Here is a 144,179-nt window from a genome sequence, read left to right as displayed (position 1 = left end):
ACGTGTGCAACTTTAAACGGAGAAATGTGGATGAGTGTATAAGGAACTTACATGACGATGTAACCAAGGGGAGTGCATAAGTTATACTCTACGCAATTGTATTTTATGTAGTATATATCCGATGTAAAATGTATTTAAGTATAACTAAGTCAATTTGCTAAAGTACGAGTATATAAATGTATATCAAAGGTTATACTGTGTAGAGGGTTTCTGTAGGAATGTTGGAAGAAGTTTAGGGCATTTGGGTTTGTAACCTAACTGGTCAAGAGTTCGCAGGAGCATAGTCAAATGTATGTAATTTAGAGGGTTTGAGAAAGTCGTAAATAGCTTGATGTGGACGTGGGAGCCGAGAAGTCTAGCACTTGTTAGATTTAAGGTGACAATGCCGGACGGAGCTTATTGCTTGAACGTGAGGAAAGATACTTTAAATATGGACTATGTTTTGACAAGACCATTCACAGGACCTGGTAGGGTCAAGCTAGGAGACATAGAGTTAAAGCCTTATCTAAATACATATGATACTCGATCTGAAAGAATCAATAAAAGTCGACGATGAGATGATGAAGATGACAATTAAGAAAAAGGTCAACTTAACGAACGACGCAAGGAGTGGATTAATGGAAGAAGCAAGAAGTTGACATCATCGGGGAAAGTCCGTGGTGGGCGTCAAGGGGCGTTCCACCCACACTGTGATTGTGTATATTAGGGACAGCACCCCGGGGAGGAGAGCAGAACCATTAGTGAGAGTAGAACCATTAGCGATGAGCAATTGGGAGATTAGGAACAGCGAGACGAATTGCTCAGAGCAAGGGCGAAGGTAGATGCATTGAGCAGATGCGCTGAGATATCAGAGCGCAAGGGAGCAGTAGGCCGAGGACCCTTAGAGAGATCGGATGGGTAGGCAGATAGGGTACTGCTTCTGAAACTTAAGGATTCCTTTAGAGGCTAAGAGAGTCTGAACTTCTTTGGGAGTCAAACTACTGGCACCTTTTTAGGGAAGAAACTTGTGAAGTAGGGTTGTTACATAACATAGAATAGGGATAGATTAACTTGATGATTTCTTTATCTTACTGCAGATGACGCGGAAGAAACCACTTCACACCGAAGCTTAAGTGGCTGATATTGTAACCGATTTGTATTTTGTATACTTGAAGATTTTATCCTGAGTGGATTGTATCGCATTCAAATTAATTCTATATAAAACACTTAAACTCTATCAGTTGTAAGTGGTTCTTCAGAGTGGCGTCAGTTAATGGGGTTTATCTAACCAATGCGAGGGTGGTCCTTTCCTCAATGACAGATACGAGCGGTCCAAACAGATGAATGGGATTCTTTATTAAATTTATCACAATCATAAGTTGATATCGAAATCTCATTCCCCGCAGTTGGTAGCAGAGGATGGTTATCTTCTTGAGGAAGACGACCTAGGCCAGGTTAGTTTACCCCAAGGTCCCTAGTCATCGTCGACCAGAAGAAGAATTGCAGCCGAAGACGGTGCTGATGGTGCGTCGAGAGAAAAGCAACAGAATCAGTCGAGAGTGAGTATAAGGGTCATGCGTTGTAAGATTGCGGTGTTTAATGTTGTTCCTGTGTTGTAATGTCAAGCGGAGTTGAATGCTTGTAGTGTGATTGTGGGAAGGTTGTGAGCGCGCGCAACCGGATGAAATCTTATGTCCAGAGGACTTAAGTGGTTCGGGTGTATCGAACACCCAGAGTAATTTGTCTACCATTGAAAGGGGGTCATGAGGTACCATTGATTTTTCGACAGACCGATGATAGGGGGAGCGTACGTGTGAGTAAATGAGTAGCGGACGCTGGTCGTACGTTTACTGTGTGTAAGTAACCTATCAGTTGAGGCAAGTGTCCGACCGTAAAAAGAAAGACGCTGTGCCAGTTGAGGTAGCAATTACAGTTAGACTGTGGCCGTACAGTCAGAGAGAGAAGTGATCGCTTGGACGGAAGTAGTCATTTTTCAAGGTATGAATGAAAACGCATGTGACATCGTGAACGAGTTGAGAAACGAGGGAAGCTGCTGAAGAGACAAGTGACGTCAGCGTAGAGCCGTGCTGAGGTTGGTCAATTAGCATAGAACTGTGCTGAGATAGGCTGATTAGCGAGAGTCATACAGGGATTGGTGGTTGTTAGCAAGACGCAAATAAGTAAGAAATATCGTACGGGATCAAAATGAAGTGTTTTAAGGGTTTAGGAAAAATCTTTAAAAGAAAAAGGAAAAATTTATATGTCGGAGAAGAAGCTCCACCAGAAGGCACACCAGCATATCATATGGCAGTAAATGTAGGCTTACACTCGATATTATGGATTTCCGAGTGGCACAGGCTAACTGAAGGGCAAAAAGAACTGGCGTTTCCAAGATTTGGAACTTTTAAATTAGAAGTGTTGAACCAACTGAAGGCGACGATGCTTTCAATGAGACCTTTACCGAGGCCAACACAATTTGAAGCTCTTGGTGTGTGGTTTAGAACAGCACACGAAAGGGGCGTAAAGAGGCGACAAGAAAGAGTGAGAAGATCGGTAAAAGCAGTACAGGATGCTAAATGGGACGATGAAGCAAAGAAATGGAGGGTGCAGAAGATAGAAGCAGAAAAACTGTACCCGATGCTGGAAGTTACGGGCGAACGGAAACCTATAGAACAGGAAGATGAGGAAAGCGAGTTGGAGGAGGATCTGATAGAGAGGCTATTGACAGACAGACCACCTCCATATAGCGGGGAACTTGCGAGCCCCATATTACCGCAAACGGACGGAGCTAGGTGGGGGGAGTATAAGTCGATCCCGGTAACAGAATGGGACGTTAATAGGACTGAGGAAATACCCCAAACTAGTTCTGAACAGAGAGTAGTGGGAAGATTTGTGGTCCAGAAGGTGCCGGAGACGCAATGCGCTAGGTCATATCAAATGCCGGATGCTTTGCAAGTCCCGGTCACCATAGGCCCTATTGTGTCAATCTACAACCCGGAAGGGGTCCAGCAGGAGGAACAGGCACGATGGGACAAAGAAAGAACAGAAGGGGAGAATAGGAAGGCCACAATGAATCCCCACAGGCAAATACGAGCACCAATAAGTCGGAGTACCCCATTAGATTCCGCAACAGGTCCCAGGGTAGAACAGGGAGGTCGAAGAGGACCAATGGATTTGAGGGGTCCTAAACTGAAAACCCATAAGGAATTAAGGGAATACCTGAGAGAATGGGACGCTGCCGAAGAGGCTCGGAATAAAAGTTTAGAAACGGGATCCGAGTGGAGAGAGCAGGATAGCAGGATTCTCTCTCATTGTGGAGCGGGCGAAAGCAGCCCCGAGTGGGAGAGAGGAAGCCAAGAGAGCAGAAGAGATACTTATCCTACCGATAACAGCGATAGGCTAACGGGCGAAGACAGAAGTGCAGGGTGTGGCGAAGTGCCTCGCGTCACCTTCAGTGAAGGGGAACGTAGGACACAGGAGTACCAGAATACCTTTAGGTGCACACACCATGCCCCAGGTGAGAATGTGAGACATTGGAGTCACGGGAACATGGAGAGTCGCGAAGCGTCTCGACATGCATCCGGTGATAGTGGACGGAGTCAGGAGAACATAGGAAGTTGCGAAACGTCTCGCCATCCATCCGGTGATCGCGAAAGAGATCACGGGAACATGGAGGGTCGTGACGGAACCTATCGTTTATTAAGCGACACCAGACAACAAGCAAGTTATGGTGGGTTAGAATCGAACGGTGGATCCTATCCCACATCTGGAGAAACCGAGCCGAAAAATCGGAACATAGGGTTGGGGGACGGAGCATTATTCCACCATACACCACGCGAAGATGGAAAGGCTTGGGATCTAGAGGGGTGGGAACGAAGAGAAGAAAAGAAGATCCCTCATAACTCACCTGTGCTCAGGCGTAGGGCGCATAGTGGAGGTGAGAGGGATATGAGAGAAGAACATAGAACTGAGATGCTGAAAGCGGAAATAAAAGCAAAACGGCTTGACGTGATGAGTTTGAAGACAGATCTGGATGAATTGATAGATGGTACAGTTTCAGTAGAGAGATTAGCTTCGTATACACCAGATGAGATACTGTTCATATCCAAAGATATTACTCGGAGGGCGAGGTCAGCTCATGAAAACTTATCTAATTTAGCAAATAGGTACATGGTAGACCTGTCACGAACTAAGGCTTTACAGAGTAACCATAGGCTAACTTGCACGGATCAGGACTTGGATGACCGTAGAACGATCGCGCTGAAGGTACACATAAGGGAATTGATCGTAAGTATCAGAATATGGAGAGAACTAGATAGATGGGAGGAAAGATGGTCCAGAAAGGGCTCTGTTAGACGGAGTGTGCTTGAGAAGTCCCAGGACGCAGACTTGATGCGAATGGAAGCCTTCCCTTTGCGAGAAATCGCGAATGGAAGCTACGTTCATGTGCCCTGGAGTAGGGGGGATTTGGCGGCATTTACCAATTCTTTCCCAAAGCTTAGAGATAATCCCGTCGAGTGGTACAAGCAGGTAGAGAGATTCGTGAAGATCTCGAAGGTACTGTGGATCGATTTGAACACACTGTTCGATATCGTAGTACCCGGAGATTTGTGGACGGCGTGCAAGCTCAGTGTTGGATGGCCTACTTGCGAGCCTCCGAGAGATACCCGGACGAATGGTCCATCAGGCAGAGTCATGGAAAATTACGAGAGAGTAATAACATGGCTAAAAGAGAAAGTGCCGGTGCAAGACATAGACTGGGTAAAGATAGATCGAACTACTCAGGAGCCGAAAGAGACAGTTCATGAGTTCTATGAGAGATTACTGAAAGCATTCAAGCAGTACAGCGGGTTAGATGTGATGGATCCCAAGGACATAGGACAGTTTGTTTCGAAGTTTGTCCTCGGATTAAGACCAGAAATATGTCTAATGATCCAGCAGCATCTGATCTGTTGGCAGAATAAGCCTTTGGATGAAATTCTGAGGTATGCAAGGTACTGTAGTGATGAGATAGACTCTAAGGCAAAGAAGCTTAAAGAAAAGTTAATGCTAGTGCAAATGCAAGCTGCTGGAAAGGATAAACCGTGGCAGCAGGGAACAGGAACGCAGGCAAAGAAACAGAATAATCAAAGCAGAGATGAGGGAGAAAGACCGAGACCGAGAATGGACATCGCGACACTGAAAAAGACGACGAGATGCCATCAGTGTAACGAGGTGGGACACTGGCGACGCGAGTGTCCTTACAATGTTGAGTCAGGGGATCTTGAGCAGGAGGAGGAAGAGGTTCAGAATAACGTGGTTAAGGGAGCCACAGTCCCGAAGGGCAAGTTTGTCAAAGGAGGGACTCAGACTCCTCGAGCCCCGTTTCCTCAACCACCTCGCATCTCAAACGGAGGGAAAACCTACAGACAGATGCCATTGTTTGTAGAAGGAGAGGAATGCTACTACGTTGATCCTCTTACAGGGCAGCGGGCGAATAGGGAGGAAGATTGTACTCTAGGAGCCGCTTTGGAGGTAGATCAGAGAGGACCATACGTAGAGGCTGAAATAGCGGGATGTCCTACAACCTTCTTGGTAGATACGGGGGCCACTTGATCCACATTAAGATCTGCGGTGGTCCCAGGTCTGCCAATATCAGGAGAAACAATTCAGGTGGTAGGAGTCGCGAATAAAAGGATGACAAATCCCTTGACCGAACCAGTGTCAGTAAGGATAGGGAATTACAGTGACGAACATCAGTTTGTGATTTGCGATTCTAGTCCTGTGTGCTTATTAGGGAGAGATTTGCTGTGCAAACTGAATTGCACGATACATTGCACACCTGAGGGAGTAGAAGTACAGACCAAGGATGAGGATGCTGATTTTAAAGTTGTAAACTCAAAAGAGTGTGTGGAATTATATCCTACCTTAACAGTGGAGGAGCTTCCGCAGGACTTGAGGGAGAAAGTCTCAGCTGAGGTATGGGATTTTACTGGGGAAGAAATAGGACTGATCAAAGGAGTGGAACCGGTAAAAATCTTGGTAAGACCCCATGCTGAGTATCCAAGAACGCCACAGTATAAGCTAACGCCAGAGACAATTGCAGGGATCAAGCCTGTGATCGAATCCATGATTAAGCAGGGAATTCTGAAGGAGATCGTGGGAAGTCCATGTAACTCCCCGATCATGGGTTTGCAGAAACCTAGTGGAAAATACAGAATAGTGCAGGATCTTCGAAAGATTAATAACATTGTTGTCTCATGTTGTCCAGTGGTACCGAATCCATCAGTGATATTATTTCAGATACCATTCCAAGCTGAATGGTTTACCGTGATAGATTTGTGTCAGGCTTTCTTTTCGATACCGTTAGATGAGGAGAGCCAGTATCTTTTCGCTTTCAAGCTGGAAGATCGAGTCTTAACATGGTGTCGTATCCCTCAGGGGTATACAGAGAGCCCATCGATCTTTAACCAGTTATTGAAACGAAATCTTGAGAGTCTGGTACTGCCCAAGAATTCAGTTCTGGTCCAGTACATAGACGACCTCCTAGTTGCGTCAGAAACTGAGGAAACTTGCAGAGAAGACACCATCACCTTGTTAAATCACTTGGCCGAGAATGGACACAAGGTGTCTCCAAGTAAATTGCAATATTGTAAGACTGAGGTGCAATACTTAGGCCACAGGATTCAAAAGGGAAAGCGGAAGGTGTCTCCAGACAGAATAGAGGCGATTATGAAAATGAACGCGCCTACGACACAAAGAGAAGTCAGGATGTTTCTAGGCATGGTCGGTTATTGTCGACAGTGGATAGCAAACTTTTCACTGAAGGCTAAACCGTTATTGCAACTGACGCACAAAGGAGTAAGTGATCCGGTACCATGGGACAAAAATTGTTTGATGGCGTTTTTGCAGCTGAGGGAGGACTTATGTCGTGCCCCGGCTTTAGGAATGCCAGATTACACTAAACCTTTTTTGCTTTACTGCTGCGAGAGAGAGGGATGCGCGTTAGCGGTATTAGCACAGGTCCACGGAGATGCGCGCAGGCCAGTGGCGTACTTTTCGGCTACATTAGATCCAGTAGCCGCAGCGTTGCCCGGATGTCTCAAATCCGTAGCTGCAACGGGTGTCAGCATTGAACGATCTGAAAGCGTAGTTATGGGTCATCAGTTAGAAGTATATGTACCACATTCTGTAGAACTGTTAATGACCAGGACTAAGACTCAGCATCTGACGAATAGCAGGCTTACACGCTACGAGCAGGTTATATTGGCTGCCGAGAATGTAACCCTAAAGAGATGCTCTGTCTTGAATCCTGCAACCTTGATGCCACTTCCGAATGAAGTGGACGATGAAATTTGTACAGAGCATGACTGCCTCGATGTGACTGAACTATGTACCAAACCGAGACCTGATATCGTAGATGAGCCATTGACAGACCCAGACGAAATTCTCTTCGTCGATGGTTCATGCGTAAGAAACGATGTCGGTCAGCTGAGAGCCGCTTATGCAGTATGCACGATTACCAGAGTTATAGAAGCCGCTTGCCTGGAAGGAGTACACTCCGCACAGGTAGCTGAAATTGTGGCTTTGACTCGTGCTTGCCTAGCAGGCGACAGACTTCGAGTCACTATATACACCGATAGCCAGTATGGTTTCGGCGTAGTTCATGATTACGGGCAGTTATGGTCTCAAAGAGGTTACATGACCTCCTCGGGTTCTCCCATTAGGAATGGAGAATTCGTGAAACTACTGTTAGAGGCTTTGCAAAAACCTATGGCCATAGCTGTGGTCAAATGTGTAGCGCATACAAAAAATGTGGATTTTGTATCACTAGGAAACAAATACGCAGATGAAGTAGCGCGTTATTGCGCAGAGCAGGGATATTCTCACACTGATGCAAAAGTGGGGGGAATCCAGGAAAGAACTGAATTGACCATGTTGTTAGACACTGTAGATACATGGGATGAATTGAGAGTTGTACAGGAAAATGCACCTATTGATGAGAAAAAGAGCTGGGAAACAGCAGGGTGTGAAAAAAGTGAGATGAATTTCTGGGTTTCTGCCGACGGAAGAGCAGTATTACCAAATGAGCTTGTTAGTCCAATGGCAAGGAAATTGCATGGATCAGCACATATAGGGAGAGATGCTATGGTGAGAGTATTCAGACAAACGTGGTTCAATCCTAAGTTTAGAGTAGCGGCAGAAACAGTGTGTCAGCGATGTATGATCTGTCAGCAACTAAATGTGGGAAAGAGAACACCAGTTACCTTGAGTCACATAGGAAGGTCTGGGGGGCCTTTCAATAGGATGCAGATTGACTTCATAGAAATGCCTCCATGCAACAGACTCAGATACGTGTTAGTGATCGTCTGCATATTTTCTAGATGGGTTGAGGCTTACCCTACACGTAGGTGCGATACACTTACAGTGGCAAAATTGTTACTTAGAGAGTTAATACCGAGGTTTGGGGTGCCATCCTCTTTGGAATCGGACAGAGGAACTCATTTCAATAGTGAAGTGGTGAAGATGCTGTGTTTAGCTTTGAATATCGATCAGAAGTTACACTGCAGCTATCGACCAGAAGCTTCAGGGATCGTAGAGCAAATTAACAGTACTATCAAGTCCAGACTGGCTAAAGTTTGTTCATCGACATCCCTGAGTTGGCCTGACGCACTTCCAGCAGTTCTTATGAGCATACGTAGCACACCTGATAGAAGAACAGGCCTCTCTCCACATGAAGTGCTAATGGGGAGAGCTATGAGATTGCCATCGGTTCCGACTGCAGCGCTAGTGAATATCACAGACGATTTGATCTTGGACTACTGTAAGGGACTATCTGATGCCGTAAATTCTGTGTCCCTCCAGGTCCAGGCTGCAGAGGTTCCATCAGTACAAGATTTGTGTCACGACCTGAGTCCAGGAGACTGGGTCCTGGTGAAGAAGCATGTCAGGAAGAACTGCTTAGACGTGCGTTGGAGAGGACCATTTCAAGTCATACTTGTCACGAATACCGCAGTGAAGTGTGGAGGTCTGTCAAACTGGATACATGCCTCACACACCCGAAGAGTGCCAACACCTCTAGAAGATATAGCTCCTCTCTCGGATGAGAATCCGGCGGGAAGCGGAGAAGCCATAGAGGGGGAAAGCCAAGCTGTGGAGGTGATCGAAGAAGCTGAAACTGTGTTGGAACAGGACGACGAAGGTCAGGACACTAGTGGGACCGAAGTCGCCTCAGGAGAAGAAAGTAATTGGGAGTCCGACACAGATATCGAGCAAACTGAGAGTGACCAAGAGACGGGTCCTGGAACAAGGAGCGGAAAGACGGAAAGTGACGAAGCCAGTTGGCCAGAGAGAAGAAAAAGGCCAAGTTCGGAAAGGGAAAAGAAAAGAACTCTTGCCCCGATCGCTGAAGAATCGGATCAGGAAGAAGAGACGACAGATTCAGGAACTGAGAGTCCACGAAGATCGAGAAGGGTACGTGTGCCCTGCAGAAGGTACGCTACCCCAGAGTGGACTTATCTAGCAGATGTATTGGGGACAGAAATCTGGGAGAGTGAAGAGCGTGAAAGTAATCGATCTCGATCCATTTGTGGCAGTGGAGATATGGATGTTGGCGCCTGGACTCGAGACTGAGGGGTTACTGACTTTCACACTTCCCATACCCCCACGTTTGAGTAAAATCCAAGATTTAGTGCTAAAAAGATTACAATTCCCAACAGTTGGTCAGCAAATGTCAGAAGAAGAAGAAAAAGTTATTCGCTTTGAACTGTTAATAATTGTTGTGAAAGCTGCAGGACCGAAAATAATTGTTGATGCTTAAGGACTCTTGTACGATTATTATAAAGAAGAAGATAACCTAGCACCGAGTAGAAAGAAGAATAAAATTAGGGATTACATTTAGAGGACGGAGAAGGGCTAGGGTTGTCTGCTGCTAAGAAGAGAAAAGACATTGTGGTGAAAAAAAAAAAAAGATACCTGTTGATAAAAAGTACTTTAAAGATTGTGAAAGCAAACAAAAAAACCAAAGACTGGAAAGAGAATTTTCGCTAGAGAACGAGGTACGCTGTTTGATGACATGGAGAACGGCAACCCAAACAGAAAGGCTAGATGTATAGTAGGTACACTTATAGCAATAGTGATATTCCTCATAATCATAGTAGTAACGATATCTTACATGACAGGACATGAGAATGATAAAAGAATAGCGAATGTAAAAATTGTAACGACCTTGAAACCTGCTCTTGTGGGAAAGAAGGAGGAGAGCACTGTTACGCATGAAAAGGCGTTACTTGCAGATGAAGCTCGTGGATTACACATAGACGAGTCACAGGGAAACTTTAGGTCAAATGCATATGCCAAATTATTGTACGAATATATCAATGCCATGGAGGCCAAAGATTGCTACGTTTGTATGCAATTGCCGGCTTCTGTAGACGAAGGCATTAGATATCACCATCTCCCATTGACTTATGGGATAACATGTAGTTTACTGCTTAGTATATTTTATGGTAGAGAAGGGTTTGAGTACTACTTTTCAAATTATGATTCGGTACTGCCTGAAGTTCCGAATTATAAGCAGATGAACAAGTGGGACTACTACAAAAAGGAGGATAGACTAGCTAAATTCTTTCTTCCTTGGGACACATTAGATACATCATATGCGCGTAGAAATAATCTGACTTGCAAAGTAACAGAGGTAGAGAAAAGGTTTATAGCACAAGTAGATGATCGATGCAGACGGCAGAAAATTCTGAAAATGTCAGGACAATGGAAAACAGATTGGACCGAAGAAGAGAAGCTACATAAAAAGAAAGGTAGCAATGGTCCAATAGCGTTGGATAGAACGCAAAAGGGAAAGTTATGTTTAGCTCGAAGCAAAACGTATTATGAGAGTGAATTTGTAGGTGAAGTTAGTTGCGAGCACTCTTTTAAATTAGAGTACTACACGAAAGATTTTATGAAAGGAATGCAAGCTATTCCGAATGTGTATTTTGTATGTGGGAGAAATGCCTATGTAAAACTACCTGACAATTGGTATGGTTCGTGTTACTTGGCAATTGTCTTCCCCAAAATATATCATGCAAAGGATTTAGCAATCATAGAAGGAAAAACTTCGAGGAGAACGAAAAGGGAAGTAGGAGATGCAGAAGTAGTAGGAGATGTATTTGGAGCAATGTTTCCATTATTAGGTTTGATTCTTAACGATGTCAAAATTAGAAGGTTAGCAACAGTTGTGGATAGGTTGTCGGCCAGTACTGCAAAATCATTGATGTTAGTAGAAGGTGAGATGCAGTCGATTAGAGCAATGGTTTTACAGAACAGGCTTGCTTTAGATGTGATATTAGCAAAAGAAGGCGGAGTTTGTAAAGTTTTGAAAGTTCAGGAATGTTGTACTTATATTCCTGATAATTCAAAACCACTTGAGAAAGTCATACAGAACATTACACAGATTCATCAAGAAATTGAAGATTTATCAAAAGTAAATGTTTGGGAAAAAGTAGGAAATGGAGTGGGAAAGGTTGGAAGTTGGTTTGCTAATCTAGGCAAAGGTATAGTTTGGTATATTTTGAAGCCTGTATTAATAATATTAATTTGCATAATTACATTATTAGGATTAGTAAAATTGTATAAATGGTACAGGTCGAACCAGTTACAAAGATCGATGAGAGATCAAGAAAGGAGACTAGCTGTTTTACAAGATCAACAGTATAAAAGTCTGAGAACGCTTGAATCGATAAAAAGGGGAACTGATGTAACTAGTTCAGTATAAGAGATGTATTCAAATTGCTTTTAGTGATGACTCCTAAAAGTCATCAAAGGGGGGAACTGAGAGAGCGCAATTTGAATGCAAAGTATATCGTAGCCATATTTAGACGTATATGTTATAAACGTAGGAATGAAACGCACATTGTAACGTTAAGTTGGCGATGATAGCATAAAAGCCAACGAATGTGATAGCATGGTATAAGAAATGTAAATGTACTTACATGTTAAAATGCATTAGATTTAGAAGGCCCGTATACCTGATGGGTAATGTAGAAATGCTTAGGAAATATAGAACGTGCACCGTAGAATTCGTGTACGTGTGCAACTTTAAACGGAGAAATGTGGATGAGTGTATAAGGAACTTACATGACGATGTAACCAAGGGGAGTGCATAAGTTATACTCTACGCAATTGTATTTTATGTAGTATATATCCGATGTAAAATGTATTTAAGTATAACTAAGTCAATTTGCTAAAGTACGAGTATATAAATGTATATCAAAGGTTATACTGTGTAGAGGGTTTCTGTAGGAATGTTGGAAGAAGTTTAGGGCATTTGTGTTTGTAACCTAACTGGTCAAGAGTTCGCAGGAGCATAGTCAAATGTATGTAATTTAGAGGGTTTGAGAAAGTCGTAAATAGCTTGATGTGGACGTGGGAGCCGAGAAGTCTAGCACTTGTTAGATTTAAGGTGACAATGCCGGACGGAGCTTATTGCTTGAACGTGAGGAAAGATACTTTAAATATGGACTATGTTTTGACAAGACCATTCACAGGACCTGGTAGGGTCAAGCTAGGAGACATAGAGTTAAAGCCTTATCTAAATACATATGATACTCGATCTGAAAGAATCAATAAAAGTCGACGATGAGATGATGAAGATGACAATTAAGAAAAAGGTCAACTTAACGAACGACGCAAGGAGTGGATTAATGGAAGAAGCAAGAAGTTGACATCATCGGGGAAAGTCCGTGGTGGGCGTCAAGGGGCGTTCCACCCACACTGTGATTGTGTATATTAGGGACAGCACCCCGGGGAGGAGAGCAGAACCATTAGTGAGAGTAGAACCATTAGCGATGAGCAATTGGGAGATTAGGAACAGCGAGACGAATTGCTCAGAGCAAGGGCGAAGGTAGATGCATTGAGCAGATGCGCTGAGATATCAGAGCGCAAGGGAGCAGTAGGCCGAGGACCCTTAGAGAGATCGGATGGGTAGGCAGATAGGGTACTGCTTCTGAAACTTAAGGATTCCTTTAGAGGCTAAGAGAGTCTGAACTTCTTTGGGAGTCAAACTACTGGCACCTTTTTAGGGAAGAAACTTGTGAAGTAGGGTTGTTACATAACATAGAATAGGGATAGATTAACTTGATGATTTCTTTATCTTACTGCAGATGACGCGGAAGAAACCACTTCACACCGAAGCTTAAGTGGCTGATATTGTAACCGATTTGTATTTTGTATACTTGAAGATTTTATCCTGAGTGGATTGTATCGCATTCAAATTAATTCTATATAAAACACTTAAACTCTATCAGTTGTAAGTGGTTCTTCAGAGTGGCGTCAGTTAATGGGGTTTATCTAACCAATGCGAGGGTGGTCCTTTCCTCAATGACAGATACGAGCGGTCCAAACAGATGAATGGGATTCTTTATTAAATTTATCACAATCATAAGTTGATATCGAAATCTCATTCCCCGCAAGGTCAAAGCTTTTCATCAGGCAAAACCAGCCCTTCTGTATCTCCAAATGTTGGACTCACCTTTAGTTATGTTTAGCGTGGCTAACTATCTTGTTGCTGCTGTTAGGATTAGGAGGAGGCGAACGCAAATGCAACATAGGGGTTTGCTTTGGAGGATGAAATGTGCTAATAATTACCTCTTTTTTAGCTATTTTTTAAACTGTGTTTAAAATTGTTGTTGCTGTATGTAACTTTTTATGAAATCGATTTGCAATTTTTAAATTGATTGTAGAATGCTTTTATGATTTTTAACTAAATCGAATAAAGTGGTTTTTGAATTTGAATTTGACTGTTAAGCGGTAACACTTTTCTCGTGATTTCTTCTGAAACCCTGACAGGCTTGCTAACAAACTAATATGTGTGGGGTTTTTTTGGTTTGTTTTAAACAGCGCAATGCAACATGGCGCTGGCATCTTACAATTGTAGCCAAATAAAAGGTGCAGCCTGTAGCTAAATCCACTGCACATATTTTATTGTCCTGCAAAGCCTGACAGTTAGATTTTACCACTACGGATGTAAACTTAGCACACAGATCCGTGCATTAATATCTACGCAGCATGAGCTATTTATCAAGCTAAAGTAAACTATTTAACCCTACCCAATCCTTAACGGAATGAGAGACATTGCTCCCTGCATTTATTTTTAAAATTCAATTTTCCAGATAGCTTAGTGATAACATTTGTATTTTTCGTGTTTCCAAGTTTAGCCATTTGGCACGCTATTTATTCTAAGTTCTCAGTGCAATAAGCAGCTTGTAAATTCGTACATAAAATAGAAACCTGTCATTTATTTGTAAAGATGCTGGGATTTGCTATTATTACCGCTGCACAGTCTTTCCAGTTTTTCGTCATGGACACTGTTTCTTACTTTAAGATACTGAGATGTTAATAGTTAGCACATTCAAACACGCCAATTTACTTGCACTATTTCCCTGTCTGCTGCTAAAACATGAATTCAATCCGCTCTTTCTAGTAAACCCTAGATCGCTCCTCTGTGTCTGATGCCTGCTGTTTGCAAGTCTTTATTTTCCTGTTGAAAATTGGTTCCCCGACTCTTTACGATAAAAACGTCTGTATGTCCCGCATGCTGAGCTTTTTTCTCATTAATATTAGAAAGTGAAATGTTTTTCCGACCTTTAAAATAGGGAGATTTTAGATACTCATTATAAGATTTTCAAGACCGCCTGCTCTAACAAGAGTTTCCACAGCAGGAATCATTTCAACAATAGTGCTTTGTCCAACACAGCAGGGGCAATTTCACTGAAACTGCAATGCCATCTGTCCACAGTATCATGATGGCTGTTCGGCAATTTGCTTTGTATTCCTGAAACAAACCCCAAAGTGAGGGTTTGTTTCAGAAAATCAGAAAAAGCAATCGCTGCAATGTGCAGAAAGTTTTCTCCCTTAGCAGAGCATCGAGAGACTCTTATTTTCATGCTTGCGACCTTCGTGCCTGTCATGGTGGTTGTGTACATGAAAAGGCAGAATAAAGGAAGCCCTGCCCTAAACAGATTGGTCTGCAAACTTTCAGCAGCTATCATCCTGTGACAGAGGATCTGCCGCGGCTCGTTTAACTGGCAGAGGTAGCTGACGCTCAACCGTAAGAAACATAGCGTTCCACCGACACTAAAGCTCTCATTATGATGGCGGGCGGACCGACTCCTACAGTCCGTCAGTGCTGGTCCGCTCACCAACCAGGGCATTGGTCCAACAGTTGCATTACAATGCAGCCAGTCGGACCACAGAGGTCGAGGTTGGGAGCACCGCCTCCAGATGGTGGTGAGATTCCTGGAGGTGGTGCATTAGGATATACCAACACACAAGTAGCAGAGGGTCAGACAAAAAGAACGAAAAAGGCTACAAACTACGTGTCTATGTGGATGGACGGAAAAATGAAACCATGAACAAATCACCTAGCGTATTCATTCATTTAAGGAAAATGTGTTCCCATCAGTTGTCGACCTGTACCGCCCTTCATCATCTGGGATCCTTCATTCCCAGAAGGCAAGAAAGAAAACCCATAAAGGACTGGCAGATGTGACAGCCTAATCCAAATTGTGGGTCCCAGTGATAGATAGTAAGAAAGGGGGAGGGTGTCAACTGAATAGCAGTGCAAGAAAATATAGTGAGAAAAATAACAAGTGGTAAGACCTGTGTCTTAGGCTGTCACATCTGCCAGTCCTTTATACAGGTCGACAACTGATGGGAACACTTTCTCCTTAAATGAATGAATACGCTAGGTGATTTGTTCATGGTTTCATTCCTCCGTCCATCTACATAGACACGTAGTTTGTAGCCTTTTTCGTTCTTTTTGTCTGACCCTCTGCTACTTGTGTGTTGGTATAACTGTTAGAAAAGGGTCTGTAGCAGTGCCTGGTCATTAAACTTCCCCTAGGACCCCACCCCCTCTTTTGTATTTATGGTGCATTAGGATATCCATTTCCAACTGCCTGTTCATGATGGTCCCACCGCCATGAAAAGGCAGACGGAAATCGGACATTCCCCATAGGCCACTGTTAAGTGGCCCTGGGGGCATTGTAGTGCTCCCAAACACATCCATGCACTGTGTGTCAGGCACCACATGGTGCCTGTCACACGGTGCAAGGATGTGCACAACGTCCCTTTTTAGGTTTCGCCTGGCGATCCGCTGCGCAGCAGCGTTCGCGCAGGCGAAATCTTTTGAGAATAGTATGTGGCTTGTGTCCCGCCTCTGTCTTCCATTGGCTAGCTCCATAAATGGAGGCTAGCCATTGGAAGAGAGAGGCGTCCGTCATTGTGCGAGGCGATTCGTGGGCATTCCGTCGAATTTTTATCATCCCGTCCCTTTGTGACGTCATTCCGGCGGTGGGCGGATGTTATTTTTTTTTTTGTCTCGGCATGTTTGTTTCATTTTCAACGTGTGCTTTGCAGGGGTGGGCTGCGCGATTTCACTTTCCTTGAGTTGCTAGCAGGTAAGCGGCATATTTTAATACTTTTTTATCCCGTTCCAGCCCCCCCTCCCGCTGTCCGTGAGCCCGTTCCCGGCCCCCCTCCCGCTGTCCGTGTGCCCATTAACCGGCCCCCCCTCCCGCTGTCCGTGTGCCCGTACCCGCCCCCCCTCCCGCTGTCTGTGTGTCCGTCCCCCCCTCCCGCTGTCTGTGAGCCCCTCCCCCCTCCCGCTGTCCGTGTGCCCATCCCCCCTCCCGCTGTCCGTGTGCCCGTCCCCCCTCCTGCTGTCCGTGAGCCCATCCCCCCTCCCGCTGTCCGTGAGCCCGTCCCCCCTCCCGCATTGGCGATACTAGGAATTCGGGGGTGTTCCACTTTAGGAAGGCCTTACTACACCTTATGATTTCACATACTGTTTTCAACATTCTAGTACATATCTATGTACATCCTTAAACTATGCACATCAAAGTTAGTACCTCAGCTCTGACAGTACAAGCACATTTTAAGGAGGGAGGTACGACTGCCCCCCCCCCCCCCCTCAAGTACCAAAAGTTCACGAAACCATGTTAATGGCAGAACGCGTGCTATAGAACTGCCCACTAAGGCAGTGAAATCGTTTGCCATGGCTACACTCAGCGGTCCGGGCATTCCTATTTTAACTCGTCCCGCCACTATGTAAAGGGCAGTATTCTTTCTAACCGTTGAATCCCCCCGCCCCCGTCTGTCCTTGCCTCATACAAGTGACCTATTTCTATATTTCTCCCTGAAAAAATTTAAACGGGCCTAAACATCTCCGAACAGGATAATTTACTATCGGGTAAAGATCATTTGTGCGTGCAGTAAGCACATTACCGGCAGAGCAATACTACCGGCCTGACTGCGCACGCCTAGTGCGCTCCCACACACAGCGGCGGTTGTAGGGCATGTGCTGGAAGGTAGTTTCCTCATATACAACACAAGCTTTCTATTGCAGCAGTGTTTGAATGTGCAGCATCATGTTATGTGGCACATATTTCTATGGTGCGCATGCTGTCCCTAGCATGGCGTTGCAGCAGATTTCAAGGCATTGCTTTTATTACCTGGACTTTACATCGTTATTACGGGCGTGCCCGTTCCCGCCCCCCTCCCGCTGTCTGTGTGCCCGTCCCCCTCTCCCGCTGTCCGTGAGCCCGTCCCCCTTCCCGCTGTCCGTGTGCCCGTCCCCCCTCCCGCTGTCGGTGAGCCCGTCCCCCCTCCCGCTGTCCTTGAGGCGTCCCCCCTCCCGCTGTCCGTGAGGCTGTCCCCCCTCCCGCATTGGCGATACTGGGAATTCGGGGGTGTTCCACTTTAGAAAGGCCTTACTACACCTTATGATTTCACATACTGTTTTCAACATTCTAGTACATATCTATGTACATCCTTAAACTATGCACATCAAAGTTAGTACCTCAGCTCTGACAGTACAAGCACATTTTAAGGAGGGAGGTACGACTGCCCCCCCCCCAAGTACCAAAAGTTCCCGAAACCATGTTAATGGCAGAACGCGTGCTATAGAACTGCCCACTAAGGCAGTGAAATTGCTTGCCGTGGCTACACTCAGCGGTCCAGGCATTCCTATTTTAACTCGTCCCGCCACTATGTAAAGGGCAGTATTCTTTCTAAACGTTGAATCCCCCCGCCCCCATCTGTCCTTGCCTCATACAAGTGAATTATGTCTATATTTCTCCCTCAAAAAATTGAAACGGGCCTAAACATCTCCGAACAGGATAATTTACTATCGTGTAAAGATCATTTGTGCGTGCAGTAAGCACATTACCGGCAGAGCAATACTACTGGCCTGACTGCGCACGCATAGGGCGCTCCCACACACAGCGGCGGTTGTAGGGCGTGTGCTGGAAGGTAGTTTCCGCACATACAACACAAGCTTTCTATTGCAGCAGTGTTTCAATGTCCAGCATCATGTTATGTGGCACATATTTCTATGGTGCGCATGCTGTCCCTAGCATGGCTTTGCAGCAGATTTCAAGGCATTTCTTTTATTACCTGGACTTTACATCGTTATTACGGGAACTCAGACATTAGACTCTATTTGGAGTCACGTTTATAATGTTACTATATTTGCAACATATTTTATTTATTTTGAGCTGATGCACGATAGTGTGAACCATGCAGCGCGCAACCAAACATAACTATTGGCATCTGTTTCCTAATATTAGTTGTTACATGCACAGTACAGATGTTAAAGTTAAAGTTAAACTTATTTTAGAGTCACAATCCTTGCAGCCAATACTCTAATTAAATGCGTTCTGCTTGTTGGTCACAGCGCTTTACGCGAAGGCGACCTCTTCATTAAATGTTATCGCAGTGAGACCCGTGATGAATCACATGCTGTTTCCAAAAGAAATTCAGTTGCGTGCAAACATACTGTTGCACAGTCCACGGAAGTCTACAGTATTATGGCAAAAACTGCTTTCAAGCGCATACCACATGTGTGGGTCTGTGTGTTTTTGTGTGGCATTTGCCAGAGATTAAACTATTGGCATTGTAAATGACAATGCCATTTATTTATCTGTTTTCAAAACCAACACATAAATACAAATGTTGTCATTTACAATGCCAATAGCTCAAACTTTTCAAAAGGCGAAACCATTGCATTGTAAATGCTTGTTCTACTGTGGCTTGTGCTACAGCCCTTTTCCTGGACAGAACAAGCCACAGTAGAAAAGAGCACTGTATGACTGCCTGCACAGCAGTCCTATCATAATAGGGCATGTGGGATGCCGACTCCTTGTCCGACGGTCACCTGCCCAAAATGATGATGGTCGTTGGTACAGCTGACCCCCATCACAATCAGGGTCTAAGAGGTATATACTAAACATACACACACCGCAGGGCAGCCAGAAAAGTTGCTGCACTGCAGGATGTGAAAGGGAGAGGGGAGAAATGCACTATATTTGCAAAGATAAGGAGCATTTCTATACTCTCCTTGAACTGGCACACGTCAGGCAGCCAAGCGGCAAATCAGGCACACTTGCACCATGACACAAGGGTGCCTGTGTTACAAGAAGAATTGTTTTTGTGCAGGAAGGGATACCTTCCTACAAGTAAACAATCTCTTGAGGCATTTTCCTCTTTCTCTGTGTGTTGCAGATTGCAGCACACATAAAAGAATGAAATGAAAAGGAGAAAAAAACAATATTTCTCCTCGTTGCACTATACTCTGGGAACCGTAGAGATTTCAAACAATCCTAGTTTTACAAACCTTTGTAAATCTGGGATTGCATGAAACCAATTGGTGGATGCATGGGAATGCTCATGTTCCACCCATGAAACGCCTTCCAGAATGGATTGTAACGCAATGGGCGGGCAACTTCGCCACGCCCACGAAGTGGGCGTATTGTTGCCTACTTCGCCCTTTGCAAAGTAGGCGAAGCAGGCAACACTACGCCTACTTCGTGGGCGTAGCGAAGTTGCCCGCCACCCGCCTCCCTCCCGCCCTCCCTAAATGCTTAAATAACATTATAAATGAATTATAAAACCACTTACCTTGTCCGCCGCGTCCCCGGGGCTCCCTCTCGTCATTGCGCCGCCGGCGTCTTAGATACTAATGCGCATGCGCGGGCGGCCGCGCATACGCATTAGTATCCAAGACGCGCGTGTCAGCGGCGCGATGACAAGAGGGAGCCCCGGGGACGCGGCGGACAAGGTAAGTGGTTTTATAATTCATTTATAATGTCATTTAAGCATTTCGGGAGGGAGGCGGGTGGCGCTTAGTGGGGCTACGCGAAGTGCGTGGGTGGGCGTAGTTTTTTGCCCACTTCGCGTAGCTTCGCGAAGCCCCACTACGCCCACTACGCCCAGGGTTAATATCTACTGGATTTTGCATCATGAATATGCCACAAAAGTGGTGCAACTATGATACAAAATGTTTGTAAATATGGCCCTAAATGTGTGGAGTTAACAAGTGAGCCTGGACAATCACCAATAAACCGTGGTTCTAACATTCCGCTATGCAACCAAAGTTCTCCTTCGGCCTTTTTTACAAATATTTTGCTCTGTGTTACATGGGTGGTACATGAATGTTCCTATGCAACCACTCACACTTTTTGACGCAAAATGAACGCACTTGAAAACAGGTGTTAAAAGGAGAAAAGTTTCATTTCTCCTTTCTTTTCTGACTGTGTATGTATGCTGCACTGTACAGCACACATACAAAGCAGGAACACTTTTAAAGGTTATCTAGGTATAGCATTTTATAGTGGAAGGTAATCCTTCCAGTACAAAACCCATGCTAGACTCATGCACACACTCTCCTCTTACCTCAAATTCATTACTCGCTACCAGAAAACAAAAAATGTCTTTCTCAATCTTAAGCTTTCTTGAATTTAATCTGTACTGACTGTACTGAGTGTATCCCTGTCATATATCGCCAAGCAAATAACCTACACTTCAAAACACATAGAAAAGTATTCGTCAATAGTTTAGGAATTGCATAAATATGCCATTCGATTTGGAACGTTTATATTAACTTGCCTTCAAGCCAATGGATATGTTGTATTCCCTTTATAGGAGGGACAATTTTGCACTTGCCCCATAGGGTCAATATTACTGTACACCTGTTCAATGTTGTTAATCCCAGAATAACCTTGTATTTAATTCAGAGAGCCCAGAAGCCACAGTAAAAAGACCACAGCTGTGGCTTGAGGAGTCTCTTACCTTGATATGTTTCCTCTCATGTTCTCAGGCTCCTTGCTGCTGCTCATTCACTCTTCAACTTCAAAATGGCAATCACCTACCTGAGTGTTTCAGCTGCCTTTTAAGACATTGACACTACTAGTCCAGTTCAGGTTTCCCTTTCCTTCATGGCAACTCCTCTTTTGGTTTCTTCTTGACTTTATCAATCCATTATATTTTCTGTCATGTGAGGTTTGATGTCTTCTCCTTTTTCTATACTTTTAATATTGATAGGGATCAGCGTGGTTGCAGAGTGCATCACAACTAAGATGCTCTCCTTTGCTTATTCCCTCACTCCCTTCACTTTCTAATCCCAACTCTTTGCTCTTGGCACTTCCTTGGCCAGATTCCTGATTCCTAATGGCTTTTGCACCACGTAAAGTGGCACATGCATGATGCAGGGCTCTCAATATGATTTATAAAGCCATTCAAAGCCGTCCTGCATGGCTTTGAGTGGCCTCATAAATCATTAGGAAGGCAGCACTGTGGTGAGTTTTCCCACGCAGCACCCATGGGATTTGATGCTGCACCAGATTTACAAAAACATGTAGACCTGGGTAAGCGCAAATATGGAAGCCTCCCAAGGTAAGGCGTAAAGAGGAGAACGATGTTAATTCTCGTAATTTATTCCTCTTTCTATGTGTGCTGCAAGAGGAAATCGCATCCTGGGATTGTTTTTGTTCAAGGAGGTGCCCCTTCCTGCACAAAAACAATTCTGCATGCAACAGAGGCACACTTGTACATTGGTGCAAGTGTGCCTACTTTGGCGCAACACTACTGAAATTACACCAGCGCAGGGTGAATGGACAGAAATACAACATATTGATTTAATACCTTTCACTCTGGCTTCGGGCATTTCAGCAAGGTGCCTTGCTATGCTGCCCTATGCCAAAATCCCATAAATAAGCCCCGTAGTTTTCTCCAACCCTGTTGCGACTTTTTAGCAAGGAGGTTTTTATGATTTTGGCTTTTTCCTCCTGAGCAGGTGATGCTACTCATCCACATAATCCAATGTGTGGAGACATTGAGGCTTCCGGAAACAAGTAGCCCTGGGTGGGGAACTCTGCTCCGCTCGCGGAGTTTGCGGAATTCTTCGCACTCCGGATTACGCGGAGCTCTCGAAGTTCCAAAAAACTAAGCTTAACGCAGTGGATCAGAGTTATTTTCCTCACTCATCAATGTCAAGTTGGCAAGCGCGAGCAAGGAAAATCCACCTTCCAGGAGGTGGATATTCACTTGTTCGCGCTTGCCATCAAGGTGGCGTGTGCGAACATGGAAAATAAACCTCCCGGTGAGATTTCCCAACACGGGGGGCGGGTCAGGTTTCTCATTGTGAGTGGTCTGCTTTGCTCGCGACCACTCGCACTTAGAAACTGCCTGTTCGCGTTGAGAAAGCTGCCGCTTGAATAAAAATATATTCGAGTGACAGAAAAGGTAAGCTTGCACTGTGCATGGTGCTGTTCGCAATGATTGCACAGTGCGGATAAGCATCCGGCACTGTGCAATCACCACGAACAGCATTTTTCTACCGCACCCCGCCGCTTGCGGAGCTCCGTGTAGTGCGACGGAGTTTTTTTTGCACCTTGCGTAGCAACTCCGCAAACTCCGCCCATGGTTAGAAACAATCACTCTTACCTTGACAGCAGAAGATCCAGATCTGCATTACAGGTATGTATTGAGCCTACTCCTTGCATAATTTCCAAATTACGCTTAACGCAAAATGCTTGAAAAATGCACTATTTCACACAACATAAAATTCATATCATTTTACCAGCGAGAGATTGATTAGGTTAGACAATAGCTACATATGGGACAGGAATTTGGGGGTCAGTAGATGTGGATGGTCTCCAAGTGTTGGAAGACAAATTTGTCAACAGGGTAGTGTCTGTCCCAAGAGCTTGCTCAAACTTTATATCGTACAAAGAATTATATTTTCATTTTATTTCCGATACAATTAAAATGACCCGCTCTTCTTGTGGTTATCTATCTGGAAATGCAAAACGGTACCTCCAAACCAAATGATTATAGGAGATGTTATGAGGCTAGACCACGCCCTCAAAATCCTGTGATTATACTATGTGAGAGAATCTTTCATTTCTTTGGGTTTGGAGGACATGTACGTTAAGCCAACACTGTGCGAAAGTTTCCTAAAAGCAAGCTGAAAGAAATATTCAGGCCACACAGGATAAAGGGCAGATGAGAACGATATCAAGGGAAAAGTACAGTATATACCTACCTGGAGTTATTGATAGTACTACAGGTCTCCCTTTCATACCTTTCCTTTGTAGAAAACTCCCACCATCGTTTTATTCTGATATGGTTCCGTCTGAACTATATACCACTGATGCTGGGCCATCCTTCAAGTATATTTTTACTGAGTCTTCTCTCACCCTGTGCTTGTGATGGAAAGTCAAAACAGTCTACATGCCACAGAAAGGAAGAAATGTATTAATCCATCGGTGCGTAGATTTAATTTGCGGCGGACTAAGGAAGCACTATTTGTACTACATCAGCTTGAAACCCCTTTTGTTTGCTTTGTAATTGCCTCCTATTTATCAGCAGACATAAAAATGTGTGGGCTCTTAAACACACAAATAATCTAAAATGGAGTTCAGTTTGATGATTTTAGTACAAAAATAAACCATGAAGAGAGTATGCCCCATATAAATGACACCTGTAAGATTTAGTATAAATCAAATAAGATGTCTGTTTTATCGTGCCCAATTTCCCATGTTTTTAGCATTTTGGTCTACAGAGTTCGTGATTTTGCTGCTATTCTTTAATGATGAATTACTGTAAAATAATGTTGTTTTTTTTAGTATTTTTTTATCATGATTGATTTTACGAAAACAAATCTTTATTTAAGATGGTTGATACAAGGTGGCACAGGTATCCGGTCCTATTATGAACAAGTGTTAGCTGACTGAAGAGATGTCTATCACTTATTTAAAATAAATGACACAATTTTGAATAATTCGTTATTTTATTCATTTTAAAAACGTGCTTGGATAGTACAATTTTATCCTAATGTTGTATCCATGAAGTGAGTTTTATCCTATGTATTTTTATGCGTTTAATCTTTAAATGCGAACTAAAGTTTATTTGACTATGATTAGACAATGTAACACCTACAGACATTTTCTCATTGAACAAGGCATTTTCTCTTCAAATCAGACTGATGCCAGTATCTTGTGTGACTTTGTTTTGTAAGGTAAGCCCTTTGTGATACAAATTAGTTAAGATACACATAAAATATATTCTGTTTGAAAGGCGTACCTTTAAAAACAATATGTATATTTAATGAAAAAATCTAAAATTGAACATTCCCCTAAGACAGTGTTCTTAACCATACATTTTCACTGCATTTTGAGAAAGTGATATACAATTGGTCTATACTTTGTATCAATAAAGACACATACAATGTACATAATAGAATTACAATAAAATATATTAAAATTATCTATGTCTATCCTTCTTCAGGATAGGGAACCTGCTTAATTTTAACTCATTCTTTAAAGATTTTAAAATCCATTTTGTCCAATTTCATATCTAATAAAATAGGAATGTGAGCCAATCAGAGACCAGCAGACAAGTACTCAAATTCGGAATATTGAGGCAGTAACTAGTGATAGCTAAGTCCACAATAGACTACCACTGAAAAGAATCAAAATATTAAGGGCATCATTAAAACTGCTTCACATGCAATGTATTAATCCCACACCACCAGAAGTAACAGAAGTGGGTTGCATGGAATAATGAGATCACAAATTTAAAACCTTAGAATTTCTATCAGAAATAACAAAGAACTGGAAAACTGTGCTAGACCTGACATCCTTGGTGTGGTATACCACAAACCGGTTGCCTCTCCCCTCTTGTTTTGCTGAATTTGATTCTGTTGGCTGTATGACTTTATGCACTTTTCCACTGCTAACCTGTGCTGGAGCGTGTGTGCTCTCCTTCAAACATAGTAACATTTTACTACACTTAATTTGCACATTTAATTTACTTGTAAGTCCCTAGTAAATGTTACTACATGTACTTGGGGGCTCTAAATGCTGCTAATGGGCATGCAGCACTCATTATCCCACCCTCTAAATCAGCCTTTTAAAACATGTCTCAGACCTGCCACAGCAGCATGTAGTGCAGTTTTAGACTGCAATTTTGACCTGGCAAAGTAAACCTTTTGCAGGCCTAAACTTTCCCTTTTAAGACTTATAAGGCACCCCTAATGTAGGCCCTAAAAGCTCACAGGGATGGGTGCATTGTATATAAAAAGTATGACATGTGCACTTAGGTTTTACATGTCCTGACAGTGCAAAACTCTGATAGTTGTTTTTCACTGTTGTAAGGCCTATATCTTCCATTGACTAACACTGGGTAACCTTTTTACATTTAATAAGTGCTAAACGTAGATTAGAAGCAGGTAGAGATATGCTGTTTACACTCCATGAAATGCATCTTGCCCCACTTACACGTCAAATGGCTTTTCCTCCTGCACACAGAAAGGGACCCAATACCAGGCCTGCTCTGCCTTTTGTCACCCCAGATCATTTGAAACCTTGACAGGGGAAAATAAATAACTTTCCACAACCAGATGCAGTGGTAGGAGATGAAAAGCCTCCACACAAAGGCTGACATCAGGTATAAATATTGGACCACCTGAGCGACTATTCAGAACATTCTTGGACATTTGCAACTTAAAGAAGGAGGACAACCCTCCTGCCGGAGGGATGTCCTGCTTCTTGAAGGATTGCCTTGCTGTCTTTTTGACCTTTATCCCAGACTAACCAGAGTGACTCCAATGGTCATTTGGATTGACCTCCTGTGTGAGTTACAGGATCACAACTACTTCACAGACCTCCATTTTAAACTGTCAAGATGACCTTCTGAGTACAACTCTACCCTTCAGCACGTTGTGGAGAAAGAAAGTCGAACAATTTTGCTCTGAATCTACTATTTATTGTGAAAGGAGCATTTACCATCATGTGAAAAACTCTCACAAACTGCAAAAAATGTATGGTTGGCACCCTCTGAGCTCAGCATAGTTCTAAACTCTTACTCTTATCAGATTTCCATACACATTTATTGATATGTATATATGCTGTGAACAGATTCCTAATAATATAAGCTCTAATGAGTTTGTATTAAAGGTTTATATCCCCAGACCTTACGCCTAACTATCATTTGTCACGTTTCCAGTATCATTGCTTATTTATACAACATAATGAGCTTTATTTTCATATATTATTGGTATTTCTAAAGAGTACTTATCTTTACCTTTACCTATTTTTGTGATGGTGTCCTTTGAACTGTACATGTACATTTATGTATCTTTAATAAAGTAGTTCATGGTAAAGGCTTGCTTGGTATTCCTCTGAGAGCCAGCGGTGCCTGCGAGTGTCTTTTGCCTATCTCTGGTTTGTTGTTGATGGCTGAGGTTAGGTGTTGTGGAATTTATTATGTACCATGTTTAAATTACATTCTCTTTCATCTCTCTGATGCCAGTACCTTTTGCAGAATGTCCGTCCTATAATTTTCCCATGGCCACCTCAGAGTTAATCCTACTTATCTCACAATACACAGACAAGTCTGCAATTGCTTATGGCAATTGATTGTGGACAACATAAAAGCTGTAGAAGTGACCAGAAAGTTTGTAGTTGTCCGAGTCAAAGTACTTATCTTTCCAAGAACTTGCACAGGAACAGAGATGCTATTTCCCAACTCCCTCTTACAGATAATTCTGAGGTCCAGTAGAATGTGCCTAGACTCCAATACTACCTTCAAGGGGGAAGGGGGAGTGGATAAAATAAAAAATCAAGAAGAGACTGGTCCTGAAACTCTGTTCATCTTTCACTCGTCTACTTCGTCTTCTATTCTTCAGACTGTATTCTTCTGAGAACCTTTAACAATGAACACAAATATAAAATACCTACTTTACTTTTATTCTATACTCTCTTATATTTCTAACTATCTTACCTACCCTAAGTTTCAAGTGCTGTGCCTCTCCTCTGTTTGTATTTCTAATGAAGATACTTAATCCTCTTCTGTTCTTGTTACTGTCTCCCAATTAAGCATGGGCGTAAAATCCGTTCCGCTAGCGGATTTTGCGGATTTTCGGCGAATTCGCAATCCGCGAACTCTCGCGAACTTGCCGAAAATTCGTAAATCCGTGCGAAGCGGATTTTTTTCTTGGTCGCACTTGCCAACTAGAATACTATACAATTTCGCGGGAGTAAACACTTGCGAACATGTAGATGCGGCGGGCAGCAACAATCTCGCAATTGCGAGATTGCAAAATTTACTTTTTCGCACAAGAAATCCACCAGCAGGCAGCATAAACCTTGAAAATTATGATTTTTATCAGAATAACTCCTCAGGTTGACATTTACCTGCACTTTTTTTTTGCAAGGAGTCCATTTTGGGGGGGGGTGGGAGGAAGGAAGTGCACCACAGTCTCCAACTTCCTGTTCCTGTCCAGCAGGCTCCTCCCAGTGCTTTCTTCATGTGCTGGTCACTTTGATTTGGATCTTGACCTGGAAGGACTACTTTTTGTGGATGCTGCTGGATATTTGGATTTTTGCAAAACTGAAAGCACTCAGCAGGTGCAAAAGTTCAATCTTATCATTAGTAACCATTCCCTGTAGTGCTTGGAAGGATTACTTTTTGTGGATGCTGCTGGATATTTGGATTTTTGCAAAACTGAAAGCACTCAGCAGGTGCAAAAGTTCAATCTTATCATTAGTAACCATTCCCTGTAGTGCTTCCTGAGGGGCCCCTTCAGAGTTCAGTTGCCTACTTGCAACTATTCTATGACCCTGCTCTGACCCTCACAGCAGGCTCAGAGAATAGCTACAAGTATACAACAAAGGTCCTGTTAAAAAAATTACACTGCAACAGAAAGCAATTACAGATAAGGAAGCAGGTGCCAGCCTGGAAGTTCAAATTCAGTGACACATTAATCAGCCCCTAATTCATTCATGTCAGTTGAGGCAGGGCAGGTGTGCTTTTCCCCCCATAATCTACAGTGATGAACTAGAGGGTGGCATGGGTGAGCCAGAGGGTGGCATGGGTGAGCCAGAGGGTGGCAGTGGTGAAACAGAGGGTGGCAGTGGTGAAACAGAGGGTGCTGTGATGAACCAGACGTAGAAACAACATGGTCGCGACCGTTGCTACCCGACAAGTAAGTTCGCGTTTGCGAACTGGTAAAAAACCCTTGCGAAATGGCAGAAACACTTGCGAACACAAAAAAAAGGGAATCTGCAAAATTCGCGAGAGTTCGCGGATTTTGCGGATTGCGAATCCGTAAATACGCAATTTCGCGGATTGCCAATTCGCAAAATCCGCCCATGCTTACTCCCAATGTCTTAACCTACAAAACAAATCTTTAATCCACTATCTTCTGCCAAGTCAACCTTTTTATTGATGTATATTAAGTAAACGGAGCCCTTGTCTTCACTTCCTTTTTTTTGTGGGAGCTTCTGTCCTATGTATTATTTTCACTTAAACTATTCCTTGTACACTGTTAGTTCTAAACTATTTTGTTTGAGAAGCTGTCTTTTAAAATACTTTTTCGAGTTCTTATTCTTTATGCCAGGTATATTTCTGCTTTTGCTCTCTGGTAAGTATTGCCTTTTGTCAATTACTGGTAATTATAGTTCATACACTATAATATCATTCTTATCAACCTTTGTCCTATTATTTATCTCTACAGGTACAGCCTTTAACACAACACACATTCCTTAATTCATAACTTGCTTTTCACTCGACATTTCTCTAGAGTGATTTTACTTAGCTTTTGTCTTCTTATTTTCGGCCCTTAGGTGGCACTGAGGTAGTGTTTTAACCCAGAGTGGAAGCAGTTGTCAGGAGGAGAAGACTGCTTGAAGGTGAGAAGCAACTCTATCACTTCTTCTTCTAATTCGGAAAATCACTTGTTACTTTAACAAGCCCTGAGATGAACTTTAGCCCTAAACCAGCTACAGACAGAAGCAAGGGAGGAAACTGGACAAAACCCGACGTAGAATAACCTACCCTTGACTTTCTCTGGAGCTCTAATCCTTAAGTGCATACTCGGAATTTACTTCAGTGTAGTGTGCGCTCGTCACATAGCGCGCGCTTCAATTAGCTTCTAGACACCTGCGGGAAATAGACTAGACCGCCGCTGTGTCTTCAGAAGCGGTAGCCATCTTAGAATTTCGTTGCCTATTCAACCGGTCCAATGGTTTCTTTTAGGCTTTTCTTAGATCTCTGTACTGGGGTGAATGTATGACATTGTTCTGCATTCTCTCAATCAACTGTTGTTTTTGCATTTGTCACCCCGAGTGCGACGGGTATGCTCACACATGAGCCCCGTGCTCTCCACGCCACTGGAGTCAAGCTATCCTGGCTGAAGACGGCTGATAGCCAGAAACCGGTCCTAGGATGCTTGATTGCGGTCCAGAGAAGATATGGCTTGGCAGTTCGGGCTGGACTGTTCCTACGAGGCACAGGGTCAAGGCTGATTTGTATATGGCCATGTCTGAACTGGGGTGGTGTGGTGACAAAACAATGGATTTAGGCCCAGATCTCTGTACTGAGGTGAATGTATGACATTGTTCTGCATTCTGTCCATCAACTGTTATTTTTGCATTTGTCACCCCGAGTCGGACAGGTATGCTCAGACGAAAGTCCTGTGCTCTCCACGCCACTGGAGTCAAGCTATCCTGGCTGAAGACGGCTGATAGCCATAAACCAGTCCTAGGAAGCTTGATTCCGGTCCAGGGAATACATGGCTTGGCAGTTCGGGCTGGACTGTTCCCACAAGGCACAGGGTCAAGGCTGATTTGCATATGGGCATGTCTAAACTGGGATGGTGTGGTGAGCAAAAAAATTATGGATTTAGGCCCAGATCTCTGTACTGAGGTGAATGTATGGCATTGTTCTGCATTCTGTCCATCAACTGTTGTTTTTGTCTTTTCTTTATTGGGCAATATTTATTATTTAGTGTAGTACTCACAATTGTCACATCATCAATTAGAGGTCTGACAGTAGTGAATACAAAAAAAGTGTCACAATCATAAGTAAAGGACTCGGGAGAAACTAGCCAGGGGCCTAAAGGCTGTATTGACTACAGAAGGAGGACCCAAACTCCAGGAGGAGTTAACCCCCAATGGTTGAACAGGCGGCATCATTCATCTCAACGGAGTTGGTTTCTGGAGTCAGTTGAAGTGTCAAACAAATTCATTGTCCATAAAATCATCTATTTCAATCTACTGGGACTTTGATGCTTTCTCTGTCACCATCATTGTTATTTGTTAACATTCACATACCTACAATACTTTTAATTCCTAATTCAACCTTTAAAAAGTCTCTCATATCGGTATATGTTTTTACTACACTTTATTGCATACTGTTAAAATATTTAATGCAATGCAGCACAGCAAAAGTGTAGTTGGTGAGCTGCTTTGCATCAAAGTTAGACTGCGGAACTGGGCCTTCTATGACAAGATATGATGTTCTTTTGTTTTGTCCTAACAATGGTGCTTTTGTGCTTTTCTAGTAAAAATGCAGACACCCTAAAGCCATGACCCTTAGGGTGCCAGTCTTCAGGATAGTTTATGTGGCAAAAGGTGTTCATTTCTGCACATTAAATATAATTTGAGGCAATTTCTTCTTAGTATGTGTGCTAACCAATGTATCTCATATGCAAGTAAAACATGTTATGTAAAACACATATTTTGTATGTCTTGCCCAAGACTCACTGTGTTCTTTTTTTCCATCAAATTCTTGCTGACAAGCCTTAGCCAAACTCCTTAAACGACTACAACGCATACAGAACGCCTCTGCACGCCTGATCATCCACATCCCTCGCCACAACCACATCACACCCCACCTGAAAGACCTGCTTTGGCTTCCCATCAACAAGAGGATCACCTTCAAGCTCCTCACCCACGCGCACAAGGCACTCCACAACACCGGACCAACATAACTCAACAGACGACTCCCCTTCTACACCCTGATCCGCCAGCTCCGCTCCCCCGACCTCGCCCTCGCCAACGTCCACCGCATCCGAAGAGCGACCACCGGCAGCAAATCATTTTCCCACCTCGCCGCCAAGTCCTGGAACACGCTCCCCATACGCCTATGGCAGACCCAGGACCTTCTAACCTTCAGGAGGCTACTCAAGACCTGGCTATTCGAACAGTAGGAGCACCCCTCCCCCCCCCCAGCGTCCTGTGACCCTGGCGGGTGAGTAGTGTGTTTTACAAATGTTCTGATTGATTGATTGATGTTGTGAATGTACGTGTATATTGCTGAATCAATGCTTGAGAAGGTAGAAGAACCATTCACAGTATTGTGCCCACATGCTCATACACCCAGAAAGGCTAAGCAGCACCAATGTAATGTATTTCTGAGCAATGTTTCAAGCCTTATAGGTGAATAATAATTAGCACAAAGTGAAACCAAATTTTGACATATACAAGTGTAATGACATATATTTTAAAACCTGAGGGATGTGGTTGACAGTTTTGCCATCAGTATATTTGAATTCATTTTAATATTTATATCGTCCGAGAAAGTATGCAACTCAGTACAGCAATATAATTTGTTGTGCTGTATTGTCTGAACATGAGAGGGCAGAACTGTGCCATATCTGATGCAAAATGTTTTTTTGTGCTGTGAGCTTGCGATGGTGCACTTTATGCTGCCATGTGCTAACTCCGAAAACTAGAATCATAATGCAGCTGTGTTTGCCTTATCAAGGCATAATATTCTTACTGTGAGTTGCCTCAACCTTTACAACATATAGGATTTATGATGCTTCACTCTTTATATATCACACATGCAAAGATGGAAAAGGTCGGAGAAATGTCAACATGTTTACTTGTTACATGTGTCTCAAGGATGTGCATTGATTTTTTATAATACCTCTATTTAAACATTTTGAGAATTTCAGCGAATCTGTGTTACTCTTGTAATGTGGAGGTCCTGCCAAATTCTGCCAATCAGCGTATGGCAGAGATGTTTCTCATTCGAACAATGTGATTACAACGGGAAAAACACAAGGTATTGATGACAAAAAACAAAAAAAAGGAAAAGTGTATGGGGTGTAGCTGCTAATTATGTAAGAAGTCAAGATGGGGATAGAGACATTGAAAGGTACTTGAGAAGGAGTCTGGAGGTAGTCTTCTCCCTCAGGTGCTCGTGATACTTTCAAGCATAGATAGGTCATTGATTCCACCATCTAGTCTTTCCACCATGGAATTGAGTCTAAGGCTCTTCTTATGAGCTTGGCGGTCTGACCGCCGGAACACTGCATCTGCGTCCTCTTTGACACCGCTGCGCCAGACCACAGTGATCTGCAATTCTTATGTTGCATCCACAAACGCCATCAGGTCCGCGGTCTAGCTCATCTCGATAAATTGCCGTTAACAAAGGGCGGTTACCCAGGGATGGTTGATTCACACCGAACTAGCAAATACAAACAAATCAACAGTAAACATTAGATAGATTTAAAAACTACACACCAGATGTGCTTAGGCAAGTGTACAAGCCAAAGTTCTGGACATTTTTAAGGTATTTGAGGCTATATAAGTTCTCCTACCCACCACACAACTATCAAGCCCTGACTCTGAACATAACACCCTGCTCAGCTTCTCCCCACTTCATCTGAAGCAGTGAAAAAATATATAAGAGAAGCTAAGTTAGAATCCCCCTCCGACCCATGCCCGCCGGCATTTCTGAAAGAAATAGCAGAATTGGTGAGACCTGGGCTCACAGAAATTGTAACTCTTTGTTTGACTCTGGCAATTTTCCTTCCAGATGAAAAGATACCTCCATCTTTCCACTTCTAAAAAACCCAACCTGGATGCGACTAACCCGCACAACTACCGACCTATAGCCCGGTTGCCGTTGCCAGCCAAAATAATTGAAAAAATCATGCATATTCAATTAGCACAATTTATTCGGATTTGGATTCCGCCAAGAGCACAGTACGGAAACAGCACTCATCAAAGCCACAGAGGAGAATAGAGCAGTGATGGGTGGAGGAGGCACAGCCGACCTTGTGCTCCTCGATCAGTCAGCCGCTTTCGGTACTTTTGATCACTCTCTCCTGCAACAGCGGCTGGAGTGTCTGGGGGTCAGGGGTACAGCATTAGCCATACTGTCCTCCTTTCTCAAGGACAGGAAATTAACAGTATCAGTAGATAGGTATCATTCAGAGGCTTATAACCTCCCATGCGGAGTTCCAAAGGGCTCCTCCTTGAGTCATTCTTTTATCAATGTTTACATCTCTGAACTGGCTCCTTTGATCCGGTATTTCGGGTTTAATCTGACAGCTTACGCCGACGACACCCAGATAGTGGTGACTGCATATAAAGATCAGGCGCCTCCTACTCAACAATTTCAGAACTACATGAGTTTAATAAATAGATGGATGAGTACACATTGTCTCAAACTCAATTCTGAAAAAAATGGGGTCCTAATTTTTGGTAACATGCAGTCAAACTGGGGCAATCTGTGGTGGCCGGCAGAGATGGGAGAATCACCAAAACCAGCGGACAAGGCTAAGAACTGGGGAGCATGGTTTGACAAAAAATTATCACTTTCTCATCAGACAAATGCAATTGTCTCCACCTCCCACTTTCTTATTTTCTTATATTCCCACAGACACAAGGAAAACCGGGGTAACATTGCTAATCCAGTCCAAACTGGATTACTGTAATGGGCTTTATTTGAACATACAGAAGCAGTGTTTAAAAAAGCTTCAGATCCTTCAAAATACAGCAGCATGGTTACTGGTCAACATTCCTAGGTGCAAATCTGTATCTAAAGAGATTTGCGGCCTGCACTGGCTTCCTGTATTACAATGCATCAAATGTAAGGCCCTCTGTCTGACTTATAAAACTTTGAATCACACAGGTCCTTCGTTTCTTCAAAAGCTTTTTGTCTGGTATGAACCAACCAGACAACTCCGTTCTACAGGGGCCAGACTCTTGACAGTGCCCAGAATTCGAACATCTCACTGGGGTGGCTGCAGCTTTCACTATGGTACCTCCACACTCTGGAACACTCTTCAGACTGAGATCAGAAGTGCTAGCTCTCTCACCATTTTCAGGAAAGGACTAAAAACCTGGCTATTCCAGAATTAGATGCTTGATCAGGCTTACTGTGTTCTCAGGGCCAAAACACCCCGGGTTTTTGTGCGCTTTACAAATCCCGTTAACATTAACATTAACATGCCTACAAATCACACTATAAAATACACCTCATTCCCGACCAGCATCCTTTGCTTTAAAACTGCATCACAACAAGACAGACAGGTGTTTTCTCAGCTCACATTGTCATCTTCCCATTTAGCACTCTCTACCACCTGTAATTTTTGTTTTGCACTTTTTTACCTCTATCACTTGTTTGTTTTTCATTCACATACTCACTGATATTTTTATTTTTTCACCACAAATGGCATACACCTACGCTTCACTGAGCAAGAGTTGACTGTCATGGTGGATGAAATCATTAGAGCAGAGGCACACATTTTTGGTTCCCAAGTCCAGCATACTCCTCTCGGTACAAAAATGGAAATGTGGAACAGGATAGTCAACAGAGTGAATGCTGTTAGTACCACCCTGCATACACAGGCGAACATTAGGAGGAGGTGGACTGATCTCAGGTTGAGGGTGCATACCAGGTACAATAACCACCACCTGGAGGCTCAGGGGACTAGTCGTGACCCCCGCAGCACACCATTCTAATTATTTCCCTGGGATGAGAAGGGTTTGCCCATCTTGCATTCTGAGGGCTTTAATGTAATAGCTGGGGGAGTGGACTCTGGTAAGTCACATTTCAATAACTGCCACAGTATCACAATGTGCTGTTTCCTCTCAATGCTGATCTTGCTATTGTGTTCTCTATCTGCTTTCCTAAAATGAAATACTCAAAGTATTTAAGATTTGGATTGTCTATGGGAATGTGTGTTGCTGCATATAAAAGCACATGTATACAACTCGATGACATACCACTTTTTGCAATGCTCTCTGTAAGCATATTACCATAAAAATATCAATCCAGGACCAATGAAATGTGTGAATATTTAAAAGTATGGTCCATCGCAAATGCATGGTGCCAACAGGCATAGTAAAATAACTGTCAAGTGTTGCTACAGTGAGATTGAAGTGACTACAACTACCATGACGCCCTGTCACTGCAACGCTAACCAAGGTTCTAGACTCCTTTTTTACCTTTTTACTTGTCTGCCATGTTACAAATGATATATTGTAAAGAAACAAGGGAATCCAAGTAAGGCCTGCCAGGTACCTTGGGAATTCAGCTATTTTTAAGAACTGTGTTCCCTGGAGAAACAACAGTAAAAAGGGTGGGCAAGTGAATAAAGACCCAGTCAGTACTATATTTGTATAACTTGTCCAGCCGGGCAGAGGTCAGATATTTAATATTTTAAATTCAAATAGAAACAATACAGACAAAACAATTTGTAAGTGGGACACAAGCCTGCATCCAACTAAACCAAGAGGGACAAACAATGAAGAACACAAAAGGCTTAGGCAAAGCTGTAGGTTTGTTAAACACACCATTTTCAATGTAACAAACAGACCATTTCTACCCAATCGTGCTTCACCACACACCATAAAAACCCAGTTGGCCAAGGGCTCTCCCTCCCACATCTCAGAAGCCGGAAATGCTGGCTGCAATCCAGGAACAAGGACCTAGGTAAGCATTCTCTCCCTCCCAAATCATACCACTATGCTTGAAGATACCATTCTTCAGACCTGACCTCATTCTTTCCTTACAGCACAACCCTTTATCTTGAATTAGGAGCATGCAGCTCCGGCTCCCTCCCCCATTGGGATACTCAAGCCATTGCGCCTTTCCCTTCCCATCACTGCATGGGTATGCCCTCTTTTCTTTCACTCACAAATTTCTATTTCAGAGCCATTGCACTGCACACTCCTTAATTTTTCCTTATTACTATTGTTTGTACAGGTCTCACTAATACTGCGCCATTACCTTTGACGCTCTAAGCGGTCCGGTTCCCCTACACCTCTGATTGTATTTTTCTTGGTAAGCACCTGCCTGCATATTCTCTGGCATATATTTCAATTCCCTCTTCCCCCTTACTACAGCTCCTTTATTTTTTCTCCTTCAGGTCTGGCTGTTCACCATTTGTGCCCTCAGTTCCATATTTGTTACTATCAATGTGGGAGTTGCCAACATGTATGTGTCTCCCTATAAGTGTTTATTCACGGCTTAACTTACATAAAGCGCGCACATCCACTCTTCCCAGTTCAATGCAGAATCGCTCTCCTTTTCATATTTCTTATGCACCTTCATGTGGCCAAGCGTAGAATGTCTATGTATTTTCCTTCCTTCCATGTTTTAATCTCTACTCACATGGCCTCCTTCAGACCTTGTTATTAAGGCAAATCTGTAATTGTATTCTATTTATGAGGTGTACACAAACCTTGCTACATGAAACAGACTAGTCCGTATTTTACTCTTATGTTTGTACCTGAATCGGTGCTCTCTTTTAATTATTTGTATTTTCTTTTTATCCCCCTTTTCCTTCACCTAATTGTACCTCAGTTATTACAGGCAATTGCACACACACAGGCATGCTTATTCTAAATGAACTGATGATGATCTATTTATTGGTTATAGGGATCGAAACGCAATCGACACCCGATACACCTTATACACTGCTCTAAATTTTCATATAATGTGTAAAGGTGTTCTCTTGCAATTTGTTTGTTACATTGAAAATTGTGTGTTTAACAATCCTGCAGCTTTGCCTGAGCCTTTTGTGTTCTTCATTGTTTGTTCCTCTTTGTTTAGTTGGATGCAGGCTTGTATCCCACTTACACATTTTTTTGTCTGTATTGTTTCTATTTGAATTTAAAATATTACATATCTGAACTCTATCCGGCTGGACAAGTTATACAAATATAGTACTGACTGGGTCTATATTCACCCCCCCCCCCCTTTTTACTGTTGTTACTCTAGCGCCACTGTTCTTAAAAATATGTTACAGATGATGTTCAGTTTTCATGCAGGTTACCAATTCTCAACTGTTGGCAAAGTGAGATTGAAGTGACTACAACTACCATGAGGCTCTGTTCTTGCAACCCTAACCAAGGAGTTAGACTCATTTTGCCCCTTCTCACTTATCTGCCATGTTACAACCGATGTTAAATATTCATGCAGCTTACCATTTTCCCAAGTGTTGGTAAAGTGGGATTGTAGTCACTACAACTACCATGAGACACTTTCATTCCAAATCTAACCAAGATGCTACACTCTTTTTTCCCCTTCTTACTTGTCTGCCATGTTACAAATGATGTTCACTTTTCATGCAGCTTACTATTTCTCAAGTGTTGGCAAAGTGAGATTGCAGTGACTTCAAATACAACAAGGCCTTTTCACTGCAACTCTAAGCAAGATGCTAGACTCGTTTTGCCCTTTCTCGCTTGTCTGCTTTGTCACTACTGATCTTCACTCATCATGGACTGTGCAATGTACAGACAATGATCCACTCAGATATACATTTGAATACTTTGCTTGATGGTGTCCTGGTCTCATCAATTGAAACTATTGATGGCATGAGTTACACAATAACAACGGTGTACCCCTAATATATGTGAGCCATTAAGGAATCTCAGCTGATTAGTAGTGACGGGTGACCCCTTGACTCTGCACTCCTCACATGATGAACGATTCTAAATATACAACCAAGCTGGGTGTTTCCCTGTGTTAGACACAACTAGGCCTTGGAATAGACAAATACACATGTTATGACATCACTGTGTTTGTCGCAGAGTTTTGGTGATGTCATGTCTCTCCCTTAAGCTAAAAAGCCACATATCTGCACATCTGAGATGATGAAATCTACTACATCTATTGAATGTCTACAAATGCCTAGTAACCAACTTCAATTCCATGTAAATAGATGAAAATCCTAATCTCTATCAATGTTGTTCCATTCTAGGTCCCCATTTACTTTAACACAAACAACGTGGATGTAGATACCTCACTTCCAACATGTGCAATGTTCTCTATTTCTCAACAGATTGATCCGCCATTGCACCAGCAACCAAACAGGGTTCCTTGCCACCCCAAGATGAAGCACTCAGTGATGACAACGCTTCTGAAGAGGTGGATGTGGATGACAGTATTGGCCCATCTTGTTAGTCTGATGCTCGTCAGTGGAGCTCACTATGCCCACAACAACAGCTCATACTACTGCTGCAACAACACAGCCGACCACTGCACTGTCAACCTGTGCACCTAGAATAGTCAGTCCCACCATGTCCCCCTGCAGTCGTAGATTCTGAGCCGGCTATCACCACCCCAGTCACAGAGGAACAAGGACCCAGTGGGAGGGTGCAGTCTCTGCAAAGGGTACAGGACGTGGGGGTAAATATAATGGGAGTGTAACTGCAGACCTGCAGAGTAAGCCCACTAGAGACACCAACACCCAGGCTGCCATCATCCAAGTCCTGGGATACTACCAGGACTCCAAAAGTGTCATGAGCCAGGTATTGACTGACATTCGGCAAATCAAGAATCTGCAGAGGGACACATGCCAGGAGGTTGCAGGCATACATAATGAGGTAGCCATCATCCACACTGAGTTGGCGGGCATGAACACCTCTGCAGGGCTTTTCTACCTGCATCCTGACTCTAATCCTTCCTGTAGTCAAAGAACATCCAGACCATCAACATCTGCCACAGCCACAGAAAGGGAGGCCCTGTCAGAGAAGCCCATGCCTGCACATGTTCTTGTCTCAGCAGCTCCGGATCATGACTCTGGCAAAAAGAGGGGATGTCCATCCAAAAATCCAGGGGCTCAGGATGGCAAGACACCTACTACCCCCAGGTGGAAACCTTGTCACTAATGTCCCCTGTGTGTGCTACACATTTACTTTGTAGACTATTCCTGCCCACTTTTCCATATCTGATGGGAGGAGTATGTTAGACTTTGGACTCCGGACAATTTGGAGTCTACTACAATGGTTTCATCCATCATGACTGAAGACTTCACTTTTTGTTTGCACTATGTAATTGTGAGTTTATTTTCTGATCTTATTCTTGTTCAATTAATTAAAAAACAGACATCACCAAATCATTTTCTCCTGATGTAATTCTCACATACAATAATGTGTATGTACTACCTTTTAACTTTCCAATGTCAAAGCTAGAAGCATATGGAATCATGGATATGTTGTAAATAAACAATGTCCAACTTAGGATCACTACCATTTCAAAACAACACATACATACAAGTGGCTGGTCGGAGAACATCTTTATTCCATTGTTCAAATAGAAAATAAGACGTGACTCGGTTATTCTGTGTCAGTGATCACATAATCAGTTGCTGGCAACTGGAAGGAGGGAATACATCCGATAAAATCCTACACAACAGGCAACATTAAATTAGGTCTACGTCATCAGCTGGAGCCTATCTCAAAAAATTAATCCTATATCAAATAAAAAAATAAACAGACACATGTCAGTAAAACAGTTTTTGATGACAGCATCATTTCAATCTAGTATTGCTTGCATCTGGTGGAATGTCACAAACAAATATTAGTGATGTGCCACACACACATTGGCCTACAATGAGGAGACAAATCAGCAGCTACATCTAGTGCATACATAATGAGGAATTCCCCAATATGAAGGTGGATAGCATGAATTGGGTCCAACACAACATTGTGTTGGATCATTTGATGGCACACATATTGCATTAGGAACAACACACTACAAGGAACAAGTCCAATGGAAGCCAAGTAGCTTCCATTGTTTTGCTGTGCAAGCTGTCTTGGTACCGGCTGTGTGTACCCAAACTCTGTGACAGACATTCCCAGAAACAATCCATGCCCTCTTCGTACATCTGAACAGCATTGTTTACCTGCTAATGTCACAACTCTGAAATGCACAAATGAAGATGATATGCTGAAGGTACCTAAAACAGAGCAACACAGAGAGATTAGCTACAAAAACATACATATGACACAACACTAGAGAGCACAGTCCAAGACAACATTTTCAGCTGTACAAAGCTACACTTGCAAAAAACTAACACATTTTCCCGGGTATTTCCAGACCCTTAAATTATTTCTATGTAATACTAACATCTTCCTCACAACGTCACTACAAGAGTTACAAGAATAGTCAAAGTCATCACATCTCACACCATACTTACACTTAGTAGAAGTAGTTTTGGTTGAGATCTTGATCCAAGTCAGCTCCTTCCTCCTCTTCACCACTATCATCTTCTTAATTTTCCGTTTCAGCGTCTCCAAACGATTGCTTTTCATGGTCTGCATCCTCTGTGATGTAAGGCATGTTCCGTCACTGGGCAATGTTATGGAATGTGCAGCAGGCCACAGTGATCTTACACACCTTCCTGAGTGAGTAGAGAAGGGCTCCCCCAGTCTTATCCAGACATCTGAATCGAGCTATCAGGAGCCCAAAAGCCCACTCCACTGGCCACCGTGTTCTTCCATGGGCCATATTGAAACCGACTTCCCGAGCCAGTGCCATCAACCATGGCTGAGCCTCCTAGATGGAAGATAGACATAAGTGCAACATTCAATTATACACTTTCAGATCATGCTACCTGACATTACCCACACGAATTTAGAAAAGATCACACTTACCTACAAGTCCGGTTCTCCAGTAGTAGTTGTCACATCAGCTGGTGTATAATGATGTTCTGCAGTATGAAGGAATCATTTGCAGATCCTTGGAACCTGGCACAGACGTTTGTGATGTACACATCTGGTAAGCAGACAACTTGCATGTTGATAGAATGGAAGTGTTTCATGTTCCAGTACACTTGCTCCCTGGCTTGTGCTGGTACTAAGGTTCAATGGGTGACATCAATTACATGTGAGATGTGACCAATCCATAGAAATCCACCTTCATAGTGGCTAAATTATCATATCTGGTGAACAGGATGTGGCTGGTCACATGTCTCAAAAGTGCTGCTGGCACCTCTTTGAGTACCCGATTGAATATACGTTGTGACATTCCACCTGAAAGAGCAACAGTGAATTGAAATGCGCCTGTGGCCAAAAATGCAAAACAGACATGAGTTTAACTAATGGTGGGATTGATGTAGGATTATTGAAGTGAGGTAGGAGGTCAGGCTCCAACTGATGACATAAATCCAGGAACGTTTGCAGGTGCAAGCGGAAAGTCTGGATGACATGTCGCTCTTCCAGGGAACCTATGTGTGTAGAGTAACATATGTAAAGAATAAGACAAAACTCATGTTTCTGAACATCAATGCTTCACAAAGCAGTACACATTTTGCATCATCATTGTCAAATCTTGAACAACCACCAGTCATCTCCAAGGTGGCTTGATCTGTCTGTAACAGATCAGTGCACAGCAAAAAATTCTGAAATTGTAAATTGCCACTATAGTGAGGGTAGCATAACATTTCATGTGAAATGCCGCCAACTGTAGTGCACAGTGCTCTGTGCACATTTTTTTTTTTTTTTTGGTCCTCATCTCACCTTTTAAGCCTCTGCGGGTCTTCGAAAGTCAAAGTTACGATCTGAGGGCCTCCTGGATACCACACTTGCTTAGGTCACCCGACCAGTTCCTTTTGTGAGGGAGATTGGTGTAATCATAGGACCAGCTATATCAATCTTAAATTACGTCCCCAACTCAGGAGAGGATGCCAGGTGTTTAACGGCTTATCCTCTGTGCCTTCATATTCCAAGCGGGCCATAGCAAACGTGGCTTTAAGGTAGTCCTCCCTTTTCGGTGATGGAGGGTCTTTCCATTTCTTACAGACCTCTCTCCGTGCTAATAGTACCAGGTATAATAGTAGCCCTCTATGTGACTGTGGTGCTGTCTGACAGAATATACCATCATCGCTGAAAAAGACTAGTGGCAGATTGACATCAATATTGGTCTTAAAAATATCTTGGAGAGAGTCGCCAACCTTCTTCCAGAAGATTTTCAGTTCCGGACACTCAAAAAAGATGTGTAGGTCGTTGGCTAAAGGTGTCGGGACTTTGGAGGTGGAGTTGAAGCGAACTTGGCTATCTTTGCTGGGGTGTAGTAAAGCCTGTTAATAACGAAGAAATGGTTCTTTTTTAAACTGGCGGGTTTGATATACTTGTATAATACCTTCAATGAGGGCTCAAAAAGGGTATCGAAGAGGAACATGGCCAGTTAAACAGCCGCTGCTCGGCTCCCACTTGGGATTCTATTTTTTTAGTATCATGGGTTTTTGTTAGGGATATCTAAAACAAAGCTTCATCTGCATATTTTTTTGATTTGCCCCCCCCCCCACCTTTTCTTTACGCGAGGATATGCTTCTTGGCCAGGTTCCCTTTGGCTCTGGACCTCCGGGACATTCAGGTGCAAGCGGCAAGGGGAGCGGAGCAGGTAGAGCCGGCAGCACAACTCGCGGCTGGTGCTGGCACTGGGAGGAGGCTGCTCGGACCCGACGGAGACATAACTTGGCTCTTTTCCTGTTCCGGGTCGTGGGAGGTAGAGCCAGTAGCAGCGTTTGATCACCTTTGGCCGCGAGTGATTGTGACGCCCGTGGAGTTGACGCCAACTTCCAGGTAGGGAGTCGACGAGCCTCGTCCTGTTCCCCCTCTGAGGACTCCATTCTTGGGAGGGTGATAAAGGTAGGAAGCAGTTCTACTCCCCTCTGAGGGCTTCTTCTGTGCTTCATTTTGAGCCCGGCTGGACAACTTTGCAGGAAGGCACTGGGGTGGCAAATAATAAGGCACCAGGCAAATTTATGGATACAGGAGGGGTGAACAGTATTGGCAGTCTTGACGGTACAGCGGTAGCGATAAAAGACACTCAAGCATCTCAAATTAATAAATATACCCTCCATGCAAGGGCAGTTTATGACTCAAACATGGAAAAATCTGTTCATCTTTCCCGTGTTTCTCCTCCAATTTATGAAGTGAGAGCCCTCATAAGACGGGGCAGACCTAAGGGGAGCAGCACAGACGAAGGTACTGAGTCTAAGGACAAAAGGGGTGACATTGGCAAGAGAAAAGGTAGGGGCAAGAAGGGGTCCCCCCAAAAGTAAAAGTCACCCCATCGCTCAAATTTTCTATAAAGTTATGTCCAGTACCACCACTACCACATCTTCCTCCCAGGCAGCCTCTGTAGGTGATATTTTAAAGAACACGAGCCAGAGCAACTCCTCAGAGGTTCTCAGTACCTTGCGCCCTTCAAACGAGAGGGATGCTAATATGCTATCAGATACAGCCCCGGTCATGACGCATCCGGCAGTAAGTTTGTCAAATAGGTATTCAGCATTGGCAATTAACCAACCTGAAACTCTGTGTACAGAACCATGAAAGGCTCCCAACTTAGTACCCCTTAGCATTATAGACGACAACGCAACCACAAACGGTGTAGACATAGCAGGCAATTCTGATACAACATCACACCCCTTGGCTGATATACTTCTAGCGATGAAAGATGAAGTCGCCAGCAGGTTCACGGTGTCTGAAACTAATCAAGCGGCGATGACTAATCGATTCCTAATCTCCAAGTCTAACCAGGAAGCAATCCAAGCATCCTGCGAAGTATTAACTAAATCCCCAAAATCAAGGACACTGTGCGTTCTACCACAGTGGAGCTAGCTACATTATCTGCCCAGAAAAAAGAACTGAAAGAAGACCTTGAACGTCTAGAGAATCATTCCCGGCGGAATAACTTAAGGCTTTTAAATGTTCCAGAAGCTTTGCAGGGCCCTGACATCAAGGGGTTCGTGATATCTGTATTAAAGTGGACAGTATAAAAAGATGCACCAAAAGTTGACTTTGTGCATGAAATACAAAGGTACTTCGTGATCCCTTTAGGAGGAATCTCACAAAACAAAAACTTAGAAAGATACTGGTCAATTTTTTAACTTATTCACTTAAGGAACAGATTCTGTCTTCTGCTCTAAAAGAAGGCTCTATATCCTTCAACAGTTCCAACCCCTTTTCTTTTCATATAAGATCAGACATTTCTCACACGACTGCAACTAGACAGTTGGAGTTGGGGAAAAGGTTGGAAGAGCTGAATAGTATTGGGGCCAAGGCGCAATTGAAGTTCCGAGCACATTTTTTGTGTGATGTGAAATAATCATATGTATCAGATAAAATCTGGTGAGGAAGCAGATGCCCTTATGATAAAAATTAAAGCTGAGCGGGGGGGGGGGGGAGTAGGGGGGCCAGCGAGTAAAAGGAGATGCTTTTGATTTTACTTGAAAGTAAGACCCTAGCAAGAACTCAGTAATTATAGTAGTTTTTTCATCCCAAGGGTGAGAGGGGGGCCGAATAGGCTTGCCTATTGGAATGAAGGGTTCCTCATGGGAAGAGGGGGCACCGGGGGTTTGGGGAGGGTGGGGTCACACGGGAGGGGAGCAGCGGGTAAAAAGGAAACAAAATCAACATCATCTCACCTAAGTTATCAGGATATATTGCCAAGCAGGGGTAACAGCCTTGCAGGTAAATGGCAGGAAACCAAGGCTTAACGAAGACCATCTTTATTTCTTAGAACGTGAACGGGCTAAGGTGTCCCCGAAGGCAAAGGCTGATCTTGAAATACTTGGATCTTTCCTCAGCCCAAGTCTGCATATTACTGGAGACACATCTGAGCTTCACAGAAAGCTGTTTAATATTTTCCAGGGTTTCTTGGATAAAATGTTATAGTGTGTCACATCATACGTCTCATAGTAGAGGTGTGGCAATCCTGGTTAAACATAGGGTCTTTTGTTCTATAAAACAATTGCAATCAGACTCGACTGGGAGGTGGCTAGTAAATCAATTGGAATTAGAAAACGTAGATCTAGTATGTGCCTCGTTCTATGGCCCAAATGTAGACGATGCGACCTACATATGTAAACTGCAATCAATATTGACTCTGGAACCCCCCCTTTATCATTGGTGAGGATTTTAATGTCCTACTGGATCCATCAAAAGACAGGTCTAATCTGAGTCATTATGTGGGTGCCCCGAAGATACGTTGTACATTGCTAAACATGATACAAGATCTGGATTTGGAGTCACTTCTCCAGGATTATATATTTACAGATAGATCAACTCTGAACGGCCTGGAGGGGATCTCTGTTATGCCAAGCCACCTTTCAGATCACGCTCCAGTGCAATTTTCACATCAAAGCAAAGGGCTGCCGTTGCAGTCAAGATGGACCCTCAACAGAGCAAAGCTTCTCGATTCGGAAGTTATTGAGGCTGTGAAGTGTTCCTCTATAGAATTTTTTTCTCTAAACATGAACTCCACAACCATGGACTTTATTTGGGACGCCTATAAGGCAAACCTGAGTGGGAGGCTCCATGGCATTATTTGTTCCAAGAATAGAGCTGGGGCCGGGGCACTAAAAATAATTGAGGGAAAAATAAGTCAGTTAGAGAATGAATGGAAAAGACTAAATATTGGGGAGCCAGCGTGTATTTTACAAGTCTTGAAGGACTTAGACAAAGCAAGACAGGAGTATAGAGGGAAATTAGATGCAAAGTGTAGAGCACAATGGCACTCTAGGAAAATGCAAAACTTTGAATATGGGGAGAAAGCAGGAGCCTTATTGGCCTGGAAATCTAGAGTTGATTGCACAAGGAATATCATCTATGAAGTGATACTAAACAACAACGGGGATTTATCAAGTAGCATTGAAGATATGCAAACCTGTCTTCTTTCTCTCTTCTCAGACCTCTATAAAGAAGACCTGGCTCCATCCCCGAGTTCCATACAATCATGGTTGAGCAACAAACTACTGCCCTCCCTGTCAGAGGAGAGTAGGAATGACTTAGACGCCCCTTCACTTTGGAGGAAATAACCAAGCAAATCAACAAAATCTAAAAATAAAAAAGCTGCAGGTTCGGATTCACTTCCGAACGAAGTGTATAAACTTCTTGCAGAGGAGTTGATTCCTGTACTGGGTGCAGCTTTTAACTCAGTTTACTCTCTTGCTGGCAAGGCCCCTGAGTCTTGGAAGGAGGCCACAATCGTCCTGATTTTGAAACCAGGCAAGGACCCCCTAAAAGCTGACTCATATCGTCCAATCTCCCTGCTGAATGCCGATTATAAGATCTTTATGGGCATATTAGCAGAGAGAATGGAAAAACTGGTCCCCAAGTTGGTCCACACCGATCAGAAGGGCTTTGTAGCAGGAAGGAACATTCAGGAACAGTCACACCTGTTAATAGGTAACATTGACCTATCAATTGAGAGAACCGATCCCTTGGCCATAGTTGCCTTGGACGTGGCCAAGGCGTTTGACAGAGTCTGCTGGGCGTACCTTTGGGAAGTATTAGAGGCAATAGAATTCAGCCCCATTTTTATCCACACCCTGAGGAATTGTTACCAGGGAGCCTCTGCTTGGATTCTTCTAAATGGTTTATTAACCTCAAGTTGTAACATTCAGAGAGGAACCAGGCAGGGATCCCCAACCTTGCCCCTTTTATTCAACATCTACATCAATCCTCTGGCACAAGCTATTGGGTTAGATGTATCAATCTACCCCTTTAGGTCTGAACATTATAGTTGTAAAATAGCTCTGTACGCGGATGACCTAATACTATATACGAGTGACCCCGAGGTGGTCATCCCCCGTGTAGAGGTGCTTTTGGTCAGATTCGGGTCGCTGTGAGGTTACTCAATCAACAAATCAAAGACAGAGGTAATGTGCTGGAATCTGGATCAATAAGCGGGAACAGCCAGCACAGAGTTTAGATACTTAGGGATGTACATTGTTACAGATCTGGAAAGAATCCCCCAGATTAATCTTAACAGAGTTATTAAAGAAATAGATCGCCTCTTTAGTAGATGGAGGAATCTCCCCCTAACCATCTATGGGAAAGTTAACCTAGTAAAGATGGTCATTCTCCCGAAGCTTTCCTACCTATTTACCACCATACCTCTAACCTTTCGAAACAAGAGTATTAGCAAGGTGCAGAGCAAGATTGGGAGTTTTATATGGGGGGGACAAAGGGGTCCGGATGGCCTGGAAGAAACTCAGATGTAGACTTAATAAAGGGGGTTGCCCTTCCCGATATTAGTTGGTGTGCGGTAGCATTTTAGTTTAAAATAGTCGGGTGCTACTTGTGAAACCAGAGGAGTTCGCCTGGGGAAGTTTGTTGGGAGAAATGGTGAGAACTGAGGGAGGTGGAGGTGGTGAGGCCTTTTTATATACGTTTAGGGCTTCATGTGGGATAAGTAGCCTCAGCCTGCAGAGAGCAAGGCCTTACTGTGGCAGGAGAACTGAAGCACAGAGTAATGTCCCTGCAGGCCTGCTGATTCATGAATGTTCCTAGGAAGTGTTATCTGTATCACTAGTAGCCCTGATAGCTGTTACTTTGACAAAATGAGACATGGTGACTGAGGTGACCACCTGGATTCCCTCCATTGCGGTCGCTCACCCTGCACTCGGCTCGCACATCTCCCCGCTGCCTGCCTGTCCTGAGACCTGCTGCCTACCTGCCCTGACACAGCGCATTGCGCAGTTTATAGCGCTTGGTATCGTTACTATTCCGTTTTCAAGTGCTGTATATGTTACATTGTGTGCGCTTGCTATCGTGCTATTTGGCATTTCATTAATTGCATACCTAGCATTGTAGTGCGGCAGATTGATTTTACATAAGAAGCGTGACTAAATACTTTCATTGGGAACCTTACACGAACTCGCACTCCGGCTCTGCCCCAGTTTCAATTTTGCTACAGAGCGGCCATCTTATTGTTTATTTACTTTTGCCCGTGTCTCCTCCCCGCTCCCCGCCTCCCAGCTGACCCTCCCACACACGGATAGTTTACTCTCGCCCCGTCCTCTCTTTCTCTGTGACCACCTGGATTCCCTCCATTGCGGTCGCTCACCCTGCACTCGGCTCGCACATCTCCCCGCTGCCTGCCTGTCCTGAGACCTGCTGCCTGCCTGCCCTGACACAGCGCATTGCGCAGTTTATAGCGCTTGGTATCGTTACTATTCCGTTTTCAAGTGCTGTATATGTTACATTGTGTGCGCTTGCTATCGTGCTATTTGGCATTTCATTAATTGCATACCTAGCATTGTAGTGCGGCAGATTGATTTTACATAAGAAGCGTGACTAAATACTTTCATTGGGAACCTTACACGAACTCGAACTCCGGCTCTGCCCCAGTTTCAATTTTGCTACAGAGCGGCCATCTTATTGTTTATTTACTTTTGCCCATGTCTCCTCCCCGCTCCCCGCCTCCCAGCTGACCCTCCCACGCTCTGCCCCCTCCACTCTCCATTTATGCCAGATGAATCAACGCGCTGCGTCCTCGCGCTGCGGCCGCGCCGAAGGTGCGCCAAAGGAAAGCCCGTCTGCGCCCGTCCGCGCCTGGACCGCGCCCAGCGCCATACCCCCTGCCCTATGCCGCTCCCAACCCCCCAGAGTAACTTATGATGCCGCTACTCTCCTCGCCTTCAACGCAGGACCAACCCCACTATGCTGCGTAGCTACCCCAGGACGTACCCACGGCCCATTCTCATGCCTCTCCTGTAAGTTCAACTGCTTCAGGACCCTCACCAAACACACTTCCTCCACACTCAGCTCCGAACCCAACGACTTGAAATGCATCCTACTGAACACCCGCTCGGTCCACAGACACGCAACCGAACTCTGGGACCTAATCGACACTGTGTCACCTGACATCGCCTTCCTCACTGAAACTTGGATGAATGCATCTTCTGCCCCCGCCATAGCCATAGCCATACCGGACACTTACAAGATCATTCGAAAAGACAGCACCATTAAAAAAACTGGAGGAGGCATCGCCATCGTCCATAGAAACACCATCAAAATTACAACCAGCTCTGACGACAATCTTGCAACCGCCGAACACCTCCACTTTCAGATCCACACTGACCCCAGGACCACCCTTAGAGGAACCCTCATCTACAGGCCCCCAGGCACCCGTTCTCAATTCAGCGACGACATCACTGACTTCGTCAGCCCGCACGCCCTCGCCTCCGAGAACTACATTCTTCTAGGAGACCTCAACTACCACCTTGACAACATTCTCGACAACAACACCACCACCCTCCTGGACAACCTGTCCAATCTCGGACTCAAACAACTTGTTGACACCCCCACTCACACAGCCGGACACACACTCGACCCTATCTTCACCTCCAGCAAGCACATCTCCTTCGATCACACTACAGCTCTCCACTGGACGGATCACAGCTGTGTTCACTTCAGCTACAAAACAACCCTGACCCACAACCGTCCACAACCCATTCCCCGAAGAAATTGGAACAAAATCACCACCGACCAACTCCTCGCATCCCTCAGCCAAAACACTCCCACCCTAACAACGGACCCAGACCAAGCGGCCACAAACCTCAGGCAATGGATTACACACAGTGCGGACGAACTAGCACCCCTGAAAAAACACCAGTTGAAAACATTCAGCAAAAAGGCTCCCTGGTTCAATGATGACCTTAAAAAATCCAAGAAGACATGCCGCACCCTGGAGAAGAATTGGAGAAAAGAACCAACCTCAGACAACATGACGTCCCTCAAGACAGCCACCCGCAAACACCACCAATTGATTCGATCCGCCAAGAAATCAGCATTTAAGGACCGTCTCGACAACAATTCTCATAACAGCAAGGAACTCTTCAATATCGTCAAAGAATTCACCAACCCTCCCGCAGCATCCAACGACATCACTAACTCCCAAGACCTCTGCAATGCGCTATCCTCCTTCTTCTACAACAAAATTGCCGACATCCACAACAGCTTCAAGAACACTCCCAATGACCAACTTACCCCACCCCCTTCTGATCCCACCCCTCCAACCAACTACCTCAATTCCTGGAACCCAATCACCATTGAAGATACCATTCGCCTCATGAACTCAATCCACTCTGGCTCACCTTCTGACCCCTGCCCCCACTACATCTTCAACAAAGCTGACTCCATCATCGCTCCCCAACTCCGCGATGTCATCAACTGCTCCTTCAACTCAGCCACCTTTCCAGAAATATGGAAACACGCCGAACTCAACGCCCTTCTGAAAAAACCAACAGCAGACCCCTCAGAACTGAAAAACTACCGACCCATCTCCCTCCTCCCTTTCCCGGCCAAAGTCATCGAGAAAGCCGTCAACAGCCAACTCGCAACATTCCTTGAATCCAACAACTCCCTGGATCCCTCACAGAACGGCTTTCGAGCCAAACACAGCACCGAGACCGCCCTCATTGCGGCGACCAACGACATCCGAGCACTCCTGGACAACGGTGAAACAGTGGCCCTCATTCTTCTCGACCTCTCCGCCGCCTTCGACACTGTCTGTCACAACACCCTCATACAACGCCTCAACAACATCGGCATACAAGGAAAAGCCTTGGACTGGATCATCTCGTTCCTAGCCGGGAGAACACAGAGAGTCCGACTCCCCCCTTTCTACTCAGAGCCCACCGAAGTCATCTGCGGCGTACCTCAAGGCTCCTCACTCAGTCCCACCCTCCTCAACGTCTACATGAGTCCCCTCGCCTCCATCGCACATCGACACAACCTCAACATCATCTCCTACGCCGACGACACCCAGCTGATACTTTCCCTCACCAAAGACCCCAACACCGCCAAGGACAACCTTCACGAAGGTATGAAAGAAGTAGCCGAATGGATGAAACAGAGCCGCTTAAAACTCAACTCAGACAAAACTGAGGTGCTCATCCTTGGATCCTCCCCCTCAGCTTGGGACGACTCTTGGTTGCCTTCCGCTTTGGGATCAGCGCCCACACCCACTGACCATGCACGTAACCTTGGCTTCATTCTAGACTCCTCTCTCTCAATGTCCAGACAAGTCAACGCCGTATCGTCCTCCTGCTTCAACGTCCTTCGCATTCTCAAAAAGATCTTCCGCTGGATCCCCCTCGAAACAAGAAAGACTGTCACCCATGCATTGGTCACGACTCGACTGGACTATGGCAACACTCTCTACGCCGGAATTACAACAAAATTGCAGAAAAAGCTCCAGCGCATCCAAAACGCATCAGCGAGACTCATATTAGACATCCCGCGCCAAGAGCACATCACCGGTCACTTAAAAAACCTCCACTGGCTTCCCGTCAACAAAAGAATTACTTTCCGCCTTCTTACCCACGCACACAAGGCCCTTTATAATCTAGGACCAGAATGCCTCAACTCCCGACTGTCCTTCTACTATCCCACCCGCCAACTAAGATCATCCATTCAAGCCCTCGCCGCAGTCCCGCGCATCCGAAAAACCACCATGGGTGGCAGATCCTTCTCCTTCCTGGCTGCCAAGACCTGGAACTCACTCCCCACCCACCTCCGCCTTACTCAGAATCACATCTCCTTCAGAAAAGAACTGAAAACCTGGCTATTCGATAAACAATGAACCCCTCCCTCTAGCGCCTTGAGACCCTCTGGGTGAGTAGTGCGCTATATAAATGCCTGAACTTGAACTTGAACTAGGTGATCCGCTGACCTGGTACTTCTTTCAATTGACTCAGGGTGTCAATATGTGTCTGTCACTAGTGACTGTCCCCTTACTCCCACAGGTCTGTTGACACTTTTCTAATAGTAAAGCTTCTTCTGTACAGGTTTATTGCACAAATGAGACAAGAACAGCGTAGATAGTGGATTACTTTGGAATAGATGTGAAAATGTGAGTTATCTGCTTTGCTACAATATTCCCTATCACACTACACATACCATGGCATGTTGACTGTCATTTCTGTTACAGTCCCACACATGGCAAAAGAGGCAACCTGAGATGGCAGTACAAACAACACAAACTCATTATGACGTATTAGGCTAATAATATAAGTAGCCCACATGTCCACACAACCCCCTGAGAGGAAGCTCTGAGTATCACAAATACCAGTCCTTAGCTTGTGACCTTAGCCTTAGGATGTTATGTATACTATGGTACTTGCCTCTGTGTACCATATGCATCAATGCAATGGGCATGGCAGCAAAGGTATCTGGACAGTCATGCACAGGTATTTTACCCTTCAGAAGGCCCAAATGATGTGCTGTGTGCCTTGGTACCTCACATCACATTCCATGTAGCTTGGTCGTGGCCTACATGATGTTAATGGGCTGCCTCGGTCAGTGTAGGTCACAACGTTGAAGTTAGTCAACAGATGAACACAAACGTGTATATTCATGATTTAGTTGTGCTTTGCATGTGACATAGACACACGTATTATGTTGACTCAATGAATGTTTGTGCTAAGTGTAAAGAAACTGTGTATTAACCATAGAGATATCCTTAACCCTTTGGGTGCTCTTTACAGAATGGTTCCGTCATGAGCACCAGTGCTCCTGTGCTTATGACGGAACCATTCAGTCATAAGCACATGCTCAGAAATTCCCTCTGCGGCAGACAGCAGAGGGATTTCCCTTTTTTTTGCCTGGGGAGGTAGGGAAGAGCTTCCCTAACCTCCCCAGGCCTATCTTTGTATTTACTTGCAATGACGATCGCGAGCATGGCGTACAATCATCATTGCAATGAAAACGAAACTGAAACTTAGTTTCAGTTTCTCAGTTTTGGTGCTTGTGGGGCTATCTCAGCCCCCCAAGCACTGAAACAGATGGGAGGGGTATCGTTGGAAAAGGGAGAATCTCCACCTTTCCAATGGAACCCTTCTCTAGTGTATCCCTGCTTGGGGTTCACCCCAGGAGGGTGATCCCCAAGCAGGGATCCACCCACTAGTACCAGGGAGGGGAGAGTGGCCCCTTGGGCAAGGGTCTTTGCTCCTCCCATATTTTTTGGGCATAACAATCTGTCTGCCCCCCCCCGGGGGCAGCGAGCCCACTAGAAACCAGGGATTTTCTTTTTTATTGATGTTGGGGTGGGGGCTTCCCCAAATATGTATGAAAATGTTCCCACCCCAGTGCAATTGCAGTATTTCTGCCCCCCGGGGGCTTATGGGGCAGTAGCCCCCAATCTGCCCCCAGGGGAGGCAGAAAGCCCACTAGAAACCATATTTTTTTATTGATGTTGGATTGGGGGCTGCCCAAAATGGGCATGGCAATGCCCCCACACCCAGTGAAATGTCAGTCTTTCTCCCCCCTGGGGGCAGATGGGGCAGTAGCCACTGATCTGCCCTCGGGGAACAGAAAGCCCACTAGGCACCAGGGATTTTATTTTCTTACGATGTAATGGAGGGGGCTGCCCAGAATGGGCATGATAATGCCCCAACCGCAAAAACAATTACACAGTCTTAATGCCCCCCGGAGGCATATTGGGGCAATAGCCCCTTATCTGTCCCGGGGGGGGGGGGGGGGCAGAAAGCCTACTAGGACTCAGGAAATATATTTGTTTTAATTCAGGGGTGAGGTCAGCCCAGAATGGGCATGTCAATGTCCACACCTCCCAAAACAATGCTACAGTCTTGCTGCCCCCCCCCGGGGAAAATGGGGGCAGTAGCCCCTGATCTGCCCCTGGGGGAACAGAAAGCCAAATAGGCACCAGGAGGGATTTTTTTATGATGTAGGGATAGGGACTTCCCTGCATGAGCATGATAATGCCCCCACCCCAAAAACAATTACCACCGTCTTTCTGCCCCCAGAGGCATATTGGGGCAATAGCCCCTTATCTGCCCCCTGGGGGACAGAAAGCCCACTAGGACTCCGGAACAATATTTTTTTTAATTCAGGGTTGAGGTCAGGCCAGAATGGGCATGCCAATCTCCACACCTCAACAAAAAATGCCAGTCCTTCTGCCTCCCAGGGGGCGAATGGGGGCAGAGGCCCCTCATCTGCCCCCGGGGCGGCAGAAAGCCCACTAGGTGCTAGCGATTACCCTGACTTTTTTATGCGTGGGGTCTGCCCAGAATGGGCATACCAATGCTGAAAAATAGCAACAGTCTTTCTGCCCCCCCCTTGGGGGCATATCGGGGCAAAATTGTTTTTTTAACAAAGTTTGAGGTTTGCAAAGGATTCTGGGTAACAGAACCTAGTGGTTGCCAGACAAGTCACCCCATCCTGGATTCCCCTGGGTGTCTAGTTTTAGCAAATGTACAGGTTTGCTAGGTCTCCCTAGGTGCCGGCAGAACTAGGGTTCAAAATCTGTAGCTAGGCACTTTGCAAAAAGGGTCCGTTTTCACTATGAAAATGTGGTGTCCACTTGCGTTTTGGGCCATTTCCTGTTGCGGGCACTAAGCCTAGCCACACAGGTGAGGTACCATTTTTCTCAGAAGACCTTGGGAAATGCGGAGTGGGTGGATATTTATGGATCCACACAGATTCAAGAACTTTCTAGCACAAAATTGTGAGGAATTTTTTTTTTAACTAAGTTTGAGGTTTGCAAGGGATTCTGGGTAACAGAACCCAGTGATTGCCAGAAAAGTCACCCCATCCTGGATTCCCCTGCGGGTCTAGCTTTAAAAAATGTATAGGTTTGCTAGGTCTCCCTAGATGCCGGCAGAACTAGGGTTCAGAATCTGTAGCTAGGCACTTTGCAAAAAGGGTCCGTTTTCACTATGAAAATGTGGTGTGTCCACTTGCGTTTTGGGCCATTTCCTGTTGCGGGCACTAAGCCTAGCCACACAGGTGAGGTACCATTTTTCTCAGAAGACCTTGGGAAATGCGGAGTGGGTGGATATTTATGGATCCACGCAGATTCAAGAACTTTCTAGCACAAAATTGTGAGGAACTTTTTTTTTTTAACTAAGTTTGAGGTTTGCAAGGGATTCTGGGTAACAGAACCAAGTGATTGCCAGAAAAGTCACCCCATCCTGGATTCCCCTGCGGGTCTAGCTTTAAAAAATGTATAGGTTTGCTAGGTCTCCCTAGATGCCGGCAGAACTAGGGTTCAGAATCTGTAGCTAGGCACTTTGAAAAAAGGGTCAGTTTTCACTGTGAAAATGTGGTGTGTCCACGTTGCGTTTTGGGCCATTTCCTGTTGCGGGCACTAAGCCTACCCACACAAGTGAGGTACCATTTTTCTCAAAAGACTTTGGGAAATGCAGAGTGGGTGGATATTTATGGACCCACGCAGATTCAAGAACTTTCCAGCATAAAATTGTGAGAAAAATTTGTTTTTTTATTTTACTAAGTTTGAGGTTTGCAAAGAATTCTGGGTAACAGAAACTGGTGAGAGTCAGACAAGTCACCCCGTCCAGTATATCCCTGGGTGTTTAGTTTTAAAAAATGTATAGGTTTGCTGGGTTTCACTAGGTGCGGACAGAGCTAGGGTTCAGAATTTACAGCTAGGCACTTTGCAAAAAAAGGGTCAGTTTTCACTGTGAAAATGGGTGTGTCCACGTTGCGTTTTGGGTGATTTCCTGTTATGTGAACTAGGCCTACCCACAGAAGTGAGAACCATTTTTCTCAGAAGACTTTGGGAAATGCAGTGTGCTGGAATTTTGTGGATCCACGCAGATTCCAGAACTTTCCACCAAAGAAATATAAGGAAAATTTGTTTTTTTGGACACATTTTGAGGTTTGCAAGGGATTCTGGGTAAAAGAACCTGGTGGGAGCCAGACAAGTCACCCCATCCTTAATTCTTCAGGGAGTCTACTTTTCAAAAATGTATAGGTTTGCTAGGTTTCCCTTGGTGCCAGTAGAGCTATGTTTCAAAATCTACAGCTAGGCACTTTGCAAAAAAAAAGTGTCAGTTTTCATTGTGAAAATGGGGTGTGTCTACTTTGCGTTTTGGGCCATTTCCTGTTGCAGGCACTAGGCCTACCCACACAAGTGAAGTACAATTTTTCTCAGAAGACATTGAGGAATGAATTGTGGGTGGCATTTTGTGTATCCACGCAGATTACAGAACTTGCCACAACAGAAATGTGAGAAAAATTTGTTTTTTTATTTTACAAATGTTGAGGTTTGCAAGGGATTGTGGGTACCAAAACCTGGTGATAGCCAGACAAGTCTCCCCATCCTGGATTCCACTGGGTGTCTAGTTTTCACAAATGTATAGGTTTGATATGTTTCCCTAGGTGCTGGCAGAGCTAGGGTTAAGAAATCTACAGCTAGGCACTTTGCAAAAAAAGGGTTCGTTTTCTCTGTGAAAATGTGGTGTTTCCATGTTGCGTTTTGGGTTGTTGCCTGTCGTGGGCACTAGGCCTATCCACACAAGTAAGGTACCATTTTTCTCGGAAGACTTTGGGAAATGTGGGGTGGGTAGAATATTGTGGATCCACACAGATCCCAGAACTTTCCACCACAGAAATATGAGGAAAATGTGTTTTCTTTTAACACATTTTGAGGTTTGCAAGGGATTCTGGAGGTAACAGAACCTGGTCATAGCCAGACAAGTCTCCTTGTTTTAAAAAATGTATAGGTTTGCTAGGTTTCCCTGGGTGCCGGCAGAGCTAGGGTTCAAAATCTACAACTAGGCACTTTTTAAAAAAAAAGTCCGGTTTTCACTGTAAAAATAAATTGTGTCCATGTTGCGTTTTGAGGCATTTCCTGTCGCAGGCACTAAGCCTACCCACACAATTGAGGTACCATTTTTATCAAGAGAGTTAGGGTAACACAGTACAGCAACTGTTATTACCTATTGATTTTTGATGCATTTCTGTCTTCCAAATGAAAGACAAAGTGTAAAAAGAAGTCACTTTGAAAAATGTCCTATATTTCTCATGCTAGTATGGGTACTCACAGTTTTGGAAATGTGTCAATATCTACTGTTTCCAAATGCTATATTTTGTTCTGTTCCAATTTCAGAAATACATAGGTGTCTTTTATAGATTTTTCCTTGTATATATTTTCCAAAATAAATTGCTATATACCCGGTACATAATAAAAAACAATTGCAAGACGCTGCTCAGTTATTGGCTCGGGGTTCTTAGGTTTCTTGGTGAACCTACAAGTCCTATATATCCCCACAACCACAAAGGTCCAGCAGATGTAACGATATATTGCTTTCAAACAGCTATCATAATTAGAAGAAGTTACAGGTAAAAATGTTGGCACAAATGGCTGTTTCTTAAACAGGTTTTAATTTTTCCCATATTTAGCTGTTAGTTTCTATTAAGAAACCTTTAGGGATCTACACAAATGACCCCTTGCTGAATTCAAAATGTTGTCTACTTTTCTAAAATGTATAGCTTTCCGGGATCCGTTATTGCTTTCATACCCATTTTTACCATTAACTGAAAGAAGATTGAAAGCACAACAAATAGCAAAAGTAGACTATGTCCAAGTAAAATGCCAAAACTGTGTAAAAATTGTTGGGTTTCTAACAAAAGTGTGTCAGTCCCTAAAAGCTGGTAAAATGGTGATTTCAGCCCCACAAACCCTTTGTTGATACCAATTGTAGGTAAAAAACCAGACGCCTTCATTTGCAGCACTTTTTTCCAATTTTTCCCCCAAAAAACTAAAATATAGCTGTATTTTAGCTAATTCCTGGTTCCCTTCTAGGGAAATCCACAAACCCTGGGTACCTTTAGAATCCCCATGATGTTGGAAGAAAAGGACGAAAATTTGGTGTGGATACCTTATATGGTCAAAAGGTTACAGGAGCCTAAGCACAATCTACCCCAAAGAGCCAAAAAAAAAGGCTTAGCACGGGGTGGGGGATAAGGTCTAACAGCAAAGGGGTTACATTTCAGTTATAATCTGTTTCTACATCTTTTGCATACATACAGGTCAATGCCCATCAGAAGAAGGAGGCCATTTGGAGAGCCATCACGCAGAAGGTGCAGACCCTGTGGAGTCTTCACCCGGCATGGAGCCCACTGCACAAAAAGTTGGGAGGACCTTGAGCATTGGACCTAGAAGACCACAAAGGTCTTGCTGGGAAAGTCCTCCCAACAAAGAAGGGGCATGCGCCTGACCCTGACCCTTTGATGTTCCGCTCACTGGGAGTGTCCTACCTGGACCTCGATGGGCCGTTGAGGGCCCAACAGCAGCTACATGGAGGTGAGTCCTGGGCAGAGTGATACATGTCATATTGCCAACTTTGAGAGTTACAGACAGGCATTTCACCAATCATATTGGTAGTGGCCCATGTGCCACACCTAAGATGAGTCATTGTTAGTGTAAGTGTGATAGTTGGCACATGCCGCTGTGCTGTGGCTATTGTCTTTCTCCCCTGGAAAACAGCAGTGTCCTGTCCACATCCACATCCAATTCACCTCTTTTGAGCAGACACCTGGCTGAATAAAGTGAGTAATCATCACATGTTCTATGGGTGAAAATTGTACCACACAGGCAGCTTGTCTTGCTTGCGTGAGGAGTGATGTTCCCTCACTACTGTCTCTCATGTGATGGTGACCCTATTGCATGTGACATGACATAGAGAGCATAGCACATGTGGTGATTGTACAACAGTTCCCATTGGTAAGTACTGGTCATACAGTGAAATGAGAGTGCAAACATCACTTGTGCCATCTGAATTAGTGCCTCCATGTTGGCCAGTGTGCATTTGCTAGTTGATGTTTCATATGCAATAGAGTTTCAAAACACTCATTCACTGACTGGTGACATGCATGAGAGAGTGAGATGGAGAAATGTGCGGATCATATGTAAGTGTCAACACTGATCCTTACAAGGCAATCTGAATATGCAATATCAAAGAGTGGTGTGATGTGCCTGCGCATTGGGACTCTAGTGACCCCATATTTTCATGTCATAGATGATAAGACACCCAAAACCTTCAAAGGTGTATTGGCTTGTGGATATACAATCTATGACTGGAGTCATCACCTGTACCAAGCAGAACTGGGGATGTTCATATGGCTAGATGGAATGTTGTGCTGTGCGAATTCAGAGTATCTATCTCCCAAATACTGGGACCGCAATCTTTTCAGGGAACTTTATCTACTAAATGTGATACATGGCTTAACAACATAAGTACAGCTTTCCTTTGAATTTTCAGGTAGTGGACACATGATGTACACCACTAATTGATGGCACATTAGTGTTCAACTTGACCTTCATGAAATCATGATCTGTTCTGAGTAATATTTAGATGTGGTTGACTCTGGGTCTTGTGCGAGTATTGTGTAAATCTCACACTTGGATCCATCCTATTTGGTTACATCTTTTTGCGATGGTATATAACAAGTGCCAAAGTATGCAAGGTAACTGACTATCCTAGCATGGATATAAGGATGGAGTGTACACAATCCCATCAATGCATTTGGGCTTGTCTGGGGTTATGACATGAGTGGACCCAACTTGTTGCAGGTTATGTAGCATGCATGCATCTGCTCCTGCTTAATTTGAAGACTATGGAAGGAACCATGAAGGTGTGGTGATATGTTGGTGATATGTTTTCTGTTGAGTTGTGATGGTTAGGTGTGGAAATGCAGTTGCAACAAACCCATGGTGGTTCCAGGTGTGAGATACAGAGGGACCCAGAGACCAGGAGGGTGTGAGGAGTGCCCTGGAGGACAGCAGCTGAAGTTTGTTATCATATGAGTCCTCCTCCAGTGGATGCTCCTGAGTGGTCATGAACCTAAAATTATTAGTTCAACATTCATCCTTGTCCCCCAATCCCAGTTCATCACCAACCTCCCTGTTGCCCCCAAAGGTTGGCTGTTCCCACTCCCCTAAGAGGGGAGCTATCTACTTCACTCAAGCTACCTCAGCCAGGGCCCCTGTTAGTCCCAATGCCCTGAGTGATGAGGCTATTGACCTGCAGATGACCAACTCTGTGGGTCAGACTGCAGTCCTGAATGCCATCCAGGGGCAAAGCAATCAGCTGACCCAGATGGTTGCCTACCTGGGAGTTATTCACACTGCCATGCCTGGCCTACAGAAATCTTTTCAGGTTTTGGTCACCTCTCTCACGGTTGCCCTCCACCCATCCCAACCTTCCACCCCTCTCCTGCCCATTCCCCATCCAAATTCCCGATTCCCATTCCTATCCCAAGCACATGCACTCCTAAGCATGCACACATATCATCAAACACAAGCACCACACACAAACACAAGACATAAAAAAAAACTCAAACATACATGCACACAGCAGGCACTCCCCTCCCTCACTACTCCCACCACCCCAGCATACCCCCAGGCACCACAGGAACACACACTGACCCCTACACAGTACCCAAAACATACATATCATACCCACAAAAAAGAACACAAATGCTCAGTCACCCCCACAACAAACACCAATACAACATTGTAGATAGCAGACCCACTCACTTCCTCTTCCTCCCAATCCAAACTCCATCCAAAACACCCTACCTATTTTCCCTGTGAGGATGCCATGTTTGCCCTTGCCCTTACCCTCGGAACCCTGACCCTCCTCCCTAAGTCTCAAAAACATCCCTCACACCCACACACAACCCCTTCCATTCCACTTCCCACTCCACCGTTGAATGAAAGCATCCCCACCCCCTTAAAACCAGCCCAAAAATCCCCCAAACCTGAGAAGACCCCTCCCAAAATGAAACCATGTTCGAAGTGCCTGCTATGCCCAAAAGATGCCCCTTTGTGAAGACATTCCCTGCCGGTGTCAGTAACGGCAGGTTTGGTGGAACAGCCTTGTGCTGTGGCCCAGTGTGCAGTGCTTATATGGTCTGGCCATTGGCCTCTGTTTTACAGGCTGCTTTTCATCCATTCAATAAAAGCCTTCCTACTTTTGAAGACATTGATCCTGCTATTACTTTTCTAACTTTTTGATGTTATTGTATAGATATAAACGAAATAGATACAAGGTGACGGACACATCGGTTTGCACTTTACTTTCACACTGCTGCCTTATCTGGCTTGTTGTGCACAATTCTCTGTCACCTGTCACCTTTTGGTGCCTCTGGTTACAGATTCTTACAATGGTTTAAACATATGGAGGTGCACCAAACATAATGAAAAAAGTCCACATTTTTTCTTTTCTGTTCATCTTTTATTTCAGAATCAATAATGATGCATAAAGACAGCCAACTGGTTTCGTTCCTTAAAACACAACAGTTCATGGAACTTCATCAGGGCTGTAAGTCACATAGAAAACATATATAAGACAGTACAAAATGATGGACACAGCTCAAATCAAACATTGTTAAAAAGCCTAAAAAAGAAGATTCATCTGTTTACAACACAAGAAGAACAACCATATACAAAACAGGTGTAACACACAGGTAACACTTACATTAAAAACAATTATATAAACAATACAGGTCAACACATAACATATATATACATACATTGATATTCATAGGAATAAAAAAAATATATTATTTTTAAGTCATAACAAAGATTCTTTTTTAGAAAAGTTAAGATAATCTGTGTTAGAGAGGAAAACACTAAGTTAAAGCGCATTAGAAAAATGATGATCATAGAGACTCAAAGCAAAGCCTATACACCAACCATAATATGTGAAGAAAAGAGAGTAATTGCACACATTTTGTTGAAAACCTCTGTGCCCAACACATATAAATATTAGCCCATCAAGAGTAATACCTCACCTCAATTAGAAATGAGAGAAAAATCAATTTCACTCAGTGATTAACAAAGTTCAAAATTTGTCTCCAGACATTGTTTAATAACAGTCCTGAGCAGAAAAATTAATACTAATGAGATAAACACTAATAAGATAATAAATCACGGTAATATGTAATAACAGTAATGCCGGTAATTCTCACCTAACTGATCATTTTTTCAACCAAAGTGGTAGAGCTTAGATAATAATGTTAATAGTCGTTCACAAATGGAATTAACCTGGACTTCGGCGATATCAATGCCCAAAACCACAGAAAAGGGAGGAAAACAAAACAAACAAACAAAAACAGTTTTTTTGGGTTGTCAATATTGAAGCAAACACAGTCTCACTGTATATATTAGACTCCAATTCTTTTTTTTAGGGCAGATACAACCACATCTCACCTTTAGTAGTACAAAGCCAGATGTTTTGAACTTGTCCCAAAGGTTTAGGGTTGTTTTCCAATATCAAAGGATGCGACCACCTATGTGCGTAAGATGCACAGTGAATAATAAATATTAAGATGGGGTAGTTATTTGACATCAGAAAAGATCCTACATAGAAAGTGCCAAAAAATTACAAGGCATTTCATACAATTTAATACAGAAATTCCAATCTTCTAAGTGTTCAAAAAAAGGTAAGACACAAAATGATTAATTATATGTCCACCACATAGTAGTTGAATAAATCACCCACGACGTGGGTCCATATTCTTCAATAATCCTTAAATTAGAAGAAAGATAACCAATGCGCTGGTATGGTAATACTCGTTGTCATCACAGCAACCAAATTTCAAAATTTTGAATGATCGGCTGCACAGTACACTTTTTTTCAAGGGAATATCAATTCCCATTACCTAGTATCACTAAGTAAAAACGATGGGCAAACTTAAACCCATTGGCTGGATTTGTGCCATGCAATGTCTAAAACCCGAGCCGATGTTTAACACAAGATGATGGAAATAATGTAATCTTAAGTCTACATTAAGCCCCCTTCATGTACATTATAAACATATTTGAAAAAGGATAGAAGATACATCTGCTGTAAGTCTCTCCTGTATAAAAACGAAACCCAAACCCCTCCTTACTGTGATAAGTAGTCAGGTCTTCTCACTCCGATGCAAAAAAGGTCACAAATGCGCACGTATTTTTGCTTCATTTTTATAACTGTCCTTAATGGCTGGCAACTAGAACCAAATGATCTCCTAAGGCATTGTCCCTTACTGCATACGTCATAACAAAGCTGGCAGTTTTGGAGTCTCAACGCTTCATTGTTGGTTTAGGGAAGTTTTGTTCACAAGTATTCACCTTACAGCTACTTCATCTAGATGTGTGCCACATGCTGTTAGTATTGTGTTTGCTTTCATAAGTTGCACTTACACATTACCCACATATGCATGGCACTTGGCTATGCTATTGGTTGCCCCTGATATACTTCATTTTCCAGGTCCAGTGCTCATGGAGTTTGTCAGACCTGGGCAAAATGTACTGTTCCCCAGGCCCCAGACTTTCAGGGTTCCCCCTGATAGAGTCATAGTTATCCTGCAGAAAGTGTCTTCATTGTGCCCTTCGAATGCTTATCACACTGATTCTATGTATTCCCATTGACCGACATTGCCTTTTCATGTGGGTGATGTGTGAGAGTCCAATACAGAGTTGTAGCAGTGAAGGTATGTTTCACTTTAATGACACATCCATACAGATGTTTCTTTGAAATCAAAACAGGACCTGAGGTGTGTGCAATGTGAGTGTGTCACATTCAGTATAGCATCTTTGTTAGAGTTGGAGTGAGAGGGCATCGTGGTAGTTGTAGTCACTTCAATCTCACTTTACACACACTTGAGAAATGGTAAACTGCATGATGTGTGAAGATCAGTAGTAACTTGGCAGACAAGTGAGAAGAGGCAAAAGGAGTCTAGCATCTTGGCAAAAGTTGGAGGGAGATGACTTCCTGGTAGATGAAGTCACTTCAATCTCAGTTTACCAACACTTTAGAAATGGTAAGCTGCATGATGTGTGAAGCTCAGTAGTAACATGGCTAATAACATGGCAGACAAGTGTGATGGGGTAAAAAGAGTCTAGCATCTTGGTTAGAGTTGGAGTGAGAAGGCCCCATGGCACTTGTAGTTACTTCAATCTCAATTTAGCACACTTGAGAAATGGTAAGCTGCAACAACAGTGAAGCTGTGAAGCGGTAGCTGTAGCTCAAATAACATCCAGGCTGGACTATTGTAACAGTCTGTATGCAGGGCTGAATAAATCAGCCCTGCACCGACTTCAAATGGTCCAGCATGCAGCCGCCAGGCTGGTCCTTAGACTGCCCAGAAAATCTTCGGCCTCTACAGCTTTGGATACCCTACATTGGCTCCCAGTACATAAGCGCATCCTGTTCAAGGTTCTTACCATCACATACAGAGCCTTCCACCAGCATGGCCCCTGTATCTGCGCAAGTACTTCAAACAATATCATCCGTCACGAGCACTCAGGTCCTCCACAGCTAACCTTCTCTGTGTCCCAAGGTTCAAAATGACGACTAGAGGAGGAAAATCCATTGCAGTCATTGGAGCAAAGGCATGGAATAAGTTACCTCCATTCATGCGTCAATCTGCAACTGAACAAAAATTTAGAAAATCATTAAAAACATGGATTTATTCCCTGCCAAACTCCGAATGCATGGAGTTCCTATGATCCTCCATGTAGACAGGTAGTCTCACCTCATTGCTTTACTGCCTTTGTCACTCAGGAATCTAAGCGCCAAGATACTCCCTGGAGTGGTAGCGCGCTATACAAGTGCCTTCTCACATCACATCACATCACATCACAAGATAAGTAGTTACGTGGCAGACAAAGTGAAAAAGAGCAAAAGAAGTGTGTGACAGTCATTAATAGATGTGATATTGATGAGGAAGTGTCGTTTTGGAACACAAAATAATGCACACATCGCTATCACTGAATATAATTTTCCAACACATGGCCATTTGGGTACAGTGTGCCTGTGCAGTACCAGTGTATTGGCCTAGGAGGGCATCCTACAGATGTATTTTTGACCATTGTTAGGAAACAATCCCAGAGAGGGTCCCTGTATACCTGCAACTTACTTAGGGACCCAAACTCCCTTGTTTGGTCCATGGTTAGGGACATCATCATTTTGTAGAGGAGTAAATGGAAAGTGGTATTTGTATTACTTACTGCAGATTTTCTCCATGAAGGAGCAGGTTTTGAATGTTGTTGAGCAGGTAATGCAGCGGCAGGACTTGTCGGCCGGGATCCATGATGGTAGAAGACAAGTACAGATGGGTACAGGTGAGTTTCACTGGCAGTATGAGCCTCCCACAGCCTCATAGGCCCATTCCGCCGCAGCCGCAGTCTGAGTTTGTCCGCAGTCTTCGCAAAGCCAATTTGCACAACTGGTAATATGCCTGTAAGACCGCTGAGCTTTCAGTATTTGAACCATGACTGCCGGTATCGTGGTCCATGGCCCGCTAAACTCAAGATAAGGCCCTAAGATAGACACCCTAATTTCCAACATGATTGCTCTCAACAGCAACTTTTCCATATTATAAAACCAGAAGGCCCTTGCCCATGAATCATGCAGCGTGCAGAGAAATCACTAATGTTTTATCTTTGGGCACACATGCTCCTGGGAGTCCTCCTCAACTACAATATGAGGAGCATACAGAATCATCAAATGATGAAGATGTAGGACTCACAATTTGGTTTTATAAGGCTTCTAAGCAAATTTTAGTGAGTTGCTCTTGGCCTTTTCCTTTCCCTGGTGCCATTATTGACATCATACCATCTTTCATTAGTCACCTTTGCAGTCCACTGTTGTGGTTGTTGTGAATTTGTTGCACACATAGTTATAAAAGAATGCATCAATTGAAAATTATAATTTGTAAAATGATTTTTCTGTTTGTTACAAAAATTGTATTTGTACTGTAAAAATATTTATTTGTGCAATGCTTATCCTCTTTTGTAAAGTTGACTTTCTGTTTTTTTTCAAGAATGACCCTCATCCTTTCTTTAACACAGTTTTGGTTACACACACACACTTAGGCCCTAATTAGGTTGTCGGTCGGAGTTGCCTCCGACCGACGTCCCTGCAATTTCAAAATCGACTGACCTAGGGTTGGCGGTCCAAAACCGCAATTATGATGCAACCGCACATGTTGCAGTTCCAAGCTCCAATTACCCTATGGGAGCTAGCTTGTGAGGGTGTCTGAAACCGGCTGCAGCACAAGCTCCCATATAGAAATAGGAGTTTCTGTAAATCCCTGCACCGTGTGGCAGCCACCTCACGAAGTCTGCCACATGGTGCAGGGATTTACAGGGAGGTCCAAAAAAGCCCCCCGACCCACACCCATAGGATGCGGAGAGAAGGTGGCCCTGGTGGGGGACCCCAAAGTCACTTTCCGACAGGCTTTCCATACCGGAAAGCACAACATGCAAAGCCTGTCGGAAACCTACATCATAATCCTGACAGAGGAAACACCGTCCGTAAGGGAATATGTTCAGTTTCTGACTGGCCAACGGGCTCTTTGAGCCCATCAGAAGCCAGCTGGATTGACGGGCTGGTTTGGATTACGACCGCCGTAATCATAAAATGCCGGTAGGAAACCAAACCAAGGATGTCGGTCGGTAAGCCACCCCCAAACGGTCGGAGGCTTACAGACTGACATCCTAATTAGGGCCATAGTATTTCTGTTTCTTTATATCTAACAAATATTGTCTCCTGGCTGACAAACTTCCTGGGGTGTGTTTAGGTCAGTCCTTAACAGATTCATGAACCTACTTATTTTGTGGACACAACATTCACAAATGTGAAGCAAATCTTTATTGCTAAAAGGCATGTAAGGCAATGTGTCAATGATTCTCCAAAATGTACAATACCTTTATTTGGTTAAGGCACATTAATATTCATTAATTACAAACACATTACAACAATAATATTTTCACACATACACACATATGTTAAAGTTTCTAATACAGCAAATATCTGATTCAAAAATCACTTTGATTCTGAATTACATATTATGAATCCTATTCAACCTCTCATTATGATTAAACATATTTTGAATATAGTTTATTAATGCTAATCAGTTAAATCTTGTGCTACACTTTTAATAATTTGCACAGTAATAAATAAATGATTGATATTGGTGAAGGATCTGAACATCAAACATATATTTGTCAATTGTTTGGTTAGGCATATAAATTAACTATCTGCATTATTCAGTAATAGCCTTTGTGAAAGCTACAAGAGGTGAACCTAAAACATATATCATTCCCTACCACAGTAGGTGTCATTGCCATTTTTGTCACCATGTTTGTAACTGTGTGATTCTACTCATGTGACAGTTACAAACATAATTTTTTTAAAATGTGTAGTCAGGCCTAAATACATTTTATTGTTCTTCATGCAGTGTTTTATGGATTTCCATTTCCTACATGTACTTTTTTCTTAGTAAACATGTCAATATGTCAAAAATATGGATTTAATATAATATGTGTAAGGTGGCTCTCTAGGAAAACAATGATCTTCATTATGTAAGATAATGTTCCATTGTTATTTGTATGTATTCCAAAATCCTTATCTGACTCTTGCACATCTGGCCCTTAAGTATTTATTTACATATTACATTTGCTATATTTATAAATTAGTTAATTTAAATGAAAACCTGAAGTATTCACAAATAAAGCCTCTTGCTGACAATTACTAATTCACCTGTGATCACAGCACAGTTTCAAAGTGTTGTCCTTGTGGGTAGGTCGGTGTTGCTTCTCTCTTGTCAGGATGGATGAGTGCATGAAAAACCTTACTAAATTCCTCGACTGAAACAAGATTCCTACAATGTCACACTGTCATACCTAGCATTTAATAATGCCTGAGACTGTGTCCATTTGGCTCTGACCATTCACAGTGTGACTGGGAAATGACTTTACCTGGGAAAAACACTCTGAATTTCACACCAAAGAATCAGACAGAGTTAGATAAAAGCTTTGTGAGATTCCGCGGCGTTACACTCATTGGCGGAAAATGCACCTTTCACTGCTTGATTACATGTTCCACATTCAAAAATTGTTTAGCAAATCTGCTGTACAATAATTTATATGTGTACAGTAGGTCTGAAAAGATAACAAAATGTTTGCAGATTGTTGGATTTGTTTGTGCAGGATTCTGCATGATTGTTTAAGCATGGCACACAGGAACAACAGGATTAGAGTGTCTGTTGACCCAATCAAAATCTTTTCACATTGCTTATGGTGTGTTCAGACCTTCAACACACACACAGGCTGTTTGTGTACATAATTCTGTTACTGACATTACACTAAAAACAACAGTTAAGGAACTTTGCAATAACATGGAAAGCAATATTCAAGATTTATGGCATCTCTGAAGAAAATTTATAATTAGCCATTGTATCTGTGTTCCTTTGTCTACTGGAGTAACAGTACCTTCCAATCTAGCTACTGTGCTTAACACAATTACAATATCCATAATTATTTATTTCATGATGACCTCTTTAGTACTCCACTGTGCTTTGACCCTGGTGCTGCAGTCTGCTTAATTGTTGGTTTAGGAAAGTATTGTTCACAAGGCCCATAACCCTTCTCTGGCCTTAAAGTAAAACATAATCATAACATATCAACACATATTAGTATTTAAATAATGTGAGCTTCAAACATGGATGGAGGATTGACAGCTGCCTGCATAATGAGTCCAACAATAGTGCATTGATGTTCAAACAATGGTTGCTGTGAGTTTTAGCACAGTGTTTTGTTGTGCCTGTGGACAGCATCTTCCCTCGTAGCTCACTGTGTTTACTTTTAAATGTTTTTCTTTTAAATGTATACTATAGATAATTACTGTGCATATATAATGTAATAATACTGTCAAGCAAAACTCCAAAAAAATATTTTAAAATAGTCATAAACACACATTGGAGTATTATGTTTATATATATATATAAATAGGAATGATACAGTTCCACCTACCTATAATACATTCATAGATTTTCATAATGTTGTTTAAAAAAACATTTTGTTAAATGTAATATGTTTGTTTCAAAATTGCATTGTTTTTATTTTATTACTTTTCAAAATTTACATATATGTATTTCATGATTTTCACACATGTAAGCAAATACATATTTCATACACATAATATTGACACACTTGCATCAATGCTATATCATATCAAATGTTATTGTCTGTAAAACTTTAGATTTATGCATTTTAATTTTTAATACATTGAAAGTTAAAATTATTTTCTTTTTTCTTTAACTTTTGATTAATTTCAAAATGTAAACATTTATTTCATTTGATTTTCAAATTAACGTTGTTTACTTACCAAAAATACTTTTTGTTTGCTAATTTTTTTTTACTTTAGAAAACATCTCACAAAAATGTTTAGTTTTTAAGTATTATACGTCAAAATATTTTATAATATATTTAATTATTGTACATTATTTATAATTTCATATAATTTGTTCGGACATATAGAACATCTTTTGTTGAAAAATACTCACATATTGTGATGTATTACCATTTAAGATGTTGTTTACAAACGTCGTGTTCTTTTTGACTTGTTTGCATGATGATGCATCACTTTTCCCAACTCATTGTCATACATCTACTGATAGTGTGACATTGTGCACGCAAAATCACTCAGTTTGATGCAAAACATCATTACGCTAACAGGATATTACACAAATATTGAGCAGCCCTGGGAACACATTTTTACATGCTACTTTTACTTTCCGTTTTGTGCGTTGGAGTCTTAGGGTCTCATTAGGATGGCATTGTCTGGCATATCCGCGGTGCTGGCAGTGGTGGAAAACGTACTTTTCCACAATCCTGTGGCGGTCCTCCCGTCTGCCTTATTACAATGGACAAAGATAGCCAATTTCCCATCCACTGCCGAGTTTCAGGACCGGCCAGAAATTTCCTTCCGCGACAGTAACCAATAGAGAAAGACCGCAGTGCGGAATAAACGTTACAACAGCCGGAAAAATCAGGATGCCTCAAACAGCCCATCAGAACACAGCGGAGAAACCAGCCACTGGGAGACGGCGGAAGCACTACTGCGGAGAGCGAAACTCGAATCCTGGGCACTCCCATGCGTTCCCGACCGCTAAGGATCCAGCTCTTCAAGCCCTTCCGCTGCTGTACCTGATGCACTACCAGCATATAAGACGTCGCCACGGTCAACATCGTAGGTACGTAAATAACACATCTCCGCATACAAGCACAATACACAGCTGTTGTGCTGAAATATGGTTCCTGTCTACATCAGACACTTTGGTGGAGCCATGAATATATCCTCCAGTGTATTCACACGTGTCCTGCTTGCTAGAAATTGACACCTCCGCATCGGGGTCACCCATCACCATTGAAATCACTGCAATGTCCCCGTCATGTCACTGCAGCGGCGAAGACGTGGGAAAACCTGTGAACAATTTAGTAGGCAGGACCGGCGCCAGGAATGGGCGGTGTGGGCAGCTGCCCAGGACCCACCCTTCTCCATACCCACACCTCACACCTCACTCTTCAAAGGGCAAGATAGATTGACTGGGAAGGTGGGGGTGAAGATGGCCGGACAACCCTACTCCTCACAACTGCCCTGCACTCATGTGAATCAAACTGACTAAATTAAGAAATGAAGAGTCACTGTACATTTACAGCAACTGAACTGTTCACAATGCATGTCAAGTCCCTCAGACAGATCCCATACTGAAACCTTACCACATACCATAGGTCAGCAGCAATGCATTAAAATAAATTGACTATCCCAAAGTGTAGTGCACAGTGCTGGAAATACATAGCGTTTGTACATGACATGCAAGAGGAGGAACATATCACACTACCTTTAGGCCATCAAATCAGACATGGGTGGAACAGTGATTGAAATTTAACTAAAGTGACATCTGTGCAATATCTCTGGGATACAGCAATGCAAGCTATGCATAGGCACAGGAATGACAGGAAGTTTCAGAAGCCATACAGTGACCAGCCCTACATCAATGTCAACTGCCTTGGCATGTGTATGTCACCAGCACAACACACATGGCTCATTGTCACACCCCCAACTGTCAAACCCAAGTAGGACCTTCACACATACTCCTCATCTACCCATCTCACACCTGCAACACTCAACACCTGTGAGAAACACACATAAAGGTGCAAATAAGGCCTTGTGAGTTTCCTGACAACCAATGACACACCCTGGTGTGTATCTACAAATGTCAGAATCCCACTCAGGGATGTCTGAACCAATGCTGATCAAAAACCAATAGCCAACACACAATTCTCACTAACAACATCCAAAGAAGGCCAACAAGCTCAGCGATCTGCAGGCAAACAGTGGATAGGCAATGTGAGCTTAGACAGAACAGGAATAGACAACATTTTCACTCTGGACAAATGCACAGACACCATACCCCAACCCCCCCAAAAAATTGACATTATCAAATGCCAATCATGAACACTAACTGTGATCAATAGGACAAATCAGCTAACACAGGCATAGACACCACACCAGTTATCAAGTGAGCGTAAGAATCAACATTGCTACATGTGATATTCACACAAGAAATGCACACTACAAATTCAACACACATCAGAATGTATTACAATGAACAAACTACTCAAACACAATGTCATGCAAATTGAACATCACATACACATGCACCTGTCAGTAGAAAGACCCAACACAGGCCAAACACTGCATCCATCAACAACAAAAACACTACATGTGCACATACCAATTCATCACATAGCCATCTCAGCTGGACATCAGGGGGCTGCACACCAGGCAAGTACAAGGCAACACATACTGACAGCAGTGTATGCAGAGTAAGCAGTTTGTAAACACCAACAAAACCAGTATCACACATATCTGAGTGCTCCACCATGAACTTCCACACCACAAATCATCACAGGCCACAGATCACATCACACTCAGGAAGGGTGGCAGTACCTCAGCAAACAGAGATACAGCTTAGCCATCACCAACAGCTGCACAACTCAGGAAAACCCAGATGCATACAACATGACTAGAGGACTGTGCTGCTCAAACATATGCACTGCACATGAGAAAACATGACTGCAATCAAGTATAAGAAAATACCACATAACTAATTGTGAAAAAAACTCCAAAATGTCCTTTTGCAATGGCTACGAGCTCCTGATATCCAAGTTGTTGTGCTACGAAGCACACCTACAGTTGTACATTGGTGTCAGCTGTGAAGATGTCACAATGTATCTGTTGTGCATAGCACAAATCTATGAATGCACACTAACATGATGTTCACTGCTGTTCACTACCAGGTGATGTCTATGGCATTCATACTGCAGCATATGTCACAAGGCCACATCTCATCTGTCAATGACAAGGGTCATGGTTTTAAACTCATGATAAACCACATCTTGTAAAAATGCAGGACAGCTGCACACTGAGGCCACTTAGAAGCCATTGCATCAAACTAGAGACATCAAAGAGCTTCACACTGGCTCACGGTTGGGATTCATGCAGTCACTCACACCCAAAGTCATACTTTGCACAATTCTCAACCCCCAACTTGCTGCTGATGTGCCCTTAAGCATCCATCCAGCTCTGGCTATGTCACTGCCATGATGCGGGCCATTAGTGGGGCCATGCTCCTTTGCACCAACCTGCCACTTCGAGGGAGCTCCCCCAGCGTCATCTCTGCTATGTTTTTGCCTCAGCCAGCAGATGTCATCCCACCTCTTGTGACGGTGTGTATGCTGTCATTTGTAGACACCCAGAGCCCGCAACTTGCGTGCAATGGCCCGACATTTCACCTCAAGCTGATGTACCTTATACTGCAGTACAAAAGGGGGTGGTGATGGACGGAGCATCTGAACCAATCAAACACTCACACCCATTCAACAGATCTGGGTTTAATCCATCACCGTTCTTTAGCCAACTCTGCCACCCCAGTTCAGACATGGCCATATGCGAATCAGTCTGACCCTGTGCCTCGTGGGAACCATCCAGCCCGAACGGCCAAGCCATGCCTTCCCTGGACCGGAAACACGCTTCCTAGGACCAGTTTCTGGCATTTCAGCCGTCTTCAGCAAGGCTTGCTTGAATCCAGTGGCAAAGTTAGCAAGGGACTCACGTCTGAGCATACCCTGCCAACCTATGGCGTACAAAGCGGTATATTGCAGGCATGGGAGACAAAAAGCGAAAGTTTCAGTGACACTGTGTTGTGTACCACTGTGTGTCAGTACAGGAGCATGAAAATACACAGCACACTAATCCATAAATGTTGAGCAGAGGCCAAACAGCAAGACACTTAGTACACTTTTAATCTCATAGAAATATATACATGTATGATGATGGACACAGTACTTGGCCATCTCAAACACATGCAGAGTGCCAGCACAGCAACCAATGTGAAAATGGCCCTCATCTGTGATGCAGTATGTGAGTGAGCATGACATATAATTAATTGGAAATGATGTGTCAAGGCAGACTCACTGTGTCCAATACTACACGCCCCTCAATTTCCTTGACCAATGCATGGCTACATGTGACATGGTGGTCACATTTAGGGCAAGGATATTACGTTCTCACACACTTCTCACAAGGTGTAGTCCTGTCTTGTGCAATCTTCAGGCCTAAGATAGCTCATTGAGAAATAGGGTGGTGAACAACAGATATGTTTATTTATTTAATTTTTTTTATTACATTTGTATGGCGCAACAGCTACCCTGATGGTTTACCGGCGCCTTGGATCTGTGAGCGTGAACTGAAATATTATAAGTGCTACTGATTAAAAAGCCAAGCTTTGACTCCCTTCCGGAATTGAAGGTAGCTTGCTTCCAGACGAAGTTTAAGTGGTAGAGAATTCCACAAAACTGGGGCCAGATGAGAGAACGAGCGTCCACCCAGACGTACTCGCCTGAAACTGGGGACAACAAATTTGGCTTGTGTCATGGACCGAAGTGCGCGTGAGGGTAAATATTTCTGAACCAGCCTACATAAATATGAAGGTGCCTCATTCGCATTAATCCTGAACATGTAACAGAGTGCTTTGAATTTCACTCTGTTTGCGATTTTCAGCCAATGCAGTTTCTTGAGATTTTGTGAAATACTCGTGCGCCCTGGGAGTTGGAGAAGCAGCCTAGCAGCAGCATTCTCCACAACCTGCAGACGGTTAATAGTGTCTTTATTAGAACCTAGAAACAAGATATTTCCATAGTCAAGTCGAGATCCTATTAGGGCCTGTATTACCGTCCTCTGTGCCCCTTCGGGAAGTTGCCACAGTATCTTCCTTAGCCATTTAAGGATTCCAAAGCAGGTAGAGGCCGTTTTTGCGGTGTGTGCACGCATTGATAATTTATCATCAAGTATAATTCCGAGATTGCGAGCCGATGATACCGCGACCGGGGTTGGGCCCATTTCAGTCGGCCAATGAGCAGGACCCCAGAGATCCTTATGATCACCAAAGATAAGTAGCTCTGTTTTTTCTCCGTTGAGTTTTAGTTTATTGGAGTAAAGCCAATCGGCCATTCTCAGAAGACCAGAGCGGAGAGGGGAAATATCGTATTTATCAGTGGATGCTAGAGAGAACACTACTTGCGTATCGTCCGCATAGGAATAAATAATGAGACCCATGTCTTCCGCAATTTTAGCTAGTTGGGTAACATAAATATTAAATAAAAGTGGGCTCAGTATAGAGCCTTGAGGTACCCCGTACATGGAATTCATAATATCAGATGAGTTATTTTTGGAGAAGACCTGAAAGGTCCGGTGAGAAAGGAATTGTTCTAGCCATCTCAAGGCTTTCCCTTTGACACCTATGTCCTCCAATGTCTGAATCAGGGTGTTGTGGGAGATGGTGTCAAAAGCGGCACTCAAATCTAAAAGAATGAGGGGCATATTATCAAGGGGGTTTATCTCCGCTTTTTTGGCTTTAAAAGCCAAGAAAGCGGAGATAAAATGATCTCCCTATTACCAAGCTGTCGCTAACACCAGTTAGTGACAGCTAATAGGAGATAGCGACTATCTTGGGCCCCGCTTTGCATGTCAGTGATATTTATCACTAATGGCATGCAAAGTGGGCGTGCCAAGATGTTAGCGACTGGAAACAGTCGCTAACATCGCTATCTCCTATTACCAACTTTTGGAGATATTCGCGCTAAGCGCGAATATCTCCAAAAGCTAACACCTGCCCTGAGCAGTTCTTCACCATGTTATCCAATGGGAGGTGGATAACATGGCTAAGAGCATTTGCTCGATAATGCATGAATATCGCGGACTTTTCAGCGATATTCATGCATTGCGGCCGTTTTTTATCGCATTTGCGATAAACCTTGCTAATAGCAAGGTTTATCTGCGATAAAAATGGCCGATGTGCGGCGATAATTTTTGTCTCTAAACAAGTTAGAGACAAAAATTATCGCTAGTTGTTGGTAATATGCCCCTGAGTGCCGCCGGGCCCCCGCCATCTAATTCCTTACGGATAGCTTCTGTGACCCCTAGTAGGGTTGATTCCATAGAGTGTCCCTTTCTAAATCCTGACTGTGAGGAATGCAGCAGATTATTATTAATGACAAAATCCGATAACTGATTATTTACATGCTTTTCTAGAATTTTCGAACAGATAGGTAGTAGTGATATTGGTCGAAAATTAGAGAAAATCTCTGGGTCACCATCTGCCTTTTTTAGCAGAGGGACTATCATTGCAATGCTTCCAGTCATCGGGTATCACAGCTTCCTCTAGCGAAGTGTTTAATAAAGATCTAATTATGCCCAGGATCGAAGAATCCAACTGCTTTAGGATGGCCGCAGGGATTGGATCCTGAGGTGAGCCTGACATAATGCTGTTAAGTATATCTACAAAGGTCACCATATCCATGGATTGCCAACTAGTTAATGCATTCTCCCGCGAGATTGCCCTGTCAACTTTCTCATTAGGGGGAGAAGTATTAGCTACAGGAGTTGTGTCCTCCTCGTGTTTGCTAAAATGAGAATAAATCTTGGTTAATTTCTCATTAAAAAATTGGGCTCTATGGTTACATTGCATAGTGGATAAAATCGGTGGTTCAGGTTGATGGGCGGCCCCTGCCAAATTTTTTAGAACTTTAAAAAGAGTGGCCGAATTGCTCTGTGTGGCTAGAATAGTAGCTTTGGTAAAATTGCCCTTAGCTATTTTGCAGGACAAATGGTAGGCATTGAGCGCATGCTTATAAGTTTCCTTATGGGCCGAGTTGTAGTTTCTTCTCCATAACCTCTCTATTTTTTTACATTTACTTTTTTCCTCACCCAATTTTTCAGTAAACCAAGGAGCAGGGGCATTACAGGATGTACGTTTACTAAGTGTAAGCGGGGCTATGGTCTGTACAGCGGTAGCTAACCAAGTGTTGATAGTTTTATAGTCACTAATTCTAAGTTCAGTAGGAGCAATGTCCGGACTAGATTGTAATAACTGTGTATTGAGATCACCAATACTTAATTTTTTCCAGTTTCTGAACCAAACTTCTGATTTGACCAAGTTCTTAGGACTGGGAGCCCAGATATAAAAATGGGTGAGAAAATGATCGGACCATAAAATAGGGGAGGCGGGTTTACAAATTATGCGAAGATCGGATCTAGTAGGTGGCCTGCTGAGTGCGTCGGACCAGTATTCCTCAAGTGAAGGTTAAGAGCTTCTAGGTCCGATAGGAAGTTAAGGATCGTAGGGCAACTACGATCCTCCAGGTGCAGATTAAGATCCCCAAGGATGGAGAACATAGAAGCTTCCATTATAAATGGAGCAATCTGCTCTGATAGAGCAGCTGCCCAACCCCCAGTCACCCCAGGTGGCCTATAGATCAGAAGACCGGAGAGTGTAATTTGGGAGGTTAAGGTGAGTTTGAAAAGGCCAGCTTCGCAGTTGGCCAAATCCAAGTCTACCCACTTGCATTGGTGAATTTTCTTATAAACTATCCCTATGCCCCCTCCACATTGATTCACTCTATCTTTTCTAACTATAGCATAATTTAGGGGGAGGGCCGAGGCGATATCTGGCCCTGAGCTTGTATTTGACCATGTCTCCATTAGAAAGAGTGCATCCGGCTGTATATCAGTTAAAAGATTAAAAATGTCCTCTTTATGCTTAGGCAGTGATCTGCAGTTAGTGCTTAGAAAGTTAAACTGTTTAACGTGCAATGTAATCAGTTGGGAGATCATGCTCATAGTTTTCCCATTCTCCCCTGTTATGCCTAATATATGTTTCACTCAGTCCATCTAGTGATGATTCATTGTAACATTTGGCAGTTTGAAGAACCAGGTTATTTAAGACCCGGCGGCGCCAGGGGCACGCCCAAAGTCTTCGGGTATCACCTGTCTTCAAACACAGAGACACGGAATCTTCTTGGTGACGTCAAAGATTAATTTATTGGCTGCAGCCAGTAACGAAAGTCCTAGAAGTCAACACGGTATGAGTTCTCAGGAGACTGCTCAATTTTACAAAGCAAGCCATCCCTTTTTATGCCAAAAATCACATTCCAGACAAATACCTTACATTTACAAACTGTCCAATAACATGTATCCAGATCAGAGGTATCGCATGACGGTAAAACCCACTTTTCAGTTGCCCAGCCCATGATCAATTAATGGTCGAACCCAACATTCTTCATCAGACAGGTCGAACGGACCCATAATAAAAACGGGCACATTCCCATCGTAAATAGACCATAAAGAAAGGAGCAGAAACAGGTGTGAGTAAGATAAGACATATTTGTGTGCAATAAAGGTTTATGATGTCCTGTGCCTTGATCCTCAATCTTGATCAGCTACTCAGAAAGGAACTGGCCCAACAAGTTTGGCTTCAGGGAAGAGGGTCAGTGTGCTCGGGTCATTCAGAAGTCAGCTAAAGTGTACGTGTGTTAAAGACTCGTTCGGCCGTAGTATGTGAGGGCAACCACAAAATGGCTGCCATACACAAAATGGAACCCAAGGGTTCAAAACGAATCCCTAAATACGTAGTGAATCCATCGGTGTTACGTGATGAAAACACTCAGGCTTGCCGTACTAACTGGTTACGGTTCGCTAATATCAAATTCGTAGCGAAACCACGACCTTTATGAAACGGGTTCAGGATTCACGGAACCTAAAGTTTCTGTGCAGGCCAGGGGGTCTCACACTGAGGTTAAAAGTCGGCCATCAAAGAAATCACATACATGTGCAATATGAGAGGGTAAACAGTGCCTACACATGCAAGACTGAACACATTCTGGAATCAATAGAAGGATGACATCTCCAACTCACATTTATCTAATGTGTCATAGGTGAATTACCCCCAAGAGTGTTAAACTCAGGCATTGTACCCTTGTGCATAATGCACACATCACCATAGGAGCAATTTGAAACGTGTACACACATCATTCAGTACCCTCTTGACAAAATATATTTGTAATGTCACAAATGAGCATGTGAAGACTTAATGGACTATGACATCACATAGCACAGGCAATATTTGTTCAGACTTCGAATGTCTCAAACCAGTAGTGTAACTGTATGGCTGCAAAACCACTGCATGTCACTCCCATCCTTCAATGCAGTCATGGATCTGTTGAAATAAGGCTACACACGCCATTGACATGAAGTCAGCATGCTAGTCAATGTATCACACCTTTACATTACCCTGTCTCAGACCAACGTGTGTTTATTTTTGCTTACGAAGAGCTGTAGAAGTGTCCATGTTGCCATCCTCCCCACATACTCAAATGCAATTCTTAGTAGGCCATGTATGGAGCATGCTATAGGCAAAATATAGATGCATGCATATTGACTTGCACTCACAGGCACATACTACTGCAGAGCAGCATCATGTGAGCATTCTGAGCACTCTCAAACTTTTACTCAGACACAAACCAGTACATCTGGTGCACCATACAGCCTCCCATACTGTGAAAGGACCTCATCCACTGGGACTTTCATTTCCTCTGTGGTGAAGGGACGGGCCCTGATGTTCTCAGTTCTCGCCATCACTGGGTCCAGAATACAGGACCAGCAGCAGTTGTTGGTGAAGAATAGCAGACAGCAGTGTCTGAATGCAAGTGAAATGTGTGGCTCTCTCACAGACATTTATAGGCCCCTTGGGTTGTTTCAGTGGTACTCAGCTGCTGCAAGTGGTCTGTCTGGTTATCATTTTTCAATTGTATCCAATAACCGGGACCGCGGCAGGGAGCACGCCTTCCACGAGTTCCAAATTGTATTGCCCTACAGTGATCGCCGTTCCCATTGGCTGCAATGGCATTGGCATAGGCGGTGTCACACAGTGGGGGCCAGGCGATCAGTACCGCTATCCTGCATCTTTCAATTGTACCCAATGACAGGGCCCGTGTTAGCGAAGCACGCTAACCGCTGGTTTCAAAATTGGATTGCACTACTGCGATCGCGGTTCCCATTGGTTGCAGGCGGTGTCATACCGCTGGGTACAGACGGTCACTACCGCAATCCTGCATCTTTAAATTGTACCCAATGACCATTCCCGCAGTAGTGGAGCACACTTACCGTGGGTTTCATAATTGTATTGCACTACCGTGATCGCGGTTCCCATTGGCTGCAATGGCATTGGCATAGGCAGTGTAACACTGCGGGTTCCAGGCGGTCACTACCGCAATCTTGCATTTTTCAATTTTACCCATTGACTGGGCTCGCAGTAACGGAGCACGCCTACTGTGGGTTTCAAAATTGGATTGCACTACCGCGATCACGGTTCTCATTGGCTGCAATGGCATTGGCGGTGGCACGCAGCAGGGTCCAGGCAGTCACTACCGCTATTTGGCATTTTTCTATTGTACCCAATGCCCAGGCCCGCGGAGGTGGAGCACGCATACTGCACCTTTGGACACATTGTGCTCTAGCAATGGCAATAACCAATTTTCATAATTGTAGACTATACCTTTACAGTGTATTCTGGCACCTGTTTGTAAAATTAAATGCTAGTGTGACATTCAACTCACTGATGCCTACACATGCAATGTCAGTGCACACGATTGTACTTCCTCACATGTCACATATGATATTTGTGTGCATGTACGAAGATTTGGTATGTAATGGAGTCTCATATTTGTGAACATGTCAATATGTGAGATGGCTAATCAACCCACAGTAATGATGGACTGACCACATAATGTGCCTATTTCACTGTGTACATTGCTGTATTCATTTTGATAGTTGATCAGCTTACACACACTGTGCTCATTGTGTAGAAAAGGTGTGCTGTGCGCGACTTAAGCAAGAAGGTGTGGCAGGTACAGCAGTTATGTAGAAGTCCAACATGTGCTGTGTCACTTACTCCCAGGACTGGTGACACAAGATGTAGGAGTGTACCATTTAACATTCACATAGTCAGATTCAGTTTTGGAAGTAGTCAGTATGTACATACTGACCACATGTACAACTACATAAGATCAAGGTGTCTCTGCATGTGACCTGTGCATTAAGCTGTTGTTACAGTGCAGTCATTGTTGACGCTATGTCAGTCAAGATGTAAGATGTTTGACACATCTCACAGGTGAATTAAATTGACATGTGTCCCCTTTCATAATGTGTAGGAGACGACCAAATGTGCATCGTCCGTTCCCAGTGCTGGAGAACATGGAGGTTGAGGACATCATAAGGAAATTCCGTCAGTATCGCCTTACCCTTCAAGACCTATGTGGTCAGTTGGAGCCCCATCTGAGGCCTCACAGAACGTATCTGACTGCTTTGATACCAAAAGTTAAGGTGATGGTGGCCCTACATTTCTTTGCAACTGGTTTGTTTCAGTACACTGTGGCCATCACCGGTGGGATGTCTCAAGCTATGTTCAGCATGTTGCTACGTGATGTCCTGTCCAAATTGTTGACCCACAAGGACCGCTACATCCAATTTCCAAGGAGACATGAATTGGCAAATGTGAAGGGTGATTTTATGATCTTGGACACATATCTAATGTGGTTGGAGCCATTGACTGCACACATGTTGGTCTAGTACCACCAGAGGCACATGAGCACATCTGCCGGAACAAGAAGCATTTCCATTCCATTAATGTGCAAGTCTTATGCCAAGCGCATATGACTATCTCTGGTGTCTGTGCCGAATTCCCCGGTTCTGCACATGACTCCTACATACTGCATAACAGCATCATCCCACAATTGATGGCTAGTCTGCATCCAGAGCGTGCGTGGATTGTTGGTCAGTATGCAGAGTAAAGTTGTGTGCTGTATGTGTGACATGCTGTTCTCAGCTACTGTTTATATTACAAAATTGCTCTCTGGATCTCACACCTAGGTGACTCTGCATATCCCAGCCGGCCTTGGTTGCTGAGCCCACTGAGGATTCCAAGGACCCGGGTGAAGTCTGCTACAATGATGTACAGGGGAGGACACGTGTGGTGGAGCTTACTTCTGGGCTTCTGAAGTCTAGATTCCAGTGTCTGGACGAGACCGGAGGTGCACTACTCCACTCTCCCCAAAAGGTGTGTCAGGTCATAGTTGCATGCTGCATGCTCCACAACCTAGCCTTGTGTAAAGAGAACCCCCTGCCCCTGGATGATGATGAGCAGCAGATGCCCCCCTGCAAATCCACACATGCCCAGGGACGACGATAGTGGAGAAGAGGAAGGTGTTGACCTGCGTCAACAGTTCATCAAAAATTACTTCCCTTAAGAGTCAGTGACATTGAACACCAGCGACATTGTCTGATGTCTTTGATAGTAGTGGCAAAGCATAGATGGTCTTTTTGAATTCTGGCTGTTTTTGGCTCTATGCAAATGGCTTATGTGTGTGGCACTGGGTATTGCTTTCCACATACCTCATGTCTATGTTGATGTTGTTGCTCATTGTTATGTGTGCTGGATTTTGTACATTGATTACTAGAGGTGCGTTTTAGCTGTTATTGCATTACCTGACAAGTAAATGTAATTCTCTTGTGTCTTTCTAGGTTCCTTACCCCTATTAATGCCCCATCACAATCAGAGCTTGTGGTACATTGGAATCTGAGTTAACATTATACATACTGTAATAAACATGGGGCTGACACAAAGACATAGGTGTGTAAATAGTGTTTATTTACAATAAGTATTTGTTTTAAAATTGTGCAAAGTGAATTTCTGAGTTGTCGGTGATGGTAAATGAGACACATAGAGTAGTCACCTCATTGCTGTAGTCACACAGTCAAACAGACTCCTACCATAAACATGGCAATGTGGGCAATGATAGTCAACAAAGTCAATGCCACGGGGAATACAAGTGGCATCATGGCTGGCTGAGTGACTTGCCTTTGGATGGTGCATTGCCACATAACCCTCCTGTGGTGTTTCTCAGACGTCCCCTCCTGCGTTTGGCAGGGGGGCCTCTGCTGCAGGCTCAGGAGTGTCTGAGGAGTCATTTTGTTGCAGCTCACCCCTCTCTGTGGCGCAGCTGAGGTGGTGGGAGTATTAGCAGACGGGCCACTGGAGGGGGGTTTAACTGTCATTTGGGCTGCATGTCTGTCCCTCAGAACAATATCAACAACAAATAGAACCGGGGGTCTAAAGTCAGCTATATCGCCAGCTGGCTACCACTGCTCCAAATAGTGAGTCAGAGAAGAAGTCACACAAAAGCGAGAAAGTGAAACAAAAAATGCAAAGAGCTAAAACGGAGTGATAAACAGTGAGATCCCGGAGCAAATAATTGGATTCCCATTAATTTATCGCTGTGATCAATCTTATCATTTGGTCATCCACCCATATGGATGATGTGTCTCTTGATCATAGAGACTACCTTCCATCCAAAGGAGATTCGCTCAATTAGATCAGACCAAAATCACGTAAAGAGAAAGAAACGATTCCAAATGATAGACCACAAGGGAAATTTCTGCAGTGCAAAACAGAAAAAAGTGGTGATTTAAAATAGGGTAATGAGGAGGAAAACAAAGACATTTTTATTTTGAATGCCACCTCACCCCCTAGTCTAAAAACAGAACAGTGCAAGGGACAGTTTCAACAAATAACTGCAATAAATAAGGCCAAAATGTTTCAGCCAATAGGGAAACAATATCCTCGGCTTTCTTCAGGGCCTCTGCTCTCAAACTTTGCTACTGCAAAACAGAGTGTAAAAAAATATTTATAGTGAAAATACTATTTACTAACAATATCTGAGGTTGGAACGAATACAACCTACTTGTACCGATCCTCCGCTTCAAGGGATGCAGATGGCATCTAGAAAAAAAATATCGAACATTACTCCTGTTTCATTATCTTAACTTATTGCTTCAAAACTATAATATTTATCATAAAGTCTGTGTTCCTCACCAGTCTTGACCGGGGATTGGACCTCACCTCACCTGGACCTAGCTCAGGAGATAGAGGCCCGCTCTGGAAAGTAAAACAAACGGAAACCATAGAATCGAGAAATTGGTCTAACCATTGTCAGTCCTTATCTTCCTCATTCTCTAGAACCCCTCCTCTTGTTAATCCTTCCCAAATTAACCTTTTCAAAAAAGCCCAAAAATTGGCGCCCCCTAGCTCCCTCTTCACAACATCTATGCTCACATCGCTAAACAGACGTAGCCCAAGGTGGTGCTAGGCTCTTAAATTCACCAACTACACCACAAAATGCTATTGGACTCTTAACTAGCCCAAATGTTCCAATCAGGATCATATCATGAGGTCTTTAACAGATATGTCCTTCAATAACTAAGTGAAAGCATTCTCACTCTCACATTGCTGAGTATAATAATGGAGTTAATTGGGGCGCCCTTCACAATCTTACACCCCTCAAAAAGAACCTTGTGCTTTTATGATCTTTACAACACAAGCTCCTGTCTTTTTTTTAAAAGCACACAAGTACGAGTGCACACACAATTCTAGAAAAGTCCCCTAAAGTCTAGAACTCTCGTGGAGACATCCAACACTGTATAGCTTAGCCTAACGTAGCATTCCTAACATAAGCCACATTCACCATACCCTAAGTGTCCGTCGTTGCCTCGGACATGTACTGAGTCAAGGAGGAGGCAACAACCTAAACAGGCAGGGCGTTTTTCTTGGCCCCAGTGTCTCGTTTCAGTGTGCCTCCAATCATACGAGACTTCGCACTCCGATCACATCATGGTCGGAGTGCGTTCTCAGCCTTTGCTCAATCCCAATCTCACTCCCTTTGGATAAACTACTGCCTCTGGCATAAGCATAACAGAGTGAAAAATGTGGGAATAAAGTTAGAAGGGGTACCTTATTACTCTCGCCGTTAGGAAATCATGGCCTGCTCGAACTCTCGCGGCCTCCCCCGCGATACCAAGCGGAACTACAAAATGACGTCTCAAAGATGATGTTTGTAGTTCTAAAGCGCGGAACAGCCCTTATTTAGTCCGCTAATTCTCAAAGCGGCGAATTTCAATTGCCGTCCACCTTAGGAATTATTAAATGTGGCGTACAAAGTCGTCATAGCCATGACGTATACTCTACACCCCCACATATGTATTATGTTTGTCTTGAACTCTTGCAGCCTCTCCCAAGATAGCCAGGGGGACTACCAAATGACATCACAAAGATGACGTTTGTAGTTATGAAACGCGGAACACCCCTATTTAGTCCGCTAATTCATAAAGCTGAGAGTTTCAATTGCCGTCCAGCTTGGGAATTATTATATGTAGCGTCAAAAGTCGTCATCGCCAAGGACGTATGTTATACACTCGCCCAAATGTATTATTTTGTCTTGATGTTTCATTATGTCTAGTTACTTTATTGTGTATATCTTTTATAAAAGGATAATATAATGAGTACTGTGAATACTAACTCCTGTCTATCTCATTAATCCCTCAATTTGGTCATTGGTTTTTATTATCTTATCTTCTCCTCAGTACAATTCACTGCACCGGGTTGTAATTACCCCCAAATGAGGGATTGTAAATATATCTGCCAACTGCGTCACAAGCCGTGACGTCTGCAAAGTGTACACTCCGGTGTAATGATTTATGATTTTATTCTGGTCTGCAAGACAAAAATAGAAAATAATATGTATGCCTTGTCTTGTATACCTTATTTTGTGACCTAATATACCCATTATTCATTGGTTGTATTTTATTCCAGGAATTAATGAATTAGTGAGAGTGTGTCCATGCCTCCAGAGAAAGATGTGCCTGTAACTAGCAGTTTAAACTCTCTTAGTGGCCTTTTACTGAGAATTCATGGTTTCATGCCTATTATTCAGTGTCTACAAACTGGTCCATGGTATATCATCATTGAGGCCGTGTGTGTCACTACAAAACCAAAATATCCATTTCTGATCCCTCATGAATAGGTATTTTTCGAGAGGCACAGTTTCTGCATACAAAACATCCTATCATGCTGTATTTCTACGTCCTGCCCAAGGTGCACAAACCCCAAAGACCACCCCCGGGGAGGCCCATTATTTCGGGCCAGGACTCCGTTTTGGAACCCTTATCCACCTTTGTGGACCACTTCTTGAGGCCTATAGTGCAGAAAATGCCGACGTATCTTCAAGATATAAAGGATGTAATACGCGTGATACCGGACATTGAATATGACACAGATAGTAATAGTGCCCAACTGATTTATCTATTGACCTGCCCTTGTCAAATCAGGTATGTCGGGATGACCACACGAAAAGTGAGAACGCGGATGCTTGAACATAGAAGCTCCTTGAGATGTAAAAAGACGATGACAAGACTTAAAAAGCATTTTGTTGAAAAGAATCATGGAGAAGATTTCCAGTGGACGGTGCTAGAAAAACCATTCATATCCTCACACATCAGTGATATCTCAAAATACCTATTCATGAGGGAGCAGAAATGGATATTTCGACTTCGTAGTGACACACACAGCCTCAATGATGATATACCGTGGACCAGTTTGTAGATACTGAATAATGGGCATGCAACCATGAATTCTCAGTAAAAGGCCACTAAGAGAGTTTAAACTGCTAGTTACAGGCACATCTTTCTCTAGAGGCATGGACACACTCTCACTTATTCATTAATTCCTGGAATAAAATACAACCAATGAATAATGGGTATATTAGGTCACAAAATAAGGTATACAAGACAAGGCATAAATATTATTTTCTATTTTTGTCTTGCAGACCAGAATAAAATCATAAATCATTACACCGGAGTGTACACTTTGCAGACGTCACGGCTTGTGACTCAGTTGGCAGATATATATACAATCCCTTTTTTTGTAGTAATTACAACCCGGTGCAGTGAATTGTACTGAGGAGAAGATAAGATAATAAAAACCAATGAGCAAATTGCGGGATTAATGAGATAGACAGGAGTTAGTATTCACAGTATTCGTTATATTATCCTTTTATGAAAGATATACACAATAAAGTAACTAGACATAATGAAACATCAAGACAAAATAATACATATGGGGGAGTGTATAACATACGTCCTTGGCCATGACGACTTTTGACGCTACATATAACAATTACCAAGCTGAACGGCAATTGAAACACGCCACTTTACGAATTAGCGGACTAAATAGGGGTATTCCGTGTTTTATAACTACAAACATCATCTTGGTGACGTCATTTGGTAGTCCCACTGGCTATCTTGGGAGAGGCCGCGAGAGTTCAAGACAAACATAATACATATGTGGGGGTGTAGAGTATACGTCATGACTATGACGACTTTGTACGCCACATTTAATAAATCCTAAGGTGGACGGCAATTGATATTCGCCGCTTTAAGATTTAAAGGACTAAATAAGGGCTGTTTCACGCTTTAGAACTACAAACGTCATCTTTGAGACGTCATTTTGTAGTTCCGCTTGGTATCGCGGGGGAGGCCGCGAGAGTTCGAGAGGACCCAGATTTCCTAACGGCGAGAGCAATAAGGTACCCCTTCCAACTTTACTCCCACATTTTTCACTCTATTATGCTTATGCCAGAGGCAGTAGTTTATCCAAAGGGAGTGAGATTGGGCAAAGGCTGAGAATGCCCTCCGACCATGACACGATCGGAGTGCGACGTCTCGGATGATTGGAGGGACACTGAAACAAGACACTGGGGTCAAGAAAAACACCCTGCATGTTTAGGTCGTTGCCTCCCCTTTGACTCAGTACATGTCCGAGGCAACGACGGACAGGTAGGGTGTGGTGAATGTGGCTTATGTTGGGAATGCTACGTTAGGCTAAGCTATACAGAGTTGGATGTTTCCACAAGGGTTCTAGACTGTAGGGGAATTTCCTACAATGGTGTGTGCACTGTTACTTGTGTGTTTTTTTTAAAAACAACAGGAGCTTCTGTTGTAAAGATCTTAAAGGCACAAGGTTATTTTGAGGGGTGTAAGATTGTGAATGGCGCCCCCATTAACTCCATTGTTATACTCAGCAATGGGAGGGTGAGAATGCTTTCACTGAGTTATTGAAGGACATATCAATTTAAGATCTCATGATATGATCCTGATTGGAACATTTGGGCTAGTTAAGAGTCCAATGGCACTGTGGGGCAGAGTTGGTGAATTTAAGAGCCTAGCAGCACCTTGGGCTACCTCTGTTTAGTGATGTGAGCATAGATGTTGTGAAGAGGGAGCTAGGGACGCCAAATTTTTGGGCTTTTTTGAAAAGGTTAATTTGGGAAGGATTAACAAGAGGAGGGGTTCTAGAGAATGAGGAAGATAAGGACTGACAATGGTTAGACCAATTTCTTGATTCTATGATTTCCCTTTGTTTTACTTTCCAGAGCGGGGCCTCTGTATCCTGAGCTAGGTCCAGGTGAGATGAGGTCCAGTCCCCGGTCAAGACGGGTGAGGAAAAAAGACTTTATGATAATTATTATAGTTTTGAGAAGCAATAAGTTAAGATAATGAAACAGGAGTAATGTTCAATATGTTTTTTCTAGATGCCATCTGCATCCCTTGAAGCGGAGGATCGGTAAAAGTAGGTTGTATTCGTTCCAACCTCAGATATTGTTAGTAAATGGTATTTTCACTATAAATATTTTTTGTACACTCTGTTTTGCAGTAGCAAAGTTTGAGAGCAGAGGCCCTGAAGAAAGCCGAGGATATTGTTTCCCTATTGGCTGAAACATGTTGGCCTTATTTATAGCAGTTATTTGTTGAAACTGCCCCTTGCACTGTTCTGTTTTTAGACTAGGGGGGGTGGCATGCAAAATAAAAATTTCTTCGGTTTCCTCCTCATTACCCTATTTTAAATCACCACTTTTTTCTGTTTTGCACTGCACGAAATTCCCTTGTGGTCTATAATTTAGAAATGCACTGTCATTTCTTTCTCTTTGCGTGATTTTGGTCTGATCTAATTGAGCGAATCTCCTTTGGATGGAAGGTAGTCTCTATGATCAAGAGACACATCATCCATGTGGGTGGATGACCAAATGATAAGATTGATCACAGCGATAAATTGATGGGAATCCAATTATTTGCTCAGGGATCTCACTGTTGATCACTCCGTTTTAGCTCTTTGCATATTTTGTTTCTCGTTCTCTCTTTTGTGTGACTTCTTCTCTGACTCACTATTTGGAGCAGTGGTAGCCAGCAGGTGATATTGCTGACTCTAGACCCCCGGTTCTATTTGTTGTTGATATTGTAGTAAATGGGGATGGGAACCTGGGCAGGTCTTTAAATATCCCTGTGACCCTATATCTCTCTGTTGTGTGTATTGGTGTCCGTCAGAACAACCACAAGCTGGCCCATGAGGTCTACAAGTTGGCCCAAATGTGTGTCCATGGACCTCAGCAGCAGGTGGAGCTCACGTACCTCTTCCACAACCTGGCCCATCTGTCCCTGGTTCTGTTCATATGCTCCAAGGACTCTTGCGATGGTTGCCAGGGCTTCATTCTCAGTGTCCTCCTGCATTTGTCTCCCAGTTGCGCTCCCACCTGTCCTGCTGACACGGACCTGTGGCGTTGACACTTAACACACCGCAACACTCTCCCTAGCATCCACTAAATGTGTTGTGGTGTTGGTAACCACTGAGGCAGCAGTGGTGATGGTGGTGATGGCTGCCATATAGGTTGTTGTAGCAGGGGTCAGCATTGTTGTTGTTGTGGTGGTAGTGGTGGGAACAATGAGGGCCTGAGATGTAGTACACCCTGGCAGTCCTGAGGGGCCAGGTTGTTGCTCCTAATCAGAGAGACTTAGGGAGCCTGCATCCGAGAGTTCACGTTCCGGGGGACACAGGCTCTGCAGGTTGGTGGGTTTTCTGCTGCAGTTGCTTGTGGATTTCCTATTGAACAGAGGTTAAATGGTCATTGAAGTGCACTCCACAAGCTTGGCGTTAGACTTTTGAATGTTACATTTGATACACCAAACACTTTACATTGCAATCACTTGGTATGGCTGAAAGATACTGAGCCTCATGACAAGATGTTGAGGTACATACATTACTTGTCCATGGTATGACATCTAAATTGAAATCATGTGCCAAGTACACACGGTGTGATTACAGGGAAATGTCATCATCTACCACCTAGCCGCACATCAACTTTTGAAAATGCGTCTTTTGTATTTGCTCTTCATGGAATCAATTTTAGCTAAGCTAGAACTAGCCATTGTAATGTTATACATACCTTTTTCATATCATGTACTTTACTTTGTCAGATTGACCATGCATGTTTTTTGTGTTCATATGGGCCTTCATGCTCTGACACCATGGCACTTTCATTCTGTGCTGTGCATGATTGGGCCCTGAATTTCTTTCACTTGTGACTTGGTGAGTCAAAGTTTTATTTCTGTGACAGTTACATGCACTGAGCTGTCTGCACAATGGATGTGGCTTTTGGATCTATGCCAAGATGGCTGACATGTGAGGGCTGGTGTGGTCATATGGCTCCATGCATTTTGAGAAGGATGGTAGGGTGCAAGCACTGACTTCCTACCTGTTCGGTGACACAGTGGAGGGAAATAGCTGCCCTAGGGTTCTGGACAGGGGTGCGCCATCCTGCTCAGCGTTGGGACAAGGGTGCCTGGTGGGAGTTGTAGTGCAGGATTGCCACCCACAAACACCCTTACCTGTTAAGATGGCTACATACTTGTTAGGTGAAGGTGAGCAATGCAATGGCAGCCACATGGTTGTGGGTGTGGGGACTGCTCCATCCGGCTCAGCTGTGGGACAAGGGTGCCTGGTGAAAGTTGTAGTATAGGCTTCCCACCCACAAACATCCCTCCCTGTTAAGATGGCTACCTACCTGTAAGTTTGAGGAGGGCAATGAAATGGCTGACACATGGTTGTGGGTGCGAGGAGTGCTCCATTCTGCTCAGCTGTGGTACAAGGGGGCCTGGTGAGAGTTGTAGTACAGGCTTCCCACCCACAAACAACAATCCCTGTTAATATGGCTACCTACCTGTTAGGTCAGGGTGAGCAATGAAATGGCAGCCATGGTTCTGGGTTTGGGGAGTGTTCCATCCTGCTCAGTTGTGGGACAATAGACCATGAGAAGGCTACCTACCTGTAAGTATGAGGAGAGCAGTGCGATGGCTGCCAAATGGTTCTGGGTGGAGGGAGGGCTCCATCTTGCTCGGCTGTGGGACAAGGGAGCTTGGTGGGAGGTAGTGCTGGCTGCCTGTATACATGCCCCCATGCAAATATTGCTAGCTACCTTTGGGGTGATTCAGAGGAAGGAAATGTTAGATCTGTGAGACATCTGTTGGGAAGAGTGTGTTGTACATAAGTGCATTTGTGTCTAGGAAGTGTAGCTTTCTAGTTTGTTCAAGACAGTTCATAGCAATGTAATGGGAGACATTCGTTTGTACTTATCACCCTCCACTCACCAGGATATTCCTGTGAGACTCTCTGGATGCAGTATGGCAAGCACCTTCTCCTCCCATTCAGTGAATGTTAGTGGTGGAATGGTAGGGCCACTGCCTGTCCTCTGAGCCAACTCATGGTTCTTGTTGGCACTCTCTTTCACCCTGCTCTTGAGGTCATGCCACCTCCTCTTGATGTCACGCAGGGTGCGCGGGGTGGTCCCTACTGCACTGTCTTTGTTGATTGCCCTTTACCACATTTGATTTTTTTCTGGCTACTGGTGTCTGGTGGACCATGCTTCCATACAAATGTGGTTTTACTACTCTGATTATCTCATCTATGATGACTGACAACTCATTGTCAGTGACTTTGGGTATCTTCTTCTGTGCCATGGTGTGTGATGTGCAATTGGGTGAAAAGTGCAGGTGTGAAGGTGGTGGTGGTGATGTGTGCGATGTGTGTGGTTGTGATGGTATGATGTGTGCTGATTTGCCTCTCCTTTGTGCTGTGGGGTTGGGCCCTTCAGTTCTGGAGTTATGCAAAGGATTCTGGGCAGGTAAGGGGTTGGTTTTAAACTCAGCTATGTGGGTGGGTCAAAATGGAGGAAACATGTCAGGTGTGTTATCTGGGTTGACCTGGGATTTGTATATTTGTATTGCCACGGGGATGTGTCATTGGGGTGTGTCAGATGTTTTGGAGGCTGCACCAGGAAAACAGCCACACTTGGTAGCATTGTTGTGTGGTTGCTTCCGACTGCCATTCCTTTTTCCGCGTGACCACAGCAGTCAGGATGCAATTTTTCTTCCGCCGGCTCTCCCATTCATTATTTCGAGTGATTGCGGTGGCTGGGAACAACTGATCATTCCGCTGGCACCGCCATCATATCCTAATTTCACTTGCTCGAATTCGGCTGGTCGAACAGCGGTTTTGGGTCTTTCCGCAGCAATTTCGACCACCGCAGAGGGATTTTCAACTTTAACGGACATTCCCGGCAGAGTTTTGTGGAATTCGTCCGCCGCAGTAGGATTTTTCAAGCAGTTCATCCTAATCTGACCGCCAGTTTTGCCGCGGTACAGACAGATGGTTCTTTTCTACCACCCCAGCTGTCGGAGTGCTTCTCTGTCCGCCATTGTAATCGACCCCTTAGTCGTGTTTCTGAAAGTTGAGATTTTTATAGTGTTTCAACTGAGTGTGTGTTTAGTTGTTGACTGTTGTTGTGCTTATTTAATATATTTTTGTTATTGTATAGTCCTAATGTCAATTGTACAGTGAAGTGTGTTCTTGTCTGATTCTTTACTATAGAGCTGAGGTTTACATTTTGTTTGTATGATTAGGGTTTGGTGAGCTGTTAGTATGATACAGCAACTACATGACAGATGGGCAAATGTAATTTCAAGGTGTTCATAATCTGATTATTATAGCAATTACTAAAAAAAATGTTTGAATTTGTGTGCACATGTTTCTGTATTCATTATTTATGTAAAGTATTGCTAATAACTAAATAATATAAACCTTTGATATGTAATCAAAAATAAAAATGTTTGCCTCATGCTGTGAAACTATCCTTTTAATGCCAATGAAATTATAACCTTCATGTGATCCTGGTGCTGCTGGGTAATATGTAGCTTTATTAAAAGTCCATAGGTCGCACTCTACTCCACCCACAAGCGGGTAGATGCAGTTCTTTGAAGCGTGTGTGCTTATCGTAGATTCTGGAGTGTAAAGGCAAAGTTGCAGGCCAACTCTGGACACCGGTGTTTCAGGATTATTGTCCTTCATCAGCAGAGTATAGGCAGTTTTTCGGGGTTTGCTGTGTAGGCTGCCAAGTATTGTCGGGTCTGGTACCTCTCACGGCGCATAGGTGCGTTACCTGAGCTTGTCAGCTCGTGTGGCTCGAGGGAGCCATATTAAGTAAAAGTCCATAGGTCGCACTCTACTCCACCCACCAGCGGGTGTACCCCATGAGCATCATGGTAGATGCAGTTCTTTGAAGCGTGTGTGCTTATCGTAGAGTCTGGAGTGTAAAGGCAAAGTTGCAGGCCAACTCTGGACACCGGTGTTTCAGGATTATTGTCCTTCATCAGCAGAGTATAGGCAGTTTTTCGGGGTTTGCTGTGCAGGCTGCCAAGTATTGTTGGGTCTGGTACCTCTCACGGCATGTAGGTGCGTTACCTGAGCTCGCCAGCTCGTGTGGCTCGAGGGAGCCATATTAGGTAAAAGTCCATAGGTCGCACTCTACTCCACCCACCAGCGGGTGTACCCCATGAGCATCATGGTAGATGCAGTTCTTTGAAGAGTGTGTGCTTATCGTAGATTCTGGAGTGTAAAGGCAAAGTTGCAGGCCAACTCTGGACACCGGTGTTTCAGGATTATTGTCCTTCATCAGCAGAGTATAGGCAGTTTTTTCGGGGTTTGCTGTGCAGGCTGCCAAGTATTGTCGGGTCTGGTACCTCTCACGGCGCATAGGTGTGTTACCTGAGCTCGTCAGCTCGTGTGGCTCGAGGGAGCCGTATTAAGTAAAAATAAAAATGTTTGCCTCATTATGTGAAACTATCCTTTTAATGCCAATGAAATTATAACCTTCATGTGATCCCGGTGCTGCTGGATAATATGTAGCTTTATGTTTTTTAATAATTCTAAGACAAGTTGTACACTAGAGTGAACTTTTTGGAAATTAGGACACATTTATTTTGTAATATTAGGTCAAATCCTCTACCAATGTGAACTTCATTTTCCAAAATAACAAGCCTTTAGACTTTGTTTTGCATTATTATTTTTCTTTATCTTGTGGATTAATTCACCCCACATATTTATATGAATTTTTGTAAGTATTAAATATAACATGATGTTATATTGTAAATCAATAGAAAGGTTAACAAACATAGTAACTCAGCTACATGTTGTATTGTAACAGCAATATAATTCAATGTTGCATTGAATCAATCAACATGATGCACTGCACTTTTTGATGAGGAGAGTCAACCCTGCCAGTGTAGACACACAGTGCAACTGGGCCTGTTATATGTTGAGGAATGCAATTTTTTTAAAAGGTTATATTTTTGGGAAAATAAAAATATTGTATGTTGTTATATGAATGTTGCCTAATGTGGAACACATGAAAAGAGGACTACGCAATGAATAATCAGAGGTTATTGTTATTTTTGTGTGTTAGCTTGTGTATAGTCATTCAGTCAATCTCCTTGAGGTGCATTATGATGTGTGCATGTGTTTGTATGAGATGATGTTGAACGTGATGCACACTACCAATATCACGTTTTACACACAATTGGTGATTTGGTAAAAAGTAATTCCATAGTGTTGTGTCATGAAATGATGTTTTCTTGGGATGATGGAGTGCATGACTCATTTATGGGAGAATGTTTTAATTGTTGGATATATTTCTCCTGACATAGGGGCTGATTAGGATGGCCCCAGAGGTGGAGGGACCATCCACAGGGGCAGGGGCGGTCCCTCCGTGTGAATTAGGATGTGACCGCCACCCTGGCGGTCACATCCTGTATTTTTAACATTGCGGCGGGTGCTGCTTGAAGCAGCACCCTCCGCAATGTTAAAACTGCATACAGTGCTTTTGCATGCACAAAGCGGCAGGCACCGCGTGGTGCCTGCTGCTTTGTGCATGCATATGCAGGGGGGTACCATAGGTACCCCCCATGTGCACCCCCCAACCCCCAACACCCTGGGGGCCCGCAACGGGCCCCCAGAAGCAAATGTACACATGCTTCCGCCGCGGAAAAGCATGTTTCCTCACCCATCGTAATTTGGCTGGCGGTGTCTTGCAGACACCGCCACAAAAATTGCAGACAACTTCCCGCGGATCAGCGGCGGACGGACTTGCCGTCCGCCGCTGATAACACCGCCATCCTAATGTGGCTGGTGGTGTTTTGGAGGTGCGCAGCAGTGAATCCGCATCCTCCAGCCCGGCGGTGGCTTCTGCCGGCCTGGAGGATGCGGATTCACCGCAATCCTAATAGGCCCCATAGTTAGGCCCTTCACACAGGAATGTAAGGAGTTCACCTCCGTGTTCTATGTGATGTTTTTGTTCCAAAAAATCAGGCTGTTCTTCATGTAAGTGTTGTGTGATGATGTGGGTCCGTTAACATGTGTCTCCCATGTCAAGAGGCATGATGTTGTGGTATGTTTAAGAAAAGACAACTTATGTATGTTGGTTGTTCATGTACACACAGATTGTATTAATCTGATCTTCACTTTAAGACATGGATGACATTCTCCTGATCAGGGTGTAGGGAATCATCTCTAAGACGTATATTATGAACAAATGATAGCTTTAATGTTGATTTACATCTTAGGTGTATGTACATGATGGTAGCAAGAGGGATTTCTAAGGTAATTAAGGCTTGCAATAATGTAAAATCATATTACTAATCATGAGATTTGTTTCTGAAATCTAAACTGCATGTTGACATACTTAAGGAGTGTGTCATTTGATGTTACAAGTATAACATTCGACAAATTATGCTCTTAAATTATAATATTATGAAGCAATGAATTGGGGATGGTGTTCAAAACCTGTTGGATGTTGCTGAGAGTTCAAGATAAAGGATGGTGGGCATATGTCCTCTGTGCATGATCATGTTGTTTATATGTTCATTCTTTTTTATGAACAGTGCTGTGTTTGAGTCACAAGCAGTACTTTGTGTTGTAAAGATGTGCAGTGATATGAGCTGTTTTTTGAGTCATCCTAATGATTTATTTTCAGATTTGTTTACCTTTATAAATTTAAAATTCTAATTAGGAATAAATGCATGAATGTAAACAATTTGTCTGTGAAATGCTTGACTTTTTTTGTATACTTATCAAAAAAGGTGTTACTTTCAAAGCTTAAATAATTAAACATCAGGCCCATTTGCATGTTTAACTGTTATGTTTAAGTTACAAATGTAATACCTAATTTGTAATCCAAAATAACATTGTCAAAACAATGCAAAAGTTCAAATTGTGTCACAGTATGCTTGTTTGCTCATCCTTAGATGTCAATACAATGCCTAAAGACAGAAAAAGGTTATACATCTAAATTAAAAGTTGAGAGTAGATTATATTTAGGCTGTAAAATGCTATGATTTTCCATTGGGGTTTTGTAAATGTAATTTAGCTGGTCCAATGCAAATTACATGTTGGGAATTACCTAGGCATGGCAATAGAGATTGGTGTGGTGAAATGAAAACAAAAGTCTCCCCAGATCATGCATTTTTAAACCAGGGAGTCATAGGGTTAATGTTTAGATTTTAAGCATGGGGGCAGTGGCATTCCTGCAGCTCCAACAACTTTTTTTATACATATTGGTGGTGTTCCTGCCCATTTTGAGGCCACCACAAAACGAAACAAATAGGCAAATTCAGCCCTGCAGGGCATCATGAGGTGCGCCCTTGAGGCACACTGAATATTTAAATTGCAGCTCTCCAGATGCTTTCACAAGAGCCATGCTTCTGGCAAGCAGCCTTGCTCCATGGTTGTTCTTCTTTTGCTGGGGTGTCCGGTCCTACCCAGGCACCCCAGCCTCTCCTTTGGTTAGGTTAGCATGTGTGGCCCCCTCCTGCACTGCCCAGCAGGCTCCCTACCAGGCTGGCTTCCATCACTGCCAGCACAGGTGCCGGAAGCTAGATTCTTCCCTGTCAGTTCAATGCAGGGAGTGTACTTTACTTATGGTGGCCACCCTGCTCCCCTCAGACACAGGCATGCCACTACCTTTGCCCTTGTTGGGGGCCAGTGGTTGGGGACATTGACTCTTTCCTTCTGTTGTAGAAGATGGCCACAGTGCTGTCTCTCCTTCCTCCTCCATCTGGGGCCAGAGATGGGGTCCTGATTCACTCTTTTACATAAACTCTCCGTTGCTTTGCAACGCTCTCGGTAATGGGCCTCTTGCACATCTCCTCCTGGTGCATAAGTAATTGATGAGCTTGCACAAATACCCTGGCACTGTCCCTCCCTGGGTCAATCTTAGGAAGCAGGGGCTGAGACTCAAACACTCATTTTTCAGAGGGGCTCAAAGGTCAACCTTTACATGAGCATAACTTGGGTCCCGATGGGCAAATTTCAATGATCTTCAGCTCATTTTTCTCCTGATAGTTGACTTTCGCCACCTGCAGCACTGTCAGACGGCCTATTGGCCTCAAAAGCAGCACATTATACAGTGAGCTGGTTCCACTGGCTCCCTCTACCAGCTGTTCTTTGTCTCTTTGACTCTGGTGCTTCCCTATTCCGGCTAGGGACAGATGTCCAGATCTCCCCTAAAATGGTCTATAGGGGGTGTTAGGGAACCAGCCTCTATGGTCCTGGAGAGACCCACTGGCCCTGAGGTCAGCTGTGGGAGGAGTCCTTAGTCCATTAGGGCTTCAGGGGACTTGTTCTTCCAGCTTTCCATAGTGGTGCTGCTATCCGGTTCCAGTGTCCAACTCTCCTTTCTCTTGTCCATGAGTGTTTAAATGGGGCAGGACAGTTCTACATGCCAGGCACCCCTGGCCAAACCTGGAGTGCCACATCACCCTTTTACCACTGTCCCAACCTTCCTGCACAGCGTGCTTGGACAATTCAAAATGGTGCCATCAAGTGGTCACAGTTTAAATCTCCTTTAGGGACCACAACTTCACCGCATAGCTGACATCACTGCCAAAGGACTTTCCCACCAAAACGTCAACCCTGGTACAGTGTGACAGCTAATTAACAGATGCTGATCCTCTTCACCATCTTTTCCTCCTCAGGAACTGAGTGAAGCCTTTGTCCCCTCTGCTGGTGAGCAAAGCAATTAACTTGGCCGAACATGGTGACAAAAGACCTGGAATCTGGTCCTGAGCTGAACCTGAGGAATATGACAATTCTTGATGACCTAGAACTTGTACTTGTAGATGCTTAGGACTTGCACCCCAGTTTGATACCTTACTGAACTTTGTAGGCCTAAGGGAAGCAAAACTGCACTTAAAGGCTGCTTTCTCCCTATTTGTAAAATACAATGACACCACAGAACTGACCACAGAACTGACCTTAGCTATGAGCATGATTGCCCACTAATATTATACGACCTACCCCAGGTCTATTTCTAATATTGCAGAGTTGCCACTACTTCAGGCTACCTGTGTGCAGTTACTGGGCTGTGCATGATGATAATCTCAACTGTGCAGCCTGCACACGTGTATACACGTTTATGCACACATGTCCATGTGTAACCAGCAAAGGGCCCCTTACAATAGCTGCATCGCAGTGGCCTTCTCTTAAAAGGCGAACATGTACAGTCCATTTATCATGTGATTACAGGGGGTGAGACACAAGTGGTAAGGCTCACCCAGAGTAAAATGTTCAAAACTGGGTGATCAAAGCAGAACTATCTGTGCATACTAAATAGGAGGAACCCATTTGCAACACAAGTAATGCAACGTTTTTTTAATGTAGATCTTGGGTAATAGGGTTGAGATTTGCTTCCTGGCTTAATACATTCTGACCAGAAAGGAATTATTATGAGACAGCAAACCTTACACAATATCAGATGAGCTGTACATCTAATGGAGACAAAGTATGGCATCTTTTGTTTCCTACCCCATCATATTGAGAGCACTGGGACTATTTTGGTATGTTGACAGGTAAACATATTCAAGGGAGCTCAACATTTCATGATAGAGCAAGGAATCACATGAGATGAAAAGTTGAGAGCCCAGGATACATATTACCAGATGAGGTACTCGATAAACAAATAAAAACAGTGTATTAGCAAAGTAGGGAGTAGGGATTTGTTTCAGTTTTGTTTGGGTGAGAGGAATGTTAAATGGAGGACTGCCAATTGGAAACATTGTGGGGCCTACTAATAGCACACACACACATAGATATACAGTCACTGAAAAATATAAAAGATTAACATAACATTATAGTTAGCTGAATATGACAGTGACATCATCAATGTTTTGAACTAAAAAAACACATGCATTCACCAGTTATAGTTAGCAGAGCTGACTATAACTTGCGGCCCTGCCATGGGCTGCTTATGAACTCTCATATTATAGCACTCATGACACGCTCTATGACATCATTCATGACATCACTCATGACATGTCAAATGACATAATTGATTACATCACTGATGACATCATCCAAGCTTCTTTTATACATACTTCTCTATAAAATACTATGGCATTAGAGGCCTGAAAGAAAGTACAAAATAGCTCAGAATAATATGTAGCATCATTAATGCCATCATGGAGACAAATCCCTTAGGTGTAGCAAACATTTGTCATGTACAAAGTTCACCCTAAGCCATACATTTCATGGGTAGTCTAGTTCACATTAACAATTAACCACAGATACATGGGAAACCTTCATTGCATATGGTGTTCAATATGCATACAACTATTCAGAGAAAGACAAGTTCAAAATGTTCAAATCTGTTCCATACTTAATGCCCTACTATGGACAGCTTTTATCTGTCTCAAACCCCCTCAAAGTCACGAATACTAGATTGAGAAATGAAGTGGACATGAATAGAAAAGTGGGTACTGTAAACAGAGTTTAGGCGACGGAGAGAGTGTACTCTGTACTACACTATTTGCAGACAGTGAAAATCTCAAGAGAACTACATCACAGAGGCCATCATTAGGATGACAGTTGGAAAGCCTCCAATCACGGGTAGAAAACTGTCCGACCGACATCCTTGAATTACAACTGCCATATTAGGATTACGGCAGTCAGAATCAAACCAGCCTGTCATTCCGTCTGGCTTCCGACACGTTCATGGAGCCAGTGGGCCTGTCGGAATCCCAACGTAATCCCATGGGGACGGCATTTCCGCCATCGGAATTATGATGTTGGTTTCTGACAGGCTATCCATGTAGGGCTTTCTGACATGGATATCCTGTTGGAAAGCAACTGTGGGGTCCCCTAGCAGGGCCCTCCTCTCCCTGCATCCTTTGGTTGAGGGCCGAGGGGGTACCCATGTTGCCCCCTGTAAATCCATGTGCCTTTTGGCAGACACCGTGAAGTGCCTGCCACATATTGCAGGGATTCACACAACCTCCCATTTCTATATGGAAGCTTGTGCTGCAGGCGGTTACCATAATGCAAAACGGTATTTGGAACCACAGACCTATGATCGATCGGTTCCCACACCAAAACGGTGTCGCTCGGAGGCAGCTCCGACCGACATCGTAATAGGGGCCAGAGTATTAAAAACGTATCCACTAAGAATAGTGTACTCTCTGTGCAACAGTTTTCAGAAAAAGACACTATTCACGTAAAATAACTATAGCCTGAAGGTGCTAAAGATCATACTATCTACAGCCTTCATACTGTGGAGAAATATTTACAGATAGCCCATTTTCTAAAGCAAACGAAGCACATGTACAAAGATTAGAAGCTGGTGCACATAGTATTTTATATTCTGTAGAAATGATCATGCTGGGATGATTTTTTTCTATTAACATAATGCTGATTTCAATGCTTAGCATCTACTGCATAGAATCTTTGCCCTATTGGGAAAGTTTTCGGCAGAACCCAAAGACCTGAGTTCAAAATGTTAATGTTGCCATGGACATATTCTCTTTTCTGTAACGTTACTTTAATCTTTGTTTTTTTCCAGTATATTTCCAAGGTTTTCAAAAAAAACAAAAAAACTGATCTTTTTATCACACCTAACTATAATGTTACCGCAACATTTGCTTTTTCCAGTTAATTTCTAGTTTTTTTAATGTAAAGTAATATTTTATCAGCATGTACAAAGCCAACAACCCACAGGCAACAATGCGCCCTGTGGCAAACCCCTATAGGCAGCCAACACAATGCACTGCATAGTCTCATGCCATGCACAGTAGGGGGCTGGCAAAAAGCTTGGCCTGTGCCAAGGCCTTGTGGCCATCTCACCCAGGGGTAGCTGATCCATGTGCACACAACTATCCCCACCACAATGCCAACCCATTTGTTCCCTATGCTCTGCTTCCAACTCACTGAAGGCAGCCAACCTCCAACTGCAAACAGGCTTTGGTCAGGTGCAGTGTGGTGTTGACCACAGGGCCTGCTTTGCCACCAGGCCCCGTGGCCAAACCCCCAGCAGGCAGCCAACTGCACATCACGCACAGCCTTTGGTGTGCATGGCGTATAGTTGGCCTTCAGGCCTGAGGACCCTATCTCCTGTGGCCATATAATTTCTATTAAGGGAAGGGCATGATTCACAGCACCCTGTAACCTCTCCCGCGCTCCCCGCCGGTACCCCACCCATGGTGGCCGGTGGTGAAGGTCCATGAGCTGTTTTCTCTCTGCTCCAGCTCCCCCCACTGCTCCCTCTGCCTTTCCACCCCACTCATGGTGTCTCTTTCTGATGTATGTTTCACCCTGTCTGTGGTTAAATGTTATTGGTCCCTGACATTGTCCCCAAGTGTCACAAGTTTAAGATTGCCTCTGCTGTGCTGTATTATACTGTTGTGCTTACTCCCTTACAACTGTGGAATCTTGTAACTGTGCTGTGCAATTTTTCTAAAAAAAACCCTGTGTTCTTAAGATCATCCCAGATGCCAATGAGGGCAGATTCTGTGCCTCTTCCTGAACGGAATCCTGTTTGGAAGTCTGAAAGTATGGAAATATCTTCAATTCATTTTTATGCCTAGGCAAATGCTGCTCTTTCTATCAGTTTGCGCAGTAAATTTCCATTTGGAATCAGTCTGTAGTTGTCAGGGTTAAGCAGGTCCAGGTTTTTTTTCTTTCGTAATTTGCGTATGTATGACTTCTGCAGGTTTTCTGGAAATATTCTGAGAGTTAATGAATTGTTGATGATTCTTCCTGCTCGTGTGGCAACAGAGATAGTTAGAATAATTGTATTAAAGGTTTGTTTTGGACACAGGTCAGAAGGGCCCTCAGAAGGCCTGCTTGCTTTGACCAGGTCCATAAATTAATCGTGTGAAATTTGTTGGAAGGAATGGAGGTTATTTTAGAAAAGGGTGGGTGCTGGTGGGTTTTCTTTGTTTTAAATAGTGCTCCAATTTGTCTGATTTGGTCGTGTAAGGATTTGTCAGTCTATCTGCAAATGTTTGGCTACTGGGCTGATCTCCTTCTAGGTATATAGGTTATGAAATTCAGTGAGGATTTTCTAGAATTTATTATTTGCACATTTAGCATTTAGAATTCTTTCTGAATAGTATCTTTTTTTAGGTTTTTTGATTGCTGGCTTGTAAAATCTGTTAAGCTTCCGTAGGTGAAGCTTGTTGAGATTGGTGTTTGTTTTGAGTCAGGTGCTTTGTAGCTTTCTAATTTCCTGTTTTATTTATTTTATTTCTGTGTTTCTGCCTGTTTTCTTTTATTCATTTGTGTCATTCTTAGTGGTATTAGGCATTCAAAATTTTCTTGTAGCCACTCACATAGTTTTTTAACAGAATTTATTGTGTCTAGTTCTGTAGGGGATGTTAGTTGTGTTTCTAAATGTTCAAAATTTAGTTTATTCCAAGTCAATAGGTGGATGCACGTAAGGTGGTTTTAGATGTGTTGCTTCATGTTGTTTTATGTTGGAAAGCAAGCAAATGCGGATCTTACCATGTGACGGTTGTCATTGTGTGAAAGGTAACTAGTTCTGCATTTGCAAAAATGACATCTAAGATGTGTCCAGGGATGTGTGAGGGATGTCTGTGGGTTTGTGGACGATCTGATGTAGGTTCAGCGTGTCTAGGCTAGTGATGATTGTTTTCAGATTGGGTATCTTGGGCTTGTCAAACCAAATGTTGAGGTCACCCAGAATCGAAAGGCTGGAGTGTGGTGGCATAAAGTTTGTAACTGTGTCAAGAAGTGTGTCTGGGAATGTTGCATTGCTAGGTGGAGGTCTGTAAAGGAGCAGGAAGTTACAGGAGGAAGATGGTGTAGAGTTGCATCTGGTGAAGAGGGTGGTCAGCTTTAGTGATATTTAATGTTTGCTTGAACACAACAGCTAGGCCACCTCCTCCTTTGCCTATACAATTTTGTATGATAGTTTGATAGCCTAGAGGAACGCCTTCATGCAAGACTGGAGCCACATCATCTCCCAACCATGATTCAGTTATGAAGAGTAAGTCAGGTTGTTTGTCTGTGAGAAGGTCATATAAGTGACGCTTGTTTTTAGAGAGTGATCAAGCATTTATTAATAGACAGTTTAGGTAATGTGCTTTTGTGATGGCGTGACTTTGTTTTGTACAAGAGTAAACAGTATCTTGTGAGCTTGTAGCTGGTGTGTAGTCAATGCAGGGATTTTCTATATGATAATAGCAATAGTGTAGCTGTTCTGTATAATGTTCCTTGTCCAGCAGGCTGAGAAGACATTTTGATGGGTCTGTATGTGTAGGTGGTGGAGATGGTGGTTGAGAGTGATATTCTGGGCTGTGTTGCTTTTGCAGGATAGCCATTTTAAACAGTAGGCCTCAAGATGCAAAGTTGTGAAGAGTGGTATGTTGCTTATTTTGTTTGCGTCTGTTTAGGGCAGAAGGCGTATGAGATGGGGTGATGATGCGGCATGTGGCACATGTTATAAGGTTCTAAATTGTCTAATGGATGAGAGGTGGTTAAAAGAAAGTTGCTGTGTTGCTGTATTTTACTTAGGTGTGGGAGAAGAGAGAAGCCATAGCGTTGGAGTTAGTTTATGGTGTGTATCATTTGTGCAGTCAGGAAGGTGGGAGTGGGTGTGAGTTTCAAGTTTGTGACAGAAAGTATTATGAGGTGTTGTGTGTGAGAGATGTTGTTGTCTGGTGACTGTGTTATTTTTTTTGTAGAAGTGAAAGGAGGTGATGATGTATTTGCTATCTAAAAGGACTTGGTATGTAATGTATTGTTGATGACTGGAAGCTGCCAGGTAAAGTGAGTGGTTATGTGTTTTGGAAGAGTGTATATGGTTTGTGAGAGAAGATGGACAAGAGCTAGGAGGTTTGTGTTAGATTTGATTGCTAAATTAGGTAATATGTGTGGTGCATCGGAGTGTACGTGTTGTTTTATTGTGGTAAAAAGAAGAGTTGGGTGTTGGAAGATGAAATGATGGGAGGCTGAGAATAGGTTTGTTGGTGACAGAAAGGGTCTGTTAGGAGTAATTAGAGCAGGCAGTTTGTGTCTGGATGGGATCCATCTATGTACGGTCTGTATTTGGATTATGTAGGTGCAGCGGCAGCAGGCACACATAAACGGGGTGGGCGACGGTGTCGGGTGGGAGGGGATAAGTTGACAGACGACAGAATAAGTATGATTGAATAAATAAATAATACCTGTTCAATTGTCTGTGGGCTTCCCCCTCTGCTGCACCCCAATGCCTCACTGCACTTACCTGTGCCAGCTGCCACTGTGTTTGCGATGAATGGATTGATTAGAGGTATAGCATAAAGTGGTGCTTTGAGTGTAAATGAAAGTGTAAATGTGTGGTAGTTGGGGTAGAATGATGCAAAGGTGTGGTTTGTGGGGCTTGATGTAATATGAAAGAGTACAAGCAGTGCATGGTAGAGTGGGGAGTTATAGTTAGAACTACCAGTGACGACTACCAGAGAGTAATATGTACATGCATGTCAGCATTTATTTAAGGTAAGTAGCTTCAAAGAAGCAGGAGAAATCAAGTGAAATGCATCGTTCATAACGGAAGAGTTGTTCATTCTTCCTTCAAAAATCTTTCTCTCATTACCTATTACACATGAACATGTTCCAATAGCACAACCCGTTCTATTCCATTTGTCACTTATGGAAACAGTGAAAAGAGCCCAGGAAAGATTCTTTACCATATCACTTTCTCCATTGTGAAACTATATAAGCATGTTTGAAAGTCTTTCGGTAATTATTGTTATTTAGGTATCATGCCTCTTGAAAGTATACGTTCCAGATTACACACTGTGTTATGTCTTCCACAGCATGTCTCTGTGTCTCAGGTAAAATCCACTTTAATAGATTCTCACTGAGGTCATTACCAGCATGGAAATCTCAAGCATGACAGGGTGAGGTCAAAGGGTAGGATACTCTACGACAGTGGGAAATACAATTGATTGAACGTGAAAATGTTAAAGCGTGAAAAACAAACTCAACAGAATCCCAAAAATACTGAGCACTTTCTGATTTTTGGGCCAAGAGTGTGACAATTAAAGCCTTCTGCATCCTAATTTACCCTAACCCAATTAAGTACTTCATTTCCTTTATTGTACTACCTGAATGTAACAAATTATACAGGTGTGAAGTTTTCACGCAAACCGTGTTAAAATATAGAATACACAGAGTTCAACTTTACATTCGTGTATCATGTTAAAATCATCAAATCTAGACCCACAGCAATCCCTGGTAACTAACTTCTATCTAACATTCGCAAACAATTATAATTTTTGATTCTCTCCAGAGGGATGATTATTTTTTTAATAATTTCTAATTTATCAATTGAAAGCTTCCATAACAAGAGTATAAAGGACCGAAGTTAATATGTTTTTGACATGCGCCATGTCATATTTATAGATCCATGGATTATAGTGAAGTATTATGAAATAAACATTGAAATAGTTAAAAAATTAATTTTTCTTTAGTTGCTAATTATATGGTTTGACTTTTTGGAAACCATGTATAAGCTGATGGGCGATTGCTGCTGTTCTTACTTGATATGTTTCTAAGAATTCCTTGACCCTCGACTTCCAAATAATCGATTATATATTGGTTAGGTCTATTCCACCTCTCGGAGTGTACAACTACGTGTTCATGTGCAAATTCTAACTTAACTGGAATTCCCATACAATCATAATTGCAGGCGTGCATCGAAGGCGTCTCATTGAGAAAAAATGCTTTTTACCATTTCTCAGTATGGTCATACACTTTGCAAGAAATTATATCTGGAATTCAGTTTTTTGTCCTCTGTGCCAAGTACGGTCCTAATTACTCACATCATAATGTTGGTAACATCATTTTCAAAATATATAGCATAGGAGGCCCACACTGTCTATCCAACACACTCTTCCTACTGTGTAGCAAAGAATCTTGTTACACGGGTCCAAAAAAACTAAAATATCTACTACCTTGCCAAGTAATCTAGGGTCCTCAAAATTCCTGATAAAAATGACCTTTGTTACTGGTACACTATTTCCTCTAAAATATTCCTGGGTACTCTGTAAACGCTTGTTCACCAAACACTGTAAAATGGCGGACGTTCCACAGGTGGGGGACCGGCCCAAGACCTACCTAAATCATCCCTCCTCCCTATGGGGATTCCTTTAAGGGAGACAGTGACACGCACACACCATCATTGCGTTAGAGCATATACTTTTCTCAGGCCGTATTTATTACAATCAACATAAACACAACATTTTATATCAACAGAATTATTCAATTATCCAAACTTTCACAGGACATTTACAATACTTACATCAAGAATTCTTTGATTAGTGGGACTAATGCATGTCATCGCCTAGCAAGAGATCCTCAAAAAGGAGTCATGGCTGGCCACTCCTCAGTCACAATGGCATTAACTATTCCAAATGATTCAGGACCATGGTCCCCATAACGCAAGTTGCATATAACAAGGCAAACTCACCTGTCCCCTCAAAAATGAGGAAACGTGGGCCAGTCATGAAAACTGGACCCTGAACATACCATGCCAGCGCCAACCCAAGAAGGGATCCCCCTGGCACCCTTTGGGATGGGCCGGGGCAAATGGGCCATACCGTGGTCCCCTGGCTCAAACGCCATCCCCCAATATTCTCCAGGGTCATGTAATGGAGTACAGTGAGAGGCTAGAAACAGTCGCTGTAGCAGAGTCCCAACCCCTTCCCTACACCTCCATGGCAACCTCAGCTGTTTTAAGCCAAAGGCTTCTGTGAGAAGTTGGCCTGGTAGGGGATGTTTCCAATTCTGGAACCACCTACTACCTGACCAAACAATCCCCTTATGGTGTCTGGTTGTAAGTCAACCTTATTAGACAAGCTATCCTAGGGGTAGCATGGACTAAGCAGCCTAAAGGCTTAACTTAAGAGGTCGTGTTAAGCGAGCTGTTTTACCACATACAATCCTGTAATACCAAATGAAAGGACACCACACAAGTATATATTATAAAAATATATGTGTTTATTACTAAAAACAATCCCCAATATTCTTTATGAATAAAGGGGCACAAGCGTTAAATCAAAAGCACTGTTTAAACATACAAAGTTGCACAATTATGGATGAGGGCAGGGGGCCACTCAAACCATATACTAAACAAGTGGTATAAGAGAGGCCACTCGAACAGTGGTTAGGCCTAGGGCCTAGGGAATCGCTGGGAGCAGTCAGGACAAGCAATGCTGAAGTCGGGAATGGCCCTCGGGATTCGGGAGATGTGCGGAAAGCGCACGCATGCACCAATGTTAACCAATGGTGCGTAAAAGTCAAATAGTTAAAGTTTAAGGACACTTCCGCTGAACCTAGAGGAACAAAACTTAACACACAGACCCTAGAGGTGTGCACCAGTGTGGGAACACCGGCGGAGCAAAGTTACCTCACCCACAGGAAGTGGGTGCACAGGGTCGAAGTGGCGTCGGGTTTTGACACGCAGGCTCTTGGTGCTTGAAGCTGAAAGGGCTGCAGGCAGGGTGAAGACGAAGTGTCCGGTGGAGTCCAAGGGTGGACTCAAGTTGTAGAGTACCTGAAAGCAGAGGGGACAGAGTCTGGGTCACTCAGCAGTGACCAGGGTGGAACCAGGACGGAACCAGGCAATGTCGGGCGCAATCAGGTGGTCGTCGAGGCGCTTCTCTTCGCTGTCACGTGGGCTCTGGGGCATCTGCGACGTCCAGGAGCAGGTCACGATCTGTCCCACGCAGGCTCTCACCGTCGGTGCAGTCGGCTTCCGGTTTGGAGCAAACAAGCCTTGGTAAGAGCAATCCACGCGGGATTGGAAGATGGCGTCTTACTCGGACCAGGAAGGTCAGAGTCGGGGCTCCCTTTCAGGGGAGCTGGTGTGGATCTGGAGCAACCAGAATCACGAGTCTTCTTTTGTAGTTCGTCGGCACAGGGACCACAAGCCAGCTGGCAAGTGACCGGGCCAACGCGTTGAGCCAAATCGTGCCAAAGGGCCCCACGCAGCACTCGTCGAGTGTGGAGGGCTGAACTTCGGCTCAGGAGTAGCTCAGGGTGGGGGCTTCTCAAACCCCGGTGTACAGCTTCGAGGGTCACTCGTGGGCTGCACGGTCAGCGTCTCGTGGTCACTTCAAGATGGCGTGCCCCACGCTTCCGGTCGCCTCCACGGGTCTCAGCTTTGCAGGGACTGTGGATCGGGCTGTTAGAAGCTGGGCAGGCTTGATCTCGTCGATCTCAGTCGCTCGAGTTCCGGCGGGAACTGCAACTAAGTAGACGTCGAGGGCTGGGTGGTGCCTGCTGCTGCAGGGTGGTCACTCCTTGACCACAAGGGAGATTCTTCGGGCTTCCACGTTGAGATGGAGGGCGAAGGGTCCAGAATATCGTTTCAAATGTTTCTTCCAGGAAATCTGATGTGCATTGGCACTGCTCCCACTCTTATTCGAATCTGGTGGGCGTGATTACCTGCTAGGTCCCCTCCTATGGGTGGGACCCAGGAAGTGGGTGGATACACCCCTTTCCTTTGATCCAGGCCGCCCTGGCACGAGGGCTGGAGTGCCCCAGAACCGGTTTGGCCGGATTATGCAAGGGGCAGCCTTGTGCGCCCCAGGCAGTGTCTGGTTTCTTTCAAACCTCCCTGCTACAATACACTATCTCCTGTCTGGAGGGCGGTGACACCCTCCTGTGACAGGAAACCCTTTGTCCAGGACCCCCTTGACTGGGTTTCGGTCAGCTCCAGGGGTCCAGACATTTGTCTGTGGCAGAGGCATCCATTTTGGGGATCTTAAGGCCTTTGGAGAAATCAACCGCATTAAAGTGAAGTAACATGTCTTACCCCTCTAGAGGGGTGGAATGCCATCCCCGTCGCCAGAACTGGCGAGGGGATGGTATTCCAAAGCGTATGACACCTTACACGACATGTTTTGATAAAGCCAAACCAGAGTTGCTAAATAACCGCGAGGATTATAAGGCACTTAATAGTATATGGTATGGCATTATCCTGAAACAGCTTAGGGATTTGTTCCCGACGGCTGCAGACAGGCTCAGCTCATGCTAGAGCTCCATCTCACATAAAAACCATGCACCCAGCCTCCAGGATTGGTGAGGCCTGTCTATAGGAGTGGCTCACAGGTTTACATGTGTCCAGATATAGGTTTAGACATAGGTATACTATATCTAAGCAAGGGGTGTGTACACCACCTTACCCCAGCTGAGTGATCAGCCAGTTGTGTCAATTTAAGAACCAGCCAGGGGTGGCAAAAGATATGCTGCAGCCCCTGGTAGGCCTTAGTGGCTCCTGTGCCCTGTGCACCTATAGTGCATTCTACAGGGGCTGACAAGGAGTCCATTTCCAATTGGTATGTGCCTATAGCACATGTGTCATTAATTTAGTGAGAGAACAGCAGGCTGGGGGTCTGATCAGCAGGCCCACAGCCTCAGTAGTCGAAAACCAGTGAAGCAAAAAGCAAAAATTTGGGGTGACCATAGGATAGCAGACCCTACTCTCCTACACAACCCCCCCCCAAACGCAGGGACATTAAACTAACCTTGACCAGATAAGTCTTCATGTTCTAAGTGGAAGTACCTGGAGAGACCATCTGCATTACCATGGTCAGTCCCTGGGCGGTGCTCCACTGTAAAGTCCATCCCCTGTAGGGAAATGGACCACCTGAGCAGTTTGGGATTTTCACCCTTCATCTGATTAAGCCATAAGAGGGGCTTATGGTCTGTTTGCACCAGGAAGTGAGTTCCAAACAAGTAGGACCTCAACTTCTTTAATGCCCAAACCACAGCAAAGGCCTCCCTCTCAATGGCTGACCAACGTTTTTCTCTTGGGGTTAGCCTCCTGCTAATGAAAGCAATTGGCTGGTCTTGACCATCTTGATTAAGTTGTGAGAGTACAGCTCCCACCCCCAACTCAGAAGCATCTGTCTGAACAATGAACTGTTTGGAGTAGTCAGGACTCTTTAGGATAGGTGCAGAGCACATGGCCTTCTTCAGGTCTTCAAATGCCTTCTGACAGCTAACTGTCCACTGAACCTTTTTTGGCATCTTCTTGGATGTCAAGTCATTTAATGGTGTCACTATAGACCCATAGTTTTTCACAAACTTTCTGTAATACCCAGTCAGGCCCAAGAAGGCTCTGACTTGTGTCTGGGTAACTGGAGGAGCCCAGTCCTGTATGGCCTGGATCTTGCTTTCCAGTGGCTGAACCTGGCCTCCACCTACTAGGTGGCCCAGGTATACAACCTTACTCTGCCCTATCTGGCACTTTGTGGCCTTGATAGTTAGGCCTGCCTTTTGCAGGGCCTCCAAAACTTTCTTCAGGTGGATCAGGTGATCCTCCCAGGTGGAGCTAAAGACAGCAATATCATCCAGATAAGCTGCACAAAAGCCATCCAACCCAGTAAGGACTTGGTTCACCAACCTTTGAAAAGTGGCAGGTGCATTCTTCAAACCAAAGGGCATTACCACAAACTGATAATGTCCACTAGGGGTAGAGAATGCTGTTTTGGCTTTTGACTCCTCAGCTAGTCTGATTTGCCAGTAGCCAGCTGTCAGATCAAATGTGCTCAGAAACTTGGCAGAAGCCAATCTGTCAATGAGCTCATCTGCTCTTGGAATGGGGTGAGCATCTGTCCTAGTGACAGCATTGAGACCCCTGTAATCCACGCAAAACCTCATTTCTCTCTTACCATCTTGGGTATGAGGTTTTGGCACCAGGACTACTGGGCTGGCCCATGGGCTCTCTGATGGCTCAATCACTCCAAGCTCCAACATCTTTTGCACCTCAGCCTTGATGCAATCCCTGACATGATCAGGTTGCCTGTAGATCTTATTCTTGACAGGCAGACTGTCACCAGTGTCCACAACATGGGTACACCAGTCAGTTTGGCTGGGTGTGAGTGAAAACATTTGCCTGTGAGCCTGCAAAACTTGTCTGCAGTCCCTCTGTTGCTGGTCAGTGAGGCTGCCTGCCAAGGCTACTCCATCAACTGAACCATCATCAGGGTTCTGGGAAAGCAGGTCTGGGAGAGGGTCACTCTCTTCCTCCTGTTCCCCATCTGTGGCCATGAGCAAGCTCATGTCCTCCCTGTCTACAAATGCTTTCAAGCGATTCACATGGATTACCCTGTGAGGGCTCCTGGGTGTTCCAAAGTCTACCAAGTAGGTGACTTCCCCTTTCTTCTCAATAATAGGATAGGGTCCACTCCATTTGTCTTGGAGTGCTGCTGGAGCCACTGGCTCCAGTACCCATACCTTCTGTCCTGGTTGGAACTCTACCAGTACAGCCTTTTGGTCATGCCAAGCTTTCTGCAATTCTTGGCTGGCCTCCAGGTTTTTGGATGCTCTTTCCATGTACTCAGCCATCCTGGAGCGGAGACCAAGTACATAGTCCACTATGTCTAGTTTGGGCTTTTTGAGAGGTAACTCCCATCCTTCCTTCACCAAACACAATGGACCTCTCACAGGGTGGCCAAACAAAAGTTCAAAAGGGCTGTAGCCAACCCCCTTCTGTGGGACCTCTCTGTAAGCAAAGAGCAGGCAGGGTAAAAGAATGTCCCATTTCCGCCTGAGCTTCTCTGGTAATCCTTTTATCATGCCTTTAAGGGTCTTGTTAAATCTCTCCACAAGCCCATTGCATTGTGGATGATATGGGGTGGTAAACTTGTAGTTTACTCCACATTCCTTCCACATTGCTTTTAGATAGCTGGACATAAAATTTGTCCCTCTATCTGATAGTACCTCCTTAGGAAAGCCCACTCTTGAGAAAACTGCAATGAGGGCTTTTGCCACCACAGGTGCTGTGGTGGTCCTTAGGGGAATAGCCTCTGGGTACCTGGTGGCATGATCCACTACCACCAGTATGAATCTGTTCCCAGATGCTGTTTGGGGGTCCATTGGACCCACAATATCAATTCCAACTCTCTCAAAGGGGACCCCCACCACAGGTAGTGGTATTAGGGGGGCCTTTGTTGTGCCACCTGACTTACCACTGGCTTGGCAAGTGACACAGGAGCGACAAAACTCCTTGACATCCTCTGACATGTGAGGCCAGTGAAAGTGTGGAACAAGCCTGTCCCACGTCTTGTTCTGGCCTAAGTGTCCTGCAAGGGGAATATCATGGGCCAAGGTAAGGAGGAATCCCCTAAACTGCAGAGGTATCACCAACCTCCTGGTCATGCCAGGCTTGGGGGTTCTAGCCTCTGAGTAAAGGAGTCCCTCATCCCAATACACAGTATGGGTACCTTGGGCATCCCCAGCAGCCTCAGCAGCAGCCTGCTGTCTGAGGGGTTCAAGGGAAGGGCAATCTAATTGAGCCTGCCTCAGGTCTGCCCTTGAGGGTCCCCCTGTCCCCAGAAACTCAACCTGGTCAGGTTCAAGCTCCTCAGAGACAGTCTCCTCTTGGACTGCAGAATCAGTTTCCTCTGAAACCTGATCCTCAACCTGGGGCAAGGTGGAAGGCGAGGCCTTTCCTCTCTTGCTCCTTCTCTTGGGTTGTGGCTGGTCTATTGTCTCAAGATCCACCACTGGTTCAGGAAGGCACTTCTTAGCCTGAGCCCTTGTCATGGCAAGGACATGCTCTGAAATCCCTAGCATTTCTGCATGAGTCCTGTACTCCACTTCTGACCATGCTGAGCTTTCAAGGTCATTGCCTAACAGACAGTCTACTGGTAGGTCTGCACTCACCACAACTTTCTTTAGGCCATCAACCCCTCCCCAGGAGAAGTTCACAACTGCCACACTATGGGAGGTAGTGGAGTTGCTTGCATTGGTTACTAGGTAGCTCTCTCCTAGTACAATCTGTCCAGGGTCCACAAAGCCAGGGGTCACCATGGTGACACTAGCACATGTGTCCCTGTAAGCTTGAGCCAGTTTCTCATTTATTAAGGGAGTCTGCCTGTATTTGCCCAGGTTAGTGGGGCTTACTGCAGTGGGCAACTCAATGTCCACATCATACAGGAGAACTGCCTGTGTAGGGACTCTGACTAGGCCAGATCCTACTTCAATACCCAGGGTCAACCCAGCTACACCCTTGGACTGTGTTCCACCACTGCTTACTGTACTTGGGGTTGCAGTTGCTTTAGGAGCTGTAGTGGTGGGAACTGGATTTGCCTTGGTGCACTCACTGCCCCAGTGTGAAACTGATTTGCAGGTATTGCACCAAGGTGTCTTTGGACCTTTGTTCTTCTTCTTCTTGTTACCATTTTGGGAACCACCCTCCTTACTATTAGTTTGGGGGCCTGAAGACTTCTGGTCTTTTTCTTTATCTTTCTGATTCTGATTACCACCCTTCTGGTCTGTTTTCTTCTGGTCACCACCTTGGTTCTGGGGTTTCTGCTTAATCCTTGTTCTGACCCATTTGTCTGCCTTCTTTCCCAATTCTTGGGGAGAGGTCAGATCAGAGTCAATAAGGTATTGATGCAACAGCTGGTTTGTACAGTTATTAAGGATCTGTTCTCTCATCATAAGATTGTACAATCCTGTATAGTCTGAAACTTTACTTCCCTGTAACCAACCCTCCAAAGCCTTAGTGGCACACTCCACAAAATCAGTCCAGTCTTGAGTCTGTGCTTTCTGGGTGTCTCTGAACAACAACCTGTATTGCTCAGTGGTTAGGCCATACCCTTCAATGAGAGCACTCTTCAAAACAGAGTAGTTTTTGGCATCCTCAGGTCTAACTGTGAGGAGCCTGTCTCTCCCTTTCTCAGAAAAGGAGTACCACAAAATTGCAGCCCACTGGTTCTCAGGAACCTGCTGTACCATGCAGGCTCTCTCAAGAGCAGTCATCCATTTGTGGATGTCATCCCCTTCTTTAAAGGGGGGCACAATCTTGGTCAGGTTTCTATTGTCATAGGCCCTGTCTTTTTCTCTTGGAAAATTGCTGCCACCAGTGACATCTAAGCCACTTAATTTCTGCTCTCTTGCCAAGGCAAGTCTAGCTTGAGCCAAGGCTACCTCCTCCCTCTCTATCTGGAGTTTGACAGCCCTCATTCTGGCCCTATGCTCTAACTTTTGAGAAGCATTCATGCCTCTCTGTGATTCCCTGGAGGCACTAGAAAGATGAGAGTCTCCTGAGGGAGATCTCACTCTTCTGTTGCCTGGGAGAATCATTTGTTGGGATCTGGGGAGGTGCTGGCCCTCTCCATTTCCCAGTAGGTCCAAGTTGGCCTGGCTAAGCCTACCAACTGGAACCTGGCTACCCTGATCCTGTACTTCTAAGTCCCCAGCATCTGAGTCCTCATCCAAGTCATCATCATCCTCCTCTTCAGGGGGATCAACTGCAGGGGGGTTCCCTCCAGTTCCTGTATCTAGGGAAGCTGCTTTTGCCCTCTCTAAGTCATCCTGTTCTAGGAGTTCTATCAGGGTCAGGCAGGTGGGGCTTCTGCCCCTTTTTAACCCTCTTGCTTTGCACAAGACAATCAAGTCTCTGCGGGTTAGTTTGTCATATCCAGAAGTTGCCTGGGTAGGGTCAACTGTCACAGGACTAGACCCTGAGGCCTTTCCTGTGTCGGACATGGTTACTAGTGAGGTGTAAGTGGTGCACTTACCTACACTGAGTGTTTTCCTACTGGACCTTGCTAGTGAGTTGTAGTCAGGGGTGTGCTACTCCCTTCAACCTACAACTACTAAGTTCAGTAGAACTTAATATGCTAAGCTTTTGATTTTATATGTACCTAGAGGTACTTGATGTGATCTTTCAATTTGATATAAAGATTGCAATGGTAAAACAACAGCAAGCTCAAATCCGCACCGCTGCTCACCAATGTGAGAAGTTGGCCTGGTAGGGGATGTTTCCAATTCTGGAACCACCTACTACCTGACCAAACAATCCCCTTATGGTGTCTGGTTGTAAGTCAACCTTATTAGACAAGCTATCCTAGGGGTAGCATGGACTAAGCAGCCTAAAGGCTTAACTTAAGAGGTCGTGTTAAGCGAGCTGTTTTACCACATACAATCCTGTAATACCAAATGAAAGGACACCACACAAGTATATATTATAAAAATATATGTGTTTATTACTAAAAACAATCCCCAATATTCTTTATGAATAAAGGGGCACAAGCGTTAAATCAAAAGCACTGTTTAAACATACAAAGTTGCACAATTATGGATGAGGGCAGGGGGCCACTCAAACCATATACTAAACAAGTGGTATAAGAGAGGCCACTCGAACAGTGGTTAGGCCTAGGGCCTAGGGAATCGCTGGGAGCAGTCAGGACAAGCAATGCTGAAGTCGGGAATGGCCCTCGGGATTCGGGAGATGTGCGGAAAGCGCACGCATGCACCAATGTTAACCAATGGTGCGTAAAAGTCAAATAGTTAAAGTTTAAGGACACTTCCGCTGAACCTAGAGGAACAAAACTTAACACACAGACCCTAGAGGTGTGCACCAGTGTGGGAACACCGGCGGAGCAAAGTTACCTCACCCACAGGAAGTGGGTGCACAGGGTCGAAGTGGCGTCGGGTTTTGACACGCAGGCTCTTGGTGCTTGAAGCTGAAAGGGCTGCAGGCAGGGTGAAGACGAAGTGTCCGGTGGAGTCCAAGGGTGGACTCAAGTTGTAGAGTACCTGAAAGCAGAGGGGACAGAGTCTGGGTCACTCAGCAGTGACCAGGGTGGAACCAGGACGGAACCAGGCAATGTCGGGCGCAATCAGGTGGTCGTCGAGGCGCTTCTCTTCGCTGTCACGTGGGCTCTGGGGCATCTGCGACGTCCAGGAGCAGGTCACGATCTGTCCCACGCAGGCTCTCACCGTCGGTGCAGTCGGCTTCCGGTTTGGAGCAAACAAGCCTTGGTAAGAGCAATCCACGCGGGATTGGAAGATGGCGTCTTACTCGGACCAGGAAGGTCAGAGTCGGGGCTCCCTTTCAGGGGAGCTGGTGTGGATCTGGAGCAACCAGAATCACGAGTCTTCTTTTGTAGTTCGTCGGCACAGGGACCACAAGCCAGCTGGCAAGTGACCGGGCCAACGCGTTGAGCCAAATCGTGCCAAAGGGCCCCACGCAGCACTCGTCGAGTGTGGAGGGCTGAACTTCGGCTCAGGAGTAGCTCAGGGTGGGGGCTTCTCAAACCCCGGTGTACAGCTTCGAGGGTCACTCGTGGGCTGCACGGTCAGCGTCTCGTGGTCACTTCAAGATGGCGTGCCCCACGCTTTCGGTCGCCTCCACGGGTCTCAGCTTTGCAGGGACTGTGGATCGGGCTGTTAGAAGCTGGGCAGGCTTGATCTCGTCGATCTCAGTCGCTCGAGTTCCGGCGGGAACTGCAACTAAGTAGACGTCGAGGGCTGGGTGGTGCCTGCTGCTGCAGGGTGGTCACTCCTTGACCACAAGGGAGATTCTTCGGGCTTCCACGTTGAGATGGAGGGCGAAGGGTCCAGAATATCGTTTCAAATGTTTCTTCCAGGAAATCTGATGTGCATTGGCACTGCTCCCACTCTTATTCGAATCTGGTGGGCGTGATTACCTGCTAGGTCCCCTCCTATGGGTGGGACCCAGGAAGTGGGTGGATACACCCCTTTCCTTTGATCCAGGCCGCCCTGGCACGAGGGCTGGAGTGCCCCAGAACCGGTTTGGCCGGATTATGCAAGGGGCAGCCTTGTGCGCCCCAGGCAGTGTCTGGTTTCTTTCAAACCTCCCTGCTACAATACACTATCTCCTGTCTGGAGGGCGGTGACACCCTCCTGTGACAGGAAACCCTTTGTCCAGGACCCCCTTGACTGGGTTTCGGTCAGCTCCAGGGGTCCAGACATTTGTCTGTGGCAGAGGCATCCATTTTGGGGATCTTAAGGCCTTTGGAGAAATCAACCGCATTAAAGTGAAGTAACATGTCTTACCCCTCTAGAGGGGTGGAATGCCATCCCCGTCGCCAGAACTGGCGAGGGGATGGTATTCCAAAGCGTATGACACCTTACACGACATGTTTTGATAAAGCCAAACCAGAGTTGCTAAATAACCGCGAGGATTATAAGGCACTTAATAGTATATGGTATGGCATTATCCTGAAACAGCTTAGGGATTTGTTCCCGACGGCTGCAGACAGGCTCAGCTCATGCTAGAGCTCCATCTCACATAAAAACCATGCACCCAGCCTCCAGGATTGGTGAGGCCTGTCTATAGGAGTGGCTCACAGGTTTACATGTGTCCAGATATAGGTTTAGACATAGGTATACTATATCTAAGCAAGGGGTGTGTACACCACCTTACCCCAGCTGAGTGATCAGCCAGTTGTGTCAATTTAAGAACCAGCCAGGGGTGGCAAAAGATATGCTGCAGCCCCTGGTAGGCCTTAGTGGCTCCTGTGCCCTGTGCACCTATAGTGCATTCTACAGGGGCTGACAAGGAGTCCATTTCCAATTGGTATGTGCCTATAGCACATGTGTCATTAATTTAGTGAGAGAACAGCAGGCTGGGGGTCTGATCAGCAGGCCCACAGCCTCAGTAGTCGAAAACCAGTGAAGCAAAAAGCAAAAATTTGGGGTGACCATAGGATAGCAGACCCTACTCTCCTACAGCTTCTAATTCAGACTTCGTCTGCACTTCAATTACTGATGCCAAGGTTGTCCAAATGTTTTGTGACCATACATGACCCCTTCTCCGCCCCACAAAAAGAGAGTGTCTAGGGATGGGAGGGTGGGGAAAAAAAGCAGCCTCACCACCGCATTCCCTGGCAGCAGTGGCAAGGTCCAGGGTGCGGGCACAGCAACGAGGTCGTCGGGGGGAGCGAGGTGAGGAAAAAGCCAGGTAACTGTGTGGAGATGCACTCCCCCTTTATCCTCACCTGGCTGGCCACGTGACCACCCATGTACCCCCCTCACCCCCACTGGCCAATCACATATAGCGGGCACCATGCCCGTGAAAATTCAAAACCGCAGCACCACCGTTGGCGCTGCCCAGCACCGGTCCGAACCGGCCTGCACCTGTCTTGGGGGCTCGCCATCGGTTGGCGTTGCCCCCTGGGCCGAAAATATACCTTACTTTGAACTGACTATAAACTTGCAGGGGCTCCACATTGGGAACTTTTACTATAAATCGTATTTAATTTTTATATGCATTGAGTAAAAAAAGGCAGAAATACTGTCCTTTCCTCAGATTTGTCGTGATGGAAAATCGAAGCATTTCCCTCCCATATTTTCAGTACATCTTAATAATCTGTCACAATAATGCACAATCCAGATTGAACGGTAGATTCAGAAGTACCATCTCTAGTTATCATGGGCGTCCACAGAAATTTCTCCAGGGGGGTGCAAAATGTTAACATCCTCACCATCCTCCGACATGATGTGTGCCAGGCGGGGCACAAAAAACACTGGGGCGCAGGAGGAGCCTTGTAGCTCTGAATGCCCCTCTTGCTATTTTCAAGCTCTCTCTACTTCCTGGGTCATTCCTGTCCACGTGACAGACAGGCTACCTCGATGGCACTGCTAAGCTCAACAAGTATTCCTCTTCTATAGATATTCTGTGTAATATGTACACCATGTGCACTCATGTTTGTCTGTGTGTGTGCAAAGAGCCACAGAGACTGCTTCTGGGGTAGTTACCAATTCAGCGCCAAGAGACCTTTGGTGTACGTGCGCTCAATAAATTCCCTATAACATAGCAGAACAATAATCTTATCAAAAGAGGCTGAGGTAATAGAGCATCGCACCTAACAAACAGTCCATGCACAGTCATGGGTATGCAGCGCACATTAAAATAAATAAAAACAACATAACTGTGGGTTGGTCATCAGAGTCGAGAGTGGTGTAGAAATAGTAAAAGGGTGGATGGGAGAGAGGCAGGTGGATGGGAACTTACTGGCAGGCAGGTGGATAGTAGGTTAAAGGCAGGCAAGTGGGTGGGTGTGAGGTTAGAAGAGCCAGGTGAATGGGAGACAGGCAAGTGGATAGCAGGTTTGAGGCAGGTGGGTGGGAACTTAGAGGAGGCAGCAGGAAGGGAGCTTAGACGCAGGCAGGTGGATGGGAGGTTATACGCAGGCAGGTGGATGGGATACAAGCGGGTGGATAGTAGGTTATAGAGGCAGGTGGATGGGAGCTTAGAGGAGGCAGGTGGATGGGAGCTTAGAGGAGGCAGGTGAATGTGAGCTTAGAGGAGGCAGGTGGATGGGAGGGTAGAGGCAGACAGGTGGATAGGAGCTTAGAGGGAGGCAGGCAGGTGGCGGTTATTGTCAGTTGGATGGATCCGAACAGGACATGATAGTGGTGGCTGCCTATTAAGTATAATCTCCTGACATACTCTAATGCGTTCAAACTTCCCCAGAGAGTGGTATATTTATTTTTCCTCCACAGGGCACTGTTGGAGTCAGGTGAACAGGGGCTGGCCCTGTGCCCTTAAGTGGCCGGTAACTGCTCCATAATACGGGGTGAATTTTTCTCACACACACCTTTGGCTGCAAGGCCCTGTTTGTGCACAGCGCTATAGTGAGTACATTCGGTTGGTACTTTCCTTGCTTTTCCTGGTCTCAAGTTGGTCCAGGCCTCACACGCAGCATCTCCTAAGGGTGCTAGGGGCAGGTGGCCCCTATCCCCGTCACCCCCTTGTGTCCAGGTCTGTTTGTTGCTGAAGCTGCTCTGAGCAGGCCTCATCCAGGCCTCCTGTCCTCTGAGGTTGGAATGCCTGTCACACACACTGCACCACCTACGGGGTGCCAAGGGCATGTTCCTCCCCTTACCCAATCCCCATCCCCTTCCAGACACTCTGGTTCATGACTGTGGTAGGAGCTCAGAGCACACACCTTCCTGGCCTCCTGCCCCCTAAGGTGGAAGCGTTCCTCACACAGGTGTCTGTCCCCTGTCAGTACCAAGGCAGTAGTTTGCTGGAGCTCTGAGTAGGCCCCTTCCTGGGCGCTCCTTCCCTCTGGCGGATCCAGCCCTCACACACAGCCCCAACGGACAAGAGCCGAGGGCAGGTGCCCACCCCCTCAGTGAACTGCGCCCCAGCCCCAAAGTCCCGTCCACGCCACGGCTTAAAAAACGCGTTACTGGAACCCCTACCACAAGGGGGTGAAGGTGAAAGCCAGGGTGCTAGGTTGCCAGCCTCCCTTTACCATGGGGACGTCTAGGCTTGTTTCCTCTGAAGCCTCCACGTGTCCCCAAGTGCACCTGGCCGCTGTGGTGTTGCTCTGCGTCGGACCGAGGCGCATTCAGAGCCAGACTCCGTCCTCTTACAATGCAAGCGTCGATTGTTCTAAGGACTCTGGTTAAAACATTCACATAGTCAGATCAAAAAGATTCACCTAAGTGCTGTTCAAGCAAAATATTTACACATATCAAATGGTGTATGGGAGAGAGTGCTGTACTGAGCATTCTATGAAGCAGGTGTGACTGCCACGTACATAGCATATCTCTGCTGTGAGAGTACCTTCTCAAAGCGGAATCCCTATATAGATGTCTGGCTGGCATGTATTTTCATAAATAAAATGTCTGGTGTAGTGGGTGAACATAGATCGTGCTAACGTCCATTCCGAGGCTGCACTTTGGATAGGAAAATGTCGGAAAAAGACATTCCCAGCAATAGTTTTTACTTCCTACACAGCCCCAATGGACAAGAGCCGAGGGCAGGTGCCCACCCCCTCAGTGAACTGCACCCCAGTCTCAAAGTCCCGTCCACGCTACGGCTTAAAATACGCATTACTGGAACCCCTACCACAAGGGGGTGAGGGTGAAAGCCAGGGTGCTAGGTTGCCAGCCTCCCTTTACCATGGGGACGTCTAGGCTCGTTTCCTCTGAAGCCTCCACGTGTCCCCAAGTGCACCTGGCCGCTGTGGTGTTGCTCTGCGTGGGACCAAGGCGCATTCAGAGCCAGACTCTGTCTTCTTACAATGCAAGCGTCGATTGTTCTGAGGACTCTGGTTAAAACATTCACATAGTCAGATCAAAAAGATTCACCTAAGTGCTATTCAAGCAAAATATTTACACATATCATATGGTGCACGGGAGAGAGTGCTGTACTGAGCATTCTATGAAGCAGGTGTGACTGCCACGTACATAGCATATCTCTGCTGTCTCTAAGCGGAATCCCTATATAGATGTCCGGCTGGCATGTATTTTCATAAATAAAGTGTTTGGTGTAGTGGGTGTACATAGATCGTGCTAACGTCCATTCCGAGGCTGCATTCCCAGCAATAGTTTTTACTTCCTTTTTAGCTCGATTTCACAGGGGAACAAATGAAGCAAAGGAGAGAAAAGAGAGGGTAAGAGGCAGTTCTTGGAGACAAGTCACGGTTTTCAGCAAGTGAGGAGCTAGTCAGAGACAGAAAACAGTAGAGGTTATGACTTACTTGAAGCTGTAGGAGCAGGGAGGCCCGGGCCTTCTCTATTGATCTTGCCGATCAGCAACCGTTTTCCCGCTCATCAAGCAGGGACTGGAGACAAACACCGCCTTGGGAGGTATACGCAGTTCTTTACAGCATGAGATAGGTGGCGCAACACTCGTCATGATAGGGATTTGGTGCTGCTGGCTTAAAATATATGATGAAGAGGCCTGCTCACAAAGTTAAAAATCTGTCCATTCTAGTGTCACAGCAAGAGCTGGGACAGTTTTACAAAAAATAATTGCACCCCCACCACGCACCAGCATGGTGGGCTGGGTGATCCAGGGGGGGCAAGCGCCCCTCCTTGCCACCCCCCTGCGGACGCCCATGCTAGTTATTATTTGCTTAAGAAAAAAAAACATAGATTGTATCTGCTCCCCGTGCTCGCCTCCTAATTAAAACACTTTTAAGTGGAGCTAATAAATAAAATAGCCACTTGTCGGTATTCGATGACAATTGTTAGATTTGAAGAAAGGCTACATTTTTATCTTATTCCTGGAACTTTCCTAATGTTTACCTTTCTCAAGATACAAACACACACTCACACACCAACACAATAAAATATATATATTTTATAGCAATAAAACTTCAAAGATTAAGATGAAATAAAAAAAAGAAGTGAACATTCCGAAATAATTGTAAAGGTACTCACCACGCAGAAATTATGTTAAAGAGAAAAACAGGTCAGAAATAATTGCAGTATGAAATTATAGAAGATTATCAAGCCATATTTTTTTGTATTTGGCAGTAAAGTCCATTCCACTCCTCTGCTTCCCATAGTCCGGCCCAAATTATTCTTTCGGAGAGTCCCTTGAGCCATCCTGGCTCTGTCAGCTTTCCTCTGCCCCTTTCCCTCTGCATTGGTTTTCTAGGAGAATACTCAGTTTCGAAGGGGAAGATAGATGAGAGCTGCTCTGCGGACCCTCATACCACAATCATTTATACCCATAATCATTCCCAAACCTGTAAGACTCTTCAGGCCCCCACACCAACCCCTCGTAAACTCTATAGGATTCGTTTTTCTTAACACATTTTGTTACATTAGCGGCTAGGTATGTAATGGATTCCCCTAAAGCGAGCTAAAGAACCCTTTGCTGGAATAGTTTACTTCTCACCTCCACCTCTCTATATTTGCATGCATTTTTTTAATCAGACATTTATGTAACATTTATAAATATCCTCCTTAGCTGTGCAGGCTAAGTGTGAGCACGACGTAGGGGGCCCTTTTATGAGTGGGGTGAATATTGGGGTACCCTAAGACTGTGTCCAGCAACGCAGGTTTTAGCCTGATACATTTGAAAGTGCTCCATTGAGTCTATTTGACCCTCCTCATTCTAACCAAAATGTACCCGACACAAACAGGGGAATGCTCTTTGTGTTGATAGACCTCAGCTAATCTACTTCATCCGTTTTGACATGTCCAGTGCTGACAGACTATTGGATTAAGGTGACTAAGGGGCATAGTCACAAGAACGTGATAAAGTGTTGTTAAGCCAAGAAGGCTAACGATATGCTTCAGCACTTTAGAAACGCAGGGCTGCACCATATTTACTATAATATGGTGCTGCCTGGTGCTAACTTTAGCTGCCTAGCGCCAAAGCAGGCACCCTTGCACCATAGAGCAAGGGTGTCTGCGTGCAGGGGAAGATTGTTTATGTAAGGAAGGTCTGCCTTCCTGCACATAAACAATCTTTAAATGCTGTTTTGTAACTTCTACGGGGCACATTTAAAAGAGAAGTGGCAAAGTGAGGCGTTAGCCTTCCTGGCTTAACGGCTCACTCCGCCACTTGAGAAACGCAAGGTTGCACCATATTAACAAGAATATGGTGCAGCCCTGCGTTTTCCCCTGTGCTGACGCTACACTTAGCAGCCTAGCGCCAATGCAGGCATCCTTTTACCATAGTGCAAAGGTGTCTGCCCGTAGGGGGAAGATTGTTTATGTGCAGGAAGGTCACCCAACCTCCATATAAACAATCTTTAAATGCTGTTTTGTAACTTCTATGTGTGCTGCATAATGCATCACACAAGAAGATGCAAAACAGCTTTTTAAAAAAAAGTATTGTTTGTTAGCAGGAAGGGGGACATTCCTAAACATTACTAATCATAGGCAATTTGCTGTTTCTATGTGTGCTGCACAAGACAGCACGCATGGAAACAGCAAAAACGAAGAGAAATGAAGCATTTATCCTTGTTTTGCCTGTTTAAAACCCAGTTTACACTGGTCCTAATTTTTGTGCTGCTTCCTGTTCATGCTGCCCTTGTAAATAGAGGACTGCGTCAAAATCAACGGGTGTAGCGGAGGAACGCCCACCGCAACACCCATTGCTGGTCCCTTTCATGCTAAACACAGCGTGAAAGGGTGCCTTATTTACAAGGCAGCGTTAAGCCACATTAAGTGGCTTAACGCTGACTTGTAAGTAAGTCAAGGTCCCTATCGCTATCACAACGTCTCTAAAAGTGCCATTGTGGTGGCAACGGGGGCTTGTAAATATGCCCCAAAATGATCGGATAGGTTGGCCACAAAAAGAGAGAACATTTTGCATTTGCATTGCAATTTGAAAGTGCACAAAAGGGTATATGGCGAGCATACCGTGACGCCAGGCTGATATGGCGGGGGTGTGGCAAAGCTAATCTCTTCAATTAAAAATTTAAAACAAATATTAGCTTTTCTTGTGCGTTTCGTGGCTCTGCGAGTGGATCAGCAGATACCAGTGCCACCCTTCAATGTTCTCAAATCCAACCCGGATTCTAGAAACTGTGGAGGACCTCTGGATCTCAAAATAAATTAAGAAAAAAGAAGAAGGTCTAGCAATTTACCAGTCCTTGCAGCTGAGCCCCACGTCTCAGGCACTGCACAACATGAGTTGGCCACCAGCAAACCTTAGGTGCAGGGCTTAGCTAAAGGATTTTTGGACAAATATTACTACCATCCAACAAGTTTTTAGATTTTTAACTATATATTGGAAAATGGTCACAATTAGAAAGGGCCACATATAGTCAATTTTGTGGAATGAAAATCCGCTTTCGAGTTAGTCCCACGTAGTAAATTATGGGCAGTTCTGGGTAAAAGGGGGGTACCTAACAATATTATATAAATTCTTTCATGATAATACTGTGAGAATTATGCCCAGGTTAGCTGGGGATTTTTACATATTTATAGAGCTTACAAACCCTTAATAATAAAACCTGTGTCCTCAGCTCTTCACTTATATAGGCACAGAAGCTGCTTTATATGGAGTTGAACTATGGGGGTCGCTCGAAGATAGATGGTCTTACTGATATTGACAAATATTTTTTAAGATCTTTGATCAAACTGCCACGGAGTGAAACTCATTATGTACATGGATATGAATTACGTATCATCCAAGTTATCAATTAGACCAATCATTTTTTACACAGATTAAGATATGCCCAGGCAATAGAACCCTATTATATAGCTCTAGATGTTTTTTTTACCTACTGGCGGTCGCCAGTAGGTATATATAGTTAGGATTTTTTCCCTATGGGATTTTTGAAAATTCTATGTCTAATAACTTTGGCGTTTGTGGACGGAATTGGCTGAAATTTTCTGGAAAATGGAACATTTAGTTTCTGAGCAGCCCCTGGAAATTTGGGGGGGGTTCGTCAAGGGGGGGCCGAGAAAAAAGGGGGGTCCCAAAACGTGTTTTTAACATTGAGTTTTCCATAGGGCGGTTGGCCTCACTTTTAGCCCGAACGGCTGAATGGATTTCCACGAAACTTGGCAAAATTGTAGGGACTGGTAGCCCGATGTGCCTTTGCTAGATCTCAATATATGTGCTTCAGTGGATTTTGAGAAATTAACGTTCAAAAAAAGATATATATCTGTAACAGCGGACCGGGCAGCGCTCCGGTTCGCGGACTTTACGCGTAACCGAACTTCGCGTAGCGAAGCTGATTGGCTCTCCGGTGTCTGTCAACATTCTAAACAGTCCGGAGCGGCCGCCATCTTGTCTCTCGGTAGGATTGAGAGACAAGAGGAGGCCAAAACAAAGGGGGAAATGACCATAAGGGGGCATAGTAGATCCTCCCTGACCCCCTAGGTTTAATGTGGAGGCTTTAAAAGGGCCCCGCGGGGCAAAAAAAAAACCGGGAAGCGTTCTGGGCAGCGTACTATAAGGAAAAAAGAATGATAGACTTTTCAAATACTGTATGTTAATTGATTGTTGGTTTTGTTGATTATTTTTTAATTTTTTTATTTTTTAAGCAATTATTTATTATTGTGATTGTGTTTCAAAATTTAATAACATTTCTAACATTTAACTAGTTTATGAATTACATATAAAAATGATTAAAGACTCAAACAATTTTTTAATATTACATACAATTTTATTTTTCGGATTGTTTTTCAAAATTTAATAGAACGTCTAGCATTTGACTGTCCGATATGTCCTCTTGTTGAGTGAACATAAGTTCCCACATTTGACCGTCATCATAATGAAGTAAATGATCCACAGATTCTACACATTGAACTAATTCATGGTCCCGTGATTCATCCATGAAATCTGAGTCATCATTGTCCTCAATATCTTTTTCTGTGTTCTTCTCCAGAACAATTTCGAAGGAAACATTCTGCTCACCTTCCATTTTATTGCTGTAATTTGCATAAAAAATAAATATATCAGTAGAGATAGGGCACTGTTGGGTTTAAGTTCAGACAGGTACTTGTGAGTTTATAACAGAGAAGTAATCTATGGGCACTGTATGGTTTCAGGCGTGAAGTAGTACTATTAAAAAGTGCCTGTGAAGAAGCCTAAGTAAATTCATAATTATACCACAGAAACCTAAATCAATCCATAATTATAATAAAGAAGCCTTTCTCAATGTCTAACTCTTACAGAGGGATAGTATATAACTATCTGAAAATGTTTTCAAATTTATAAAATAATATCTCACCTTCTAAAAACAAGTTTAAGTTGTGAGTGAAAATGATCTTGCAATGTAGTTCAGGAAGTAGTAGTCAAAATGGCTGTGTTTCTCTCTCTTCCTTTATATATATTCAGGTACATAACCAATCAAATGTCAGGTAAAAAAAAGTAGAAAATGAAAGTAACATTTTAATTGGATGTCAATTCCAACACTTCAGATGTGTTTTGTGAAGTAATTTACCTCAGGGTATTTAGAGAGGTCTACAGGCTAAATGGTTAAATGGAATTTCAATCAAATTTGTGAAAATGGTAGGCATTGGTATGTAGTATGAGCTAATCTATATTTGGTGAAATTGTCTCCAGTCGCTTTTCTGTAAACTACTTTCCCACCTTTTTTGATGGTGCGCTTCCCAGGGAGCGACCCGGTACGCGAACTGGCGAGCGCCCCGGTACGCGAACCTGAAGCGTTACGGGAGTCCACCATTTTGTGTTTCGGTCGAATTAAGATACAAGATGGAGGGAAAATAATGTTCAGAATGGGTAGAAGGGGGCACGGTAGACGTATCCTGACCCCCTAGGTTTTCTGAGGGTGGCTGAGGAGGCCCATATGTGCGAAAAAAAACATGTTTTAAAAAAATTTCGCGAGGTTAGCTTCCGGTTCGCGTACCGGGTAGCACCCCAGGGAGCGTACTTTGTTGAAAATTAGTGAAAAAAGTTATAGTAAAATAATAATTGTGAGTGATCAGATGTAGGGTAGCTCTGAGAAGAGCTTTTGGGTTTATGGTACATTTAGGTACTTATAAGTAGGTACCAATGCACAGTCTTAAATTCAGAGTGAAAATTCTGTTGCCCTCATCTGAGAAGTGAACTCCATCTCCTCTGTAGATATCTTGCATGTAGTAACGCAAGTTATTGTTGTACACGGAGCCCATTCCATGGTCTCTCAAGTAAGCTGAAACAGATTTGTTTACATGCTTCCTCGACTTCTCAATTTGTGGACAAAATTGGTTTGACCACCTCCATTTCTGTCTTTGGCATATATTTGAATATACCAAGGCAGTCTGAGGAAAAAGTGCAATATTTCCCCTGCATTAACAAGGAAACTGTTCTTACAATGGCGCTATGGATGCCTCCCTCTAGCTTCGTTCACAGCGTCCTGGACAGCGTGCTCCACCGTACCATCTTGCCCAATGTGTGCTAACCCGAAGGAGGACGACATGCACGCGGTCTTTTTCTGCAAGGGTTATGAGCGAAGCAGAAAATATTGGCTAGTTCCGATGCTCAGGAACCTGGGATTCAGATCCTTCCAAACTGCTTATAGAGTTCTTAAAATTGAACTCTCCCCTCATGTAGTTTTTGCACTTTCAAAATTTTTAACTGCATTGTGGTTTACCCGAACTCGAATGATGAAAAGACTGGTATAATGGACCGCACCGCGGTTTTTTTCCTTCGTTTTATTCAACATTTAAATCAATTTTACCATATTGGATCACACCATGTTTAATAAGTTTTTAAATTGTAGCTTTTGTTTTGTATCTTTTATGATCTGTGATCGAAATAAAGATTTTTGAAATGAAATGAAATGAATATACCAAGGCAGTCTGAGGAAAAAGTGCCATCAATTGCTCAAAGGTGTCCTTTAAAAGCATTTCCAGACCTACCCCAGTCAAAGTGCCCAAATCATTACCTCCACAGTGCACAATTAACAGGTCAGGTTTTGGCAAATGCATAAAGGTTTTCACCAATGGTATCAATTGGTGACATTTTAATCCTCTGTGGCCAAACCACTTAATTTCCACATCTTGTAAATTGAGGTTAGGTAAATTCCTGTTCTCAGCATACCTCTGATCCCAATAGATGTAACTATGTCCAACAATCCAGACAGAAAACATGGTGAGATAAGGTTCTCCTGCAGTCAGATGAAGTGTGGCAATGAAATGGCAGTTGAAAAAATAAGAGTTTAAAATGAAAAAAACTGTGGAGTTTCTGTGTTAATGAAGCAGTAACAGTGATTGGTGGATTTTGATTGCTGAAAACAGAAAGTTAGGGTGCATGGATGAGTTGTTTGAAAGATGTATTTTGAGTGGTCACGAAAAAATCATTAAATGAAAGAATGCACTGGATATGAGGTGCACTGAGAGTTCAGAGTTCAATTGCAACATTGTTGTGTGAACTTGCAAACACCAGAGGTCTTCCAAGAGGTGGTTGCCATGCAAAAAAGGCAGAAAGGGCAGAGGGGGGAAGGGTTTTCATTTGAAAAAAAGTGAGGGAAGAGTTTTGATTGGGTGACATGAGAGATATGTGTGAAGAATTACAGCATTTCTGTGCTTTTGATAGCTGCAGACTCTGGAGTGCATACCTTTTGCTCTGCTGAAGACAAATTGGTGTGTTTCTGAGACTGTTTTGAAACTCAAAGTATTTGCTAAGGTGAGAAAAGATTTCTTTAATTTAGATAGAGAATAGTGTGCTTTAAGGAGAAAATTATGAAGAAAGTTGTGTTTTTCAAATGTTGCTTTGTCTCAAGTGTTTTACAAATAGATTTTGTTTCTTTGAGAAAATGTAATTGGAGAAAATGTGAAGTATTAGTACTGACAGGGTGTTTTTGTGCATAGGAGCTGTGGAGTCTTTTCAAATTATGACTTGAAAATCGTTTTTGAGGAAAATGAATGGTTATAATATTTATGACAAGGACATAATGGTGTATGCTTCTTTATAAGGCAATTGAGTGTCTCTGATGTTATTTTTCCCATTTTAATGTAAGACCTTTCTCTGTGGAGCAAATTGCTTGTAAATATGCTCCCACCTGTGCATGGCAAATTTAGATTTTGAATGTTTGCGTTACATAGCCATGTTAAAAGTGACACAAACATGCTGCAAAGGCAATCAAAAACGCTTTTATGTGTCTTAAGGACATTTTAAGTCATTTCTCCATGTGCAGTGTTTTGAAATTATGATTTGAAAATCGTTTTTGGGGAAAAGGAATGGTTTTTAAATTTATGACAAGGACATAATGGTGTATGCTTCTTTATAAGGCATTTCAGTGTCTCTGATGTCATTTTTCCCATATTACATTAAAAGACCTTTCCCCGTGGGGCACATTCCTTGTAAATATGCTCCCACCTGTGCATGGCAAATTTAGATTTTGAATGTTTGTGTTACATAGCCATGTTAAAAGTGACCCAACCATGCTGGAAAGGCAATCAAAAAACACTTTCATGTGTCTTAAGGACATTTTAAGTCATTTCCCCATGTGCAGTGTTTTCAAATTATGATTTGAAAATCGTTTTTGGGGAAAAGGAATGGTTTGTAAATTTATGACAAGGATATAATGGTGTATGCTTCTTTATAAGGCATTTCAGTGTCTCTGATGTCATTTTTCCCATAGTACATTAAAAGACCGTTCCCCGTGGGGCACATTCCTTGTAAATATGGTCCCACCTGTGCATGGTAAATTTAGATTTTGACTGTTTGAGTTACATAGCCATGTTAAAAGTGACCCAAAAACTTGCAAAGGCTTTAAAAAAACACTTTCATGTGTCTTAAGGACATTTTAAGTCATTTCCCCGTGGGCAGTGTTTTCAAATTATGACTTGAAAATCGTTTTTGAGGTAAAGGAATGTTGTTAAAATTTATGTGCGCCATATGCCCCCAAATTTCTTTTTCAGGGGTGCAGCAGGGTGTTCTTGAGACACCCCTGCACCTTTGGAAAAATTCCTAATTTGTGATGAGCTAATTGCTAATCGCAAATTGCACCTTCATTCCTATGGGCCTCCTGGCCCATGGAAATGAATGGGTAATTTGCAATTAGCAATTTGCTCATCCCAAATTAGGAATGGTAAAGAATCGCTATTTATTCCTTAAAATTCGCTATTTTGGAAATGCAAAATAGTTTGATGATACATATGGCGGTTCATCTCTAACAAGATAAGAAGCTTAGGGATACATTTATGATGACTGGCGCAATGAAGTGGACATCACTTACTTCATTGGTAGAGCTTTACATGTATTATCTCCTCTGTATTCTTCATCAAGCGTAACTTTCATCTGCAATCCTGAGTAGGCCTCACCTTAAACAAACCTCTGGATAGGGCACACCTTATCATCATCCTGAATTAATCATTTAAAATGCTAGGGACAGATTTATGATAGGTGTATGCCTCTTTTGCGCCACTGTGCGTCACTTTTGTGATGCAGCGGCGGTGCAAAAGATTTGCTATGAGGCGACAAAATTACAAATTGATGCATTTAGACAGATGTGTTATGGTGTAAAAAACACCGTGCCACATGAAACTGATGCAGCAGTGATGCAAAAGATGCACCATGTTGCAAGACAGGCCTCACTTGGGGCCATATGTATGAAGCTAATTAGCATTTGCAAAGGCCGAAGTTCTGTGAATTTCGGCCTTTGCGAATGCTAATTAGAAAAATGGTATGTATCAAACAAGTTTGATGCAAAATAAGGAATAGCAAAATTTGCTATTCTTTATTTTGCGATTGCACTGAAGGATTTGCAAATTTTGTGATTTCTTAAATGCAATGTATTAAACAAAAAATATGCAAAAAATGCCATTAAGGATTTGCAAATTACCACCAACTTTTAGTTGGTGGTAATTTGCGAATTCTTTTCAAAAAGCTTTTTTTCCAAAAAACAAAAGGTGACATATGACGCCCATACATGCCCTTAGGGCATGTATGTGCGCCATATGCCCCCAAATTTCTTTTTCAAGGGGTGCAGCAGGGTGTTCTTGAGACACCCATGCACCCTTGGAAAAATTCCTAATTTGCGATGAGCTAATTGCTAATCGCAAATTGCACCTTCATTCCTATGGGCCTCCTGGCCCATGGAAATGAATGAGTAATTTGCAATTAGCAATTTGCTCATTGCAAATTAGGAATGGTAAAGAATCGCTATTTATTCCTTAAAATTCGCTATTTAGGAAATGCAAAATAGTTTGATGATACCTATGGCAGTTCATCTCTAACAAGATAAGAAGCATAGGGATAGATTTATGATGACTGGCACAATGAAGTGGACATAACTTACTTCATTGGTAGGCCTTTACATGTATTATCTCCTCTGTATTGTTCATCAAGTGTAACTTTGATCTGCAATCCTGAGTAGGCCTCACCTTAAACAAACCTCTGGATAGGCCACACCTTATCGTCATCCTGAATTAATCATTTAAAATGCTAGGGACAGATTTATGATAGCTGTATGCCTCTTTTGCGCCACTGTGCGTCACTTTTGTGATGCAGCGGCGGTGCAAAAGATTTGCTATGAGGCGACAAAATTACAAATTGATGCATTTAGGCAGATGTGTCATGGTGTAAAAAACACCGTGCCACATGAAACTGATGCAGCAGTGATGCAAAAGATGCACCATGTTGCAAGACAGGCCTCACTTGGGGCCATATGTATGAAGCTAATTAGCATTTGCAAAGGCCGAAGTTCTGTGAATTTCGGCCTTTGCGAATGCTAATTAGACAAATGGTATGTATCAAACAAGTTTGATGCAAAATAAGGAATAGCAAAATTTGCTATTCTTTATTTTGCGATTGCACTGAAGGATTTGCAAATTTTGTGATTTCTTAAATGCAATGTATCAAACAAAAAATATGCAAAAAATGCCATTAAGGATTTGCAAACTACCACCAACTTCTAGTTGGTGGTAATTTGCGAATTCTTTTCAAAAACCTTTTTTTCCAAAAAACAAAAGGTGCCATATGACGCCCATACATGCCCTTAGGGCATGTATGTGCGCCATATGCCCCCAAATTTATTTTTCAGGGGTGAAGCAGGGTGTTCTTGAGACACCCCTGCACCTTTGGAAAAATTCCTAATTTGCGATGAGCTAATTGCTAATCGCAAATTGCACCTTCATTCCTATGGGCCTCCTGGCCCATGGAAATGAATGGGTAATTTGCAATTAGCAATTTGCTCATCGCAAATTAGGAATGGTAAAGAATCGCTATTTATCCTTTAAAATTCGCTATTTAGGAAATGCAAAATAGTTTGATGATACATATGGCGGTTCATCTCTAACAAGATAAGAAGCTTAGGGATAGATTTATGATGACTGGCGCATCACCAGGGATGTGCCAGTCATCCTGCGCTGCTGTTCCGCCACCCATGGTGTGCTGCATTTACAATGCGGCGCAGCATGGGGCAAAAATGGCACAGATGCGTGACGCATCTGTGCCGTAAAGGTGGCGCATTGCTGGAATTGTATCGCAAGTGTGATGCAGCTCCAGCAAGGCTCAGGGGTGCCCCATCTCGACAATGTTGCGTCAAGACCTATGCCTGCTTCAGGCAGGCGCAGGGTTTTGACGTAGCTTTCTCCTATCTGATTGTAAATGCGGCACACCATGGGTGGCAGAGCAGCGGTGCACGTTAACTGGTGCATGCCTGGGGATGTGCCATTTAACATAAATCTGCCCCTTTACATTTAAGTATGTGCAGGGGACACAGAGTCGGTGAGGCTTATCCAAGGTTAAGAAGAGATGAGTCCTGTTGACTGAAAAATTAGACATAGGCTTCACCTGCTCAGCATCGCTGGACATGGCTATATAATAGCTGCAAAATGTTACTCTTGTTAAACAATTTTACTATTATAATCTCTGAGATTTGTCTCTTACTCTGCAACATCTCATTGTTGTTATCTTTCTTTAAAGATAAAGACAACATCAACATGAGCGACAATCAGCAATCAGTTGATTTTGACCTCATCATTGAACTCGTAATTGAAACATCAGTGGATGTTAATCCCTTGGATGATTTAAATCCTGAGGATGAAGAAGAACGTGATGAGGATGCAGATTTGTCCGAATTATATGACATAGGATGGGAAGCTGACGTGCTTGAGCCTATGGAACTATAAACATTTATTTTAAAAATTTATAATAAATAAAAAGTAAAAATGTAAACCGTTTAATTTAAAAATAAAGACACCTTCAAAAACAGGTTATGTGTAGTGTCTTCAATAAAATATTAAAATATGCTCATAAAATTAGATCAGATTCACATATAAAATAGCACAGGTAACATGAATATAAATTCCATTTCTTTTCTTCTATTTCTGTATTCTAAATTTGCCAAGCACTAAAAAATCTTCTATGTAAAAATGTCAAGTAGTGTTTTAAGTTTTTGATTACTGTTATTGATTTACTGTTGGGTAATAGTGGTTAATAACATTTTTTAATATATTTTACCACAGATTCAACTGCAGATCATTTCAAGATTTCACCATGCCAACGAAAGAAAGACTGAGAAAGGCTGCAAAACGTCAAAGACAGCAGGTCAATGAAAAAAAGCAGCAGTCCTCTAATAAAAAGATTTGTCAAGTCACCAAGAAAGCACCGGGTAAGAGTACAAAAACATTCATAAGAAATATTTGTAGTAAAAAAAATATTACTACAGAAAATGTTTCAGTCCAGAAAAAGAGAAGCAATTCAAACGGAAAGGAAAGGCCAATGAAAAATGTTACTGCTAGAGCAAGAGATAACTCTGTGCATGATATTAGAAGGAAACAACAGTTTAGGGACATTCGTAAACGAATGTTCCGAAACAGGATAATTGGCAATTTGTTAAAAAATATTAAGAAAGGTCAACAGAAAGTGGTTTTTTATAAGAGAAAAAAAAAAGTTGAGAAAGTTATTGATCAGGCATTTGAAATTAAACGTAAGTTATTTATTTTGATAATCAATAGAATTAGGAAGCTAAACAAGGCAATTTATGATTTCAAAAGAAATAGTAGATGGAAGAGAATAGTTAATCGTAGTAATTTTTGTGAAGTTTTTTCTGGAGAATGGATGCATAGTTCAAGCTGTGAGGCATTTTTTAATGAGGAGAGTTATTTCCAGGATAATGATTTGGTGCATGCAGTTGATACCAGTGGTCGTGCTTATGAAGTGAAAGATGGTTGTCCAGTTGAAAAAGAAAAACTTGTGACAACAGAGGCAGAAGAGGTGTTAGGTAATGAGGTTTTAGGAAGACGTGCTAAGGGTCCTGTGTACACCTGGAAGTGTAGTAGTATTTGCAGTGTGCGACAGGATTCCATCAATTTGCTTTGTGATTTTGTACGGTCATTTAATAAGAAAAGTTTGAAGCAGAAAATGAGGTTGTTGCAAGAATTAGATCCTTGCAGAGTGAGAGAAGTGACAGGTTTGCATGGTCATTCACTGGCTTGTCTTTCCAGGAGAGTATGCCAGAGTGTTTTTCATCATTTCAGGATGCTAGCAGTGCATCATAATAAAGTGAGGAAATTAGTTAGAATGTTGTATTATGCTAAGAGTCCAGCAATTATGCTTAAACAATTATGCGCTGCTCTTTTGCATGGTTCTGAAATAGATGTGAAGAATATATGTGAAGCAATTGAGTTTTGTTACTTTGGAAGTAAAGAGGAGAATGTTGAAATTAACCAAGAAGAAGCGGGTAATGTGGAAGATAGTGTACAGGTTTCCAGTACAGATAATTTCCAGAGGGAAATTGCGACGTTTCAGGTCAAATCAAGTGAGAGGCCAAATTTCACTTGTGTGTGTTGTCGACGCACTTATTATAAGAATCAGACTAAGTTAGTGGATTTATATGCAAAAAGTGAAAGGGAAAATAATCGTGAATGGAAGGATTTCACAACATGCTTGATGGTAGAAAATTGTTTTGATTTGGGATTGGATCAACGTGTGTGTACTTATTGTTGTTGCAAATTAAATCAAAACCAGATGCCTGCTAGAGCAGTTCATAATAATCTGGAATTGGTTGAGATTCCTTCTGAATCGAAGGATTTAAATACTTATGAATCTATTTTGATTCAAAGTATCCATCCCTTTCAGGCTATTGTAAGAATGGAGCCAAAGACAGGGAAATTGCCTCCATCAGATTTACAGAGAGGATTAAAGGGAAGAGTTGTTTATTTGCCTCTAGATTTGAAGAAAAACATTAACACAATTGGAGTAGAAAAAGTGGAAGAGGAACCTCTGGTTATCTTAGTTAATGGGGTTCCGACAAAGAATAAGAAAATATGGCAAGATTTAGTGGATGTTAGGAAAGTTAAAAAGGCAACATTGTATTTGAAAAAAAATAATAAATACTATAAGAATGTATATGTTGCAGAAGAGGAAGTAAGTGAGGAAGAGGATAGCGATTTGTGTGCTGGTCAAATTGAGAAAGTAGAACCCTCTACTAGTGAAGAAATATATGAACATTATAGTGTTCATCCTTTGCATTCCAAGGAAGTCATGGGGAATGCTATTGAGTTGTTTCAAATGAAACAAGCCAAAGGGAGTCCCATTAGTGTTTGGGAGGAAAGTTTGGAAGCTCGGTGTTTCCCACAGCTTTTTCCAACAGGTCAGGGAGGAAGATATGATGAGCGACCTCATCAAATTCCTGCTTCTGAATACCGGACTTTGCGATTGTATGCAGGAGATGCTAGGTTTCGACAATGCATTCCTTATTTGTTTCATCTCCTGTTTGAAAGCGATCTGTCTGGACTGTCATATGCAGTGAACCACATCTTGAAAAGTGATATACACATGCAAAACATCTCTGCAAGTGACTTTATGGATAAAGTCAATGTCCAAGACAGTATTTTGGATTCTCACCTGATTAATCTCATGGCGTGTCAGCGTGGTACTAATGAGTACTGGTACCGTCGTCATGGTGATTTAAAATGTATGCTGAGGAACTTAGGAACTCCCACATGGTTCCTCACTCTGAGCTGTGCCGAGTATGGCTGGGAAGACTTACTTGAATTTCTACGAGAGGCAAATGCTAACGTAGAAAACATCGAATTCAAGACACCCGGAGAACTGTGCTCTTTGGATCCAGTCAATGTATGTAGGTACTTCAATCATAGATTTGAAGCTATGATGTCTTTCATCATGAATAAGAAGAATCCACCTCTTGGAGAGGTGTTGGATTTCTTCTGGAGAAAGGAGTACCAAGCAAGAGGTGCTCCTCATATACATATGTTGCTGTGGATCAAGGATGCACCTAAATTTGGAACGGATCCAGAAGACTCAGTGATGAGTTTTATACAACAGTATTCTACGTGTGCTGTTCCAAACGCAAAGGAGAAGAAAAGCCTAAGAGAAAAAGTTCTGCGTTTCCAAAGCCATCGATGTGGAAAGTACTGTCGTCGTAAATTCCGAAACAAGGACAAGTTCTACACCAAATGACGTTTCGGCTTTCCACGACCGGTGATTTCTAAAGGAAGAGTAAACAGTTTGATGTCTTCGCTGCGACATAATGTGATGAAGAAATCACCTAAAAACACATACAATTTGAAGAGGAACGAAGAGTCCAAGTACATCAACGACTACAACCCGGTGATTTTGTCCATGTGGAATGCTAACATGGATATACAGTTTGTGGCTGATAACTGTATGGCTGTGGCTCGGTATGTGACATCTTACATCACCAAAAAAGAGAAGACAGAATTGAAGGATATGTGGGAGGACATTTCCCATGAAAAGAGCCTCAGCAAGAAGTTGTACAGTTTCAGTCTGAAGATGTTGTCGCATCGAGAAATCGGAGCGTACGAATGTTCTGACCGGTTGTCTTCAGCAAGTCTCTATGCCAAGTCCAGGAGTATCGTTTGGGCGAGTCTTGGTCTTGCTGCAACGCGTAATCGAGTTCTCAAACCTGTGCGGGAAATTGAGTATTTGGCGGAAAAGGAGCCAAACAGCACCGACATTTTGAAGACCAACATGTTGGATACATATTATCCAAATCGAAGCATTCACCTTGAGAATGTTTGTCTGTATGAGGTTCTTCAAAATTACATATTCAAGAGGAACATCAAAGAAGATACTTAGAAAGGAGTGTATGCTGTAATAGGAAGTGAGGGATGTCTGGTCAAGCAAAGAAAATGCCACTTGGTAAACCATCGAAAATTGAGTGGCGAATCTCCTGAAAAAAAGGAGTTTTTCTATTTAGCACTTTTGCAACTTTTCAAGCCTTGGCGTGCAGGAGAGGAACTGCTTGGAGATTTTCTCTGTTACGAAGACTCTTTCAATGCCGCCAAGGAGACCATAGAATGTCCTGCTTTTCCCAAATATGTAGAAATGTTGAATGCGGAAATTGAGCAGGAAGCAATGATTGCAGCCGAGATTGCCAGAGACAGTTCTCAGGACAGTCAGAGTTCTGCTTCATTGAGTCAGGATCCACTAGGAGGACCTGTTATCGAAAATGAAGCTGCCACTGCTATGAATGAAGTGGAAAGAGCCATGGCACATGCTCAGGAGGATGCGGTTAACTTAGAAGAGTTGGAAAGACAACTCAACGTTGAGCAGAGGAAAATATATGACGAAGTTACCATGCAAATTGATCATGGATTAAGTCATGACAAGAAAGAGTGCTCATGTACGTCGTTGAAGCCTGTCCGACTGTACGTGAGTGGAGAAGCGGGAACTGGAAAAAGTTTCCTTATTAAAGCAATTTCATGTTATTTGCAGGAAAGGACAGAGTCATCGCTGTCTTGTGTTGTCACCGCTCCAACTGGACTGGCAGCACATAACATTAAAGGGATTACTTTACATCGTTTACTGATGCTGCCAGTGGAGCATGACAACAAATTACAATATCACAAGCTATCTGGAGATGCTTGTTTTGAAGTTTCAAGAATCTTGAGGAAAATGAAACTTCTTATCATTGACGAAGTAAGCATGGTTTCCAATGTCATGCTTCCCTTTGTGCATTTGAGAATGCAAGAAGTTCTCAAAACAGAGTATGATGTGTTATTTGGTGGCAAACACATCATTGTTTTCGGAGATCTTCTGCAGCTGACACCAGTGAAAGGGCAACCTGTGTTCAAAATGCTCATGCATGAAGATACCAGGAAGTGCCTAGGCAGCATTGGCAACGTCAATATATGGTTAAACTTCAATTATGCTGAACTGCATGAAAATATGCGTCAGGCGAAGGATGAAGTTTACAAGACTATTCTACAAGATGTTAGAATTGGAAAAGTGACCAAGCATAGGAAAGAAGCTTTACATGCACGATTACTGTCAAATTTATATCCAGAACAAGATGTTGTGCCTGAGAATATTTTTCAGAAAATTACTGAGAAGAAATCTGGAATATGTTTGATGCCAACTCTTGCAGAATGTGCCAAATTCAACAACAAAATGTTGCATTTAGAAAAGCAAGAGATTGTGAAACTGGAAGCTATTGACAGAGTAGAGCATATGGGATCAACAATTATTTTGTCTGAGAATCTGAAAACAAAATTGGATTCATTAGAGAAGAGTATATCTAAAACTGCAGGTTTTGAAAAGACTCTGAATGTGTGCTTGAACTGCCGTATAATTTTAAGAAGGAATTTACATGTTGAAAGAGGTCTGGTAAATGGATCAATGGGTAATGTTGTTGATTTTGTAAAATACAGAAATAGAGATGGAATTGAATTTTTAAAAACTTAAATTTGATGGCATTGAGGAAGTACAGCTAATTGGTCGTTGTTCTGCTAGATTTTTGCTTGTAAAAGACTTATATGTTCGCCGTAAGCAGTTTCCTGTTTGCTTGGCATATGGGGTGACAATCCATAAATCGCAAGGTTTAAGTGTAGACAGTGCATTGGTGAATATTGGCAGTTCTGTGTTCAAGGAGGGTATGGCATATGTGGCATTGTCACGAGTTAGAACTTTATCGGGATTGTACTTGATTGAGTGTGATGTCACAAGCATTTGTGCGGATCTAGATTGTGTTAAGGAATACAATAGGTTAAGAAGAGAGTATGCGCCACATTTGCCTCAATATCCTTTGTTTGAGAAACGTGTGGTAGGCCGGAAACGAAGAAATGTGACCAATACTGGGGAGGTTGTAGCAAAAAGACGAAAAGTCGATGAACCTGAAATTATAAGCAGAAACAAAAAGGATTCTGTTGAAGATGTTGTTGGTTTTCAATTTGAAAACAGTTCTGGTGTCAACTGCTATGCTAATGTAGTGGTTAATGTTTTGTTTTCTCTAGAAAATGTAAAAGAAGAGATTGTGGTCAATTCTGATCAAAGATTTTGCAGTTTGTTAAATTCTGTCTTAGAAAAATGTAGCACTGATAGAACAAACATAGAAAGTGTGTCTGAAATTCGAAATCTGTTAGACAGATGTTCAGGCCAAACACAATTCTCTCAAAATATTCAGCAAGATTGTCAGGAGTTTTTAATGTATATGCTTGATGTATTGCATGCTGAAGGTGTAGATGTAGATCAGCTGTTTGGGCTTTCTTATCAATGGTAGCATGACTGCGAGAACTGTAGGGTATCAAGTACTACTAGTGTAGACTCAGAAAGATTTATATATTTAACTTTGCCAGACAGTAAATCAGTCTCCTTTAATAAGCTAGTAAAAGCAGCTGATCACAACATGGAGTGTAGCCAATGTAAATCTGAAATGATGTCCACATTATTTATACGAACATATGGCCAGTATGTCATTTTAATGTTCCAACGATGTAGGCCTGATGGAACAAAATTGACAACTTTAATTAAAAATGTTGTGGCTTCGCAGTTGTCAATATCAGGAAGGACTTTTGTAACTGCAGCAATTATATATCATGACGGTCCTTCAATAACATCAGGACATTACACAGCTTATTTAAAGTCTAGAAATGGCTGGTCATTCTGCAATGATTCTGTTTAAATTTTCAAAAAAAAATTGCCGTATGACCTTAAAAACTCTTACCTGGTGTTTTTAAAACCAAAATTTTAGGGAAAGAATCTCGGGATGTGCTCTGAGGAATTTCAAGAAGTTCTAATGGCTCCTACACGATTTGGCCTTGAGGATAAGTGTAGTTCAGAGACATAACTTCTAACCATAAGACTGGACGTCATGGAGAAATAAGTGCACTTTGAATGAGTTCAGAAAAACTATTTCTTTTTATAAGCTAATTGAAGCAGCCAATCAAAACATAGAGTAGAGGGAATGTAAGTCTGCAATGCTGTCTACTGTTTTACATTGCTTTGTGATTAAAAGTGATGTAGAGAATTAAATAATTGTAGTAGTCATAGAGGTAGTGTAAGTCTGCTTCATAGTAAGCAGTATCAGTGTCATAGGAAATGTAGAACATGACTGAGGAAGAAGGGGAAGATATTACTAGTCCAGGATTGTGAAAATGATCTTCAACATTTTAATTCTGAAAGTTGCGGAAATGCCAAATGACGGGATTGGCTTACAAGAAATCCAAGAGTTATAAATGGCTCTGACAAGATTTGGCCTTGTGGAAACTTGTGGTAGAGAGCAAGAAGTCATTTATTGTATGTAACATGTTTTTCAAAACGATGGAGGTTTTCTTTCAGAAAGTGGCGGGCTGAAAGTAATAACAGCACAACAGAGTGTAAGCTGTTCATAGGACATCCTTTGACGTCATGGAAAGTAAGTTAACTTTAAGGAGTTCTGAATTCTGATTTGTTATGTTGTATGGGTTTTTTAAACATAATCATTTTGATTGTGTTTTTTTTTCCCCGCTGTTATATGATGAATACCTTCAAGTCACTGTTTTTAGTGAAATTTGATACATTCTGAGAACAGCAAAAATAAACCATTTAACATGTATAATTAATTCTGTACTGTTTCCATTTATGATGTACATTTAGAACTGTGTAGGAGGCATGGAGAAGGAGAGGCTTCTGTAAGTGTCAAAGTTCTTGCATACAGTGCTCATATTCTACGTAGTCTTTCATATGATAGACTACATTTCCACAATGAGATACCTAAGCAAAGGAAACACAGGTCATATGATTGTGGAATGAGCAAAAAAATTTGCATGTTTTTCAATTATATTACCTGTGTTTCCTAACATTACACACCACATTGTGTAGATGAGGTTTAGGCCTGTTCCTGGAGACAGAGGAGGTCTGACATTTGTTCAAGAGTGCAGTGGACATTACTCACTTCGTTGGTAGGCCTCCACATGTATTATCTTCTCTGTATTCTTCAACAAACCTAAATTCCATCTGCAACCCTGAGTAGGACTTACCTGAAACAAATCTGTGGATAGGTTACACCTTATTGGCATCTTGAAACAATCATTTAAAATGTTAGGGTCAGATTTATGGTGGCCGTGCGCCTCTTTTGCTCCATTGTGGGTCACTTTTGTGTAAAAGATGCACCATGTTGCAAGATAGGTTTCAGTTCATCTCCAGCAAGATACCATCAGTTTAAAATGTATATAATTAGCATTGTGTAGGGGGCATGCAGAAGCAAAAGCTTTTATAAGTGTCAAAGTTGTTGCATGCAGTGCTGCACTTCTAGGTACTGTTTAATATGCTGGACTACATCTGCACTATGAGATACCTAAGCAAAGGCAACACAGGTGATGTGATTGTGAAATGAGGAAAAAAAACTCCACATTTTTCAATTACATCACCTGTGTTTCCTAAGTTTATGAATGACATTGTGCAGATGAAGTTTAGGTCTGTCCACGGACACAGAAGACGTCTGGCCTTTGTTCAAGAGTGAAGTGGACATGACTTACTTCATTGGTAGGCCTTCACATGTATTATGTTCTCTGTTCTCTTCAAACAACTCGAAATTTCATTTGGAACCCTGAGTAGGTCTCACCTCAAACAAACCTCTGGATAGGACACATCTTATTGGCATCCTGAAGCAATCATTTAAAATGTTAGTGTCTTGCGACACTTTTCTGAGACAACAGCAGTGCAAAAGATGCACCATGTTTTAAGATAGGCCTCACTTCATCTGCATCAAGATACTGTTAGTTTAAAATGTATATCTTTAGGACTGTGTAGGGGGCCTGGAGAAGCAGAAGCTTCTGTCAGTGTCAAAGTTGTTGAAAAACTGTTTGTCCTTCAATCTTTTCCCTTGTCTTTTGTAATTTTTAAATACATGTTTTAATATTTTTCAAATGTTTGTTCTCTCTTTCACAGATTGAAAGTATAAAAACAAAAAGTGAGTAATTTAACGACAATTATAAGGTAAATGTTTTGTATTCTTTTCGTTACATTTCTATCACATTCACCTACTATTAGTTCCACAGCTTCATTTCTTTAACCCTCAGTTTCCTGCCTTTGCTACTTTCCTCATTCCTTTCTCTATTACCTACTTACTCAACTCCTTCCACTCTTTTTCTCAGTCCCTCTCTTCTCATAGTTCCTCACTCTTGTTCACTCACTCCGTCTCTATTACTCTTAGTGTCTTTGACTGATCACTCTTTCACTACTTGTTCATAATGCTTTCTCTGTGTAGTTGAAGCACACTAAGGGGCATATTATGAACACAGCCAATAAAATTATTGCTGTTTTTATTGGCAGAAAACTGGTGCAAAAGTGGTTTTAGCGGCAGTTTTCTGCCGCAAAAGCGGCTTTGGTGACATATTTCTGCCGATAAAAGCTGCAAAACTTTTATTGCCTATGTTGATGATATGGCTCTATGTTATTTACATTTCTTTGCTGTTTCAATTAATCTTTTTCTGTTATTTTTTGTTTTCTGTTTTCTATTTTTTCTCTCTGTTATTCCCCATGTTTTAATCTTATTTTGAACATTCACTCACATTCTCCAAGAAACTCTTCTTTGTTATTGTTCTACTCTCTTTTTTTTCTTTCACTTCCTTATCTATTTTGTTTTTCACAATTATACCCTCTTCCGTCTTTTCTTCGGTAAATAGATCTATTAAACAGTATCTCTGGTTTACTCCCTATAGCTGTCTTTCTTTTAACATCACTCTCTGTTTACTTTCCTTATACTTACTCTTCTTTTTTTTTTTGGTTAGCTCCCGGTTCGCGAACCGGGAAGCGAACTGGGAAGCGAACTAAAAGAAATAGAGCTTGCCAGAGTGCTAAACATTCTAGCAATTTTTTTGAAAGGGGAGGTAGTTCTGAAAAGAACTTTTTTTTAATGTTTTTGTTTTTTTATATATTTTTTTTATTTTTTTTGTTTTTTTTGTATTTTTTGAACAATTTTATATTTTTTTTGTTTTTTTTGGGGGGGAAACAACAAAAAACAGGCATTGAAAAGGGCTCAACAGGAGCAAAAAAAAAATTTACTGTCTGGGGCGGTTAGGGCAATTGTGATTGTTATAAGCTAGGTTGATTGAATTAATGCTCATGTTACCACATGATATCAATGCACCGCAGTGCAGACAAGTATATTTCATATGCCCAAAATTCTCCTGGATGTTTGGCACGGTTTCCCGTGCCTCTGCTGCTGTCAACGATATTAGCGATGTTGACCTGGCCACAGGAGTTGCTGTTGGGTTTTCTTCCATGTCACGTATCTCCGCCCGGCTGTAATTCAATGGATGCCACCTGCTCATGTGACGATGCATGGTATAGTTCCCGTAGCTATACTTTTTATCAGTCCCTCTTGATAACTTGTCTTTGCAAATGAGGCAGGTGACATACCTCGCATTCACTTTCTTCTGCCCTGGAGGGAGTGAAAAAAACTGCCAAATGAAACTGGCTTTCCTATGGGAAACCCGGGGCACCTCTTCCAAGAACTGTGGTCCTTCTGTCTCCTCTTCCTCTAGTTATTCCTCTTCCTCCTCTGTGTTGGTGATGACCTGGGGAGGTGGTCCTCTCTTCCCATGAGGAGGTGGAGGTGGTGGTGGGGGTGCACCAGCTGAAGCAACTACTGAAGCCATTGCTCTACTATGAATAAAGGTCTTCCTCTCACAATGATGAAAGTCAGAGTGAGGAAAGAAGGAGGGGTTTTCATCATTTGGGAAAAACAATAGTTCTAAACCAATGAAAAGTGTTATTTTTAGGTCACCTGACCTAGCCGTACATGATTATGAAACCAAAAGTTAAATGAACCAATGAAAAGTTTTATTAACAAGTCACATGACCTCTCACGCTTATGTTACGCGCTGCGGAACGCGCCCCGGATCGCTTCCGGGGAGCTGCGCTTCGCGCCTCGGTTCGCGCCCCGGAGCACTTCCGGGTGCGCTAACGCGGCGCGTCATAAGACGCATTACGCGACAACGTGATACGTCACGCTTCCGCGACGCGTCATGATGTTGATTTCTAACGCGGCAGTTGCGCAAACGGAACGTTTACCGGTTCGCGGACCGGGTCGCGGCATCAAATTGAGCTAACGGAAAGCTTCCCGGTTCGCGAACCGGGAGCGAAACAAAAAAAATATTTAAAAAAAATTATTAATAAACATATAAAATATATTTTTGGATTTAAAGAAGAATACATTTTACAGCTATAGATATTAGCTTTTAAAAAACCAATGAAATTCACTGAAAAAACCATAGGTTATAGACCATATATAGTTAGGAATTAGCATTTACAAAACCTTGAAAATTCACTGAAAAAACCATAGGTTATAGACCATATATAGTTAGGAATTAGCATTTAAAAAACCTTATTTTACTCACACAAAACCATTGAAATTCCATATATAGTTAGTTGTACTAACTATATATCGCGCACCCGCAATCCACTGCTGATCATGTCACATATTACATCATTCATGACATGGTCAGTGACATCACTGATGACATCACTGATGACATCTCAAATGACATCACTGATGACATCACTGATGACATCTCAAATGACATCCCTGATGACATCACTGATGACATCATCCAGTGACTGTGTGTTTCTGTAAAGTTTAAATATGTTTTACATATTGAAGAATGAGTAGATGTAGAAGTGTCTGGATGAAGGATTTAGTAGGTGCGTGACTGACTGTATGAGTGAGTGATTAAATGTGTCTCACTGAATGCATGGGTTAGTGACTAAACTGTCTTAATTTGTGCATCATTATGTCTGTTCTGTAAACTGCTGCATGTGTTGATCAGTAGCTATATGAG

This window comes from Lissotriton helveticus, chromosome 2_1, assembly GCF_964261635.1.
Source record: "Lissotriton helveticus chromosome 2_1, aLisHel1.1, whole genome shotgun sequence".
NCBI classification, from domain to species: Eukaryota; Metazoa; Chordata; class Amphibia; order Caudata; family Salamandridae; genus Lissotriton; species Lissotriton helveticus.
The sequence above is the reverse complement of the archived record's forward strand: the minus strand, read 5'-3'. Positions refer to the sequence as shown.